This window comes from Chlorocebus sabaeus, chromosome 7 (genome assembly GCF_047675955.1).
Source record: "Chlorocebus sabaeus isolate Y175 chromosome 7, mChlSab1.0.hap1, whole genome shotgun sequence".
NCBI classification, from domain to species: domain Eukaryota; kingdom Metazoa; phylum Chordata; class Mammalia; order Primates; family Cercopithecidae; genus Chlorocebus; species Chlorocebus sabaeus.
Genome location: NC_132910.1, coordinates 96276768 through 96394165, shown reverse-complemented (window position 1 = coordinate 96394165; position 117398 = coordinate 96276768). Strand labels below are relative to the sequence as shown.

Genomic DNA, 117398 nt, shown 5'->3' with positions numbered 1-117398 from the left:
AGGATGAATGAACAATTAGAGCTCAATACATATTTGAGAAAAGCGAACACAAAGATGTAAAATGTTCAAATTAAAAATAAACAACAGGTTGGGCACAGCGGCTCACACCTGTACTCCCAGCACTTTGGGAGGCTGCAACAGACAGATTGCTTGAGCCCAGGAGTTTGAGACCAGCCTAGGTCACAGAGCAAGACCCTGTCTCAAAAACAACAACAACAAAAACTCAAAAAAATTTATGATGCAGGAAGAAAAAATTTTAAATAAAACATACTACTGAAAAACTTCTCAGAGTGATGATTCAAGAAGCTAGTCTATCCATAAAATAGTAATAGGATGCTATACAAAAAGAATCAAGGAAAATTGTTCTTAGAAATTGAAAACACCATACCTGTAATAATGAAAGACTGATGATAAAGATGACTAAATCAGCCTGGCTCAGTGGCACAAGCCTCTGATCCCAGCACTTTGGGAGACCAAGGCGGGAAGACTGCTTGAGGCCAGGAGTTCCAGACTAGCTGGGCAACATAACAAGACCCTGTCTCCTCAAAGAGTCAAAAAATTAGCTGGGTGTGGCACACACCTGTAGCCTCAGCTACTTGAGAAGTTGACTCTAGAAACATTTTTTCCACTGAGGGGCTGAGTTGTTGTGATGTTGGAACCTTAGAGAATGAAGGGTAATCAGACCTCACCACCTGGTTCCAGATAGATACAGTTAGGATAATGTAAACGGTTATTGATTTGGAACATTTAGAATCAACCTGTGAACAAATCACAGGAGACTTGGCTATGTATAAGGAATGCAGTGTAAATGTCATATACAAATAGAGGTTCAGGTGATGAGGTTGGCAGGTAAAGTTGAAGCCAAGGTATGAACACTTACGTCTTCATCTCAGTGAGTGGGCAGCCATGGGAAACTGTCTACAATAGATGGAACACAAAATGGAGATTTAAGGTGTGAAGACATGAAGAAGGCCAGTGAAGGAGATGAGAATCATGAAGTTGCTACACTGGGAGGAGGCGGGAAAAGGACGTGGGAGTCATATACGTTAGCTAAATTCTCTATCACTCAAGGAAATCAATAAATAAGGCCTAAAATCAGTAAATCAAGATATAAAAGTAGAAGCTAATTTTTTAGCGCTGTGGAGATATCAACCAAAAGAAAAACAGTAACATATTAAGAATCATTGCCTCGGCTGGGCATGGTGGCTCACGCCTCTAATCCCAGCACTTTGGGAGGCCAAGGTGGGTGGATCACCTGAGGTCAGGAGGTCGAGATCAGCCTGGCCAACATGGTGAAACCCCATCTTTACTAAAAATACAAAAATTAGCTGGGCGTGGTGGTGGATGCCTGTAATCCCAGCTACTCGGGAGACTGAGGCAGGAGAATCGCTTGAACCTGGGAGGCAAGAGATTTCAGTGAGCCGAGATTGCATCATTGCACTCCAGCCTGGGTGACAAGAGCGAAACTCCGTCTTAAAAAAAAAAAAAAACAAAAACTGACCAGGCGCGGTGGCTCAAGTCTATAATCCCAGCACTTTGGGAGTCCGAGACGGGCGGATCACGAGGTCAGGAGATCGAGACCATCCTGGCTAACATGGTGAAACCCCGTCTCTACTAAAAAATACAAAAAATTAGGCAGGCAAGGTGGTGGGCGCCTGTAGTCCCAGCTACTCGGGAGGTTGAGGCAGGAGAGTGGCGTAAACCTGGGAGGCGGAGTTGCAGTGAGCTGAGATCCGGCCACTGCACTCCAGCCTGGGCGACAGAGCGAGACTCCGTCTCATAAAAACAAAACAAAACAAAAAAACACAAAAACAAAAAACATTGCCTCAAGACAGCAAAATTAAGATAGGAAAGGGTAGAGTCCAAGATTGCTGCTTTGCAGTTCTAAGTTTTTCTGTACTAATTTAACCATAGGCATATAACATTTATAAAAATTTGAACAATTGTATTTGTAAAAAAAAATCTCAGAAACAAAGAGCTCTGTGGGACATGTAAAGGGTGAAAGTGAGACAAAAGAGGACTATAGTAATCATATTAATTACGAGGGAATCTGGGATTACCACCCACTGTGTGACTGCCTAATTATGGCTGCAGCAAAGCCCCCCAAGATTCGTGATTGAGGGCCAACGTGGCAGTTCAGCATGGAAACACACAGAGCACACAGACTCTCTGGGAAGAACTAGGGCAGCCACCACGGAGCTCAGAACCCTAGAGCAAAACCCTGCCATTTTGGCCTTAGGGATCCCCTAACAATGGCTGTGCAGGGAAACCTGCTGTTCAGAAAGGCCCTTTGCCTATATTCAGAGCTTCTAATTCACCTTTCCTTTCCTCATTCTTCAGCCTGGCCTGGAGTCTGGGGCAGAATACTAGAGAACAAGTCAAGTGTAATGAGATAGTAACATAACAACCAATCCCTAACTAATGTCAGAGGGCATATCTCCCACTGCCTGACATCTCAGGCCCCTGCCTCTTGCCCACTTCACCCACAGTCAGTGCACATAGAGCATCAACTTGACAGCTGTGTAAGGGAACCAGGGGAAAATGACCATTTTGCCAGTGACCCCAATTCTGTTTGAGTGTGACCACACACTGCTGGGGATTGAGGCTGTTGTTGGAACTGCCCCAGGTTTTACTTCCTCACTGCAATTTCCTGGCAGCCCTGCTCCAAGGCTAGCTGAAATCTTTACTCTTGCCAGAGCCATTCTCAATAAAAATTTGCTGAAGAAATGCTCGCTATCTTAATGAATGATCAGAAGCTGGAAAAATCAGCTTTAAAGAGGAGCTTAGGAACAAGCAGGTCAGCAATTAGAGGTTGGGGGAAGACTGGGAACTTGAGGTGGGTACCTTGGGGAAGTGGGGAAGTACAGATAACAACTGCATTCTCCTCTCAGTCTTTTCCTTCCTTCTCCTCCTCCTCCTCTCTTTAATCCTGCTTCTCTACTTCCCCTTCTCCCCATCCCCTTCTCCTTCTTCTCCTTTTTCCTTTTTTTTCTTGTTGTCATTCCTTAACCCTCCACATTTTTCCCTCCTTTCTTGTCTTCCTTTGCCCCTGGCCTGGGCTGTGAAGCCTCCTCCAAGATCACCCCTCCTGCTCCACTAGTTTTCCTCTGTGTTTGCAATTTACATGCATTTGCCCCTCCTGTGTACGTAATGCTAATGCTTTACTATATTTGCATAATGCTCCTAGGCTTTCCTTCTGGTCGTTTCTCCTCCAGACTATCTTTTTTTTTTTTTTTTTTTTTCCTTTTCTTTTAGGAATTCCCACAGAGGGAGAACTGGTTCCATCCTCCCTTCTCCCCACTAGCTCCTCCCCACCACTCCCCGAGGTTAGATGTTTCATAGTGATAGTAGCATGTGTCACTGAGCTCTTCCTCAACTGGAAGCTTTTTCCCCCTCCCTTACCCCATTTGAGCACTCTGAGTGAGATTCGTTCAGCAATAATACCACACTTTAAGCAGAATCACTGTAGACAGTGTGCAACCTGGGAAGAACTTCCTGTTCTCCTTTAGTATTGTAGTTGAACCTCTGAACTATACATAGTTGAACTTCTTCTTAAAAATCTTACAAATAAGAAAACAATGTAGTGTATTTATTTTATAAATTTAAAAATAAGCATAACTATTTACATAGCATTTACATTGTAGTAGATATATAATTAATGTAAAGATGATTTGAAGTACATAGGAGGATGTGCATAGGTTATACACAAATACTATCCATTTCATATGAGGGACTTGAATATCTGGGGATTTTGATGTCTGAGGGTGTCCTGAAACCAATCCTTCTGCTATATGCCTCAGATACGCAGAAACACTGTATTTAAAAGCCAAGAAAATGGTTACAGGAAAGAAAATGGTTACAGGACCATAGGCTGTTTTCACTGATACAGCAATTGCATCAAGGCAGTAACTCTAAAGGAGGGCATATTCCATGAGAAACAGAAACACATAACCTCTTTTTGTTATTCCAAATCAAAAAGCAATGATGTTTTTCTTTCCAAAAGCATAAAAATGGAGTTGAAACAAGAATTTCCCTGGGGAACTTCTGATTGTCATTTTCTACAGAGAAAACCAAATATTGAAATGCATAGTTCCTTTTAAAGAGTTAAATAGCTTAGCTCGTGTATAAATAAAGCAAATCATCACTATTTTAGAAACTAAGAGCCTATGAAACTACAATTTTAAAAGCTCAAACACAACTCAGTAATTTTATTATAAAATTTGCATTCTGACCTGGTACAAATGTAAAAGGAATTTAAAAGCATCTTCAAATTGTAGAGAGCCAGGGAGAAGGGACAGGGAGATGTAAGTATCATAGTATAGTTATATAATCTGGTGTCAAACGGAGATCAAATATGATAAGCCTAGTATTTACCCCTAATTTTAAAGTGCTACCCTTTGATATCATATTTAACTTAGGACAAATGGAAATACTGCCATCAATTTATGAAGCCTTTCCAACAAAACTGCCAGAGCCTTCAGGCTTCTCTAATGGGACAACGACGTGGCCAAGAAGTGGAAAGATCCCTGGACACTGGGATCTAGACACAGATGTGACACTACAGTGAGTGTGCCATGAGGTCTGGGAGAAATCACCTAATTGCTCAGGCCTCAGTTTCCTCCATAGAGGTGTGAGGAGTGGATATTGTGCTAGATCTTAACGTTTTATCAGTCACAGATGGCTTTGGGAATTTAATGAAAGCTATGGGCCTATCCACCTCCACCCTTTTAGAGAAAATACACCTTGGTACATACACAGAATATTTTACATGCAATTTCAGGATCTCATTTTCTGGCCATTAATGCCTCACAGGGACCATCAAGGGCTTGTAGAGCTACATCATCTGCCTGGTCCCTCATTCCTGCTCCTATGCTTGTATACTGGGCCTCCTCAGTTTTAACTGTGACCCAGGCTGGGCCACATCTTTCACTCTTTTGGGAACTCCATGATAGTGTTAAGGTTGAAAATATCCTTAATACAATCTTATGAAGTTTAGGGACCGGGAGTGGTGGTTCACACTTTTGGGAGGCCAAGACGAGAGGATCACTTGAGGCAGAAGTTTGAGACCAGCCTGGGCAACATAGCAAGACCCTGTCTCCAAAAAAAACAAAAATCTTGTTGAATTTAATGCACATAAATATTCATCTGCCTTCATGTATCTCCTGTTTTTGCTGAACTGTATTCTAAAGAGATAGAATCTAAGAATCCCAAGGAAGGAAACTTCAGATCTTACATTCGGACTGAGTGAGGCTTCCTTGCAGACAAATTGAGTCATGTTGAACCCTAAAAAAATAAAAATCATATGTGTGTGTGTATGTGTGTGTGTGTATATATATATTTATATATATATATATATATTTTTGAGGTGGAATCTTGCTCTGTTGCCCAGGTTGGAGTGCAGTGGTGCGATTTTGGCTCGCTGCAACCACCGACCCCTGGGTTCAAGCAATTCTCGTGCCTCAGCCTCCCGAGTCGCTGGGATTACAGGTGTGTGTCAACATGCCTGACTAACTTATGTATTTTTAGTAGAGATGGGATTTCACCATGTTGGCCAGGCTGGTCTCAAACTCCTGACCTCAAGTGATCCACCCGCCTCAGCCTCCCAAAGTACTGGGATTACAGGCATGAACCACTGTGCCCAGCCAAAAATTGTATTTATAATAGCCATTTCTGAAAGGCCTGTCTACTCCTGCACAAAGAGTTTATAGAGCTTCAGGTGAGTCCACTTTTTCATTCAGATCAGCATTTATTGAGTGCTTATCATATTCTGAGCCCTGGTGCAGCACTGGGAATCCTAAGATAAATGAGATACAGTCCTGGATTTAAACAGCAGCTAGTGGAGTGGGAGAATATGATTAGAAAATTACACAAGGAGTGTTTATTGCTTGAAATGGTGCATGTGCAACGGAGAGCACCCACCACTGCCTGAGACAGGCATCAGGGAGGCCTCAAATATTTTTTAAAGGATAAGTTAGAATCTTCCAGGCAGCAGAAGAAGCTCTCAGACAGATGGTTGTGTAAGAGCAAACAGTTGTTAGTACAGACTGGGGGAGGTGTGGCTAGAGCTTAGCCATGTGTGGGGTCATGCCAGGAGGATGGGAGGACTATAAAGCGTCCCTACACATTTTGCAAGTAAATGGCATTTTAAAAATCTCATTACACGTGTCATATAGGGGGACAATAACTTACTGAAGGTTTTTCACCAGAGTAGAGTGATCTAATTGGCATTTTGGAAAGATGGTGTGAAGGATGGAATGGAGATGGGGAGGCTGGAGCAGGTTAACACACTTTACACACATCTCTTTGTAGATTCCCTTGAGGAAAATATCCACTTGCCTGAGCACTATGCTTATACTTCAATTTTTGATGCTGACAAGCCTTTTTGTGCTAACTGGTAATCAGGGTTTGCTGGGAGGCATCTGACCTCATATCCATCCACTATGATTGGTTGGTTTTTATCCCCGGTTTTGATAAGATATCACATAAGCTTTTATACCCAACATTTGTGGCCATAAATATGTTTTGACTAATTGGAATAAAAGAGCTTGCAAATATATTGTGGATGTCAGCTTCGGTTAGCCTTAATTTGCTACCTCTGAAATGGTGGCCTGGGTGCCACAGATGCTACAGGTTGACTCAAATGCTTTAACACTGTAAATACTTTATTTCACTGGGCAAAACTTGACAGTTTTCTATCTTATATAATTGGGAATGCTGTTTATATATTACCAAGAGGATACTCACTACTTTGCCTCACCTTATTTTTTCTTTCATTCCACAAATATGCACTGGGCCCCTACTACATTCCAGGAAATGTTCAAGGCACAGTGGACACACTGTTGTGTAAGACAAAAAAGGTCCTTTATCAGGTGATAAGTGCCAGAGAGAATTCAAGTAGGTGATGGGATGGAGAGTGCCTCAGGGTGATACTCACGAAGGAGCCATCCATGCGAACTGTCAGGAGGAGCACTGTAGGAAGAGGGAATAAATAGCTGGCGCAAAGATTTAGACGGCTCCCTTGTGGCTTGCATTCATTCCTGCTTATTTTGTCTTAAGATTGTTATGACAACCATACTCTATGCATCGGGAAATAATCTGTGGCTTCATATAGAAATACATTCATACCTCAATGGATGAGTATAACTAGTCCAAAATTTTTGCTCATAAGCCTGGGCTGGTATTGTCAATCAATCATTAATTATTGTTAAAGGAGTAATTTCATAAAGAAATTTATAATAAAGTGCTTCATATTGCCACATATCAATGCTTAGACATGTCTCTACTAGAAAGAATGAGAAGCCATTAAATGATTGCCTGTTTAGGTGGAATCACTGTGCACGTGCAGGAATGTTGCAATAGTGGCTCAGATACAGCCAGTAGCTCCTCTAAGGGTGAGGTGATTTTCTGAAATAGTAAACATTTCCAGAACAAATTTTGAAACAAAACACAGTCAATTGACACAGTCAATTGACACAGTCAATTGTGTTTTGTTTCAAATTTTGAAACAAAACACAGTGCAATTGACACAGTCATTGCATTCCTGGAAAATTCCGTGTAAGTACTTTGTATTTAATATATAATATTGCATAATGATCCAGGCTCAGATAAAAATTGACAGGCAAAATGAAGGACCTTCTCACTATAGTGGGATATCTAGCGTTCCTGACTCTGCCTGCTAGATGCCAGTTGCAGTCCCTCTTTCCAACCATATCAACAATAAAAATTTCTCCCATGAAGTTCCAAGCACTCCTCAGGAATGTGAACCACTGAGCCATTGGAAGGAGTTTGGATTTATTCAAAGTACTATGGGAATCCCCTGAAAGATTTTATTCTGGGAAGTAACATAAACTGATTTGCATTTTTCAGAGTGCTCTGGGTACCTTGTGAAGAAGTGGGAGCAGGGGCAAGAGTGCTGGCAGGGAGACTTTGGCAACAGATAACTAGCCTCAGGCAAGGCAGCAGGGAAGGAGCAGAGATGGAAAGAAATGCATAGACTATGGATGTTTTCAAGGTGAAGGCAATAGGTTTTACTGATGGTATTGATGTGGAGAAAAGATTTTTGGCTTTAGCAACTGAGTGAATGATACATACCTTTGTGGAACCTAGGAGAAATCTGTGGCTTTTGTCTTCTTAATGTTTTTAAATTTAACATGGTCTGAACTCATGATCCCCATGCCACTCCCAAGTTTGAGATGACAGCCGTGTGGAGATGTCAAGTTAGAGATGAGTTCCTGTGAGATGCTCTGGTTGGAGACACATCTGGGAGTCAATGGTACACAGAAGGCATCCAAAGCCCTGGGATTGGAGACGTGAGGTCACCTTGGGAGAGTGGGTGGATGGAGGAGAGAAAGGCGGCCAGGATAGAGCCTTGGGGACCTTCAGCACTATTAAATGAGGCACTCTCTTCTATTAATTACTCCATTAAGAGAAAGACTGAGGTTTTTTAACATTAATTGTAATGGGAATACTCAATGATTGATGACACCAGTTTTGGCTTATGAACAGAAATTTTGAAACGAATTATACTCATTTATCAAAGCATGAGGATGGACTTCTTCATGAATTTCAAATTACTTCCCAATGCATAGAGAATGGATATCATAATAATCTTACGATACCAAAGTAGTAATTAGTGTTTGGATTAAGAGCAGGCTACATAAGGGAGGTCTTGGACTTACATTCTCATGAAAAATTACAGATAAAGTCCATTAATCAGTATTTATTGGTCACCCACAGAATAGGCCGTGACATTTTTCAGTTTAAAAATTACTTTCACATTTTCTAAGGGAATTTGATAGATTCAATTTTCTAAATTAAAAAAATGTAAGAGCCTTATTGAGGTATAACTCTTATACCATACAATTTTCATCTTTAATTTGAAGTGGTTACAGTGCATTTTCAAATAGACATATATAAGTTAGAAACTAAATGACCCTGCCAGCTTAACAAAACATAAAACAGCAATTACTGTTTATTGGGCATCAATTTAGGTGACAGGTATGATAAGCAGCATTTAATTGATCCTAATCATCCCAGCATCCCTGAAGAGTATATCTTCCATTTTACAGAGCGAACATCCCACCTCAAAGGATCTGGAGAACTGGCCAGAGATCACCCCAGAAGAGAGTACAAGAGCCAGGATTTGGATGCAGGTCTCTGGAACTCAAATCCTTTCTCTTTCCCTTACTTCATCCTCCCCTTCATCTCCTGAAAAGTGGAAGCTGGAGTCTGGAATACACACAGAAAACCCTCCACCCATTTTAAGGATACATCAAGATCAAAACGCATTGATATTGGAATCTTACTAGTTTGAACTTTAAAGCATTTTACTGCCATATAGGGATTGGCTTCAAAGAAATGTTTTAGTGGTGTTACGTTTAATGCCTTGTGTTTATGTAGAATTACATATCCTATAAATGTTAGGTTGGCTTATCTTGTCTCCTCCCTCTCAAAAGGACCTACGCCGATTTAATTTTCTAAATATATTTAGGCAAGTGTTGGAGGGTGGGTAGGAAAATTAGTAGGGACATGAGTTAATGGATTTTACTAGGTTCAAGTGAGTTAATATATGCTGACTGGTAAGGGTAGAATCTGCTGTGTACTTAGGCAGACATCCAGGGCAAAGTGGCTGCCAGTTCACCCAGTTATGAGTCATACACTTCCAGAAGTGGAAGAGGAGACTTTGATGTCTTGACCAAAGGAGACAAAATTACACTACCAAAATAAATCCTTGCCTGCGAAGGACTAAAGAAGTATATGGGATGTGGAACACTACAGAAAGAGAATGTCCAAAGTCGTGGTGAAGCCACATACTGACTGTGAATTCCTGGTGGGGTGAAAGAATGACTGGGATGTGGTTTCAGCAGCAACAGTGGGATGTGGGTGACAGTAAGAACTGAAGACTAGCTAGAATCTTTTGAGGTCAGCAGTGCTCTGAGGCTGAGGATGGGAGTCACAGGTCTGAGATCAGATGTGGAAATCATTCAAGGTAGTGTAACTGGATGGAAACAAGGATAAAGAAATTATTTTAATATTGGGAATGACAAGGGTAAGGGATGCCCTAAAAAGCAGCTGACTAGTCTATAAATTAAAGGTGTGGTAGGGAATGAAATATATGAAAATTTACATTTGTAAGTACCCTGAGAGTACAATTATCAGCAAATAGGATAAAACTTGCAAAATAGTCACATCATTATCTTCAAGTCAGGAATCTACGGATGAGATTCCTGTTGGAAGCATTAGGGGAAAATTGGCAGGGTCTATTTTATTATCATCAGCTATACACGTACTGAGCACCGCTTTCTTTTTTAATCTAAATTTTTAATATTTTTTTATACTTTAAGTTCTAGGGTACATGTGCACAACGTGCGGGTTTGTTACATAGGTATACATGTGTCATCCTGGTTTGCTGCACCCATCAACTTATCATTAGAAATACATTAGGTATTTCTTCTAATGCTATCCCTCCCACAGCCCTCTATCCCCCAACAGGCCCTGGTGTGTGATGTTCCCCACCCTGTGTCCAGGTGTTCTCATTGTTCAATTCCCACCTGTGAGTCAGAACATGCAGTGTTTGGTTTTCTGTCCTTGTGATAGTTTGCTGAGAATGATGGTTTCCAGCTTCGTCCATGTCCCTGCAAAGGACAAGAACTCATATTTTTTATGGCTGCATACTATTCCATGGTGTACATGTGCTATATTTTGTTAATCCAGTCTATCATTGATGGGCATTTGGGTTGGTTCCAAGTCTTTGCTATTGTGAATAGTGCCACAATAAACATACATGTGCCTGTGTCTTTATAGTAGCATGATTTATAATCCTTTGGGTATATACCCAGTATTGGGATTACTGGGTCAAATAGTATTTCTAGCTCTAGATCCTTGAGGAATCACCACACTATCTTCCATAATGGTTGAACTAATTTATACTCCCACCAAGAGGGTAAAATCATTCCTACTTCTCCATATCCTCTCCAGCATCTGTTGTTTCCCGACTTTTTAATGATGGCCATTCTAACTGGTGTGAGATGGTATCTCATTGTGGTATTGATTTGCATTTCTCTGATGACCAGTGATGATGAGCATTTTTTCATGTGTCTGTTGGCTGTATAAATGTCTTCTTTTGAGAAGTGTCTGTTGATATCCTTTGCCTACTTTTTGATGGGGTTGTTTTTTTTTTTTTCTTGTAAATTTGTTTGAGTTCTTTATAGATTCTGGATATTAGCCCTTTGTCAGATGAGCAGATTGCAAAAATTTTCTCCCATTCTGTAGATTGCTTGTTCAATCTGATGGTAGTTTCTTTCCTGTGCAGAAGCTCTTTAGTTTAGTTAGATCCTGTTTGTCAATTTTGGCTTTTGCTGCCACTGCTTTTGGTGTTTTAGTCATGAAGTCCTTGGCCATGCCTATGTCCTGAGTGGTATTGCCTAGGTTTTCTTCCAGTGTTTTTATGGTTTTAGATCTAACATTTAAATCTTTAATGCATCCTGAACTAATTTTTGTATAAGGTGTTAGGAAGGGATCCAGTTTCAGCTTTCTACATATGGCTAGCCAGTTCTCCCAGAACCATTTATTAAATAGGGAATCTTTTCCCCATTTCTTGTTTTTGTCAGGTTTGTCAAAGATCAGATGGCTGTAAATGTGTGGTGTTATTTCTGGGGCCTCTGTTCTGTTCCATTGTTCTATAATCTCTGTTTTGGTACCAGTACCATGCTGTTTTGGTTACTGTAGCCTTGTAGTATAGTTTGAAGTCAGGTAGCATGATGCCTCCAGCTTTGTTCTTTTTGCTTAGGATGGTCTTGGCAATGCGGGCTCTTTTTTGGTTCCATATGAACTTTAAAGTAGTTTTTTCCAATTCTGTGAAGAAAGTCATTGTTAACTTGGTGGGGATGGTGGTGAATCTATAAATTACCTTGGGCACTATGGCCATTTCACGATATTGATTCTTCCTATCCATGAGCATGGAATGTTCTTCCATTTGTTTGTGTCCTCTTTTATTTCCTTGAGCAATGGTTTGTAGTTCTCCTTGAAGAGGTCCTTTACATCCCTTGTAAGTTGGATTCCTAGGTATTTTATTCTCTTTGTAGCAATTGTGAACAGGAGTTCACTCATGATTTGACTCTCTGTTTGTCTGTTATTGGTATATAGGAATGCTTGTGATCTTTGCACATTGATTTTGTATCCTGAGACTTTGCTGAAGTTACTCATTAGCTTAAGGAGATTTTGGGCTGAGACAATGGGGTTTTCTGAATATATAATCATGTCATCTGCAAACAGGGACAATTTGACTTCCTCTTTTCCTGATTGAATACCCTTTATTTCTTTCTCTTGCCTGTTGCCCTGGCCAGAACTTCAAACACTGTGTTGAATAGGAGCGCTGAGAGAGGGCATCCTTGTCTTGTACGGGTTTTCAAAGAGAATGCTTCCAGTTTTTACCTGTTCAGTATGATATTGGCTGTTGGTTTGTCATAAATAGCTCTTATTATTTCGAGATACGTTCCATCAATACCTAGTTTATTGAGAGTTTTTAGCATGAAGGGCTGTTGAATTTTGTTGAAGGCCTTTTCTGCATCTATTGAGATAATCATGTGGTTTTTGTCATTGTTTCCATTTATTTGATGGATTATGTTTATTGATTTGCATATGTTGAAGCAGCCTTGCATCCCAGGGATGAAGCCGACTTGATCATGGTGGATAAGCTTTTTGATGTGCTGCTGAATTCAGTTTATCAGTATTTTATTGAGGATTTTCACATTAATGTTCATCAGGGATATTGGTCTAAAATTCTCTTTTTTTGTTGTGCCTCTGCCAGGCTTTGGTATCAGGATGATGCTGGCCTCATCAAATGAGTTAGGGAGGATTCCCTCTTTTTCTATTGATTGGAATAGTTTCAGAAGGAATGCCACCAGCTCCTCTTTGTACCTCTGGTAGAATTTGCTGTGAATTCATCTGGTCCTGGATTTTTTTTGGTTGGTAGGCTGTTAATTATTGCCTCAATTTCAGAGCCTCTTACTGATCTATTCAGAGATTCAACTTCTTCCTAGTTTAGTTTTGGGAGGGTGTATGTGTCCAGTAATGTATCCATTTCTTCCATATTTTCTAGTTTATTTGTATAAAGGTGTTTATAGTATTCTCTGGTGGTAGTTTGTATTTCTGTGGGATAGGTGGTGATATCCCCTTTATCATTTTTTATTGCATCTATTTGATTCTTCTCTCTTTTCTTCTTTATTAGTCTTACTAGCAGTCTATTAATTTTGTTGATCATTTCAAAAAACCAGCTCCTGGATTCATTGTTGTTTTGAAGGGTTATTGTGTCTCTGTCTCCTTCAGTTCTGCTCTGATCTTAGTTATTTTTTGCCTTCTGCTAGCTTTTGAATTAGTTTGCTCTTGCTTCTCTAGTTCTTTTAATTGTGATGTTAGGGTGTCGATTTTAGGTGTTTCCTGCTTTCTCTTGTGGGCATTTAGTGCTATAAATTTCCCTCTACACACTGCTTTAAATGTGTCCCAGAGATTCTGGTACATTGTGTCTTTGTTCTCATTAGTTTCAAAGAACATCTTTATTTCTGCCTTCATTTTGTTATTTACCTAGTAGTCATTCAGGAGCAAGTTGTTCAGTTTCCATGTAGTTGTGCGGTTTTGAGTTAGTTTCTTAATCCCGAATTCTAATTTGATTGCACTGTGGTCTGAGAGACAGTTTGTTGTAATTTCTGTTCTTGTACATTTGCTAAGGAGTGCTTTACTTTCAATTATATCGTCAATTTTAGAATAAGTGCAATGTGGTGGTGAGAGGAATGTATATACTGTTGATTTGGGGTGGAGAGTTCTGTAGATGTCTATTAGGTCTGCTTGGTGCAGAGCTGAGTTCAAGTCCTGGATATCCTTGTTAACCTTCTGTCTTATTGATCTGTCTAATATTGACAGTGGAGTGTTAAAGTCTCCCATTATTATTGTTTGGGAGTCTAATTCTCTTTATAGGTCTCTAAGAACTTGCTTTATGAATCTGGGTGCTCCTGTATTGGGTGCATATATATTTAGGCTAGTTAGCTCTTCTTGTTGAATTGATCCCTTTACCATTATGTAATGGCCTTCTTTGTCTCTTTTGATCTGTGTTGGTTTAAAGTCTGTTTTATCAGAGACTAGGATTGCAACCCCTGCTTTTTTTTAGTTTTCCATATGCTTGGTAGATCTTCCTCCAACCCTTTATTTTTAGCCTATGTATCTCTGCACTTGAGATGGGTCTCCTGAATACAGCACACTGATGGGTCTTTACTCTTGATCCAATTTGCCAGTCTGTATCTTTTAATTGGAACATTTAGCCCACTTACATTTGAGGTTAATATTGTTATGTGTGAATTTGATCCCGTCATTATGATGTTAGCTGGTTATTTTGCTCATTAGTTGATGCAGTTTCTTCCTAGCATTAATGGTCTTTACAATTTGGCATGTTTTTGCAGTGGCTGGTACCAGTTGTTCCTTTCCATATTTAGTGCTTCCTTCAGGAGCTCTTGTAAGGCCTGGTGGTGACAAAATCTCTCAACATTTGCTTGTCTGTAAAGGATTTTATTTCTCCTTCACTTAGGAAACTTAGTTTGGCTGGATTTTATTTCTCCTTCACTTAGGAAACTTAGTTTGGCTGGATATGAAATTCTGGGTTGAAAATTCTTGTCTTTAAGAATGTTGAATATTGGCCCCCACTCTCTTCTGGCTTGTAGGGTTTCTGCCAAGAGATCTGCTGTTAGTCTGATGGGCTTCCCTTTGTGGGTACCCTGACCATTTCCTCTGGCTGCCCTTATCATTTTTTCCTTCATTTCAACCTTGGTAAATCTGACAATTAAGTGTCTTGGGGTTGCTCTTCTCGATGAGTATCTTTGTGGTGATCTCTGTATTTCCTGAATTTGAATGTTGGCCTGCCTTGCTAGGTTGGGGAAGTTCTCCTGGATAATATCCTGAAGAGTGTTTTACAACTTGGTTCCAGTCTCCTTATCACTTTCAGGTATACCAATCAAACATAGATTTGGTCTTTTCACATAGTCACATATTTCCTGGAAGCTTTGTTCATCTATTTTTACTCTTTTTTCTCTAAACCTGTCTTCTTGATGTATTTCATTAATTTGATCTTCAATAACTGATACCCTTTCTTCCATCTGATTGACTCAGCTATTGAAGATTGTGCATGCATCTCAAAGTTCTCGTGCCCTAGTTTTCAGCTCCATCAAGTCATTTAAGGTCTTCTCTACAATGTTTATTCTAATTAGCCGTTCATCTAACCTTTTTTCAAGGTTTTTAGCTTCCTTGTGATGAGTTAGAACATGCTCCTTTAGCTCGGAGAAGTTTGTTATTACCGACCTTCTGAAGCCTCTTTCTGTCAACTCATCAAAGCCATTCTCCATCCAGCTTTGTTCTGTTGCTTGCAAGGAGCTGCAATCCTTTGGAGGAGAAGAGGCACTCTGGTTTTTAGAATTTTCAGCTTTTCTGCTCTGGTTTCTCCCCATCTTTGTGGTTTTATCTGCCTTTGGTCTTTAATGTTGGTGACCTACAGATGGGGTTTTGGTGTAGATGTCCTTTTTTGTTGATGTTGATGCTATTCTTTTCTGTTTGTTAGTTTTCCTTCTAACAGTCAGGTCCCTCAACTGCCGGTCCATTGGAGTTTGCTGGAGGTCCACTCCAGATCCTGTTTGCCTGGGTATCACCAGCGTAGGCTGCAGAACTGCAAATATTGCAGAACAGCAAATATTGCTGCCTATTTCTTCCTCTGGAAGTTCTGTCCTGAGGGGCACCCACTTATGTGAGGTGTCTGTCAGCCTCTACTGTGAAGTGTCTCCCAGGTAGGACCCACTTGAAGACACAGTCTGTCTGTTCTCAGAGCTCAAACACCATGCTGGGAGAACCACTGCCCTCTACAGAGCTGTCAGACAGGGCTGTGTAAGTCTGCAGAAGTTGTCTGCTGCCATTTGTTCAGTTATGCCCTGCCAACAGAGGTGGAGTCTATAGAGGCAGTAGGCCTGACTTAGCTGAGGTGGGCTCCACCTGGGCCGCTTTGATTACCTACTCAAGTCTCAGCAATGGCAGATGCCCCTCCACCCAGTCAGGCTGCTGCCTTGCAGTTCGATCTTACATTGCTGCACTAGCAGTGAGAAAGGCTCCATGGGTGTAGGACCCACCGAGCCAGGCACAGAAGAGAATCTCCTTATCTGCCGGTTGCTAAGACCTTGGGAAAAGTGCAGTTATTTGGGCAGAAGTGTCCTGATTTTCCAGGTACAGTCTGTTGTGGTTTCCCTTGGCTAGGAAAGGGAAATCCCCCAACCCCTTGCACTTCCTGGGTGAGGCACCGCCCTGCCCTGCTTTGGCTCACCCTCCATGGGCTGCACCCACTGTCCAACCAGTCCCAAAGAGATGGACAAGGTACCTCAATTGCAAATGCAGAAATCACCCATTTTCTGCGTCAATCATGCTGGGAGTTGAAGACCAGAGCTGTTCCTTTTTGGTCATCTTGGATCAGACCTCTTTTTTTCTTCTTTTCTTTACCATAACGCTTATTATTATTATGGGGATTTAAAAAATTCTTACTGGGTTTCAAGTCAACTCATATCTCAGGAATACTGAAAACCCTACCACCTCCACTTATTTTGTATACGCTAGACCTGTATTAATGAACCCCTCTAGGTCACCATGACCATTGCAGCCAAACCACTATTAAGCATTTACTGTGTGGCTCTGTGCAAGTATTTAATGTGCATCACACCATTACGACCTCACTTATGAGAGAGTGACTGTTATTTTTCCATTTTACAGATAATGAGACTAAAGCTCAGGGATTAATTCACTTGTCTGAGATGACCTAGCTAGAAAATGGTAGAGCTGGGAAGTCTATATAACTCAGTACCCACTCCTAGCCATTACATCTGCAGTATAATTCAAAATCCATGGGATGAAAATTAGGTGTAGGTGACTCTCCTCTAGTCTCTGTCAGACACAAGACCAAAGCAAAGATGAAAATGTTCTCTCTTCAGCTAGGCGTGGTAGCTCACGCCTATAATCACAGCACTCTGGGAGGCCGAGGCCAGTGGGTCATTTGAGGTCAGGAGTTTGAGACCAGCCTGGCCAACATGGCGAAACCCGGTCTCTACTAAGTAATAATAATAATAATAATAATAATAATAATAATAAAATTAGCCGAGCATGGTGGTGCATGCCTGTAATCCTAAGTACTCAGGAGGCTGAGGCAGGAAAATCACCTGAACCCAGAAGGTGGAGGCTGTAGTGAGCTGAGATCGTGCCACTGCACTGCAGCCTGGGTGACAGTGAGACTCCATCTCAAAAATAAATAAATAAATAAATAAATAAGAGGTGTTTTTTGTTTGTTTTTAAAAAGAAAATGTTCTCTCTCATGTTCTCACAGGGTCTGTAATCCTAGAGTAACAAGGAGCACTGTTGAAATTTCTTTTCTTTCTTTCCACTCCATTTAAAAAATTGTCTATGTTTATAGATAAAGAGAGCCATGTTATTTCGATATACTTGTTTTTTGGATCAAGGGGAAATTTACAAATTCTCAGGTTTTCACAAAGTTTTTCTTAAAGACAATGCTCCTAAGCTTTAATTTTATTTTTTTATTTGTATTATTTTCTCTTACTGGTTTTTTTTTTTTTTTTTGAGACGGAATCTTGCTCTGTCACCCAGGCTGGCGCTGGCTCACTGCAAGCTCCACCTCCTGGGTTCACACTATTCTCCTGCCTCAGCCTCCCGAGTAGCTGGGACTACAGGCACACACCACAACGCCCACCTAATTTTGTCTTTGTATTTTTAGTAAAGACGGAGTTTCACCATGTTAGCCAGGATAGGATGGTCTCAATCTCCTGACCTCGTGATCCGCCTGCCTCGGCCTCCCAGAGTGCTGGTATTACAGGCATGAGCCACCGTGCCCAACCTCTCTTACTGTTTTTTAAAAACTTTTGTTTTAGGTTCAGGGTACATGTCCAGGTTTGTTATATGGGTAAACTCATGTCACAGGGGTTTGTTGTACAGATTATTTCATCACCCAGGTACTAAGTCTAATACCCAATAATTATTTTTTCTAATCCTCTTCCTCATCCCCCCTCCACTCAGGTAGGCCCCAGTGTCTGTTGTTCCCCTCTTTGTGTCCATGTGTTCTCATCATTTAGCTTCCACTTATAAGTGAAGACATGTGGTCTTTGGTTTTCTGTTCCTGAGTTATTTTGCTAAGGATAGTGGCCTCCAGCTTCATCCATGTTCCTGAAGAGGATGTGATCTTGTTCTTTTTTATGGCTGCATAGTATTCCATGGGTTATGTAACACATTTTCTTTATCCAGTGATATGGTTTGGCTGTGTCCCCACCCAAATCTTATCTTGACTTCTAGCTCCCATAATTCCCACGTATTGTGGGAGGGATCTGGTGGGAGATAACTGAATCACAAGGGCGGTTTCCCCCATACTGTTCTCATGGTAGTTAATAAGTTTCACAAGATCTGATGGTTTTATAAGGGGAGACCCATTTTGCTTGGCTTTCATTCTCTCCTGCCTGCCACCATGTAAGATGTGCCTTTTGCCTTCTGCCATGATTGTGAGGCTTCCCCAGTCACATGGAACTATGAGTCCGTTAATCTCTTTTTCTTTATAAATTACCCATTATTGAGTATGCCTTTATCAGCAGCATGAAAACAGACTAATACCTCCAGTCTATCATTGATGTACATTTAGGCTGATTCTGTGTCTTTGCTATTGTGAATAGTGATGTGGTGAACATATGCATGCATGTCTCTTTATGATAGAATAGTTTATATACTTTTGGATATATACCCCGCAGTAGGATTGCTGGGTTAAATGAGAGTTCTGTTTTTAGCTTTTTGAGGAATTGCCACACTACTTTCCACAATGTTTGAAACTAATTTATACCCCCACCAATAGTGTATAAGCATTTCATCTTCTCTGTAACCTCACCAGTATCTGTTATTTTTTTTATTTTCTAATAATAGCCATTGTGACTGGTGTGAGATGGTATCTCATTATGGTTTTGATTTGCATTTCTCTAATAATCAGTGGTATTGAACTTTTTAAAATATGCTTGTTGGTGGCATGCATGCCTTCTTTTTGAGAAATGTCTGTTCATGTCCTTTGCCCCACTTTTTAATGGGGTTGTTTGGTATTTTCCCTTGTAAATTTGCTTGTAAAGTTCCACATAGATGCTGGATGTTAGACCTTTGTCAGGTGCATAGTTTGCAAATATTTTCTCCCATTCTATAGGTGTCTATTTACTCTGTTGATAGTTTCTTTTGCTATGCAGAAGCATTTTAGTTTAATTAGATCTCATTTGTCAATTTTTGCTGTTGTTGCAATTGCTTTTGGCATCTTCGTCATGAAATCTTTTCCAGTTCCTATGTTCAGGTTGGTATTGCCTAGATTGTCTTCCAGCATTTTTATAGCTTTGAGTTTTGCATTTAAGTTTTTAATCCATCTTGAGTTGATTTTTTTATGGTATAAGAAAGAGCTCCAGTTTCAGTCTTCTGCATATAGCTAGCCAGTTATCCCAGCATCATTTATTGAATCAGAAATCCTTTCCCCATTGCTTGTTTTCATCAGCTTTGTCAAAGATCAGATGGTTGTAGGTGTGTGGCTTTATTTCTGGGCTGTTCATTCTGTTCCATTGGTCTATGTGTGTGCTTTAGGACCTGCACCATGCTGTTTTGGTTACTGTGGTCCTGTAGTATAGTTTGAAGTTGGGTAATGTCATGCCTCCAGCTTTGTCCTTTTGCTTAGGATTGCCTTGGCTATTTAGGCTCTTTTTTGGTTCCATGTGAATTTTAAAATAGGTGTTTCTAGCTCTGTGAAGAATGTCATTGGTAGTTTGATAGGAATAATATTGAATCTGTAAATTGCTTTGGGCAGTATGGCCATTTTAACAATATTGATTCTTCTTACCCATGTGCATAGAATGTTTTTCCATTTGTTTGTGTCTTCTCTGATGTCCTTGAGCAGTGTTTCGTAATCCTCACTGTAGAGATCTTTCTCCTCCCTGGCAGGCTATATTCCTAGGTATTTTATTCTTTTTGTTGTAATTGTAAATGGGATCAGTTCCTGATTTGGATCTCAGCTTGGCTATTGTTGGTATATAGGAATGCTAATGTTTTTTTGTATATTGATTTTGTCTGTGGAAACTTTGCTGAAGTTGTTTATCAGCTTAAGGAACTTTTGGGCTGAGACTATGTGGTGTTCTAGGTAGAATCATGTTGCCTGCAAACCGGGATAGTTTGACTTTCCCTCTTCCTATTTAGATGCACTTTCTTTCTTTTCTTGCTTGACTGCTCTGACCAGGACTTCCAATACTATGCTGAATAGGAGTGGTGAGAGTGGCTATGGGCATCATTGTCATATGCCAATTTTCAGGATGAATTTTTCCCAGTTTTTGCCCAATTCAGTATGATGTTGGTTGTGGGTTTGTCATAGATGGCTTTTATTATATTGAGGTATGTTCCTTCAATACCTAGTTTATTGAGATAATCATGTGGTTTTGTCTTTAGTTCTGTTTATGTATTTATTGATTTGCATATGTTGAACCAACCTTGCATCTTAGGGATAAAGCCTACTTTATTGTGGTGGTTAAACTTTTTTGATGTGCCATTAGATTTGGTTTGCTAGTATTTCGTGGAGGAATTTTGCATCTATTTTCAAGAATATTGGCCTGAAATTTTCTTTTGTTGTGTCTCTGTCAGGTTTTGGCATCAAGATGGTACCAACTCATAGAATGAGTTAGGGAAGAGTCCCTCCTCCTCAATTTTTTGGAGTAGTTTCAGTAGGAATAGTACCAGCTCTTCTTTATACAGCTGGTAGAATTTTGCTGTGAATCCATCTGGTCCTGGGCTTTTTGGTTGGTAGGCTATTCATTACTGATTCAATTTTGGAGCCCATTATGTTCTTTTCAAGGATTCCATTTCTTCCTATTTCAGTCTTGGGAGGGTGTATGTGTCCAGAAATTTATCAATTTCTTCTAGATTTTCTAGTTTGTGTGCATGGTTATTTGTATTTTTGTGGGGTCAATGGTAATATCCCCTTTGCCATTTCTTATTCTGTTTATTTGGATTGTCTCTTTTTTTCTTTTTTATTAGTCCAGCTAGCAGTCTATCTACATTATTATTATTATTATTATTATTATTATTATTATTATTATTTTCAAAAAACCAGCTCCTGGATTCATTGATCTTTTGAATGATTTTTCTTGTCTCAATCTCCTTCAGTCCAGCTCTGATTTTGGTTGTTTCTTGTCTTCTGCTAGCTTTGGGGGTGGTGTGCTCTTGCTTCTCTAATTATTTTAATTGTAATGTCAGTTTGTTAATTTGAGATATTTCTAACTTTTTTATGTGGGCATTTAGTGCTACAGATTTTCTGTAGCTATGTCCCAAAGTCTGATATATTGTGTGTTTGTTCTCATTAGTTTGGAAGAACTTCTTGATTTCTGCCTTAATTTCATTATTTACCCAAAAGTCATTCAGGAACAGGTTGTTTAATTTCTAGGTAATAGTATAGTTTTGAATGATTTTCTTAGTCTTGACTTCTTTTTTTATTGCACTGTGGTCCGAAAGAGTAGTCGGTATATTATCAGTGCTTTGCATTTGCTGAGGAGTGTTTTGTGTCCGATTGTGTAATTGATTTTAGAGTAGGTACCATGCAGCAATGAGAAGAATCTATATTCTGTTGTTTTGGGGTAAAGAGTTCTGTAGGTGTCTATCAGGTCCATTTGTTCCAGTGTTGAATTTACGTCCTGAATATCTTTGTTAAATTTCTGTCTTGATTATCTGTCTACTACTGTTAGTGAGGTGTTGAAGTCTCCCACAGTTTTTCTGTGGGAGTCTAAGTCTCTTTGAAGGTCTCTAAGAATGTGCTTTATGAATCTGGGTGCTCCTGTGTTGGACGCATATACATTTAGCATAGTTAGGTCTTGTTGAATTGAACTCTTTACCATTATGCAATGCCATTCTTTGTCTTTGTAAATCATTGTTGGTTTTAAATGTTTTGTTTGAAATTAGGATCACAATCCCCACTTTTTTCTGTTTACTTGGTAGATTTTTCTCCATCCCTTTATTTTGAACCTACGGATGTCATTGCATGTCTTCTCCTGAAGATGGCATATCATTGGGTCTTGTTTCTTTATCCAGCTTGCCACTCTGTGTCTTTTAATTGGGATATTTAATCCATTTATGTTCAAGGTTAGCATTAATACATCTGGATTTGATCTTGTCATTGTGTTGTCAGCTGGTTATTTTGCAGATTGTTCGTCTGGTTGCTTTATAGTGTTCCTGGTATGTGTACTTCCAGTACATCTTTGTAGTGGTTGGTAATAGTCTTTCATTTCCATATTTAGTGCTTCTTTCAGGAGCTCTTGTAAGACAGGTCTGGTGGTAAGGAATTCCATCAGCATTTGCTTGTCTAAAAAGGCTCTTATTTCTCCTTCGCTTATGAAGCTTATTTTTGCCAGATATGAAGTTCTTGGTTGGAATTGCTTGTCTTTAATAATGTTGTGTAGTGGTCCCCAATCTCTTCTGGCTTATAGGGTTTCTGCTGAGAGGTCCACTGTTAGTCTGATGGGCTTCCCTTTGTAGGTGACCTGACCTTTCTCTCTAACTGCCTTTAACATTTTTCTTTCATTTTGACCTTGGGGAATCTGATGATTATGTGTCTTGGGGATGATCTTCTTGTGAAGTATCATGAGGGGATTCTCTGCATTTCTTGTATTTGAATATTGGCCTCTCTAACCAGGTTGAGGAAGTTCTCATGGATGATATCCTGAAATAGGTTTTCTAAGTTGCTTCCATTCTCCACATCTCTTTCAGTGATGCCAGTGAATCATAGACTTTGTCTCTTTACATAATTCCATGTTTCTTGGAGGTTTTGTTTATTTTCTTTCTTTTTTCTTCATTCTTGTCTGACTGTCTTATTTCAGAAAGCCAGTCTTCAAGCTCTGAGATTCTTTCCTCATCTTTCATCTTGATCTATTCTGCTCTGAATACTTGTGATCACATTATGAAATTTCTGTAGTGTGTTTCTCCAGCTCTCCTGAGTTGGTTACATTCTTTTCTATATAGGCCATTTTGTCTGCCAGCTCCTGTATCGTTTTGTTGTGATTCTTGGCTTCCTTCAATTAGGTTTCAATGTTTTCCTGAATCTCAATCATCTTTGTTCCTATCCGTATTCTGAATTCCATTTCTGTCATTTCAGCCATCTCAGCCAAGTTAAGAACCCTTGCTAGAGAACTAGTGCAGTCATCTGAGGAAAGAAGGCACTCTGGCTTTTCGAATTGTCAGAGTTCTTGTGCTGTTTCTTTCTCATCTTTGTGGGCTGATGTTCCTCAGTATTTAAAGTTGCTGTCCTTTGGATGGTCTTTATTTTATTTTATTTATTTATTATTTTATTATTTATTTATTTTATGGTATTTTTATTTTATTTTATTTTATTTTTCCTATTTAATGACCTTGGGATTTGACTGTGGTATAAGGTGGATTCATTTGACTGGCTTCATTCCTGGAAGATTTTAGGGAGCCAGGCCTCAGTTCAGGACTCCTAGACTGCATGCTGTAACTCTGGGGGATTGGTATTGGCTCCTGGCTTTGTTCTTTGGCTCCTTGAGGTTAGAAACGTGCTGCACTGGAGGGGCTGACATGTTCTCTGGCTGCTAGTCACAAGCTAGTCACAACACTCCAATGGGTAGTGCCAGCCAAAGCACTTTGTAGGGCAGTAACAGTGGTATCTATCCTTGTTTGCACAAGCCAGCAGCAGCAGCAGCATGGTGGGGTACACACTCATTGGTTGCAGAAGGTTGCTAGTGGATACCAAAGTGCCTGTCTCTGGGCATTTGCAACATCAGTGGTGGCAGCATGGCTGAGAGGTGCTGGTGTTGGGGACATGAGGGATTCTGCTGGTGACTGTGCATACATTCCTGCCAGTGGTGGTGTTAGCATGGGGGCAGGACACTGTTGGGCACAGTACTATGTGTCCTCTGTGCACGTTCACACCAGCAGTGGTGGCTACCCAGGGTGGGGGCACGTCCACTGTTTTCTGTGTCTAGTTTTGCACCAGTGGCAGTGACAGTGCAGGGATGAGGCACGGTTGGGGCATGGCTGGCAGGCTGCATGTCTGCCAACACTCTGACAGCATGGCCGTGTGGTGGGGGAAAGGGGCAGGGTGCATTTGTGCCAGCAGCAGTGGCATGACAGGGTGCACATGCACATGCCTGCTGGTGGGGAAAAGGAAGCAAGGTCTGCTGATGCACACGTGCACTGGCATAGTGATGCTGAGGGTGGCTGTGTGTGAATGCATGCAGGCAAAGCAGTGCAGGGGAGGCCGCAGTGAGGAAAGGGTGTGAATGGGCTGGTGCGTGTCTGTGGGAGCTGCTCTGATGGAGCTCTCTTCCAGTCAGGTGTGGTCTTCCAGCAAAGGAACCATGATGTGGGCCCCAGGCTCCCTGGGCACCTGAGGCTGCACTGCAAGTGGACATGGGCAGGCTGGGGTACCAGGAGAGGCCACCAGACCAAGGGGTGCTCAGGTCAGACTGGCCCCATTTTATGGGCAGGATCACCCTACAGAGTTCAGGCCTGACAGTTCTGTTGGGGTTAATGTCCCATGTGGGAGTGAGTGGAGCCTAGGGTCACGGGCATCCCTGGCTATGCTCAACTACATGTGCTCCTGCACAAAACCCTGTGGGCTGTGCACCAGCTGGAGTTCTGCCACTACCACTTCTCTGAGCAGCTCTCCTTGTCAATTCAAGTGTCCATGGTGGTCATGGAGTCTCCTGCTGTCAGGATTCTGGAGGCCTATGGTAAGAGTGGGTTCCTCCTTGCCTGTTCAACTCACCTTTTCCCCAGGAGTCATTGGGGGATAGGACCAAGTCCCAATGTATGGTGGTCCCGTGCAGGGTTCCCAGCTTCTTCCCCCTTTAGCCCAGCATCTGTGTCTTCTCACCATTCACTCTCAATGCCTTCCTTCTGAAGATCTGTTAGAAATATGCCAGTCTTCCCAATGTCCTGGTTTCTCAGTGGCAGATATACCTCCTGACTGTGTCTAGTCAACCATCTCGCCATCTTTCCTCAAGCTTTAAATATGGAAATTCCCTGCCTTTTAATTATCAGCCAACATTTAGTCTGAATAGATCATGTCCTTTCAGTTGCAAACACTGAGCTTCCAAATCTGTTGAGGTGGTTTTACAGTCCCAGTGCTTGCAAACTGCAGGCCTGAGGTTTCCCTACAGCACTCTTTGGGGTACCATTGCTTTAGAAACCACTTAAGAATTATGAAACTACACATGGTACACAGTTACCAGACCCAATAAAAAGTAGACTTTTCAGTAAATTGCCTACAATTTGTGCAGTCCCAATTATCCCAGAAAAAGTTAAAACAAACACATGTACATGTAACAAAGAAACCAATTATTGTGGCCTATAGCTCATCTTTTATGTTGGGTGAAACCTGAATCTGGCTCTTTTCTTTTTTTTTTTTTTTGGACAGAGTCTTGCTCTGTCGCCCAGGCTGGAGTGCAGTGGCGCAATCTTGGCTCACTGCAACGTCTGCCTCCTGGGTTCAAGCAATTTTCCTGCTTCAGCCTCCCAAGTAGCTGGGATCACAGGCATGCGCCACCATGCTCAGCTAATGTTTTTCTAGTACAGACAGGGTCTCACCACGTTGGCCAAGCTGGTCTTGAACTCCTGGCCTCAAGTGATCCACCTGCCTTGGGTTACAAGTACTGGGATTACAGGCATGAGCCACTATGCCTGGCCAAATCTGGCACACTTTTAAGACACCCAGCAAATTATTTCTTTTTAATAAGTCCTGGTAGTATACAAAAATGCAGGCATAAAATGAAACATTCTTTTAAGAAATACCTACTGTTCTAAATGATTATATTATATCAGCCCAGGAAATACCAAATGTCCTATGCCCATGGTCCCTAGAGTTGGCAATAGACAATGAGCTTTTCAGAGATTCACTATTGTTTCACTTGTGGCTAGAAATACAGTGTGCTTTGGGAAGAAGAGAGGTTTGGCTGAGATGAAAAGATCTTGTATCCCCATCACCATATTCCTTTCCTGCTATTCTCTCTATGACCTTCTCACTAAATTCCATTCATTCCACTTGCTGGGTGTGCTCTTATTCTGCATATTATTACTGACATAGTAACACATGGGGAAGCAACTAGTTCATACCTGAAATATGAGAAAGAAGGAGACTCTCAAGAGCCTGGGAATTCTCAGCCAGTGTGCTTCACCAACCTAATTTTCTTCACCCCACACTTGTTTCCTCTTTCTTGAGTTCCTGCTTTATTTACCAGTACCACAACCTCTGTGATGTCAGCTAGAAATTCTTCAGAAATCCTTCTAAAACCTCAGGTATAGGGAATCTTTAAAAGATACACAAGACAGAAGATGAATGTCTGCTGAGCTCTGGTATAATACCTGCCTCTGCCAAGCATGGGGAAGACCATTCTGATCCCAGGATGACAGATGTTGCTGATTTGCCCTGGTTTTCTTTCTCATTTATCTTCCTTTTCAGACCCTTGTTCTGGATTGTTGATGGTTTAACTTTTGTTTCTTTACTACAGTGGCTCTGCCCCTCCCTTTCCCTAATTCACTGTAACCTTCACAGTGCCTCCTGTATCACCATAGATAACTCAAATGTCTATGAGGCTAGACAATATCATTCACTCATTCTTTACTGAAAGCCTACTGTGAGTTAGGCACTACCTGGTGATGCAAGGAGGAGCAAAAACACTTCACTCTTCTCAGTCTACTTCTTGGTTCCTTGATTTTCCTCTCCTCCAATGACTTTCACAACTCTGATCTATATTAGCAACCCTTGTGAAATGGCCTTGGTTCAGGATTCATTATCTCTGAGAATTTCAAGATGCTTGTCTTCTCAAATTTCTCTGGGAGGAAGTAATGACTGAAGACTGTGGACACTCACACTGAATGCACTCTTTGCTGTCATCTCAGCTTCCCAGCAACTCCCTTTGGCTTCTTGTTCCTAGTTTGATTCTTAGCCTGCTCCACATAGGCCATCATTCCAATGATGGTCATTAGTCTGACAGAATTTCCCCAGGACTGCTTTGCCGATCCTCAACTCTAAGCACTTTACCATTCTTTTTCTCTGATTTGGTCCCCAAATTCCAGAGACTTTGTATGATTATGTGGACTGAATCCATCTCAAGGTCCTATCACCCAACCTTTGCCATGCACACTGATACTTCTTGACAGTGCTTTGGTTTATTACTAGTGGACTCCTCTCTTCACAGTGGCTGCTCTGACCTTTCTGTTCTTCAACCAGTCTTAGTTCCCTTTGAGTGGATGACCTCACCAAGGAGGCAGACATCATCGAACAGGCATGTCCATAGATCCTTGTTCTAACAGAGTCTCTCTCCACAACTACTCATCTCTCCAGTCACCTCATTCTATTCTCTTTGCATCCTTATTACCAATATACTTTTCTAGAATCAAAATGCTTTTGAGCTGGGCACAGTGGCTCATGCCTATAATCTCACCACTTTGGGAGGCTGAGGTGGGAGGATCACTTGAGCCTAGGAATTTGAGACCAGCCTGGGCAACATAGTGAGACCTCATCTTCGCAAAAGAAAAAAACTCTTTCCTTCAATTTTTTTTTCCTTTCTTTTTTTTAATTATACTTTAAGTTCTAGGGTACATGTGCACAACATGCAGGTTTGTTACATATGTATACATGTGCCATGTTGGTGTGCTGCACCCACTAACTCATCATTTACATTAGGTATATCTCCTAATGCTATCCCTTCCCCCCACCCCCTCCCCACAATAGGACCCGGTGTGTGATGCTCCCCTTCCTTTTAGTCCCTTGTAATTTGGCTTTATGCCCCACTCCTACAAAACTTTAAGGTTATCAAAGACTTCCTAGTTACTAAGTGTAAACAACTTCTAAGTTCCATCCTTCTCTATATTGTAAATCAAGCCCTGCTTGTTGAAATGCCTCCTTTGGCTTCTATGATTATTTCCCACTCTTTGTTAGCTCCTTTCTCCTCCTTACGTGTATGGTTGGCTGTTGGTTTTCTCCTGGCCCCTGTTCTATTTGATCCTTGGGTTGAGATCCCGAGGAGCTAAAATCTTTGGGGAACATCCCATTTCTTAGCAGAACATACACAAGATTGTTAATGGCTTGGCCCCTTCCTACCTCTCCATTCCCTTACTTACCATTGCATAGAATTGTCCTACATTCCAGCTACCCAGAATTACCAGTGGTTCCCAACAGTCTTGCCTTATTTTCTGCCTGGTACACATTTCCCTCTTCCCATCCCTTGCTGTGTAATACCTATTAGCACAGCAAGACTCAGCTCTGAGGTACTGTCTCCTCTGAGAATTTCCCCCTTACTCCTGTCTGGGTTATGTACCGTTCTGTGCTCCTCGCTATCATGGCACTGTGCTATCAGTCTATTTATTTGTCTGTCTTTCCCATTAGAGTTCAGGCCCCTTGAGGGCAGGGCTGAGATTTGTTCACTTTTATCACCCACCACAGTGGCTGACACAGGATTGGTACTCAATAACTGCTTAAAAAATGGAGTCAATCATCATCTCTTTACTAAGCAGGTGATCCAACTAACCTCTAGACTTGCATTTCCTATAGCATACTACCTCTATGCCAGGTTATCATGACCTAGTTCAAGGATAAACTAATTTAATTATCATGGGTTAATACAGGTGATTTTAGGTTTCTTCTTTTTGTTCATCCCTTACTTTATGGGTCCAGCACGCTTCCGCTGTGTGACTCCGCTTTTTTATCCCATACTTTAAAAATCTTTCATGGACAAGTATTATTTTGGTTAAAAGAAAATGATCTATTTAAAAAAGGATCTATCTTTTTTTTTTAAAGTCAAATAGTTACATACAGTATTACTTAATCCTCATTTGCTTCTGAGGAACAAAAACCCAAATGAAACCACATTAAGCAAAAGGGAGGTGCGGTAGGATAGCAAAGAACAGAAATGTGGCAGGTCTCGGTAAATCCTAGACCCAGGACGCTGGATGCCCTGAGAATTCTCTCTTCTTTCTCGTCTCCAGCCCATATAGCAGGTGAGAGGGCAGGGGACAATTCACAAGGTTTACTGTTTCTTCAGCCACACAGAGACCTTATTTCCAGCTCCAGAATTCCCAAAGAGCAGGTTCCACCCAACACTGGCCAGAGGTGATATGTCATGCAGTATGATAAATCCCAGTCACCCTGAGGCTGGAAGGCACATCTTTAAAAACTGGGGGGTAGATGCTGGGGCATGGCAAACAACAGGTATCTATCTTGGAGTCTTCTCCTGCCCACAAGTTCCTCCAATTATCAAAATGCTTCCCATGATTAAAGCTCAATCTTAAATGACACTTCCGCTGTAAAAACTCCACTGATCTCCAGCCAACCAAGTCTTAACTACTTCTTCTTCCCTCTGTGCTCTTCATTCTACTTTATTTTATAGTAAGTACATATGACTGTAAACTCACAAGAGAAAGAATATAGTATTTAATAGAATTAACTCTAGATTTTAAAGTCAGATCTGAATTGAAACTCTGATTTCCACACCAACTAGCTAGGTGACTTTGGGCAACTTACTTAGCTTCTGAGTTAAATTTCCTCATTTGTAAGAAAAATGGTGGCCGGGTGCAGTGGCTTACACCTGTAATCTCAGCACTTTGGGAGGCTGAGGCGGCCTGATCACCTGAGGTCAGGAATTCAAGACCAGCCTGACCAACATGGGAAAATCCCATCTCTACTAAAAATACAAAATTAACTGGGCATAGTGGCACATGCCTGTAATCCCAGCTACTTGGGAGGCTGAGGCAGGAGAATCACTTGAATCCAGGAGGTGGAGGTTGCGGTGAGCTGAGATCGCGCCATTGCAACCCAGCCAGAGCAGCAAGAGTGAAACTCCATCTCGAAAGAAAGAAAGAAAGAAAAATGCCATAAGGAGTTGTGGACAGAGTAGTATCTCATATGTCCTTGGGAGGATGACAGACAATGTTTGGGAACCCCTTGCAGAGTCCTGGAAAACAACAGGCTAGGCACTCAAGCATTGCTAGTTTTCTCCAGGTTTCTCTCTCTAGACTCTGAGTTCCTCAAAGATAAATCTTCCACTGTGTTTATTAAATACTTCAAAGGTAAGTAGGTCTTCATCAAACTCTCTTGAATAAAATTCCTTTCAGGTGTCTTCCCAGCCAGATTTAGCTGGCTGTATTAACACTTATTGAGAGGTTCTAACTGCTTTGCATGTATCAGCTTAATCTTCATGATAATCCCAGGAGGTAGGTTTGTCTCCATTTTACAGATAAGGAAACAGGTGAAGAAAAACTAAAAAACTTGATGGAAGTCAAATACTATTAAATGAAGAATGACGCAAGAGCTCTAGGGCCCTCCACTTCTAATAGTTGATTTTTTTCATTCCTTTAATTAAACCTTTCCAAGAGACTTATAGCCTCCTATGGCTGATGACAATGGTCTTCCTAAGATTTCACCAAAAATACAGAGTTGCACTTAACCATGAAGGACCTACTTATGCACCACGTTGCAAACGCCACAGGTCCCAACCAGGAGATTTCAATCTACTGGATGATCCTGATGTTTTATCCGATAGAACTTCAAGCTGGCTACCAGCATTGCTACATCCAACTAACAACTTGCATAACTGTCCCACCAGGCAACCATGGGAACTCAAAAATGGCTTTTCACTAGGAAAAGGATGAGGAATCGTAGCCTGAGCTCTTTATCTCTTTACTTCATTGTTAAGGCTAATAGTTTAAATATCAACTTTGATTTTATCTCACCAATCACTATTATCTAGATCGCTTGTGCTTGAAATGACTTAGGTAAGTGGAAAATAGAGCGTATGGGAGAGTTCAACTGATTCCCACACTTGCATGGCAGATGCGTTTTTAAGGCATCTGCACCTCAATTTTGTGACAAGTCACAACTATATTATTTCCACTTGACAAATGAAGAAACAGAGATTCACAGAAGTTAAGTGGCCCAGCAAAGATGTGCGTGAATTTGTGTTACAATGTAGGACTTCTGTCCGGCGATTTCTCTACTTATATCATTGTTTTTTGGACACAAAAAGCAGCTGTAGAAATTTTTGCTTGGTCATAGTTTAGGGAATAAATGTTGTATTTTGGGGGTGAAAAAGGCATTCTTTTCTTTGAAACCAGGTTTAAAAAGGGAGGGTCCTTAAATTTCAGGTCTCATAAACACACTCCAGGAAAGATACACAAAAATGTAAAGGAGAAAGAATGGCATCTATTGGGGCAGGAAATAATCTAAGTGTCCTTCAATCTGGGTCCCTCATTGGGAAACTTTTTTGTGGGGGAATGGGTAGTGTTGGGATCATCACTAGCCTTAAGTAGACTGACTGCAAAGGTAGTCGTCATCTGCTGCACTGTGAGTTCTCATCCCTCCCCCTTTATTACCTCCTCCCACAGTCACGCTTGTATCTTCATCTGAAGTTTAGAAATTGTTGCTTTGGTTGACTGCCTGGTACTAACCAACAAGTGCTGCTGCTGTAATTTCTAAAATTAAAAAGTTCATACACGTAAGATTTTTGTAGTTTTTCTTAATTTTTAAAGGTGTACATCTCCTGTGTTTTGTGACTGAAATTGGCTCCAGTCTCTTCATGCTGCTGTGTCCAGTCTCTGAAATAGTAATTTCACTCATGTTTGGTGGAGGATATTTAAGAAAAAAACTCTCAGAAGGGTAGCAAACTTTACTGATCCTAAAATCTAGTAGGTGAACAAAGGAAATGACAAATTTTTAATCAAAGTAAGCAATAATGACAGGTTTATTGAAAATTTCCAGTAGAGAAAACCCACTAGTTTTGGAATAAAAGTACTCAATGTACGAGAGCATAAGTGAATACAAAAGATTAACAGAAGAAAAATAAAACCAAACATAGTACAAAAAAATTTAAAAAGTTTGAAATGAATTCAAACTCGGATGTTCTTTAAATCCTCCAAATATTTAACAGAGTTACTAAGTTTGGCAAAAAATTCACTTGAAAATTAAAGCCTATTTCTGTACTGTAAACTCCGTAAAAACTGCTTATTAAATTCAAGCACTCCATATAACTGGTATTGAAACATGTAAGCAATTTCAGAATAGCAGGAATTATTCATTTGTTCTCACAGTTACATGAATTAACCAGCTGCAGAACTGCCTTTTGAAGAGCATGAGATAAAAGAATGCCAAGAGAGAGAAAAAAATGATAAAAATCTCTAAAAAATGGAAACACAGCAAAATTCAGATATCAGTTTGTTTCTTTAAAGCAACAAACTGAATTTTTACAGTATAGTCTACATTTGCAGTTGTCATTTCCCTCTTCCCCCCACCCACCTCAAATACTCCTAAATTCACTAGTCTAATCAATTCTTAACTTCCAAATACTCTGTACATACATATTTAGCAAAGAGCATATGCCTAGCATTATTCTGACAGCAAGTATGGTCAGTATACAATTTTAGAAAGATTATTATGTATATCATCAAGACTAACTTTTACTTAAAACAAACAAAACCATCGCTAAACAAATAGTTTTAAAATATTATGAAAACCCATGAAAAGAAGACTCAACATGGGCTCTAAACCTGATAAAACACGTTTCAGAACAACTATTAATGCTAAACTTCTGCCCAACGATGACCTTAAAGTGCCAAACACCAAAGAATCTCTTAGGACCATTTTCTAATAGACAATTTGTCCCTGGCTTGGCCATTTCTCCTTTAACTATACACAAAGTCCTGCTAAAAGTCTGCAATTTAGTTTGATTTTACAATAGAATGTTACGATGTAAACTAAACAGGTTCTTGATATCAACAGTATGTTACCAAGGTGGGTTTTTTTGTTTTGTTTTGTTGTTTAAATTTCTGAATCCAACAGTTGGTCACAGAGGTCAAGTATTATCAAGACTCCTTCGTCAGTTCTCAATCGTGTCTGACTCATCCATCCTTCAAGTACATGCAAGGCTCAATAGTTTTCAAGAGGCAGATGCCTGGGGCCATTTAAGACACAGATGAAATAGGATTATGAGGTGAACCCATTTGAGTAAGAACTTTATCCAGCCACTGGAGGGGGCCGTGCAGATGTATCTCAATCCAGCAGGGGGTGCTAGTAACATCCTGGCGGTGGTATTCTGCTCCCCAGCCCTAGGAAAAACATACTGGAGGTCATTTAACTTGTTTTAACTCAGTGGTTAAACTTATTAAGTAAGAAGGGTTCACATAACCAAGACTCTGATTAAAGCTATGCATCTTTCCTCCCTGCCCCCCGCCGCCGGGGAGAAAAAAACACACATATACAAACACACATATAATTTGGCAGGCAATTTCAAAGGATGGATGTTAGCTCCCCAGGGTCCATCCATGGATTCCAATAAGAATTACCAGTCTTGAGGAATGAAGGTTTTAAAATACATTATAAAGTTGTCTTAATAAAGGCACTGTAAAACTTTTATTTTAATTGCCCATTTCTGATAGTAATGTAATAGCTATTATTAAATTCTCATTTTATCAAGAAAATAAAACAAAAAAGCTATGCTAGACAGACTGACATTCAATTTCTTCCTTATTCGGCCACTGAATCAGCCTCCTATCAACACACAGCTCTTGATCTTTCAATCTCTAAGCAAAATGGGCAGGAGTACATTTAAGTATCCAAAAGGCTATTATTGACATCTAGCCATTGCCATGAATCAATACATTCTACCATTCATTTGTACAAGAAGGTAGCTTGTCAGAACTACTGCATTAAGACAGTAGAGTTCCACAGAATAAAGTCACTATGAAAAAGAGAAAAGTTAACTGCTACTGCAAAGATCAAAAACTCACTGGTGGGGATGGACAATGATTAATCCTTTAGTCACTGTTTCATGAGTAGTATCAGAGAAGGTTGGGTTCTATTTATTTCTGCTACCTATCTACTCCAGTAGTTTTAAGAAATAGATCTGGGGCCAGGTGCGGTGGCTCACACCTGTAATCCCAGCACTTTGGGAGTCCGAGACGGGCAGATCACCTGAGGTCGGGAGCTCCAGACCAGCCTGGCCAACATGGTGAAACCCCATCTCTACTAAAAATATAAAAAGTAGCCAGGTGTGGTGGCATATCCCTGTAATCCCCGCTACTTGGGAAGCTTAGGCATGAGAATCACTTGAATCCAGGAGGCGGAGGTTACCATGAGTCAAGATCACACCACTGCACTCCGGCCTGGGTGACAGGGCAAGACTCTGTCTCAGGCAGGTGGATCACTTGAGGTCAGGAGTTTGAGACCAGCCTGGCCAACATGGCGAAACTCTGACTCTACTAAAAATACAGAAATTAGCCGGGTGCTGTGGCACACGCCTGTAATCCCAGTTACTCGGGAGCCTGAAGCAGGAGAATTGCTTGAACCTGGGAGGCAGAGGTTGTAGTGAGCCGAGATCACACCATTGCACTCCAGCCTGGGCGACAGAGCAAGACTCTGTCTTTAAAAAAAAAAAAAGAAAGAAAGAAAAGGAAATGTATCCGAACATCAAAACTTGTTTAAACTACATCTATATAGATATATGTATCTATATAGATGTATGTACACTCATGCGTTTGTAAATATAAACAAACTCCTAAATTTAATTTACAGGCTTATGTGCAGGTTTCCTCCATCAGATATCAACATCTTTGAAGGCAGGAATTTATCTTTACCTCCGATACATAGTATAACGACAGAAGGCAGAAGCTCTATAAATATGTGTTCAGCTGAGCTGACTTGGACTTTTCAGACATAGAGTTTAAAGTGCAAATAATTTATAAAATATGTTTTATGTTAACATCCAAAAATGATCATTTTGAAAACAGCTCAAGATTGGCTACTGTTAGTAAAATGTTCTGTTATAATTTCTTTAAAATGTTGAGTGGGAGAGGATAAAGTATGCAGTCCATATAATAAAGAACAGTTCTGTAAAAACAGTGTGCACATTTTTTGTTGCTAATATATGATAAACAGTTTCTCTTTAACATTCAGCAGGATTTTAAAATATTATTTACCTTCAGCTCTCTAAATCCAACTTCCAGGCTAAGTTCATTATATCTTGTATAATTCTCCATTCTAGTGCTTATCAGATTATAATTAAAGATATACTAGAGCATAAAATAGAGACTTTAGGTGCTTTTTCATCTTTGTATTACTTCTCTGAAATAGTGCTAAAATATCTGCTGAACGAATAAAATCTAATAAATTTTGAATGCATAACTTTGCATTATACTTTTATTAGTGTAAAGGTTGTTAATTGTGTAAAAGTAAATTATTAAAACTATACAAAAGTAAAATAATGAACATTGATTGGATAAACAATAAGAAATGAGTTTGAGCACGAAGCTAATTGGAACATTAAAGTCATAAATTCTCCTAGAGTGGTCCTTCAATAATAGACTCACTGAGGGACCTTAATAATAATTACCACAGTTCTCAATTCCATCCACCCCCATTTCAAAGATAATAAACATGAGAACCAGCGAAGAAATCTGCCTTAATCACGCAGTTAAAATGGCAGAAAAAAACTCGAAACTGCACCTCGACTCTCAAGAGTTGTTCTTTCCTCCATACCAATAAAAACAATAAACGAAAACACTTCTGGCAGGTCACTGTTCTAATTTTAAAAACCATTTGAGCCAAATGCTAAGTCAAAAATTAAACAGCACATGTTAATAATGAATAAGATAGGTCTTTGTAGCCCCATATGTACATAGCATATAGGTCAACCTCTTCAAAGGGTAAAAAAATTTTCTTAATACTAACAAGGTACCAGACTCAGCTACAAATAACTGTTGAAGTACACTGCAAAAAGGAAGCAAGCAAGCAAACAAAAACAAACACTAAGGGAACACACTGAAAATCTAAGATGCTTTAAATAAGTAGGAAAAGTAATTATATTCAGGAAAAGGTATCTTTGATCTAAGGGATGATTAACAAGTAAGGCTCCAAAATTATCCTCAGTAATAAATACATTACAAAACAGGCTTAACAACAAGTTTGGTGAGCTTCTGAACAGAAGACATAAAAGGTAATTGCCTCACTCAAATATATAATTAGTTCTGTTTCTCAAAGTACAAGACGATGAAACTTATTTTTGAGAATTCAGAGACAGGTCAGTTACTAGAATAAGTCACTGACTCATGAAATCTAATCAGACGTTTAAGGTTTTTTAGATTTCAATGGCATCCTAAAAATTTTTATTTCTCAGAGGCAGAAGATGAGACAGCAAAAAGATCAATTATTATGAGCAATGTGTTTAACCTTCTCCCTCATCAAACCTTACAATGCAATCTTTGAGCTAAGGCATCTATTTATCTTGGGCAAGGGCCTTATTAACTTTTGAATTGTTAAGAAAATCATGAGGCTTACTGAAACCACTAAAAAAACCTGACCAAACACAATTTCCAATGTGATGAACTTTAATTTTTACAAAAAGATCACTTCCTTACTTTTGAAACAAAAACAAGCATTACCATCATAAAAGTACTAAAAACAAAGAACGAAAAGTAAGGAAGATATGTTTACTCAACTGATCTTTTAAAACAACCATGTATTTAAATTATATTTTAAATATGTAACATAACATATTCTACTGGTAATACAATAGCTAAAGCGGTGCCATCTGAATAAGGAAAAGGCTATTAAAACCCACAGCTATTGATATTTAATACAAGTACTCCTATGTTCCTATGATATTTTCCTAATAATTGACACTCTTGTTACAGTTTAAAAATGCCTAGATAATAAGTCAGCTAATATGAACATATTATCAAGAAGACATAGATTCACATATTGCCAAAAAAAAAAAGCACAGCAAAAGTATGTGAGACCCTTAATGGAGGAGTCAGAGTTCACTTACCTTCACAAAGCTCATACGTATAGTACACATTTTTGTAAGCTCATAGACTGTCTCAAATCCATGATTCACAGACTGTGCCAATAACTGAGCAAATTCTTGGTTGTTAAAAATTTTCAGACTACACCCACTAGGGATCTTGCAAACAGTAGTAGGATGAAATCCATGATGGTAGTTGCAGTTCCGACTTTGCACAAAGATGCTACTGTCACTAAGGCATTCGGCATATACCTCCCCTCCAACATAATAAAGATGAACCCCTATTGGAAGACAAAGCATGTAATTTAGTTATTATTAATTTTTATAGCTCAAAGGCACCTGTGCAGCTTCAACACAGAAACTTAAATTTACATGGATTTAAACTTTGGCTACTTAGATAGCTATTCTCTAAATCCTGTACAACAGGGGTCCCCAACCCCCGAGGCCATGGACCCGTATCAGTCCGTGGCCTGTTACACAGCAGGAGGTGAGTGAGCAAGCATTACAGCCTGAGCTCCACCTCCTGTCAGATCAGTGGCAGCATTAGATGCTCATAGAAGCATGAACCCTATTGTGAACTGTGCATGTGAGGGATCTAGGTTGCGTGCTCCTTATGAGAATCTAATGCCTGATGATCTGAGTGGAACAGTTTCATCCTGAAACTATCCCTTCCCCATCCCCTGTGGAAAAATTGTCTTCTATGAAATCAGTCCCTGGTGCCAAAAGATTGGGGATGGCTGATGTATGATTGATAAAATCTTAGTTAACTGTATTAGTTAATAACAGTATCTAGGAGGTTTCTAGAAAAATAACAAAATGTTTAAAAAAATACTAATAGGCCAGGCACAGTGGTTCAGACCTGCAATCTCAGCACTTTGGGAAGCCAAGGTGGACAGATTGCTTGAGTTCAGGAGTTCAAGAGTAGCCCGGGCAGCATGGCGAAACCCCGTCTCCACAAAAAAAAAAAAAAAAAAGAAAAGAAAAAAAAGAAAAAACATTAGCTAGGCACAGTGGTGCACGCCTGTAGTCCCAGTTACACAGAGGCTGAGGTGGCAGGATTGCTTGAGGCAAGGAGGTCAAGGCTGCAGTGAGCTGTGATCAAGCCACTGCACTCCAGATTGGGTGACAGAGTGAGACCCTGTCTCAAATAACAACAACAACAACAACAAAATGAAGCGATTTCATTTTGGTAAGTAATTAATGTCCTACTTGGCCAGACATGGAAAGTATATTTTCACTCTAAAAATACAACATAATAAAACCTGGATGCTATGTATTTACTATAAAGCACTCTTGCATTTATTGTACAGCTAAGATGTTTGGAAAATTTTAGAAAGGGAAGAGAGGAGAAAGAGAAGAGAGGAACTGTAAAGTCACAGGTGGAAGAAGTATTGCCAAGAGCTGTAAGATATAAGATCCAGTAAAAAAACCATGAAAATGAAACTAGAAAAGTCATACGGTATATGTAAAATTAGATCTCACTAAACTATCACCTGCTCCGAACTTCTTCCTTTGAGACCCAGACTGCTTAAAGTGTAGCAAATTGGTCTTACCCTGCCTTTAAAAAAAGGGAAGTAGGGGTAAAAAACTCATTCTCACAACGCCCCACACCACTGTGGGAGATGACTTTATAGAGGTCACCCAGCAGCGTTAGATCCTATGTGGGTTTAAATGATCCACCTTGTAGGTAACTCTGGTATGGGTTAGTCAAGGCTATACTGTGTCTCATAGAAAATGTTACATGTTGTGTTTATATGTATACACAACAGTTAGGATTTCTGTAACAATTAAATAGCTGCTGGAGCAGAAGCCCATTTGTTTGGCCTGATGTAGATAAAACAATTTAAGAGTGTGTGTGCTACTAATTTTTCCTGATAAAAATGACAAATTTTCATCCTGAAAAATCAGAAAGTAAATCAAAATATAAAGAGGTAGAAAATATTATCACTCTTTTAGTGACTCAGAGGCAATAATTATTAATAGTTTGATACACTGTATTTGGTTTTGGCTATCATTAAAATGTCTTTGCAAACATTTAAAATATCTGTATGATTGTATGAGTGTTTTTAAAATGATTTTCCCATTAGTGGACCACTGGGCTGATAGCAATTTTCTGCTTTTATAGTAATGCCATGATAAATGTCTCTGGACAATTTTTGATAATATCCTTAGGAGAGATTCCTGGAAGTTAAATTATTGGATCGAAGGCTGCTGATTAACTCTGCCAAATGACTTTCCAGAATGCATCAATTTACACTGTCACCAGCAGTGTAGGAATGCTTTTCTCATTTCACCCGTGCCAGTACTGAATCTGCGTGTAGAGCAAAAATAAAATTTCCCTAATTTATAGTTGACAAATAATTGTTTAATTTGCCTGTGAGGCTGGATATGTTCTCAAAGTTTATCAGCCATCTGTGTTTCTCTTGTGAATTCACTGTTCATATTTCTTACCTATTTATCTCACTGGGGTCCTATTTTTACTTTTTTTTTTATGAACTGTTCATGTAAGAAGGATATAAATACTTTCTTATTTGTTTCCCTGTTAGTCCTTTGTCTTTTATTTGTGACATATTTTTAACCTACAGAAGTGTGCAATCTCTTAGTCAAACCTTTTACAATCCTTTGTTGCTTTTTATGCTTAGAAAATTTCTACTTCTCTGATCAAGCATATTTTCTTCTAGTTTTTTAATTGTTTGCCTTTTGAAAAACATTCAACTCATTAATCTGTTTGCATATATAGTATGAGGTCAGGGTTTCTCTTTCCCAGCCTCACCCAAAAGTTAACTTGGTTTTGTAGAACCATTAGAAGACTCTACTGATTTGCTATGCTTCACTTAACATACATTATATTTTTATGTACAGAATAGTCTGAGTTTAACTCATTCTACTGTTTTGTCTACACACTGGTTTACTTGTAGTTTTACAATGTTTTATTAACCCTAACGCCAATAATTTTTTTCTTTATTTTTCCATTTACAAAGTTAGCTAGCCTTACTTGCTTATTCTTCCAGGTAATATTCAGAATATATTTTCCAATTTTCAAATAAATCACACTGTGATTCTGAAAAGAGTTGCTTTAACCTATAAGTTAAATTAGATGGAATTAATACGCTTAAAATGTTCTCACAATATTAAGCCTTCCCTTTAAGGAACATGGACTGCCTATTTATTCAAATTTTCCTTCTCTCAGTTAAATTTGGTTTCTTCATGTAATTCTCACATATTGCAGGTTCAGATTATTTCGAAGAAACTGATGTTTTCTGTGGCTATTGGGAAGGGGATTTCCCCTTTCATTATATTTTCTAACTGGTTATTACCAGATTAAAGGAAACTGACTTACATAATTTTTAATAGATAGATTCTTTGGAGGTTTCTAGATAAATAATCGTATCATTTGAATAGGCACAATGCCCAACCATAACACTGGCATGGATGAAGGGAGAAAGGCACTCATATATTTCTGGTAGGAATGCAAATTCATTTTATGTATGTATGTATGTATGTATGTATTTATTTTATTTTAATTAATTTATTTATTTTGAGACAGTCTCCCTCTGTCACCCAGGCTAGAGAGCAGTGACTTGATCTCAGCTCACGGCAACCTCCGCCTCCCAAATTGAAGTGATAACTTTTCCTCTGCCTCCCGAGTAGCTGGGATTAGAGGCATGTGCCACCACATCTGGCTAATTTCTATATTTTTAGTAGAGACCCGGTTTCACCATGTTGCCCAGGCTGGTCTCGAACTCCTGACCTCAACTTATTCACCTGCCTTAGCCTCCCAAAGTGCTGGAATTTCTTTTTGGAAAGTAATTGGGTGAAATATATCAATAGATTTTGATCTACAAGAATCTATCCAGAGAATATTGTCAATCACACATATCATCTACACATAATAATCTGGCCTTATTTCCATTATCTATAATTGTATATTTGAGTACACTATCCAGGGCATCTGGAACAATTTTAAATAACAGCATTCCAAGAATCCTTATTTTCTTAATAATGTTTTAGGAGGAAATGTCCCATACTACAATTTTTTTTTTTTGCTACTTTGGGATAAGAGTCATCTTTAGAATTTAATGAAAAGTATGTCCTTTCCTCCCAAATGTATGCGAAATGTTGTTTATATACAATTTCAGAGGTTTACAGACCATAGAGAGATATCTATGTATGTTATGAACCTAGGTTCTAGCATTTCATTATTAAATTTATAGTCAGAGTTTTTTCCTTTAGTTATATAAGAAAGTATCTACCAATTCCTGATTTAAGAGTTGGAGTTTTCTTCCCGTCAGGATTAAATGTTACACTTTATCTTGAGTGCTTTTAAAGCATCTAATAAATAACCTTTTAATCTGGTACACTGTTCTAAATTTCACAGGTCACTGTTTCATACTTTTACCCCGGAAATAATTTCAGATTTGTAGAAAAGTTTGAAAGGGAACACAGAAAAACAGAGCAAAGAATACCCGTATAACCATTATCCAGATGCATCTATTGTGACAATTTACTCCATTTGCTTGATCGCTTGGGCCCTCTCTCCCCACTGCTGCTGCACATGCACCATGCATGCATGTGTGTGTCTGTCTGTCTGTATGTATGTATTGTAACACAGGTTTTAGGTAGATAGATGGTGAGTAGACAAGTATCTTTATATACTAATTTATTCCTGAACCACTTCCTTACTTAAGTATTTCCTAAGAATAGGGATAGTCTCTTACATAGCCATAGTATAGTTGGCAATGCTAATACATTTAACATTAGTCTAATTCACCATTCATATTTCGGTTTTGCCTGTTGACCTCAATAATGTCCTTTACAATATTAATATTTTTCTCCTGTTCAGTACAGGATCATATCCAGGGCTAGATACTGCATGCAGGTGTCATATCTCTTTAACTACTTTTAATCTGGAACATTTCCATACCTTTGTCTTTTGACACTGATATCTTGGAAAAATTAGTCCCCCTTCTTCAACCTTTTTAATAGAATGTTTTGAGTCTGTCTGATATTTCCTCAGGATTAGATTAGGATTTGCATTCTCAGCTGGAATCCTGCGTAGGTGATGTTATGGCCTTCTCAGGGTATGACATCTGGAGGTATATGATACCCATCTATCTCTCATTGGTGATGATAATTTTGATCTCCCAGTCAAAACTGGGCATCCATCAATTATACAATTACAATTAAAATACAAATGATACAGTTTCTCCACTGTATAGTTAATGCTTTTTATTCTCCCTCATACTAAAAGGCAGTTTGAGGGTAAACACTCTTAAGACCATGCAAATATACCGATTCTCATAAACATTTTCTTTATATTTAGCATCCATTGATGATTCTTGCCTGATCATTACTATGATGGTTGCAAAATGATGATATTCAAACTTTAGCACTCACTCTGTATTTATCAACCAGCCTTCCCCATTCACTTATTTATCTATTTATTATGAGTATGGACTTATGAATTCATATTGTTTTTCAATGGTGTAAAATTCAATGCCATACTGAGGCCAGGCACAGTGGCTCACAACCTGTAATTCCAGAACTTTGGGAGGCCAAGGCAGGCTGATCATTTGAGGTTAGGAGTTCGAGACCAGCCTAGCCAATAAGGTGAAACTCAACGACTCTACTAAATATACAAAAATTAGCCGAGCATGGTGGTGCACACCTGTAATCTCCCAGTTACCGAGGAGGCTGAGATACAAGAATCACTTGAACCTGGGAGGTGGAAGTTGCAGTGAGCCAAGATCACACCACTGGACTCCAGCCTGGGTGACAGGGGGAGACTCCATTTAAAAAAAATATAAATAAATAAAATGAAGTAAAATTCATCACTGTAATTATTTTGGGGCTCAAATTGTCTGAGAGTTGGCTCCTGAGGCATGCCCCATGATTTCCATCAGCATTTCTTTACTTTCTGCCATAACAAGATGCTCTAGGGTCCTCCTGTGCCTACCTATCCTAGCCTAGGAGTCAGCCATTTCTTCAAGGAGCCCTAGCTCCTTTTAGTGGGACATAGTATTAGTGATGATGATCTGAACACTAGACATGCTTATTGCTACTGGGTATGTAAGCTTCTGGGCCCTTTCAGCAGGCAGATCAGAAACCATACGCACGTAAAAACGCATATACATACGCATACACACGCACATACGTAATACATGAGAACATAAACATACATACACACATACACATAAGTATTATTAAAATCAGAATTTTGCATTGATACCTCTATTCTCCTTCATAGGGTTTAGTTTTTGCTCCCCTCTGCATTTATATGTCTGTCTTCCACAGTGGAAACCCAGGCTCCCAACAATATCCACACATTTAGTCATTTGCTTCATCTTTACATATGAAAGTTTCAGAATGGTTTCACTCATACTGCTATGAAATAATCAAGTTTACTCAAAAGAATTTGAGATTTATTTGAAATCCTACCCCTACTCTATCTATTCCACTCAGCCTAGGCTGAGGATATGGACAGTTGTTCTTATATGGACAGTTTCTTTTATGGACAGTTGTTCAATTTGGTGTCCCTGTGAAGGTACATTCACTGCAGGGTTCTAGCGTGCCACCTTGCATGATGTTTGTGGTAGAATCTAGTTCTTTCTTTTCTGTTTACTGAGTTATGGTATTCATCTGAAATACAATTAAGCAATTAATTTTAATTTGCTTTTAATTTTAGGTTGTAATTCATTTTTTAACAGCCAATTTATTCTGTAGCAAAATATCATACAGAATAGTGTCTTAAAATGGCAAATCATAATTTCAAGTAATTAATTTCAATATTATGAGAGTTGATCGACCACAAAAATCACTGACTGCAAGAGCTTCCAGATAGCAGAAACTGGAAAAATATTCACAAACTGCAGCAAGTGAACATTACCTGGTCTTTGCTACACTAGTTTGTTACAGGAATGATGTTAAGTCAGCTCTGGAGGAACAAGGACACAACAGATAAACATCCGAAAGAGGTTAAAGCAAAAACTCACCTTTTCCAATATGCCGCCTGGTGTTTTCAATAGTGGAATTCCGGTTAACATTGGAGAGCAGCCCAAGGCAGAAACGGTTCTTATTGTTGGAAGGATCAGTGAAACCATCCACCAACACACTTGTGGAGGAGGCATGGAAAGCTTCACCCACACGATTGTTGAGCTCATAGTAGACAATAGAGCACCAGTGTTTTGGTTCCTCATAAGCAACCGCCTGAACATCTATAGGAAAGAAAACATTATATCAACCAAGGTTAGTGCCTCAGGCTCTCAAAAACTGAAACCGTGTGGTTGAATTGGCTCAGGATCATGGAATGAAGACATTGGAAAAGCAATTGCTATTATAATGTACACAGTTTTTCTATGATGTTTAAAGCAGGTACTTCTTAACTAAATATGACATTCTCCTTACTCTAATTGGAGAAAATTGGAAAACCATTTTCTCCAGTTACTATCAGATAACCAAAACACCAGCTAAGGAAGCACAGCAAAAACTTTTATTGAATATTAACAATATGCTAATTGCTTTGTAATATGCAGAAATGGAAATCAACCCTATCACAGACTTTGGCTCACCATCTAAAGAAACACAACAAGTGACAAGCGAAAAAATAAGTGGGAAGAGAACAATAGAAGATAGGAAATATGCCAAAGGTATTGGCATAAAAATGAATTACTTTTGGCAAGGCTAAGTATGCCTATGCTTATTCAAAGCAATGAAAATCAGTTTCTAATTATTGATAAAAAGTTACTTTACCTCATATTAAGTTGCCAATAACTATCACAGCTACAGTGTTGCTCCAGTTCTCAAACTCAGGAAGAAATCTTGCCAGCTGGCCATTCTTACAGAATGAATCATATCTTTCTCATCCAGATTTCATGCTAACTTCCTTATATTTGCTTTAAGTCATGCAGAGCAGGTGTGTTTTGTCTCTCCATTCCCAGAATGGGCCAACAATGGAAATTACCCAACTTTACTGACAGGATGCAGCTTGTTAAGTCAAATCTCTTAAGACTAACAAATCTCCAAACAGAACATGGTTCTAAACATTTGCAACTAAAAGGTTTTAAAGATGAATTCCTTCTGTAGTAAAACCTCTAGTACCACTGCTTTAGAGATTCCAGGAATACAAACCATATATTTCCAGCATACCAATAATATAATGATCTGAGGTTTTGAAGTCTTGGGTGTACAATAATAAGAGAAAGAAAAGAAAGAAAGTCCACATCAGAAGCCCAGACTATAACTGCTAAGGGAGAAACACCTCTGTGTTCTTAACATCAAATTCCACAAATACTAAAATGCACTTTTAGAAATTGGTAAAAAACAAAACAAAACAAAAACAACAACACACACCACACACATACAAGAAAAAAAAAAAAAACCAAGGAAAATACTCATTAAAAAACCCACATGTAAGTTAGCTGCTTTATATATGTAAGTAGTTAGCTAAAAACATACACTATCTTCCCTGCTTGCTAAGCAACTCTACCACGTCAATTTGCCATAATCCAAAGAGCAAAACTTTAGTGATTTACAAGTGCCAAATCTTAAAGCAGACTGCAACATTATTAACAGAAGGCTTTTATCAGCTATCAGGATACTTCAAAATACTATTCATCTAGGTCAGAGGTTGATAAATTCTTTCTGTGAAAGGCCAGAAAGATTTTGTGGACTGTATAATCTTTATCACAACTATCCAGTTCTCCCCTTGTAACACAGAAGCAGTCATAGACAATATGTAATGAATGAATACAGCTGTGGCCCAATAACGCTTTATTCACAAAAACAGATAGCAGGCCGAACTGGCCTGTGGGCTGTAGTTTGTTGACCCCTGCTCTAGGAAAATCACCAAAGGTTAAAAAGAAGTGTAAAAAAAAAAAAAAAAAAAAAAAAGGCAGGGAAGAAAAAAAATGGCCAACATTCCTTCCTCCTGAAAATACTGACTATAAACTATAAAGAAAAAAAATATTTAAAGCTATTTAAATGAAAAAAATCTTAAAGCAATTTAAAGATCTGTTTCCTGAAATCAGACATTTTGGGTTTAGCAATAATAGTTACTGGGTCCACATGCTCCTAATAGTGTGGTACTGTGCCTATTCTCCGCTGGTATCCTGGTCTCCAAATATAAATTCCACAGATGTGTGAGATAAGGGTTATTTCCCCCAACCAGAGTGTTCATTGACAAAGAATTATGTTTGATAAGATGTTTAAGAGATAATGAGGAACCATAAAACACAGAGGTAATAAAAAAGATTTAAAAATCATATTGATTAAAACAGTGTACATTCCAATTGATGACACTGTATATCCAAGAAAGGTCCTTTGAGTTCATCACCAATTTTTTTTTTTTTGGGGGGGGGAACTGAGTTTTGCTCTTGTTGCCCAGGCTGGAGTGTAACGGTGTGATCTCGGCTCACTGCAACCTCTGCCTCCTGGGTTCAAGTGATTCTCCTGCCTCAGCCTCCCAAGTAGCTAGGACAACAGGCACCCGCCACCACACCCAGCTAATTTTTGTATCTGTAGTAGAGATAGGGTTTCACCATGTTGGCCAGGCTGGTCTCAAACTCCTGACCTCAGGTGATCCACCTGCCTCAGCCTCCTAAAGTGCTAGGGATTACAGGCGTGAGCCACCACACCCAGCCTTCATCACCAATTTTTAAATCGATGTTTAGAGCAGTTTTACATTCACAGCAAAGTTGAGTATATGATAGAGTGATTTTCCATATGTCCCCCACCCCCACACCTTCCTAGCCTCCCCCATTATTAATATCCCCCACCAGAGTGGCACATTTGTTGTAACTGATGAACCAACATTCATCCTACAGACCTACACCCAAAGTCTACAGTTTACATCAGGGTTCACTCACAGTGGTGTACATCCTGTGGGTTTGGATAAATGTATAATGACAGGCAGTTACGACTGTATAATGTATCATAGAGACAAAATCAATTTTAAGTACTTAAAAATATTAGCAACTCCTATTTAAATAAGTATCTCCTATTTTAATAAAAAAGCACTATGAATGAAGTAAGACATACCTAGTAACCAAACTGCACTTTAACTTCAATTTGCATAAACATTACATAAATTGCATGGCCCATGCCATGTGTTGAGTGCAGCAGCGAAGCACTTTCCTTCATGAGACGTTACTTAGGAACAGTTTTATTTGCTAGTGTGGCTGTGGATTCTAACAGATTCTCAGAGAGTCTACCAAACTTATTTACCTGACTTCTCTGCTCACTTAAGTCTATGCCACTTGCCTATGCAGGGCTGGAAGAGTGACGGCGTCCTCCACCCGGTCACTGCTAAGGACAATACAGTGGTGGAATCAAAGACCTGCCCGTTACTAGAGGGGGAAGAAATTTTCATTTCTGCCTGCAAGTTCTTCAGGCTGAGAAGGGGAAAAACTTGTGCCTCAATTTCTTTCAGTAACAAAGTTAGAAACAAACAGCAAGAAAGAAATTCTATTAGTTTGTTCCAGTTGTAGTGACAGACATAAAAGGGCTGAAAAATAGATGGGGTTTATGAGTATCTATCCTAATTACAGAAGAAGGCCTTTGGACAGTCCAGTTATACCAACTTCCAACTTTGGAAATCACCAGTGAAAACTCTACTTTAGTTCTGTTATACTTATGGTTTCTATATACCATTTTGTTCATTTAAAAATACTCTTTTTGGCTGGGTGTGGTGGCTCACGCCTATAATCACATCACTTCGGGAGGCCAAGGTGGGCGGATCACCTGAGGTCAGGAGTTCATGACCAGCCTGGCCAACATGGTGAAACCCCATCTCTACTAAAAATACAAAAATTAGCTGGGTGTGGTGGTGTGCACCTGTAATCCCAGCAACTCAGGAGGCTGAGGCAGGAGAATCACTTGAACCCACGGGTGGAGGTTGCAGTGAGCCAAGATTGCGCCATTGCACTCCAGCCTGAGCGACCTGAACAAAACTCCATCTCAAAAAAAAAAAAAAAAAAAAATTCATCATCAGTTAAAAATGATTAAGTATTAAAGATCTAAACAGACAACTGCAAAATTATTCTCAGGTCTTCATTAGTCAAGTCAGTGTATCTGTTCTTTAAATGAAAGACTTACCTGTTATCCAGGAATTCTACTGAGCTTCTCTTACCACTGGGCTCTATTTTTCTCAAATAGCTCTCTTTTTAAAGACTAACAACAATTTGTGAGAGAAAGTAACATCTGGACAAACTTTAGACTCTAAGAAAGGGAACAGGTAACAATTAGTTTTACCTCCTCTGTTGATTTCTGAGGGCAGGGGAGGCGCCATCATGTTTGTGTCCATCGGCTGGGAGCCATCCTGGGTCATGGGGTCTTCAGGAGGCAGGTAAGCAGGTGGGGGCGTATCAGCTACGAAGTTTTTAAAGAAGTTATTTCTTAACCCTTAGTAAACATACACGCTCAAAACACATATCCCCTTCTGTACTGAAATTCTTAAGAGATCAAGTTGCCATTTCAATCTCCCCATTAAAAGACTAAAGGCTACAGGCACTGGCCTTGATGTACAATTTCTGAAAAGTATTAACCATGCCACAATCATACACATTTTTGTCAAAATTCAGTGGGAGGAAAAGTATTATACTATATGCCAGTTCTAGAAGCTGTTTGCCTATCCAGGATCATGCTGTTTAAAAGCAATCAGAAGAGTATTTTAAGCACACTTTAATATAATCTGCTTTGAGAGAACCTCTGCATTTCAGTTTCACTGGTAGATGGAAAACCTCTGAAAGCTTCAATGGACTTCTTAAGAAAAGGAGCTTCAGGGTCTTTTGCATTAAATCTCTAGACTTTTAGAAAATTTACCAACTGAGTTTCATTACAGCCTACTGATTTAAACTGTTAATTTTCCAGGACTTTAGGGAATCTGTTAGGACCACATTCTCCCTACCCATTTAAATGATCACTAGATTTAAAACCTCTAGCAACAGAGTAATAGAAAATGAATCAGTTTGTCACAGCTATCTTCTATTTCAGAATTTACATATATGTTTCTTCTGGTAAATAAGAGGCAAACATGATTTTTTAAACAAAGAACACTAACACAAGTCTTGCATTTTCTTAATATAAAACAAAGGGTATAGGCTTCTCACAAATAATCCTCTTCCATCCAAAAGCAAGTTCCTCACTAGCTATCATGAGCCCATCTAGCATACGTGACACAGTCTTGGAGACAAAATTTTACCTGAGGGAATCGCGAATGCTTGGATAAGTAATTGAGACCACTCAGAGCAACTGTCAAATACACATAACTCATGCTGTTCCTTCAGAAAGCCCCAGTGATTTCCAAGACTCACTCTCCAGCTGAATCATAACCCAGTAACTTCACATCCAGCTGCTAACAAGCAACGACTCATAGTACTGAGACAGGACCACTGGGATCTTCTCTGGATGCCTCTTTTGCCCTTTCTCCAGCTTCTTTTATTTCAGCCTCTTCCCTGCAGCTGTAAGCCTGACTCGGCTTTATCTCAAGCCAGGAACAAAGACAAAGAGCCTCCTCTGAGCCCAAGTCAATGAATTTCTGCCAAGAAGCTGGTGAAAATTTCATTGGCAACCTGTGGCATCAGCACAACCAAGAGGGACCCGATAATTCTTGATACTATTCTACTATTCCTACAAGCACCTCCTCCCGTCCCTTGCAACTGTTTTCCATATTTCCGTTACTTGGCCTGTGCCTTAATCTCTGACATCTAGGGACAAAGTGTAAATTCAAGCAATAACCTTTAATTCAATCTTGTGGCCACTCTGGGCTGCCGTCACTGCTCAAAAGTCTTCTGAAATGTATCTCTTCGCCACTAACCTGCCCATCATACAGGTTAGTGGTGAGGAGGAAGGGAGTGAGGTAGACAGGAAGTCACCAGTTACTTTAATTTTTAAACTAGTCTATCTCCCAACTCTCATCCCAAACAGCTTTGGAGTGAAAACCAGACAAAGCAACGTGAAATAAACAAGATTTAAATAAAAGAAAGTAATAAATACATAAATAAAAGGAAGCAATATAAATGTGGACCACTTTTCAATTTTTGAAGGCCTAGCACTGATGCTGAATTCAAATTTACTTAAAAACATTGCAAGCAGCCCAATAAACACACTTGCCCAGTCCTTTTCCCTTCCAAAAACATTAATAGATATTAAGTATATTTTTGTTTAGGGTATCCTTCTTAAGGTCTACTGGCAAGAAATCTGCCACTCTTTTTTTTTTTTGGAGATGCTTGCTCATTAACCTGCAACTTCAAAATATATAATGTCCTTATTAATCAGGTACTTTGATAACTATTACACCATCAGTTATGTCTAAAAAAAGAGGATAACTGTTTTTTGTCTTTACTAAGTTGAACAAGCAGATGGTTTCCAGTACTTCTGTTGTAATTCCTTTGTTGTTAAAGTATACATTTCTTGGGATTACACCATCATTTAAATGAATTTAATTAAGTAGGGGGTGGGATCATCCCTCAGGAAATACCTTTTCTGAGGCTGCACTTACAACAGGAATTTTTTCCATGTATGAAAACGATGCTAATTGAACTTGTGCTCTCATAACAGCAAATGTGTGTAACACACTATTTTTCTTTTTATCAAGAGTAAAGACTGTAACAATTATGCCACTCCCAGAAGGATGCAGCTGTTTCAAAACCTTTTAAAAAACAAGGGAAAAATATAGCGTATTCAAGCATCTGTGCCTGACAAATAAAATAAGACATTTGCTTACTTGGCTATGAGGTCTCCTTTCTCCAAAAGTTGTATCCTAAAAGTGCGAGAGCACTATGTCATATACCAGGACTGAAAACCTCCCTCCACTGCAGGTTGACCCAGTTTTTCCATGACACTGTGATAACACTGATGTGACCACAGAACATCACTGAACATTCCAACCTACCTGGCATCTGGAAAGGACTTCCTGGGTCTGAGCTGGTGGGAGAGTGAGGGTAGGTGCTGCTGCTGCTCCCAGGAGAGTTTGGGTAACTGCTATTGGGAGAGTGAGGAAACGGGTGGCTGTTGGGTTGCTGGAAAGAATCTGGAAAAGTGGCGTTGAGTGGCATGTGAGGCTCATTTTGTCCTAAGTTACGGAACTGAGCTAAGAGGCTGTGCTGAGGATTATATTCGCTGTGTCTTGGAACCAGCACAGGAGGAAGTACTAGAAAAAGGAAGGGAAAAAAGAGAAGGGCAAAAATGAGAATGATGATCTATAATTACATCACAATAAAGTAAAATATAATCTGTAAGCAACAACAAATTATCTGTTCCATGCCCTGCTGCCAACTCAAAAGCATCATTCAAATGAAAAGCTATTTTACCCTCAAGAACAAATGCAGGAACAAATACAATCCCTTTAGAATCACTGATGACCTATGCCTGAGATTTGTGGTATTCACAAATTGCCCAAGGAAAGTTGGCAAAATACAATCTTTTAGGTTACAAATGTTAAGGTTCTCTCATTCTTAATTTTTTCATTCACTAAAAACCAAAGCATAATTGTTTATCACCATTGACATTTATACTTCACAGCCCCAGCTGGTAAGACTTCACATTTGAGTTAATGCTTATTGAATGATATGAATTATTCACCACAAGTGTTTTAAGCTGACACACTAGTTCACTTTAACACAAAAAAGCAGCATAGTAAATAGAGCTGAAGAGGTAAAATCAGTGAACTGTAGAAAACTCAAATGCCATGAAGATAATTATACAAAATACGAGGCGTTTTGTGGGACAGAATTTATCTTGAATCCTGTCCTAGGAGTCACACTTTATGAACATCCTTTTTCTAAGGATCTTACCCACTTTTCAAGAATCCTTACCACCACCTGGGAGGTCAAGAAAGAAATAGGTCATACAATTCACATTTTGCTAACTGAAAACTCAAGGTACAAAGGTGGCCCAACAGGCAGGGACCTGTTGAGAAGCAAAGAAAACAACTCCTGTCACTCCTAAATGCTCTATATTAGGAACCTAAGGAGTTAATAATTGGCATGGTCATCAACCTCCAGAAACCTCCTGAAGCAAAGCCACTATAAATATAATTATACTAGAAAGGTGGGGCTGGCTAACAGTCAGTTACAGAGCCCAGCCAGATCCTAGGGTTAGATCTTAAGTTTCCCTACCAGGGTCACCAGATGGATGCTCTAACAGAGGCCTTTGCAATCCCTCCAGCTCCCGTGGCCTCAGCTGCAAAGAGAAAAGCAACCCATTTTATAAACTGCGTGAGAGGAGAGATTTAAAACTTACGATTATTGTTGGTTGTTAGGAATCAGAATACATTTCCCCAAAGAAACAATATTTGGTGGCAATAGGAATTTAGCAGACTTTTGAGGGCTTTCCAGGGAATCTATGCATAATTTATATCATTTCTACCGTAAAAAGTGCTCTTAACACTTGGATTATCACTTTTTTATGAACTGAACATTGCTTTTTAGATAAAAATAGGTATTTTAAAAAGTATTAAAATTTCTCATGTGCTACATTTCATACTCCTACATAATCCCATAGCATCAGATTTGTTATTTCCCTATTTGATCCTTTAGGAACAAATCTTTTGAGTATATAATAAATGTATTTTCTTTTTAGTACAGTGATGGAATCTTCCCAAACCAAACCATTAAAAGCATAATTTCTTCTTCTACCTTTCAATAGTCATCTGAACTATAAAATGCTTTTGTTTTGTTGAAGAAACATTCCTGATAAGGGATCCCCAATGCCAATAAAAATTTATATTCCCAAACAGTCCAATTCCTTTCAATTACCTTTGCAACGATAAACGTTCCCTTTTCTTTTAGCTGCTGTGACTTGAGTTGCCATTTCCCAGCTTGCCTTTTACAGGCATCTAGCTATGGTCTCAATTACGATTTCTACCCGTAAAAGGGGGAAAACATTGGCCCCTAAACCCCTCCCCACAAATGCAGCACCATACAGCAACTAGAATCAATCTGTAATGTCCTCTATCCTTCAGAGGACCCCTCCCTCCCAAAACACACTCACAGAGTCCATTAAGGTTGGTGCAAAAATAATTGTGCTTTTTGCATTTAATGGCAAAGACTGCAGTAACTTTGCACCACCTTAACACTTAGTGGAGCATCTGTTTTAGCAGTTCCTGTTTCCTAACAGTTTTAGAACTGGAGACTTACTTGTTCCTACTACTTGCAGATGGGGGTAGTCAGGGAGGAAGAACTAGCCTTTGCAATGGCCACAGCAAAGGGCAATGTATTTCTGCTCCCCAAGTTGATAATCTGCATACGTGTTCCTCACAATGTGAGATTCATCCAATGTTGTGTGTGTAGCATCTTGTTATGTGTATAAACAACAATTTATTTGATGATACAATTTTGTCTTCTGCTGATAAATACTTGGGTTGGGGAAAAGAAAAACAACCCAATGCTTGGGTTGTTTCCAGCTTGAGGAAGTTATAAAAACTTCATGAACTTTAAAAAATGTAACTTATTTTGAAATAATTTCAAACTTACAGAAAACTGCAAGAGTACAAAGAACACTCAAATATCCTTTACCCAGATTCACCAATTTTTAACATCTTGCCACATTAACTCACTCATTCTCTCTCCTCCCTCCCCCAGCCCCAGAACACAAATACACTTCTGAATTATCTAAGAGCAGGTAACACACATATCCCTTTTTCCTAAAGCATTTCAGAGTAACGCCCAAAAGGAACATTAACTTACATATACACATTTGTTATCAAACTTGGGACATTTAACACTGCTGATTTTATCTAATATAAAATCATATTCCAACTCTGTCAACTGTCTCAACCATGTCCTATGTAGCAACTTCCTGATACAGGACCTAAGGTAGAATCACATATTGTACTTTGTTGTCATTATTTCTTTAGTCTCCTGTAATCTGGAATAGTTCTTCAGCATCTTTTTTCCTTCCTGCTTTCATGCTACTGACATTTTTGAATACAGGCAGTTATTTTACAGACTGTTTCTCAATTTGGGTCCCTCCAATGCTTCACCGTGATTAAACTCTCAGATTTTTGGTTAGACTACTAGGTAAGTGGTATTATTCCCTTCTCAGTTCATACACACAAAAGCACACGATGTGTCTGCCTGTTTGAGGTTTAATCCTGCTCACTTGGTTAAGGTATTGTGCATTTCTTCCACTGCAGCCAGTTACTGTCTTTCCTTTTGTAATTAATAAGTAGTGAGACACTAGACTGTGTAAATATCCTGTTCCTCATCAAGCTTTATTCCCTATATTTAGCATCCATTTTGCTTGAATAAATTTTTGCTATAATGGTTGTGAACTGGTGAATTTTAACTCCATTATTCCTTAATTATTAGTCAGAATTCTAATATGAGGACATGCTTTTCTATCTTGTGTCTATATACCTACATATAATAGTCATCAGTATGGCTTCATGGATTCTTAATCAATGAGCTATAATCCATAACTGTCTTTATTTTGATGGTGATATTGTCTTAGATTTGGCCATTGGGTGCCTGTTCAAGCTAGTCCTTGTGCCTCTGTAACATGTTCCAATTATTTGAATATTTCTTAATTTCTGGAACAAGACATTCCAGGCTTATCTCTTACCTTCCCTTTCCACCAGTCTAGCAATCTCTGGTTCCCTTTAGTGAGGAATAGTATTTAGAAACCAAAATCTGGGATGTGGCTGTGTTCTGTATGTCTACTGGAGCCACACTGATTCTAAGCCCTGTGTGTGTGTGTGTGTGTGTTAGAAATTGGGTTATGCTGTTACATTCAAGTGTAAGCCAACTCCACAGGGTTTTCATTTGCCTTTCTCTATTTCCTATCTGTATCTCCTTACTTCAACAGTGAGAACCTTGGCTACCAACATCAAAGTATTTATTAATGTGCTTAATTCTACAATACACTGAAAAAGTTTCAGAAATTATAAAATAAACCTAGTTTTGGGTTTATTTTAATTTTTTTTTTTTTTTTTTTTGGTATACAAAGTACTTGGATTCATTCAAATTCATTTAAAATCTACTTGGATTCATCCCCCTCTTCAGTGTTATTTTATTACTTTGAAATTTTATTCAATTTCTCCCTTTCACAGTTAGTTTATCTGAATACATCTGTTGCTGTTTGCACTTAGTTTTAGGAATTTCCCTCTCTGATTCTTGTTGACTTAATTTTACTTTGTAAATACAGACAATATTAACATGATTTTAAAGTCAAAACAATATACTCCCTACCCTGTCCCTTCTAACTTAGTCCTCCAATTTTAACATCCTCATAGGGTCACCTATTTCCTTTTCTGGTTTATCCTGTGTTTCTTCTTGAAAAAAGCAAGCAGATAAATGGATGCTTTCTTATTTCGTCTTTACTGCTAAAAAGAAAGGTAGCCTGCTATACATGCTCTTTTGCACTTTGCTTTTTTCACCTATATAAGAGAAATAACTTTATATTAGTGCACAGAGGTCTTCCTCATGTGGTTTGACAGATAATAACACTAAAGTTCATTGAACAATCTCCCGTATCTGGCCATTTAGGTATTTCACAGTATTTTGCCATAAAATGTAATACTGAATGTAATACTGCAATGACTGTGCATATATATGGTAGCATTGTCAAAGGTGTATCTTCAGGGCAAATTCCTAGATGTGGAAATGCTGGGTGAATGGGTAAATGCATATATAACTTTGTGATTGTCAAGTACTCCTTCCCAATGGTTACACCATTTTGCACTGTTACACAGGAGTGCCTTTTCCCCACATCTTCCAGAATAGAGTCTGTCAAGCTTTTGAATCCTGACAACCTGATAGGTGAGAAATGGCATTTTGGTGTAATTTTAATTTACATTTCTCTTATAAAGTAAGTTGATAATCTTTTCATGTATTTCAGAGAGTGCTCTTCCATCTTTTTCTGTGAACTGCTGACTTATGCCTTTTGCCCATTTTTGGTATTTTCACCCTTCATTAAAAACCACATACTAGAGATACTAGCCTGTGATATATGTTGTGGATATTTTACGATTATCATTTGTCTTTTCACTTTGCTTATGTATATTTTTTGGTAGTCACATTTATCAACATTTTATTTTATTGTATATGGATTTCTGAGTCCTAGAAAGTCTTCTCCTATACCCAGGTTATAAGGAGGAATTCATCCATGCATACTTCTAGTGCACATAAAGTTTCATAATTTATTCAGATCTGTGATCCCTTTGGAGTTTAGTTTTATTTGTGGTATGAGGAATGGATCTAATTTTATCTTTCCCCAAATGGTTAGCCAGTTAACCCCAACACCATTCATTAAAAGCCCATTTTTCACCCAGTGATTGGAGTTGCCACTTAAAAAAAAAAAAGTTCCATAAATGTTTGAGTCTACTTTCAGACATTTAATTCCACTACATTTCATCCTGTTCTAGTCTGTGTCCCAGTACCACTCTGTTTTAATTATAAAGGCTTTATAGAGATTTTAATAGCTGATAGGGCCAGCCCCTCTCACAGTTCTTCCTTTGCAGTGTTTTGTTTGCATGCTTAAGCTTTCCATATGACTTCAGTTATGACCTTGTTTACTTCCAGAAAAAAAAAGTTATTAACACTTTTATTGAGGTCACATTATATTCATAAATTAAGATTAATATCTTGATGATACTGAAATGCCCTTCTGAAGATGTAGGAAGGTCTGTTCAAGCCTACTTTTGTGTTCTACAAGTACTGTCTGTATTAGTTGCTAGCACTGCTGTAACACAATACCACAGACTGGCGGCTTAAACAACAGAAATTTATTTTCTCACTGTTGCTGTGAAGGCTGGAAGTCCAAAATCAAAGTGTTGGCAGGTTGGTTTCCCTGAGGCTTCTCTTCTTGGCTTGCAGACAGCTGCCTTCTCAGGGTGTACTCACACGGTCTTTTCTCCTGATGTCTCTGCATGTTTCATCCCTCTTATAAAGACCCCGGTCAGACTGCATTAGGGCCCATGCCCACAGTCTCATTTTAATTTAATTACCTCTTTTAAAGGCCCTATCTCCAAAAACAGTCATATTCTATGGTGTTTGGGGTTAGGGCTTCAATATATCAATTTTGGGGCACGCAACTCAGTTCCCAACACTACATACAGGATTTGTACATTTCTTGTTAAATTTATCAAGTTGTTGCTATTTTCAATGAGATTAAATGAGGCTTCTTCTCCAATGTATCTTCTAGCTGGTAATTACTACCACATGGTCCACAGCAGTACTTACAAAAACTTCTTTCTCTTATTTGTTTTTTTTAAAACAACTTTATTATTATTTTTAGAGCTGGGGTCTTGCTATGTTGCCCAGGCTGGAGTGCTGTGGCTATTCACAGGCATGATCATAGAGCAATTCAGCCTGTAACTCTTGGGTTCAAGCGATTCTCCTGACTCAGCCTCCTGAGCAGCTAGGACTACAGGTGCCCGCCACCATGCACAGTTAATTTTTATTTTTTGTAGAGACAAAGTCTTGCTGTGTTGCCCAGGCTGGTCTCAAACTCCTAGTCTCAAGCTATCCTCCTGCCTCAGCCCCTCAAAGCACTGGGATTACAGGCATGAGCCACTACAGCCACACCAGAGACTGTATAAGTAGGGTGTCTGTAAGTTCTGGCTTGCCTGGGACAGTCCCAATTTGTACCTGTTGTCCAATTAGTAATTAGTAATAGGTGACTCTTGTCAATTTCAAGCCTCCTGGCTTGGACAATAAATGTTCACACTAACTATAAGCAATGACTAATTAAATTCAGGAAAGTAGAGAGACAGGTCTGGAACAGCTGCCAGCCCTAGAAAGAAGTATTAATGTAGCAGAGAGGAGACACATGGAAGTTAGTCAGGCTGGGTTAAGCCTACACACACGTGCTGCTCTAAAATAACAAGGCCCAGGCCTCTCTCCCTGTGTGGAATCCTGAAGGACAATGCTGTGGTTCTCTCCCAGATGTCTCACTCTACCCCCACTTCATGCTCCTTTCATTTCAGCAAGATTTCAGTAAAGAATAATTAAAATACGTTTTCTATTAGGAGAAAAGGAAAGAAGAAACACTCAATTATTCATGCTTAAGCACACTTTCTTTGTGCAATTCTCATTTCTTGGGTGAGAGATTTACCAGCCTAAAGAATAAGGATTTGCAAACTGCAGGCCCAACTCAGGTCACCAATAGGAAGGGAGAGGGTGAGCAATGTTTCCCTCTGACTTGCTCTATGTCTCGGACTGTTCCTATTTTATGGAAAACAAATATGGGAACATAGACTTTTCTGGGGAACCATTTTCTTAGTGCACTAAGGTGACCCTGCTTGGTAACTTCAAAATATGGCTAAAGTGTGGGACTTCCCTCTTTAAGGGCTGCTCCTATTGGTTAATTTGAATAAGAATCTGCTTTCAAAGAGGTGCCCAATGTTAAAACATCGTTCTTTGTACACATGAATTTCTTGAGTTATTTAAAAATCAGACCATGTATGGCCTTCTTGTATCCTAGGAGCTCTAACCCTAGTAAAAACCCAGATCTTGTCTCCCAACCCAACCCCTCAAATGTATTCTGAAAAAAGGCCCCTAGGTGATTTCACTAATCCTCTCCACCCATTTGAAAATCTCTAATTGTGTTATATCTTTAAAAGGCTGAAGCTATCTTCTTTTCCTGATCTATTTTCCTTTTATCTAAGGAGAAAAAAATCTTCAGATTTCTGCCTTTTCTCAGTGACATTAATTCTGCTTTTCAAACTGTGCATCTCTGTTAAAAATAAAATCCCTTTTCCAGTCAACAGGGAAACCCAACTAAGAATGTTTCAGGAAGCAAAAGTTTCAGAGATATTTGTGATTCTGCTATTACACTCAGCTTTTCTGCGTTGCTAAGGTACAAGGAAAAGAATGAAAAAGAACAGTTAAAATTGTAGAGAGGAGCTGAGCTCTGGAAAGGATTCCTGTAAACTCTAGATGTGAAAGCTTTTTTAAGATTTTGAAGTACTGCTTGAAATTCTATCACCAAGTTGTCAGTGGTAAAGCAGTCTAGTAATGAGACTAAGTCTGAAAAATCCCCACCCACCAAATGTTTGTGAGAAAGCAGCTTTTTTCTTTTTTAAACACACAAGAGAGTTCTGATATATGTTTGCCCAAACAGAAGTAATGGACACAAGCTACCTGTTACCTGGCAGTACGGAAATGCTTTCTAGTTTTGACAAGGTGGAGAAGGCATTTAGGTTAGAGTCAAGACACCTGAGTTCTAGTCCTGACTCTCATAACTACCTTTGTGACTTTGAGCCAATCATTTAATGTCTCAGGGACTCAGTTTCCTCACACAAAACAGCAAGAAACTTGCTCTCCACAGGGTCTTCCTGCTCTAAATTCTGCAAGTCTTCTGATTGATAAGAATGCTGCTCATGTACACCTGGAGCTTCGTCATGTTCAAAGCTCAGCACCAGATGGCATGTAAGTTGAATCTCAGGACATTTCAGTGAGGCCACCTACAAGCAGAAAGAAGGCCCAGGGTTAGGGCAAGAATGGCCCCAGAGCCAGTCAGCTGCAGCAATTCTCGTGAGAAAGGGAGGGCAAGCTGCCAGAGCAGCTGTGCCCAATATGATGCCTACACGAGACAGATGTCCCCAGTAGAGTGTGTTCAGTGACCTTCTAAACAGAGACACTTCAAGTAGGAAGTGCCGGAAAGGGTAAGAGTAAGAACACTTAAAATTAATAGTAGACACATTTATGAAATAGAATTCCTTACCTCAGGATATGTCAGGGAGACTCTACGCTGAAGAAATGATTCTGGGAACCTCAATAGAGGTTAAATTTTAATGAAAATATATAACAGCCTAAATCCCTCAGTGGTGGCACTTTTTTGGTCTGCTTATTGGTGATGAGGTGTTATACAGAGGGTCTATAACATAAGGTTAGCTGGGTACCATATATGCCTCCATCATGCAGGGCACTGCAGGTATGAGTCAACAGGACAGACACTGTCCTTGCCCATTGGGAAAAGTGTCTATCACTAAATCCTCACAGTAGCTATCTCCGTTTTACAGGTGAAGGATCAGACTCAGCCTAGCTAAGTAACCCATCCAAGGTCACACAGCTGCTAATTGAGGGTCAGGTTGTGAATCAAGGTCTGCTCACAACCACTAGACAATCACTCAGTACTATAAAACTGGAAAGAGATTGTGGAAGTTGTTTTTTAAATTCTCTTTCCATCTTTCTGTTTTTTGGGGGCCAAGATCTTTTTAAAAGGTATGACAGTTTTGCCTAAAGGTAGCAACACTGTAGTATTTACTTTCTGGGAGTATAATTACTCAAGTACAAATATATTAAAGGACAAACATACGAACATAATTTGACATAGAGACATGAATTTCATTCAGTAATATCATCAAGCATTAAAAGCCACTAAATTTACCTAAAAATCACCTAAATCTAACTCAACTTCTGAGAATCCAACTTCCTAGCTAATGCCAGGCCAATGATTCTTTTTGTATACCACAGATAATTTTCTTGAAAAATACCTTTTCTGGGCACCCACAGAACATCTGCTATGACTCCATGACCTAGTTCAGATTCCTGCTCCAACCTATCTTTGGGGCTTTTTGCAGTTTTCCTCTGCTAGTTTCATACTTCTGCACCTTTGCTCACTTGGCCATATTTTCAAGTCTCAGTTCTAACAGCACTCCCATGGTGCCTTTCCTGGTCTTTCTACTTACCCCTGGTAGAAAAGAATTCCTCCCTGTGCCTCAGGGTGCCCCACACAGACTGTCATTGTAGCATCTGCAACATTTTATTGCTAATTTGACTTTACTTCACCTGGACTGTAATGCCTTTGTGGGTAGAACTGACTTTCTTTTGAAAGAAAATAGGTGCCAGTGTCTGGCACCTAGTAAGTCCTGAGTGAATGTTTTTTCAGTTATTGTATGTTTGTAAATTGTATTGCTATTCCTGACCTGTCTAGTATAAGTGTTCATATAAACCAGTCTTTCTCAAAGTTCGGCCCTCAGACTCCTTGCACCTGAATTAGATACTTATTTAAAAAGGCAGATTCTTTTTTTTTTTTTGAGACGGAGTCTCGCTCTGTCGCCCAGGCTGGAGTGCAGTGACCAGATCTCAGCTCACTGCAAGCTCCGCCTCCCGGATTTACGTAAAAAGGCAGATTCTTATACCTCATCCCAGATATAACAAGTCAAAACCTTCAGCAATTTTGGGTGAACAGAGCCTAGGTACAGGAAGACAAATGGTTACTACATGCATTGCAAGAGAGCTAGGTGTCTGGCCCTATCTATGTCTCTAAGTAGCTGTGGGACTTGAACTTCAGTTTTTCTCATCTTAAGTCAAATTTCTAGAGATCATCCCTTTCACTTATAAAAAACTCTACACAGTGTTGGTCCTGGTTCTTTGATAGTATACAGATATAAATCCAAATGACATGGAAAAGGCTGGCATGGCCTTATAGTAAGCTTACAGAAAATTTATAGGGTCCAGTTTGTTTGGTCAAGAGGCATAGTGTCATGGAAAAAGCACTGGGTTGGGATCAAGATAGCCCAGGGTCTTAGCTGTATGAATTTAGGTGACATAAATTCTTACCTCAGTTTCCCCAAAGGGATAGCAAGCCCTTAACAGCACTCTGAGAATTAAGAATGGTGGCACTCAGCAGTTTGTTAAACCTAGTTCCCTCTCTTTTCTCTTCCTACTTTCACCCCAGTAGCTTCCTTTCCTTTGCCAAGTACTTATTTGCTTTACTTCCACAGAAGGAAGGTGCTATGTTATTAGAGACTTCGAAAGTTGTTAGAGGTAGGAAAAAACTTCAGGGTATAACCTAAAAACATCAGGAGAAAAAAAATACTTTCAAAAGCTACACACGAAGTATAATAACAGTCAAAAGCAGGTTTTAGTTTTTCAGTTCCAAAATTGGAAATTCTGCTTATTTACTAGTCGATTAATTAGGGCAATTTACTATTTAAACCTCACTTTTAATCGTAAAATAGGAATAATAGTACTCTCAGATTTTCTTTTAATATGGTGCTTATACATGTGTGTACCAAGTGCCATATACCAAGTTGTACCAGATATTAACCCATTTAATCCTCGTAACAACTCTGATCCTAGGCACTACATTACCCCTACTTTATAAAAGTGGAAAATGAGATACAGAGAATGAGATAGAGAATATATCACCAATAACCAGGGGAGACAGGATTCAAACCTAGGCAGCCTGGCACTGCAATCCAAGTTCTTAGCCACTATGCTATGGTGTCTCTCAATGTTGCACACGTTAGTTTTAACAAAGTTCCATAAGCACTCAGTGACAGTCATCACTACATATAAAGCAGTTAGCTTATGGTGTGTAATCATCTATTGCACTATCAATATGTAAATGACTAACCCAGGTGTCACCCAGGCATCTTTGTTTAATTTGTAACTGCAGCTGAATTAATTATATTCAGCTCATTCTGAGTTTATATTTGATGCAATTAAATACATTCCATGAAAATGAGATACTTGGTATCTAATAAAGAACATTATGGTCAGGTGCAGTAGCTCATGCCCGTAATCCTAGCACTCTGGGAGGCCAAGGTGGGTGGATCACTTGAGGTCAGGAGTTCAAGACCAGCCTGGGCAACATAGCGAAACCCCCATCTCTACTAAAAAATACAAAAGTTAGGCTGGGCGCAGTGGCTTACGCCTGTAATCCCAGCACTTTGGGAGGCTGAGGCGGGCAAATCACGAGATTAGGAGTTCAAGACCACCCTGGCCAACACGGTAAATCCCATCTCTACTAAAAATACAAAAAATTAGCTATGCATAGTGGCGGGTGCCTGTAATCCCAGCTACTCAGGAGGCTGAGGCAGGAGAATCGCTTAAACCCAGGAGGTAGAGGTTGCAGTGGGCCAAGATTCTGCCACTGCACTCCAGCCCTGGTGACAGAGTGAGACTCCATTTAAAAAATATATATATGTGTGTGTGTGTGTGTCTGTGTACACACAGACACACACACACACACACACACACAAATTAGCCAGGCGTGGTGGTGCATGTCTGTAGTCCCAGATACTTGGGAGGCTGAGGCAGGAGAATCACTTGAACCCGGGGCAGGGGCAGGGGTGGGGGGGGGGGTGGAAGTTGCAGTGAGCCGAGATTGCACCACTGCACTCCAGTCAGGGTGACAGGGTGGGATTCTGTATCAAAAACAAAAAAATTACTGATCAACGGGAAATAAACACAAGCCTCCATAAACACTTCAAGGGCAGATGTGGACTTGTAGCCCAAAACTCATGCAGCTGGTGCACATATGATCATTCTCTACTACCAAAAACTCTGGATGCCCCTCCTTTTTGTTGAGAGAAAACTGATTAAAGAAAAGACTTCTTTTGGGAAGCAGTACAGTACAGTGGTTAGCAGCATGCATTTTGCAGTTAGGCTTTAATTTGAATCCTGCCTCTCCAGATAAAAGTTATGTGAAAAATTTACTCAAATTCTACATCTCAGTAGTCACGCTGGTACCATCTTCCTGCAGTGGTGGTTAGGATTAAATGAGAATAGATGGTAAGTGATAAGCAGTGTCCAGTACACAGGAAGCATAAAAAGTCATTAACTTTGTTAATATTTTTATTCTAATAATATCATTCGTTTTCTGAATATTTGTTTAATGAAAAGTTGCTTACATTACTAATTTTGTTTCTATTCTAAGAAAGATACACAGAAGTGATGTTCCTTATATCACTATTTCAGTCATATCGTTTCAAGAATGTATTAGTACATAAAGCCTTTTCACATGCTTTAATTTTATCCTCAACCTGAAAAGTGGATGTAACCACTCCCCCATTTTATGAGTTAGCAAACACAAGCTCAAAGAGGGCAAATGACTAACACAAGGTCAAAGTTATCAAGTGCCAAAATTCAGTCCAGGCCTTCTAACCCTAGATTCTTCCCCACCATATTTTAACTACTAAAGAGAAATAAGTATCTCCTTTAAATGGCCTTATTGTCCAGAATATCCTAAAGAACTCCACATTTACTGGTCGGCAACAGCATTCTACTGTGAGCAAGAGCCTTTTCCTTCTCCCCCATTCATCATCGGCATGGATTCCTGTTTTTCTCCCAGTAGTTTATAATTCACTTCTGTCCTTAATTACTCTGTTGATCAAATTGTCTCAGATTTGTCACAAGCTGGCCTCTAGGTCTTTGTGATATGCTCCCATCAGTTTTCTCTTGAATAACATTTTAAGATTAGCTATTATTTTTCCTATTTAAAAGCTGTAAATTATATGTGAATAGACATTTATCCACGACTTTTCTCCCAACTTGATCATCTTACTTAAATACCTGTCAGGCACACCACCATATCCTGGGTAAACTTCTCATGTGCTCAAAGGAAGATATTGTCACACATGAAAAATACTGCAAAATCTGCCACAAAGCTAGCGAGCTAGAACTGATAGGGGAACTACAGGGAAACAAAGGCAAAAACATACAAGGCAATTTCACTCTGTTATCATTTATATGTTTTAGTTTATAATAAGCTGTCCAAATACTCCTTATACAATCACTCTTCTTTTACTTTATTCTCAGTGAACATCCCAGTCAGGCAACTGGGCAATTAGTCAAGTGAAGGTGATGTGCGACCACAGAAGCCAGACCACGCCAGGCCACCATTTAGATAAGAAATGGCTTTTTTCATGCGAAAGAGTAAAGAACTAAGAACAGCAGCATCTCTTGGACAGCTGTTTTAGAACCAGGGTAGTGATATAGCAGAATATAAACCCGGTTTTCCATTTTTAAAACCTGCTAAGATTCCAGAGCATGAACATTACAATTTAGAGAACTGGAGGAAAATTGCCAAACACTCCTTTGCTGACCTAAATCTTGATTTAAGCCACAGAACGTGTTTCCAAGACCCCAGATCTTTTATCAAGGAAATTACATTTACCTCTAGTTACATAGTTTTATGTGGAGCAGACCTGCAATTGAGTATTATGGTCAAGCTTCAGTGCTAGAGAAATCCTGCTGAGGACTGAGGGCAATGATAATTAGGAAAGTGGAGTGGGTAAGCAGAAAGTGATTATCTCTCTATCTTCCGGGGAGATATCTACATGGGGAGGCCCGGCCCGGCCCAGCCCAGCCCAGCCCAGCCCAGCCCAGCCCAAACCCAGGGGAAACAAGTCTGCATGCAGACATTCAAACTAGATTCAGCACCAGTATCAAACAACTACACCAATCCCCAGCCAAACTGGCAAATTAACAAAATGTGGGGGTTTTAGCTCTACTACTCTGCAAGCCCTCAGATTTTTACCACAGTGCTCATGGTATCCACTCTACAGCTGCTCCAAATCCTCCAGCTCTGCTTCTTCAAAACAAATAAACCCTTGTTGCTTTCCCATCTCCTCCCCAAACAAATCTCATTTTTTCAAATATCAGGGCAGAGGTTTGATGATCTGGCTAATTTATGCTTATTAGTCATGATGCTTAGTCTTTCCAGAGAATATTTTCATTTTAAGGGGAAAATGGCAAGGGGATGGAACATATATTTGAGAGAAAGCAATCTCTGGTCTGTTCTCTGGCCTTTTGATATCTGGCACCAAAGAAGTTGAAAGTAAAACCAAATTAATCAGCCTGAGATCATTACATAAGCTGACCATCCCGTTCTATTTCTCTCCCTTTTCCAAGTGTCCAGCAAGGCCATAGGGCACTCCCACATGGGGCAAATCACCTGTGACTCCTCCCAACCCCAGCCACATATAAAACTTCCTCAAACCTACAAGAAGTCATTGTTTCAGGATGATCCACATGTGGGAATAACAAGCCAAAAAGCACAATTCAGAAGGTCTCAATTATTATTTCACCCAAAGCTAGTCCTGGAAATATTATTCTGTTTTTTTTCTTTTAATTTAAAATATTATGACAAATGTTTTTGTATGGTTTTCAAAATTGCTGGTTTTTTTCAGTCACTTTTTTTTTCCGTTTTCTTTTTAACAGTTGCTGGCTGGCCAGTGTTCTTTCTGCTCTATGAACTAGCAATGGAGGGTGGAAGACAGCTGCACTTTAAATGAATCTGAAACATTGGAAAATATCTTCTTCTGCCCACCTAATATTGAAGAAATAAAATAAGAAGAAAAATAATAAAGCAGAAGATAAACATCAGGAAACAAAAAGTATGAGAAAGGTACTTTGTATGATCTCTAGACTACCGTCTTAAAATTTCAAATTAAAGTAGATTTGGCGATAGAAAAATTCTGCCCAGAAACAAATAACATTGTAGTTGTCTAGATGTCTGCTTCCATCCATGTATAATAATTTATGTACTTTTACAATTTATGTAAAAGTAACATAAAGTAATGGCTGAAACAGTATCTATTCATCTATTAATAACCGAAAACAAATGCCACAAATAATGCATTTAAGAACAGTTGCTCAGAAAAGAAAAAAAATTAAAATAACAAGCTTCACATTTTGCCTAGGATTTAACACGAATCCACTAAAAGATCTGGGTATAAAATCCTACTCATGACTATATTATTTCATCTGTTTCTAGTAATATTATAGATGAAAACGAAAAAATTAACCATAAGCCAATGCCAATGATAAAATCCTGGAGAGGGTTCACTGTCTTATCTCCATGTCTACTTGGCTGTGGGGATAGAAACCTAAGTAGTGACCTTGTCCTTTTTCAAAAAAGAACTTCCAGGCTGAGCATGGTAGTTCATGCCTGTAATCCCAGAACTTTGAGAAGCTGAAGTGGGAGAATCCCTTGAAGTCAGGAGTTCAAGGCTGCAGTGAGCTATGACTGCACGACTGCACTCCAGCCTGGGCAACAGGGCCAGATCTTGTCTCAAAAAACCAAACCAAAACAAAAAGCCAAAAAATAACTTCCATGTAAACTGAAGACTGGAGCCCTGAGAGGACTGTGGAAGAGAAACTGCAAAAATCAGGGGGCACCCACTCCACCCTAAGGCACCCCTCCTGCTGGAAGCCTCTGCAACCGCCTCAGTGGCTCTGCCCAGAACCCAACCTTCAAGTTTAAAGCTGATTTGTATCTCCTAACTCTTAAAACTTTCTTCCTTCATCTCCAAGCTATTAATACCTACACCTCTCTCCCACACCAAAACTATTACAAAAAACATGCAGACTAGGATTACAAACATATAACTATACATAGTATATATGTATTATAGTATAACTCCTATGGAACACCTTTGTGCTAGCTTTTCTTAGTCTTGATCTTTCATTGTGTTTTCCTTGGTCTATTTTATCAGTAATTCTTTCCCATTTTATTGTATGTCTACCTGTAAACTGATTTAAGTCCTTTCTACACTGAAACATACACATATTCCATCACCACACAGGTTGAAACACTATGTGTTGTATGTGTCAGAGTTGAGTGAGCAAGCTTTTCTGTGGTTACTCCTGGGTGTGTAAGAGTTAGCTGTAGCCTCTATCCAGTGTGTAAGAGTTAGTGGCAGTCTCTGTCCACACCTCTATTCAATTTAGTATACAGTGCTGTAATTACATGCTGACCTTCTGGGGCAGGCACAGTTCCTGAGGAGTTTATCATGTGCTTTAAATGTCTGAATGAAAACAAATTTAGACACACAGGAACACAAGGCATAATGCCTTATTTTTATAGTAAATATTATTGCTAATTAATCCCAAATATTTAAAAACTTAAAAAAAAACTTCAATTAGACTGAAAGTTTTTGTTAACACAGACATGTCATAAAAACACATTCACAGCCGGGCATGGTGGCTCATGCCTGTAATCCCAGTATTTTGGGAGGCTGAGGCAGGTGGATCATGAGGTCAGGAGTTCGAGACCAGCCTGGCCAACAAGGTGAAACCCCTGTCTCTACTAAAAACACAAAAATTAGCTGGGCATGGTGGCAGGCATCTGTAATCACAGCTACTCAGAAGGCTGAGGCAGGAGAACCGTTTGAACCTGGAAGGCAGAGGTTGCAGTGAGCTGAGATTGTGCCATTGCACTCCAGCCTGGGCGACAGGGCGAGACTCCATCTCAAAAAACAAAAACAAAAATACATTCACAATGTGGTGAAGCAAGACATTTTTTAAAGCTTTCCACTTTTTTTTTTGGAGACGGAGTTTCACTCTTGTTGCCCAGGCTGGAGTACAATGACGTGATCTTAGCTCACCACAACCTCTGCCTCCCAGGTTCAAGTGATTCTCCTGCCTCAGCCTCCTGAGTAGCTGGAATTACAGGCATGCACCACCACGTCCACCTAATTTTGTATTTTTTAGTAGAGATGGGGTTTCTCCATGTTTGTCAGGCTGGTCTCGAACTCTCAACCTAAGGTGATCCACCCGCCTCGGCCTCTCAAAGTGCTGGGATTACAGGCGTGAGCCACCATGCCTGGCCCATTTCTGTTTTTTAAAAATATTAACTTTATTACATCTCCACTCTTGTCTTTTTAATATTCTGTGTGACAAAATGAAAAGTGCACAAAAAGCACTAGTGTGAGCTGTGAGCTGAACTAGCTGCTTTTTTTTTAAGCAAAACTATTTGTTAAATCAACATAATTGTAGATTCACATGCGGTTTTAAGGATAACAGAGAAATCCTACTTAACAGAATCAGAATATTACAGACTATCACAGAATATTACAAAATTATCACAATCAGAACACTGACATTGATACAGTCAAGATACAGGAATTTCCATTACCTCAAGGATCCCTCATTTTGCTCTTTTATGGCTATACCCACTCCCCTTCCCCTCTTTCCTCTTCTTGGCTCCTGGTGGGAACTAATATGTCATTCATTTCTATAATTTTAAGACTTTCTCTTAAAGGTAAAATTTACCAAGACATGAATTACACAGTGACTGAGGCAGCCAAAGCGTGAAAACATGCATTCAGTCAACAGGTGACGAGGATTTTGCGTGAATTTTAAACAGCTGGCAGCCATCATGCTGAAAATGAAAGCACCTGGAAGCGAATGCTAGGGTGTTACCTTAAAGATCAAAACTGAAATCTCAGAATTTCAAGCTCAGATTTAATATGCCCTTTTAAGCTGATGAAGTTCAAAGTGCAAAAGATAATTTTCAAGAACCATGTGAAAAACACTAAAAAAAAAAAAGGCCAATGGCAGGTAATCTCCATTAAGGCATTTTTAATAGCAGAAGATAGCAACTGAATGGTCTTCTCAATACCAGAGTTAGATGACTTGCTTAACCACTGTCAGCATTTATTCTGGTAAGAAAAAATAAACCCTACATTTAATTCAACCACTAATAAGTAGCCTTGATTCTGAAGACTAGTAAAAGTCCAAGTAAATAGTCCACCTGTTAAATCATCAGCAGGGTCATAGTCTTCAGAAGCTCCAGGAACTTTCTCTTTCCTGTAAGTATTCACACATTTGCAGAAAAAGAAATTCCTAACATTTTCTACTTTCCCAAAGATCTACTTTTCAGCAATGGTCAAAGGAGCAAATTTCAACAAAAGGAAGGTTTTTCTCCTTGCACACTTGTCATTGTTAACTACAATAAACACAAGTTGTAGCAAATGTTTCCATAAGTTTGTTTTTCCTCACTACCATTTTTTAACTGTTTTATGCTGTTTTATTTATAAGAAAATAAATGACATAGGTTAAGGAAAAACAACAATTACTCCAGTCCATAATATTATTTTTGTCAAAGAAATAGAGATAGTATACTCTAAAGAACAATTCCAAAACTTGCACTGAGCCGAATAACAAAAAGCATGGACTTCTCTCCAACTTCCCCACCCACTTAAAGACAACTTATCCCATTCTGTCAGAGGGCTAATCTTAATGAATATCGGAAGGAAAATTTTGGAAAGAGCAGTTTTCTATCTGTATCCAAACATGTAAAATTAAAAATGCTGGAAGATTTAAAAGACTAGCTCATTAGCATCTCTTCTGAATTCAAGACAACTTCATCTAGACAATTGGACTTAATGACTTGCCTGGATACCTTAAACCAGTGGTTCTCAAACTTTCGCAGTATCAGTTTCACTTGGAGAACTTGTTACAACAAAGATGGCTGGTCCCATCTCCAGAGTCTGATTCAGTACTGTAGGTCTGTGGAAGGGTTTAAGAATTTGTATTTCTGTAGACTCCACCTCTGGGGACAGGGCACAGATAAATAAAAGCAGCAGAAACCTCTGCAGAGGCAAACGACTCTGACAGCTTTGAAGAGAGCAGTGGATCTCCCAACACGGAGGTTGAGATCTGAGAAGGGACAGACTCCCTGCTCAAGTGGGTCCCTGACCCCTGAGTAGCCTAACTGGGAGACATCCCCCACTAGGGGCAGTCTGACACACCACACCTCACAGGGTGGAGTACACCCCTGAGAGGAAGCTTCCAAAGCAAGAATCAGACAGGTACACTCGCTGTTCAGAAATATTCTATCTTCTGCAGCCTCTGCTGCTGATACCCAGGCAAACAGGGTCTGGAGTGTACCTCAAGCCATCTCCTACAGCTACAACCTACAGCTGAGGATCCTGACTGTTAGAAGGAAAGCTATCAAACAGGAAGGACACCTGCACCAAAACCCCATCAGTACATCACCATCATCAAAGACCAGAGGCAGATAAAACCACAAAGATGGGGAAAAAGCAGGGCAGAAAAGCTGGAAATTCAAAAAATAAGAGCGCATCTCCCCCGGCAAAGGAGCGCAGCTCATCGCCAGCAACGGATCAAAGCTGGACGGAGAATGACTTCGACGAGATGAGAGAAGAAGGCTTCAGTCCATCAAATTTCTCAGAGCTAAAGGAGGAATTACGTACCCAGCGCAAAGAAACTAAAAATCTTGAAAAAAAAGTGGAAGAATTGATGGCTAGAGTAATTAATGCAGAGAAGCTCACAAACGAAATGAAAGAGACGAAAACCATGGCACGAGAAATACGTGACAAATGCACAAGCTTCAGTAACCGTCTCGATCAACTGGAAGAAAGAATGTCAGCGATGGAGGATCAAATGAATGAAATGAAGCGAGAAGAGAAACCAAAAGAAAAAAGAAGAAAAAGAAATGAACAAAGCCTGCAAGAAGTATGGGATTATGTAAAAAGACCAAATCTACGTCTGATTGGGGTGCCTGAAAGTGAGGGGGAAAATGGAACCAAGTTGGAAAACACTCTTCAGGATATCATCCAGGAGAACTTCCCCAACCTAGTAGGGCAGGCCAACATTCAAATCCAGGAAATACAGAGAACGCCACAAAGATATTCCTCGAGAAGAGCAACTCCAAGACACATAATTGCCAGATTCACCAAAGTTGAAATGAAGGAAAAAATCTTAAGGGCAGCCAGAGAGAAAGGTCGGGTTACCCACAAAGGGAAGCCCATCAGACTAACAGCAGATCTCTCGGCAGAAACTCTTCAAGCCAGAAGAGAGTGGGGGCCAATATTCAACATTCTTAAAGAAAAGAATTTTAAACCCAGAATTTTATATCCAGCCAAACTAAGTTTCATAAGTGAAGGAGAAATAAAATCCTTTACAGATAAGCAAATGCTTAGAGATTTTGTCACCACTAGGCCTGCCTTACAAGAGACCCTGAAGGAAGCACTAAACATGGAAAGGAACAACCGGTACCAGCCATTGCAAAAACATGCCAAAATGTAAAGACCATCAAGGCTAGGAAGAAACTGCATCAACTAACAAGCAAAATAACCAGTTAATATCATAATGGCAGGATCAAGTTCACACATAACAATCTTAACCTTAAATGTAAATGGACTAAATGCTCCAATTAAAAGACACAGACTGGCAAACTGGATAAAGAGTCAAGATCCATCAGTCTGCTGTATTCAGGAGACCCATCTCACACGCAGAGACATACATAGGCTCAAAATAAAGGGATGGAGGAAGATTTACCAAGCAAATGGAGAACAAAAAAAAGCGGGGGTTGCAATACTAGTCTCTGATAAAACAGACTTTAAACCATCAAAGATCAAAAGAGACAAAGAAGGCCATTACATAATGGTAAAGGGATCAATTCAACAGGAAGAGCTAACTATCCTAAATATATATGCACCCAATACAGGAGCACCCAGATTCATAAAGCAAGTCCTTAGAGACTTACAAAGAGACTTAGACTCCCATACAATAATAATGGGAGACTTCAACACTCCACTGTCAACATTAGACAGATCAACGAGACAGAAAGTAAACAAGGATATCCAGGAATTGAACTCATCTCTGCAGCAAGCAGACCTAATAGACATCTATAGAACTCTCCACCCCAAATCAACAGAATATACATTCTTCTCAGCACCACATCGTACTTACTCCAAAATTGACCACGTAATTGGAAGTAAAGCACTCCTCAGCAAATGTACAAGAACAGAAATTATAACAAACTGTCTCTCAGACCACAGTGCAATCAAATTAGAACTCAGGACTAAGAAACCCAATCAAAACCGCTCAACTACATGGAAACTGAACAACCTGCTCCTGAATGACTACTGGGTACATAACGAAATGAAGGCAGAAATAAAGATGTTCTTTGAAACCAATGAGAACAAAGATACAACATACCAGAATCTCTGGGACACATTTAAAGCAGTGTGTAGAGGGAAATTTATAGCACTAAATGCCCACAAGAGAAAGCAGGAAAGATCTAAAATTGACACTCTAACATCGCAATTAAAAGAACTAGAGAAGCAAGAGCAAACACATTCGAAAGCTAGCAGAAGGCAAGAAATAACTAAGATCAGAGCAGAACTGAAGGAGATAGAGACACAAAAAACCCTCCAAAAAATCAATGAATCCAGGAGTTGGTTTTTTGAAAAGATCAACAAAATTGACAGACCACTAGCAAGACTAATAAAGAAGAAAAGAGAGAAGAATCAAATCGACGCAATTAAAAATGATAAAGGGGATATCACCACCGACCCCACAGAAATACAAACTACCATCAGAGAATACTATAAACACCTCTACGCAAATAAACTGGAAAATCTAGAAGAAATGGATAATTTCCTGGACACTTACACTCTTCCAAGACTAAACCAGGAAGAAGTTGAATCCCTGAATAGACCAATAGTAGGCTCTGAAATTGAGGCAATAATTAATAGCCTACCAACCAAAAAAAGTCCAGGACCAGATGGATTCACAGCTGAATTCTACCAGAGGTACAAGGAGGAGCTGGTACCATTCCTTCTGAAACTATTCCAATCAATAGAAAAAGAGGGAATCCTCCCTAACTCATTTTATGAGGCCAACATCATCCTGATACCAAAGCCTGGCAGAGACACAACAAAAAAAGAGAATTTTAGACCAATATCCCTGATGAACATCGATGCAAAAATCCTCAATAAAATACTGGCAAACCGGATTCAGCAGCACATCAAAAAGATTATCCACCATGATCAAGTGGGCTTCATCCCTGGGATGCAAGGCTGGTTCAACATTCGCAAATCAATAAACATAATCCAGCATATAAACAGAACCAAAGACAAGAACCACATCATTATCTCAATAGATGCAGAAAAGGCTTTTGACAAAATTCAACAGCCCTTCATGCTAAAAACGCTCAATAAATTCGGTATTGATGGAACGTACCTCAAAATAATAAGAGCTATTTATGACAAACCCACAGCCAATATCATACTGAATGGGCAAAAACTGGAAAAATTCCCTTTGAAAACTGGCACAAGACAGGGATGCCCTCTCTCACCACTCCTATTCAACATAGTGTTGGAAGTTCTGGCTAGGGCAATCAGGCAAGAGAAAGAAATCAAGGGGATTCAGTTAGGAAAAGAAGAAGTCAAATTGTCCCTGTTTGCAGACGACATGATTTTATATTTAGAAAACCCCATTGTCTCAGCCCAAAATCTCCTTAAGCTGATCAGCAACTTCAGCAAAGTCTCAGGATACAAAATTAATGTGCAAAAATCACAAGCATTCTTATACACCAGTGACAGTCAAACAGAGAGCCAAATCAGGAATGAACTTCCATTCACAATTGCTTCAAAGAGAATAAAATACCTAGGAATCCAACTTACAAGGGATGTAAAGGACCTCTTCAAGGAGAACTACAAACCACTGCTCAGTGAAATCAAAGAGGACACAAACAAATGGAAGAACATACCATGCTCATGGATAGGAAGAATCAATATCGTGAAAATGGCCATACTGCCCAAGGTAATTTATAGATTCAATGCCATCCCCATCAAGCTACCAATGAGCTTCTTCACAGAATTGGAAAAAACTGCTTTAAAGTTCATATGGAACCAAAAAAGAGCCCGCATCTCCATGACAATCCTAAGTCAAAAGAACAAAGCTGGAGGCATCACGCTACCTGACTTCAAACTATACTACAAGGCTACAGTAACCAAAACAGCATGGTACTGGTACCAAAACAGAGATATAGACCAATGGAACAGAACAGAGTCCTCAGAAATAATACCACACATCTACAGCCATCTGATCTTTGACAAACCTGAGAGAAACAAGAAATGGGGAAAGGATTCCCTATTTAATAAATGGTGCTGGGAAAATTGGCTAGCCATAAGTAGAAAGCTGAAACTGGATCCTTTCCTTACTCCTTATACGAAAATTAATTCAAGATGGATTAGAGACTTAAATGTTAGACCTAATACCATAAAAATCCTAGAGGAAAACCTAGGTAGTACCATTCAGGACATAGGCATGGGCAAAGACTTCATGTCTAAAACACCAAAAGCAACGGCAACAAAAGCCAAAATTGACAAATGGGATCTCATCAAACTAAAGAGCTTCTGCACAGCAAAAGAAACTACCATCAGAGTGAGCAGGCAACCTACAGAATGGGAGAAAATTTTTGCAATCTACTCATCTGACAAAGGGCTAATATCCAGAACCTACAAAGAACTCAAACAAATTTACAAGAAAAAAACAAACAACCCCATCCAAAAGTGGGCAAAGGATATGAACAGACATTTCTCAAAAGAAGACATTCATACAGCCAACAGACACATGAAAAAATGCTCATCATCACTGGCCATCAGAGAAATGCAAATCAAAACCACAATGAGATACCATCTCACACCAGTTAGAATGGCGATCATTCAAAAGTCAGGAAACAACAGGTGCTGGAGAGGATGTGGAGAAATAGGAACACTTTTACACTGTTGGTGGGAGTGTAAACTAGTTCAACCATTATGGAAAACAGTATGGCGATTCCTCAAGGATCTAGAACTAGATGTACCATATGACCCAGCCATCCCATTACTGGGTATATACCCAAAGGATTATAAATTATGCTGCTATAAGGACACATGCACACGTATGTTTATTGCAGCACTATTCACAATAGCAAAGACTTGGAATCAACCCAAATGTCCATCAGTGACAGATTGGATTAAGAAAATGTGGCACATATACACCATGGAATACTATGCAGCCATAAAAAAGGATGAGTTTGTGTCCTTTGTAGGGACATGGATGCAGCTGGAAACCATCATTCTTAGCAAACTATCACAAGAACAGAAAACCAAACACCGCATGTTCTCACTCGTAGGTGGGAACTGAACAATAAGATCACTTGGACTCGGGAAGGGGAACATCACACACCGGGGCCTATCATGGGGAGGGGGGAGGGGGGAGGGATTGCTTTGGGAGTTATACCTGATGTAAATGACGAGTTGATGGGTGCAGCACACCAACATGGCACAAGTATACATATGTAGCAAACCTGCACATTGTGCACATGTACCCTACAACTTGAAGTTTAATAATAATAAATAAATTTAAAAGAAAAAATAAAAAAAAAAATAAAAAAAAAAAAAAATAATAAAAATAAAAAAAAAAAAAAAAAAAAAAAAAGAATTTGTATTTCTACACATTCATCCATTGAAGAGCACTTAGGTTAATTTCATACCTTGGCTATTGTAAATAATGCTACAGTGAACATAGTAGTGTAGACATCTCTTTGACACACTGATTTGACCTCCTTTGGACATATACCCAGTTGTGAGACTGCTGGATAATATGGTAGTCCTATTTTTCATTTTTTGAGGAACCTCCATACTGTCTTCCACGATGGCTGTCCCCTTTCTCTACATCTTTGCCAACACTTGATATCTTTCATCTTTTTGATAACAGCTATTCTAACAGGTAAAAGGTATATCTTACTGCAGTTTTCGCATTTCCTGATGATTACTGATGTTGAAACTTTTTTTTTCAAATTAAATACTATTCAGCCTTAAAAAAGGAAATTGTCACTTGTGACACCTGGCGGACATTACTGTTAAGTGAAATAAGCCAGGCACAGAAAGATGAATACTGCACAATCTCACTTACATGTGGAATCTAAAATAGTCAGACTCATAAAAGTAGAGTATAGAATTAGAATGGTGGTTACCAGAGGCTGCAGGGAGGGGTGAACATGGAAAGAGGAAACGTTGGTCAAAGCGTACAAACCTTAAGCTAGGAGTAGTAAGTTTTGGTGATCTATTGCACAGCATGGTGACTATAGCTAATAAAACATTGTGTATTTCAAAATTGCTAAGAGTGGGTTCTTTTTTTTTTTTTTTTGAGACAGGGTCTCTCTCTTACCCAGGCTGGAGTACAGTGACATGGTGATAGCTCACTACAGGCTTGACCTCCTAGACTCAAGTGATCCTCCTGACATAGCTTCTGAATAGGTAGGACTATAGGTACATGCCACCGTGCCTAGCTAATTAAAAAAAAAATTAAGACAGGGTCTTGCTATGTTGCCTACGCTAGGGGTGGATTTTAAATGTACTCACCAAAAAGAAATTAGTATGGTGGGGGAAAAAAAAAAAGGTTCAGCTGGGCTCGATGGCTCACGCCTGTAATCCCAGCACTTTGGGAAGCCGAGGCAGGTGGATCACCTGACGTCAGGAGTTTGAGACCAGCGTGGCTGACATTCCGTCTTTACTAAAAATACATAAATTAGCTGGGCGTGGTGAAGCACATCTGTAATCCCAGCTACTCGGGAGGCTGAGGCAGGAGAGTCTCTTGATCCCAGGAAGCGGAGGTTGCAGTGAGCCGAGATTGTGCCACTGCACTCCAGCCTGGGCAACAGAGCAAGACTCCACCTCAATAAAAAAAAGGTTCAGAGAATAGGCAGTAAAAAAGAAATTAAAAACAACAACAAACAAAAACAAGAAATAAGCAAATACACATGGGAAGTGACAGGTGTGTTAATTAGCCTCATTTGATCATTCCACAATGTATACTCATACCAAAACATAACACTGTACTTCACAAATATATAAAATTATTTGTCAATTTTAAAATAATAATTAGCTTTTCTAACAAGTTCAAGGTGGTGCTGATGCTACTAGTCTGTGGATGACACTTTGAAAACCACTACTCTAAACCTAAATATTCTCAATTTTTGAGTTATTTTCAAGAGTCATTGGGACCTCAGCAGAAAACACCAAGTTTGGGAGACTTAAATATGTTAAACGGCTAAACTGTTCTTTGAGATACTTCATCAGAGGTAAAATAGTGACAAAGTTCAAAATCATTCAGTGTTGAGCTGTGTATACATGCAGCTTAGAATTCCAGACCCCCTTTTTCTGATTTCACAGAAATAATACCCAGGTGTACTCTATAGGGGTTTACAGGGGGAAATGACTTTTCAATTCTGGCAGTGTGAGGGGCTAGAGCCCCCTGCACTTTTTTTTTTTTTTTTTTTTGAGATGGAGTTTTACTCTTGTCCCCCAGGCTGGAGTGCAATGGCATGATCTCGGCTCACCACAACCTGTGCCTCTTGGGTTCAAGTGATTTTTCTTCCTCGGCCTCCTGAGTAGCTGGGATTACAGGCGTCCCCACCTCGCCAGGCTTATTTTTATATTTTTTGTAGAGATGGGCTTTCACTATGTTGCATTTTTTTTTTAACCTTATTTTTCTAAGACAGGGTCTCACTACACTGCCCAGGCTAGAACGTAATGGCTATTTACAGGCACAATCATACTGTGCTGCAGCCTTCAACTCTGGGGCTCAAGTGATCTTCCCACCTCAGCCTCCTGAGGAGCTGAGACTACAAGCATGTACCACTACATCTGGCTGCTTCTTGCACTTTGATTTAGTAGAGTTTCTCTTCAGAAGGTACAGGGACTGCTTCATAGTGGTCTCTGGAAAAAGTCCTTTGTTCCAATTCCCACATCAGTCACTTCACAATGTGAAAAATATACATAAAATCTTGATATGTTCAAATTAAATAGATCTTAGCCTCAGCCTCCATGTTTTCCAGAACTGTTCTATCTATGACTCACAAGATTCCTGGGTAAATGGGAGGCTGAAATGGCATTTGTGGAGTCTCAAAATGCTTATGTAAGCCAGTTTTCCACCTCTTCCCCATTATTTTATTAGCACCTATGTTATTAAGAGTAACAAATTCATCTCAGTATTGGTTTTAACTTTTCACCTTGTATCAGAGGTATAATAGCCATAAAATGACCAAAGAAGGGAAGAAGGTGGTCAAAAGGTATAGACAAACTGAAAATTCAGCTCTAAAAAAATGGCCAAATGACAATATTAAATTAAAAGTCAGCCTTATCATTTAACAGCAAACATTTATCAAATTATGCTTGTTGCTAAAAATAGAGATGTTAATAAATACGCACAGTGCCTGCCCTCATCGAGCTTTATTTTCTATCTTGCAGAGAAAACCAAGAGAACAATCATTACGAGTGTGAAGAACATTCTAAAGAAATTCAGGTTGCTATGGGAAATGAGACCTAACCTCCCCAAGTGGAACAGGGAGATATGTGTGGAGAAGGAGGTATCAAGAAAGGTTTCCCAATGAAACTGACCTCCATCACACAATTACTTAGTTTATTAAGTAATGACCATGTGCTAGACATGAATGATAAATAAGAGTAGACTAGACAAAGACGGAGGAGAAACAGGTACAGATAGAGGAAACGTGCACGGAATGTTTCCACAGAACTCAAGCACACAAAGCACGCAAGAGTACAAAGGAAGTTGGAAAGGGAGGCAAGGACTAGAATGTGCAGACCTCTCTAGAGGACTTCCCAAGAGCAGTGAAAAGCAGGACAACAAGAGGATCATGTCTGCATCTTAAAAGATCCCTCTCTGCCACATATGCAGTAGAATTAAAATCTTCCCTATGTATTAGTACTTTTTAAGGTTACTACGAGGATTGGAAAAATCATGTGCCTAAATAATAATGCTGGTACATATTACTTATCCACTACATTTTACTCTCCAAAACTCTCAGCTCCATTTCCATTTCCAGCTAGAAGAGGGACATGTACCTCTGTGTTGAGTTTAGAAAAAAGAACACTGCATCACAGCTGATATAACAAGCAGTAAAGAATGTCTATATTGGAACTGGTAAGGAGAATTCAGCACAGTTGTTAGAAAAAAGGCAATGCTCTCTTAGCCAAGAGCAACTGTAACAAAATGTAACTTTTAGAAGGATACAGTAAAAACGAGTTATCTAGAAATAAATCTAATATGTGCAAGGGCTGTATGGAGAAACTTAAAAAGTGCACTAAATAATATTATGCTTAAGAGCATACTATGCCAGTCTTCCCCAAATGAAATCAATGAAATTCCAATAAATTCCCAAAGTGTTTTTCACAGGACTTAACAAGGTAATCCTAAAGTATATAATCTAGAAATCACAAAAACGTAATGTTGGATGAACATAAACAAGTTGTACAAAGAAACTCCAATATTATATAACATTTTAAAATATATAAAATATTACATATTGTCATGGACTCATACGTATGTAATAACAGTATAAAAACATGCATGAGAATGATAAGCGTCAGATTCAGAACAGTGGTTACCAAAGGGAGCAGGATCAGAAGAGCAAAAACAGGGATTCCAGTTTACACGTAATCTTTTATTGCTTAAAATGAGTAGTGGATACAAAGATGTTTGTTATACTATTCGTCTTTAAAATCTTTTTAAAAAATATGTCTTAAATATTCCACAAAAATACAGAATGCCTTTTATTTGAAAACCATGTTATTACACGATCTAGTTTAGTAATTCCCAAACACCAATCCAATAGCTACATCAGTAACACCTGAAGTACTTGTTAAAAACACAGATTACCAGGCTATCCCAGGATCAGGATTTCTGGGAGGAGAGCCATGTGATTCTAATGTACAGCCTTAGTACCCCAGTAACTATTAACAGCCAATCCATTAACGAAATTGGCCCCAATCTGACGATGAGACATGTAAGTGCTTGAATATCTAATCACTTTCCAATGATCCAACTGTCTAGAACGTAGATTCTAACTTGAGGGCAAAACCCTACAAATTTTAAAATATATCCTTTACTGTACCTTTCCAAAAGACTATACATGTTAAAAACTAGGTATATTTATAAAGTAGTAGTATCAAATAATTCCATAGAAGAACATAATTCTTTCATATTCACCACAGGAAACATGCCACAGCAAAAGTCACAGAGACGATAAAAAGTGCTGTTCTTAAGTTCAAATGGTTTAAGTCACTGGCAACTATCCTCATGATGTACTTCCTTCAAGCATATAGACAGCAATACTGTATTTCTTTCCTAATTTTCTTCCCTTAGAATACAATTCATAGCTAATTTTATCTAGAGAAATGCAGAGAACCATGTGAGACATAAAAAATAAATTTAGAAAGAAAATTTATTAAAAATTAGAGGTATTAGTACTGCAATGACAATTGTCATAGCCTGCTCCCAAGACATAATGTTAACTAGAGATGATTAAGCTGTTAAAATGTATGAAATACTCAAGGGCCTTCTCTCTTACATACACACAGACACACACATACAGTTTCCCTGAATATTTTTAAATTACAACCAAAAACAAGGAAAGGGATTATTTTGATGTTCTAAACAACACAAATCCGGTACCAGGCACACAAACCGTATCAACATAAAATAACTCACTTACCAGGGCTTTCTACTCGCTTATAGTGGTAGGGATTGATGCAGACTTCCTTCTGCTTAGAACCAAAAGGAAACTCACAGCATTCCAGTGGTTTTAGTTCATGGTGGCTCTGAAGATCAGGCCAGCGCCATACACGGCAGTAAATGACATGAGGCAGTCCCTTCCGGTGGGAGACCTGCAGCCTGCCATCCAAAGAGCGGGGAATGGTGACACAGTTACTTGGTTGCCCTGGGCAGCTCAAGGCCTTCTCCAGTTCCTCCATGGCACCTTTCTTTTTCTTCAGTTTTTTCACCAAAGCATCAACAGCTTTCTCTGCCCATTTTTCTTCTTCATCGCCCTGTTTCCACCCAAGAAGTCTTTTCACAGCTGGACTTGTAAAGGAAAATAAACTTGTCACATTCATAATGACAGCACTAGTTATATAGCCCTTGGATACGGTGAAATAAAGGTGTCTTCAAACGCAAAAGGACAGCAGAAGAGATCTGTTTATTTACAGAGAAGTCTCTTTAATTTCTTAGTTTGAAGTCCAGAAAAGTAGAAATTACCATTCCTAGTGTTTAAAAAAGTAACCCAGTCAGCACCTACAAAAGAAAAAAAAAAAAAAGGTTAGAATCATCTCTACCATACAACCAAATTTATTAAGTAATCACCATGTGTTAGGTACTATTTTTAGTACTTTTATGTAATACAGTATGCTGTGCACCGAATTGTGACCCCTTAAATTCATATGCAGAAGCCCTAACTCTCAGTATGACTATATTTAGAGATGGAGCCTCTAAGAAAGTAATTAAAGTTAAATAAGGTCATCAGGGTGGGGCCTTAATCTGATAGGACTGGTGGTCTTAAGATTGCTATCTCCCTCCTCCAGCCTCTATGCCCACACACTGAGGGCACTGCAAGAAGGCAATCATCTGCAAGCCAGGAAGAGAGCCCTCACCAGAGCCTGGATTGTCCAGAACCTTGATCTTGGACTTTCCAGACTCCAGAATGAAGATAAAATCTATTTCTGTTATTTAAGCCACCCAGTCTATGATATTTTATTATGGCAACCAAAGCAGACTGATATATAGCATTTAATGCTTTTCACAATCCTTTGAGCTAGGTAATACAATTGCTGCCACTTTTCAGATGAGTAAACTGAGAAGCAGTTTAAAAAGTAAGCCACTGTTAACAAAAGCTCTGGGATAAAAGCAACAAAGTTAAAAAGTCCAAGTTCTCCAAAGACATTGTAATATTTTAGATTTAGATTCACTTATAACCTCTAAAAATATATTTCAAAACACCTCAATCAACAAAAACTGAAAGCAACAGGGAGTAAAAAAAAAAAAAACTTAGTCTAATATCTCTGTTTTTTGGTTTGTTCTACAAATATTTCTTATGCTAAAATTCCTATTATATAAATGTAGTAATATTTTAGGGTATTTCTTCAGTGAACAAACCTGTGTCTATGGGTTACAGGGCAAATAGGACAGGAAATACATCTCCTGCTTTAAAAATTTTGCTAGTTATTGACATAAAAGGAATAAAGCACATGGACACATACTGTACCAAATTCTTCAGCCAAGTTGCTTCATTTAAACTTTCTATTTACCCTTCAGCACATGAAAACATAAAATGTGAAAAAGGTTAAGGAGGCTAACTTTGTACAAACCCTGGCTAAACTGGAGTAGCACATATCAGACCAACCTCCTTCCAAACAAACAAGCCAGAAAACAAACAAAAGCCCAGCTTTTTAAAGGCATCAAAGAGGAACCAAGGCATGCAGGACTTGAGGGGGCCAAAATCCTGGAGAGAGGGGAAATGCAATGAAGTGAGCTGAATATTTGTCGCCACTCTTCCTTTCCAGGGATTTGCCAATAGCTATGCTATTAGCAGCAAAAGGTCTAGGAGCCAAGCAGAAAGAGGTAACTAAGAGGCTTACAAACTAAGCAGAGCTTCTAGTAGCCTAATAGTGCTGAAGAACCTCAAAATAACAACACAACAACAAATGGAGTTGAGGGCCTGCTGAGGAGAAACCCTGGTAAATAGTCTAGGCTTTCAATGGAGTCTCCTGGAGGAATATGCCCCAGTCTAAGGGCAAAAATGAAATGGAGCAGTCTTTACAACCAACCTAGAGTCATCTTAATCCTAGCCTTGGTCTAGGTGATGTGTACTGCTCTCTAACAGCTTGCCAGAAGAAAAACAATTTCGCTATAGAGGGAGACAACATCAACCTTAGTCACTACAATTTTAAATTCACAGTGTATGGCAATGAACCAAAAGTTATCAAGCATACCAAAAACAGGACCAAATGACCAAAACAAAACAGAATAGAAACAGACCTAAGGGGTGACCCAGGTAATGGAGTTACCAGAAACAGACTTTAAAGTATTAATGATTACTACTTTGTATGTCAAGGAAAGAGAAGACAAGGTTGAAGATTTTAACAAAGAACTAGAATCATAAAGCAGAATGAAATAAAAATTCTAGAACTGAAAAATATAGTAACTAATGAGACTTTAAATAGGATGAATTTAACAACAGGCTAGATACAGTAGAATAAAAGATTAGTGAGCAGGAAGATGGGTAAAAAATGTTCATAATAATGCAAAGAGAGGGAAAAAATGAAAAATAAAGAACTGAGGAGACATAATGGATCTAGTGAAAGGTCTAGCACCACGTAAGTAGAGTCTTAAAGGAAAAGAAGATAGACTGTAACAGAGCAATATTTTTAGATACTAGCCAGGGATTTTTCCAAAACTGTCAATAGACATCTAACCATACATTCACGAAGCCCTACAGCTTCCAAGGATACACACAGAGAAATCCACAAATTTCAATGTGTCATATTACAGTAAAATTCCTGAAAACCTAAGACAAAACTCTTTAAAAAGGTACATTACCTTCAAGTAAGTACAATCAGGTTGACAGCTGACATTTCAGCATAAACAATGGAAACCAGAAGACAATGAAATGACATCGTTAGTGCCAAATGTAAATAGCTGGTAACTTAAAACTCTACATTTAGAGGAAAAACACATTCAAAAAATGATTGTGAAATAAAGATGCTTTCCAACAATCAAAATCTGAGAGAACTGGTTTACAGTAGATTGTCACTAAAAGAAATACTAACAGGAATTCTTCAGGCAGAAGGAAAAAGATTCTAGAAATAAGCAAAGAACTGCAGGAAATGAGGAAGAGCTCCTGAAGAGGAAATAAGGGTAAGTTTAAATGAATACTGACTTCACAAAACAACAATAGGAATGTCTCATGATGTTTAAAATATATGTAGAATTAAAATGCATGGAAACAGCAAAAAGAGATAAATGAAGTTAGCATTCTAAGGTCCTTGTGTTATCCAGTCCGTGGTAAAGTATAATTTATTATTAGTACAATAAGTTATGAATTCACGTCATAATAAAGCAACAACTGAGAGAATACATTAAAAATTATAACAAGCTAATAGATGGGTTAAAAATATGGAACTAAAAAAATACATATGATTGGCCCAGTGTGGTGGATCATGCCTGTAATCCCAGCACTCTGGGAAGCCAAAGTAGGGGGATAGCTTCAGGAGTTCCAGAGTAGCCTGGGCAGCACAGGAAAACCCTATCTCTACAAAAAGTAAAAAAGTAGTTTGGCAAGGTGGCATGTGCCTGTAGTCTCAGCCACCCAGGGGGCAGAGGCAGGAGGACTGCTTGAGCCTAGGAGTTATGATAGGCATTATGATCATGCCACTGCACTCCAACCTGAGTGACAGAGTGAGAGCTGTCTCTAAAAATCAAATACAAATTTTAAAAATGATTAATGCAAAACATATGAAAAGGAGACAACAGATGAGACAAATAGAAAATAGTAAGGTTTAGATATAATCCCAAAGTATAGGCAATTACTTAAATATAAATAGACTAAAATATGACAACTAAGAGATAGAGTTGGGGGGAACACTATATAACTATATTGTACTTAAAAGAGACACATATTAAATATAAGAACACAAGATTGAAAGCAAAAGAGTGGAAAAATACATACTATGCATATCCTACCCAAAAAGCTGGCATAGCTATCCATTCAGATAAAATAGAGTTTAAAGTAAGAGGTATCATCAGAGATTTTTAAAGAGAAAAAAGAAAAAAAGGACATTTTATACTGATGAGTTGAGCCACCATGTAGATTTTTAAATTCTAAATTTTATGTAAATAATAACAGCCTCAAAATTCATAGAGCAAAAGACTAACAATTACAATGACAGGCAAACCCACAATCCTAGTGGGAGATTAACATAGTAAATGATAAAACAAGCAAACAAAAATCAATTGATACAGGAAAAAAAGTGTTTAAAAACTTGATCCAATTTATATACATATTATCACAGCACTCAACAACTGTACAATTCATAACACTTTCAAATACACATGGAATACTTACTGAAATTGACTATATAATGAACAAACCAAATCTCAATCTGTATCAAAAGACTAAAATCATACAGAATATATTCTTTGATCTTAGTATAAATAAGAAATCAATAAAAACATTGTTATTGAAGAGAACCAAACTTTAAAATAACCCAAGGGTCAAAGAAGAAATTACAGCGGAAATAGAAAATATTTTTAACTAAATGATTGTAAAAATAACACAGCCAAAATGTAGGATGTGGCTCAAGGCACAGAGAGAAATTTATAGTCTTAAATGCATATATTAGAAAATGAAAAGAGCTGAAAACTAACACTCTAATACCCACCAAAGATTTTTTAAAAGGAAAAATAAACCCAAAGAAAGTAGAAGAAAATGAAAGCAGAAATTTAAAGCATACTAAAGAAAACCTATAAAATCAAAGTTGATTCTTTGAAAATACTAATAAAACTGGATAAATCCCTAGCAAAACTGATACATAAAAAAGAGAAGGCACAAATTACCAATAAATGGATTAGAATGGGGGAAACCATTAGTGAGCCTCAGAAATTAAAAAAAATATAATTATTATAAATAGCTGTCACAGCAAACTGTGCATGTCTGTAGCTACACTGTGATAATCTACACATCTGTCATCTTCACTACAGGAAATGAAAATGATGTGGGACTCCAACTTATTATTTTCTTACCTTTGGAACTTGGCATAGTACCCGGCACATAGCTGATTCTCACTAAATGCCTATGAATAATTTAGCTCCCTGAAGAATCTAGAAAGCCAAATATGGAATGTCAACTTTATCTGGGAGGCTATAGGGAGTCTGCCATTTTCCTTCTTAAAGAGTTCACCCAAATTTACTAGTTTTTTTGAAGTTGGCATGATTTTCATTTAACATTAAAGGAAAGAAAACAAAACTATGCTATTATCAAGAGTCACACCTGGTCAGAGTGTACCTATTGATATGATAATTTCCTTTTTACTAAAAGGTTAGTTTTGCAAAAGAACAAGAACTTTTTTCTAGGCTTCTAGGAACAATTTATACAGGGAGTGTATTTCTTCATATTCTATATGTCAATTTCTTCTACTTCAAGAACAGCTTTTTACCATTTTAACCAATACTTTTTAAACAGAATGGCTGTTTGTATCAAAATAACTTGGGGCTATTTTAAAATAGATAACAAATACATTTAAATACCCCCAAAATCACTTGTTATATAAAGCAAGAGTGTTGGGCAATGTAGTATGTAAGAACCACCATTTCAGATTTTCGTTTTAACTATTCAAACCAGCATTCATTCAACAAAGCTGTATTAAGTGTCTCCTAAGTGCCTAGCACAGTGCTAGACACAGGAGACACAGAGGCAAACATGTCTAACATCCTGGAGGAGCTCACAATCCACTGGGAAAGCCAGTGTGTAAACAACTAACTCCCATAAAGCAAATTGCTAACCTGCATGCTAATTCTAAAGGACTTTACTGAGATGTTTTATTAGGTGACCTTCCAGGGACTCAGTCAGAAGAAATGCTATGATTATACCATTGCCCACGGGCACAATAGTAATAGAAGAGGAGGCCCACGTGCTGTGCATTTACCTACTATTAACTAACTCTAATACCATGTGGTAAAGGCTATAAAACAAGTATCAACACCACTCTGGTCTGAATATTTGTATCCCCTCCCTAAATTCACATGCTGAAATCCTAACCCCAAAGGTGATAGAATTAGGAGGTGAGCCCTCTGGGAGGTGATTAGGTCATGAGGATGGTGCCCTTGTGAATGGAATTAGTGCCCTTATAAAAGAGACCCCAAAGAGATCTCTCCTCCCTTCCACCATGTGAGGTTACAGTGAGAAGAGGCCATCCAGGTACCCTGATCTTGGATTTCCCAATTACTATAACTTTGAGAAATAAATTTCTGTTGTTTATAAGCCACTCAGTCTATATGGTATTTTGTTATAGCAGCCTACAAACAATAATATATAAAAACAGAAAAGGAAAGAACAATTCCAGAGATTTCAGAACTTCTTTTTCTAAGAGAAAACATCAGACTTAAAAGATAAGCAGAATTTTGCAAAACAATAGAGCAGACATTTTGTGTGTTCATTACTTGACAAACACTATTCACTGCTGTTTATATATTAACCAGTTTAATCTCAGCAACAATGCTTTAGTATTTACTGTGAAGTAAATACTATCATTTTCTTTATTTTACATGTAAGGAAAATAAAATATAGAAAAGTTAAGCATCTTGTCCAAAGCTATGTAGACAGCTATAAGTGGCAGAACCTGGATCTGAACCTATTTTGCCTGGCTCTAAAGCCAGAATTTTTAAACCACTTTTCCAAATGGCTTGTTTTAACAGACACATGATAGAAATGCTAGGGTTTAATCCAGCTGGAGATGACACAGGCTGATACGAAGGCAGGGGCAAGACTGAAGAATCTCATCATGTGGACAAGTGGAAGGTTTTACAACTGAGAATTAGCATGATTAGATCTACATTTTAGAAAGACAACTAGGGTAATATCTTCAATACAGAAAAATTTCTTCATACTGGGAGCAAAAAAAAAAAAAATCTAAACCAAGGGTATCCAAACACTATAGAAGCCAGTTGGGTGGTAAATGTCACGAGGCCACTCACAAAAATTAAAGTGAAAGGATCACAGTACTTTGCATATAAACATGCACAGACAAAACAAAATGCAAGCTGATGACTAATTTTTACCTGAGTTAAGCATTTTTTTAATATACAAGTCAAACAGGTGACCTACCTCCTATAAGGAACTCAAATGAGTCCATGATATTATGGCCTTGGCAAGACAACTACTTTTTTTCTGCCCCTTTTTGTACTTCCTGCCTTAGTTTATGTCAAAAGCTAAGTGGCCTTATCAGTTTAAAGTGCAAAATAAAAACATGAGTCAGCAAACAGAGATTTCCTTCCCTCTTGTCCAAATATAAACATTTCACACTGACAAAAAAGTATTCATCTAGTGGAAAAAAAAAAAAAAAACCCAGCAGCCTTAAAAATATTGAGATCTTTATTCCAGCAACTTTACCTTCAGAAATTTACTCTAAGGAAATATTCTGAACCGGAAAGGGAAAATAGTTTTCACACAAAGATTTTCATCAGAGCATTATCTATAACAGGGAAAAAAGGAGAAACATCTAATAATTGAAAAATAGCTAAGTAAACTGCATGCATCCACTCAATGGAATATTATATAGCCCTTAAAAATTATGTTCATAAAGACTACATAATAATTTGGGGAAAACTGTAAGCAGAACATAAAATGGTTGGTTATATGTACCATAAACAACTATGTAAATATATGAAAATATTAACCATGACTGGGTTTGGAAGATTAGTAATGTGTCTCTCTCCTCCTTTTCTAAACTTTTCAAACACTCTTTAATGAAAAAATGTAACTTTTGATTTTTTTAAAAAAGCCTTTCTATGCAAATACTTGCTAATTACAAAAAAAAAAAAAAAAAACCCACAAAAATCAATTCATTAGCTCAAGCCACATCTATACTCTACTTAGAAATCAGGTTGGATTTATAGTGTGATCTGGTTGGAGAAGTAAAAAAAATATAATGTAGTTTAAAGCAGTGTTCCAAATTCAGAACGTTTTCCTAAGGAGCCTCACCCATGGGAAGGATTTCTATCAGAATTGCCGGAAGTGAAATTAGAAAGATACTCTTATACTACTCGACATGGTTATTTAATTTTCCAACTTATGTGTTATTCCTTAATATTAAAAGAAAAAAATGTTAAAGTACTCTTAACTGCCGTGTAACTTGCTTTATATTTAAAGTAAACCTAATCAGCCAATTGCAGAACAAATGAGCATTTTCTTCATCTTGGCCTCATCTAGTAAAGCAACAAGTAAATGATTCAACTCTTGTGAATATCAACAAAATACACTCTCGTCCATTTAATATGTTACAGATCACAAACTCCCATAGAAAGTTTTTTTAAATTACTCTAATTTGTACATGAAGATATAATTTGTTTATTAAAGGAAGGAGTAACCACCAAATGTTACAACCCAAGTACCTTTAATAAAAAGATGAAGAAACAAAAAACTCTGTATCAGCTTCAGACTGGAGGCTGTTTTATAATTCTTGCACCAGCATGGAATTCAACAGACTAAACAAATGCTCCCATTAAATATTGAGGGAATAATTATATTATTCAATAAAATAAACAAAAAAATACAGGCTACAAAAAGTGACTGGGGGAAAAATATCCAAAAACTGTCAGTACTTTAAGAAAGGCAAATGACAGAAGATAAATGGTCTATTGTCAAATGAAGCAGGCAACTATTTTCTCCTCCTACTTCTTGTTCTTTGGTTCATTACTCTTTCTTAACTAATAGTAAAAAATCATGGCACAAAGATCAAAAGAATTAAGGAACTAAAAGTACAGGGTATTGATTAACTTCACTTTGAAAATGTTTAACAGCTGGATACTTTTTTTTTTTTTAAAGACAACTTTATAAAAATTCTGTTTGATTGGCCGGGCGTGGTGGCTCACGCCTGTAATCCCAGCACTTTGGGAGGCCGAGGCGGGCGGATCATGGGTCAGGAGTTCAAGATCAGCCTGGCCAACATGGCGAAACACTGTATCTACTAAAAATACAAAAATAAGCTGGGCATGGTGGTGTACGCCTGTATACCCAGCTACTTGGGAGGCGGAGGCAAGAGAAGCGCTTGAACAGGGAGGTGGAGGTTGCAGTGAACCAAGATTGTGCCACTGCACTACAGCCTGGGTGACAGATTGAGACTCGCCTCAAAAAAAAAAAAAAAAAAAAATTCTGTTTGATCCATTTTTTTTTTTTCTTTTGGAAACAAATATTTCCAAGTAACAAAACTACGTATGTGTGTTTCCAGACTTACATCACCAGATATCTTCTTAATCAGATAGACTGGTTGGTTTTGTGAATACACAGAAAAAGTAAGACTTGAGCTCCCAAAGTAGACCTATGGTGGGCTTCAGAGTGATCATAAGCAAACTGCACGAATTTTGTAGTTCAGTATTTTTAATATATGAAACCATTTCACAATATACCTCATTAGATGCCATGGAGATGTAAGATCTCTCAGAGACATGTTGTAGAAAGTGATCAAAATTAACTGGCAATATTAATTAGCGTTACAGAAATGTATGTGTCATCTATCCTAACATCCAATTTTGGATAGGATTCAAGGTCTGGTGAGATTAACTCCTGCCTTGTTTGAGATGCTTAAATTAAAACATCAAAAAAGGTCAAAGGGGAACATGCCAGGGGACCTGTAATTTAATTCTCATTACTCTAAAATAAACTACTTTTTTCTAACCTGCTCCATTTCACTTAGGTACTCAAGTCAACTGTATAGTCCGAACAAAGATGGAATTGTCCAAATAGATCATGATTCCAAAGGATAATACATTGAAAAATTTATTTTCAATTTATTGAAAAATTCCTGACACTTATAGAAACCACAGACTCACAGAAGATTATACACTAAAGATGTAGGGTTAAAAATGCATAAAAACACAAAGGTTGCAAAAACTATATTATTTCAGCAATTTAATGCCAATAAATATTTTAAAACGTAAAGAGCAATCCATCATTGCTTGCATCTTTCAAGCCATCTTGTAAGCAAAGAATTGCAATGACATTTATTGGTAAAAGATGGAAAAATTCACAAAACGGGAGGGGTATCATAATCATACTCAATTGCCCTAAATAAAATCAGGCTGAATTAATCAGAAGTCCAGAAGAATTGGGAACCTACAAACGTTGATAAAGCTGAAATAACTATTAGTTAAATGTGGAACAGCAGACAACCCACGAGACAATGGCCCATCTGCTCACACTTCCAAACAGAGAAATAGTACCCCTAAAAAACAGTACCCCTAAAAATGAAGACAAGTGGAGACAGAACTCTGGAATAAGTAGAACACAATGATGAGTAGTGGATAGTAGGAATTATAAATGGTTCCTAACAAAAAGAATGAAAGATTACTGTACAACTCCTTAAGAAAAATGATAAATCTCTATCTACCCTTAAGGCAGACAGGTAAAAGATAAGTTAAAATTTGCTATACAATTCCAATGACATTACAGTGAATATAAAAACAGAAATGGATCTAGTCATTTCAGTTCCAGAAAATACCCTAAAGTAGCAATGTTCTTTGATCTGGTTCAACAAATAATATCTTCAAATGCTTCTTTAACCCAGTTACTCCAATTAGGAGCTAACCAGGTTTTCAGACACAGTTAAGTCCTTACTGGTTCTTGGAAACTGTGGCTTTAAGTGAAACAATGTAAAACAAAATTGATTTTAGCATCGGCTAATTTACATAAACAAGAGTTAAGTTCCTACAGGACATTTCTGGTCACAAAAACATCACCAAACTTCTAAGACCCAAAACACTTCTAAAATTAACACTGAAATAAATGTGAGCCATATATACATTTAAGAAAGATTAACAGAAACAAGATAATTATTTACCCAATTATTCCAATTCAGGGTTGCAGTGACCCGAGCCGATCCAGCAGCTGAGGGTACAAGGTGGGAATCGTCCATGAACAGGACACTATTTAATGGCAGGGCGCACTCACACAAACACCTACATTCACTGCAATGGGGACAATGTAGACATACTAATTCACCTAACGTGCACACCTTTGGGATATGGGAGGAAACTAGAGTAGCCAGAGAAAACCCAAGCAGACATGGGGAGAATATGCAAACTCCACACTGGCAGTGGCCTAAGCTGGGAATGTTTTTTCTCATCAACGTTATAAGGAAATGGCATTGAACGAAATGAGGTTGTTTGAGGACCTGCTGTATTTGTCTGTATTTGTATTGGAGGAGGAAACAGGTGAAGTGCTTGCATTCCTTTTTCCTGTTTTAAAACAGCAGTTAGCCCTCAACTTTCAACATTTGTCTCAATCTCAAATGAGTCAAATTTAGCTAAATAAAACTCACCACTAAGCAAAATAAAGGAGAGAAAAAAAAAACAAAACCCTAGAACAGAAAAATGAAAATGGATAAAACCTTACTCTTTACTGATTCTAATGTACTTCATAAAGTACAGCGCTTAACTTCATCGCTAAAAAGGCTAAAATGAACTCTATTTCGATTTAGTCTGTCGGGGAAAAAACGTATTTAAACAAAATTCCTACACAAGAAAGCCATATGGAGACCCACAGAGAACACAGAACTCTGCTGATCTCAGTTCACAGCAGCAGGAGAGTCCTACTGTCACAAACACCCACAAGTAAAGTTCCATCTTACTGAGCCCTTACTATTCAGCCTTGATCTGGTTACTTCCAAACACCTCCCAACCTTCCATACATGGGACTGACGATGCAGAAGAGCTAGTTTGACATTTTTCCCATTGAAAATTTATTTTTGTCAGAGATTGATTTCCTAAATCTGGAGAAATTAGGGGTTGGAAATAGGAGAGGGGTTTGGCTCATGAAAACCTATTTATAGTCATGCAATAATGCAGGTACTGTTGCCTTTAAAGCACAGACACTGACAGCAAGTCTTCCAGTCTCTCCAGTAAGACTTAAGTGACATGCTAGCAAGAGATGCAGTGTGGTCCCTCAACAGAGTTAACTAGAAATCTTAGGAATCAAAAAGAAAAGGAATAACATGTAGACTGAATTCCAGCTTACTACTTACCACTTGTAAGTTCACTGAAGTTGTGAAATTTCAGCCAAACAATTTCAAAAGTAGCATCTCCTTGATGAAAAGGAATCAAGGAACTTATGGATGTCACAATGACAAGAGTCTCTAAGGATATAACTGTAGTTTATGTATTTTAGGTGTGCCAAGTATGCTATTAACATATCTTCATTGTATCAGAAAATTATTTAAGAGTTCTTTCTGGTTCTGCTCTACATACACAAATCCTTCCATCCTGACAAATCTAGGCTGCTAATAGAGTACCTGGTTAATTTTTCTTATCATAGAATTCCCTATAAAATAGTAGCTGTCACATCTGTTTTCTCATTAGATGATTACTTGAAGAGTTAAGGCAATTAAAAGTTTTCTCATTGTCCCCAACTTCAACAAATAAAGTTGGCTTTTGAATATCTTCTTGCCATTTCCTCTAAAAGTTGTACAACATTCCTTAATCCTATTGAATCCCCATTCCCAAATTCATGCTTGTAATGGCATACTGTCCTTCAGGACATGGTAGCCTTTCAAGATACCCAGCTCCCCATAAGCTTACCCTGATAAAGTCCATTCACATTCATGTCAACTCAAACATTGTAAAGACTCCTGGCCTAAAATGCTCACTCCTGAAACACAGGAAAGATTGAAGACCACAGACATTTTAAGATTTAATTTTATTGACTACCCCAGAAAAAAGTCTACGGTAGTTGTCTCTTAGAAAAAAACTATTCTCTTTGAGTCAGTTATCCTAAAATAGCAATTTTAGACTACAAAGAATGCTAAATGTGGTAGATTTCCGGAAGTGGCTAGTTATGAATGATTCATCAGTAGAGCTAATAAACGAAATTATTTGAGTTACCACCTTATACAAGCATTATACTGGTTGTTTTTACAAACATTACATTGACTCCTCACACCAATCCTTCAAGGTAGAAATCATTATCTCAATTTTACTAATAAACTTGAGGCTCAGAGGCTAAAGTAACTTTCTCCAGACCATATTCTGGTAAGTAGTAGGTCTACATTTTAAACCAGTACTGACTAATACCAAAGTCCCTCAGTCAAGTTTTTTTTAAAAAAGTAATCCAAATATCAAATTCACACATGAAAATAGAATCAACTACAGGAGGAAAAAACTATCCCTAAAAAAAAAAAAAAAAAGAGAGAAACAAAAAACCTGTTGTATTTCATGTTTTGGAACATATTTCTCTCTCTCCACTGATCTCACAGGTGCTGTTTATGACAACAAACATGCACATCTGTAGGAGTGAACTGACAGACACAAAGCAGGACGGCCTGAACTCTCTTCCTATATTTAGATCCTTCAGCTCAGCTCTTAATTGCATAATTTAATCAGGACCCTCTAGAAGGGAAACACATCTATATTCATCACAGGCATCAAAGGAAACATCTTTACAAGTTATATCCTTTTACAAACCAACATATGGTCTCACGCCACTTTCCCAATTGTTGAACTCCTCCTCTGGGAAGAGCATGGAATTTTATTTCTTTTTATCACTTGAAAAAATCACTTCCCTCCTAATTCAGTAAAACTGGGTGGAGGCCACTTCCTCCACAGGTGAGAGAAATAAAACTTGTTGATCTGTCATTGTCAGGAATTTTAAAGTTAACTATTTATTTTACATATTTTCAAAATGGAAACAAAAGGCAGACAAAACCCAGAATGAGAAATTGGGGCACATTCTCCATGCTTTCAAATAAAACCTCTACCTATTTTTTTGTCATTTTAAGATGGTTTCTAAATTAGAAAACAAGTGTCTTTAACTTGAATAGGTTTGAACTGCAGCTTTCCACTTAGTAGCTGTACTTTGAAGAAAACAACTCTGAGCCTCAATTTGCTTTTCCACAAAATTGTGATACCATCACCCAATCCAACAGTTTATGCAGATTAAACATAAATATGAAAGGCTTACTTCAAAATTATAACATGCTGAAAAACAAAGTGATTTATTAACAAAGCAAGTTCACGAATAAAGCTAATTTTAATATTTTGCATATCCAAAAAAATGAAGTTTACAGTCTAGTTTTTGTCTGTTTAATGAAGCTCTAACTTCACACAAAAAGAGAAAAACTGATAACCACTACAGTCACACAATTCACTCAATAAACAGCTATCACAAGCCAGGCACTAATCTAAGCACTAGAAACACAGCACTGAAAGAGACACAAAGTTTTTCAAAGTCTGTGCCTGTGCCTTGGTGGGGCCTACATTCTGGTGGTCAAGGAAAGCCTCATTGCGAATGTGATATCTGAACAGCCCCCTGAAAAGGAATTATCTGGGGAAGTGCATTCCAAGCAGAGAGAAGGGCAATTGCAAAAGCCATTTAAGCCATTTGGCAAGGATGATCCTGAGATGTTCAAGGAATGGCAAGGAGTCCTCACCAAGGCTGGAATGGAGTAAGTGAGGGGACAGAAATGAGAGATGAGGCCAGAGAGGTCACAGGGGAAGGTATGTGCGGGACCCGCAGAGACTTAAGAGCTTTTGATCCAAATTGAGATGGAAACACTGGGAGATCTGAGCAGAGGAGAGCCATCATCCAACTTACAGTTTAATAGAATTACTACGGCTTGCTGGGTTGAGAACATATTGAAAGATGCAGGGATGGAAGTAGGGAGTGGTGGGTAGGGAGACCATTTAGGAAGTTATGCCAATTGTTAAGGTACAAGATGATACAGATTTCAACCAGCGTGGCACAAGTCATCAGCTTCTGGATATATTCTCAAAGCACAGATGTGAACAAATAATACTTTACTGCTTATATAAATAAAGAAAATAATTAACTGTAAGGTTGGAGAATTGTTTAATTTTTAGAAGTACAAAATCCCATATTATGGGGACTATGAGACTGAGTGAGATTTTTTTTTCTTTTTTTATGGAATCTTTCTACCCAGAGATTGAGTATCTGAGATAGGACCAAAGACAAGGCCACTGGAGGAAAAATAGTCCAAGAATTATGGACTAAATGTCCATAATTCCTGTACAGGAATACAGGTTGAGTATCTCCCTTATCTAAAATGCTTGGGACCAGATGGTGTTTCAGATTCCAGATATTTTTGAAGGTTGGAATATTCTGAATATACATAATGGACATCTTGGGGATGGGACCCAAGTCTAAACATAAAATTCATGTATGTTTCATCTCTACCTTATACACATAGGCTGAAGAGTAATTTTTCTTTTTTTCTTGAGACATGGTCTTGCTCTGTCGCCCAGGCTGGAGTGCAGTGGCATGGCTCACTGCAGCCTACACCTCCCAGGTTCAAGAGATCCTCCCACCTCAGCCTACTGATTAGCTGAGACTACGGGCAAGTGCCATCTCGCCTGGCTAATTTTTGGATTTTTATTAGTGACAGGGTTTTGCCACATTGCCCAAGCTGGTCTCAAACTTCTGGGCTAAATGATCCACTGCTTCAGCCTCCCAAAGGGTTGCGATTACTGGCATGAGACACCATGTGTGGCCAATTTTATATAATAATTTTAATAATTTTGTGCACAAAAAAAGTTTTGACTATGACCTGTCACATGAAGTCAGGCGCAGAATTTTCCACTTGTAATGCCATATCAGTCCTCAAAAAGTTTTGGATCTTGGAGCATTCTGAATTTTCGGATTAGGGTTGGTCAACCTATAGTATAAAGGGAATAACAACTAGGAGTTAAATCTTGTAGGAATTAGGGTGAACGATATGGGCAGTGGGGCAGAAAATGACTAACAAGGAAGGGTAATGAGTGGTATAATTTTACGTGATAGTCGAAGTTGGGTGTTTTTTATAGAGGATGGTAGAAGAATGGTCTGAAGGCGGCAATAAGAGGTAAGAGGTTTATGGGAGAAACTAGCCACGGCTTGAGAGAGCCACAGGGGAAATAGCTCCCTCAGATGAGCACACACAAAGATCTATGTTCAAGTATATTTATGTTCTAAATAACCCAGGTGCCTAACAATAATGGAATGATTAAATAAATTACGGTACATTCGACTATGATGTAACTGTTAACAAAATAAGAAAAAACAGATAGACTTTCATGTACAATACTACCATGAAAAGAAAACCATACCACAGCTGTTCAGTAAGAAGTGGTAAAAAAGACCTATAGTATGGTCTCTTTCTAAAAACACAAGTAGAAACAAAAACTGTCTATGTATATACATGAGCATTTTTAAAGGCCTGGAAAAAAATAAACGAAACTGAACAAGTAGTTACCTTTAGGAGAGAGCTGGGTACAAGGGAGTGCAGGAGAGCCAACTACTTTTACTTTTAACTAATTGCTGCTTTCAAATTTAAAACCCCAATAATAAAAATAAATAAAAACTGACAGTAGGTAAGAGAGTTATTTCTACATGGCTCTAGAAGACAGCATTATGACCAACAGGTGGCAAGATATATCCTCTCATAAAGGAAAAAATTAATTGAAAGTGTATCTGCATAGGATTTTCAGAGAAATGTACTCTGGTAAAATACATCACCCTATTCTGGGTTAATATGATATGGATAGGAATGGAATGTTCTCTTTTATTAAGGATTCAGGCACATAATCAAAAAATTCCATTTCACAAAATGGCATATTATAGCAAAAAAGTAAGTTTCCCTCCCATTTTAGACCCTTACTCCCCTTTCTATTAATTATTCACATCAAATTTTTCAATGCATGAATTTCTTACTAAATAAAAATGTTCAATGTTATTCAAATATCTTCACGAGCAATTTGGTCCTGTACTTTTTCCACTACAGAAATCTGTTATTTGAAAGAATAACTTCTAAAAATAAAAGTTTATCTAACCACTGAAACAAACATTGACATCGGCCAGATTTCACTCTCCTTTATATGACAATCAATGACAGACTTTTTCAATCTGCCAAACTGGACTGAATTGCAAACATTCACTTGGCCACCTCAGAGGAGAAACTGAACAAACAGCAGCAACCCCCTCTTCCAGAATGTGAGAGCTCCCTCCACCTAAGAGCTAAAAGAAGCATATGCAAAGTTTTTCACTGGTTTTAGAGAAATAATGCTTTAGATATATGCAAGCATCACCTATAGAATTAGGTGAGACCTGTACCCATGAATCTAGTCCTTTCTACCTCTGATTACTTGTTCAGTAGTCTTATCTGCCAACTTCCCCAAAGTAACTTATTTACCAATTACAATGGAAACACCTAAGACAGTATTCTCAGAAGACTTCAGAACCCAAGTTCTCCTCCTTTACATGCTCAGCTACTAAGAAGGCTTTCATTTCCATCAATCCAGCATTTAACTGAACAAATTTTTAAGCCCTTATCACCAACATAAACGTGCAGTAGAAAGAAAACGAGTTATAACACAGTTCCCATCACCATCAAGCTTATGGTAATGAAGTGTGTATGGGAGAGATGGGAGAACTGTATCATATGGCAGACAGTGATAACAGTCACAGGACTGCGTGTTCAGGCTCTTCATCCGAGGAGAAACATACATGCAGACAGAGCGGCCTACAGTCTGTGCTACAATGACATCTTCCACGCATGCTGAGCTCTGTGTTACTTATCCTACAATGGAAATCCAAATGGTCCAAATATCAACCAGCTGTTTCAGTGGGTGTGAAAAATGGAACGGATAATCCAAAGCAGCCTTACTAGTAATTAACTATTGCTTTGACAATGTATTATGATTCAACAAAGAAAGTTTTTAAGCATTTATATTTTGCTTACACTATTAATAAAGCTACAATATGCCCTGAGAACACAGTAAATTCTAGAGAAATGCCTCTGTAAGATTCAAAAATTGCTATGGAAAATCTGTAAATGGATGACAGTTACCTCTAGTGTTTCAGTATATTACAAAAACATAAAGACAAACATTTTATGTCATATAAATCACTCTTTCTCTTGGAATTCAGAGTACAGGCAAAAAAACAGACTTTTACAGAACACCTGAAACATATTAGTTTGAAAACTCAAGAAACTTTTATCACTATCACCACCAACTTCAAAGGGAGAAAGTGGTAGGTGGTTTTATGGGAAACACTGTAAAAAAGTGCATCCATGGTCTCCATCAAATTTCAACAGAAGTATAGTCATCCCTCAGTATACCTGGGGCACTGGTTCCCAGACCCCACCACCCAATGCCAAAATCCTTGCATACAGGTCTCAGTGGGCCCTGTGGAACTCGTGCATAAACAAAAAGCTGGCCCTCTGCATATTCAGGTTTCACATTCTGCAAATACTGTATTTCCTATCCACTTTTGGTTGAGAAAAAAATGAGTATAAGTGGACTCATGTGGTTCAAGCCCCTGTTGGTCAAGGGTCAACTATATTCAAAAACAACCCAAAATCATCCTTATATCATCCTCATCACCACAACCACCACCATAATGAATCAACACGTACTGTTTTGAGCACTTTAAATTTTAATTAAATAGCTCTCTTAATCCTTACACGAGTCCTACAAAATAAGTACTATTTTATAGATGACAAAACTGAGGCACAAAAAAAGTTAAGGAACCTGCCAAGGTAACCTCTCTACTGCTTCTCCTCAGTAGCCCCCTCCTTGGTCTGATGCATAAGGCAGAATAACAGGCAAGGATTTGCTTATAGTTAAAAAAAATTCCCTCCATCTCCTATCCCTTTCTAATTTATTCTTGTTTTTGCTATTGCTTTCCTTCTTGATATCTTCCCACTTACCCAGAACATGAAAAAAAACAAGAGTTTTATCAGGGCAGCAGTGACAAAATTAAACTCACTTTAATCTAAAGAGCTTAGAATAAGACATTATAAGTTATCATTCAACAAGACATCAGAAAATTGGCACCATTAGCTCTTGTATATGTTCAAATCTTAATCCTTTTCTCATGATGAATTTGTGGAACATTAAAATTAAACTCCTTTTAAGAAATTCATTTTCTTGACCCAGGTGCAGTGGCTCACACCTGTAATCCCAGCACTTTGGCAGGCCAAGGTGGAAAGATTGCTTGAGGCTGGGAGTTTGAGATCAGCCTGGGCAACATAGCCTTTATTTAAAAAAAAAAAAAAAAAAAAAAAAAAAAGTCAGGCACTGTGGTGCATGCCTGTAGTCCAAGCTGCTTGGGAGGCTGAGGCAGGAAGATCACTTGGGCCCAAGAGTTCAAAGTTACAGTAAGCTGTGATCACACCACTAGACTCCAGCCTCCAGCCTGGGTAACAAAGCAAGACCCTGTCTAGTTAAAAAAAAAAAAAAAGGGAAATTAATTTTCTTTACACTCCCACTGATTATTTTAAGATCCTCTATTGAAAACAAAAAACAAAAACAAAAATTGCTAGCTCTCTTTATCTTGAGGTTAATAGTTTTCCAATCAAGTAGATGTAAAGAAAATTTAAAGGAATCTTTCAGGTATATTTTAACATAGATAAGATACTAAGATATTAATTTCAACACCTAATACACAGTTGTAAGTCACAATGCTACTTATAGATAATGGCAAAAATAGTGCTCTGCACTCTGCAGGAAGTGGGGGTAAGGAAAGTGGGAAGACAAACCACACAAACTGTGTGCTGGTGTGGCAGAAATGGTCATGACACTACCACTTCAGTTATCCCATCTGTCTCCCGATCCCCTTTTTTATCCTCTATTTCAGGGTTTCTCAACTTTAGCATTACAGGATGTTTGGTTGCATCCCTGGCCTCTACCCACTAGAAGCTATTTGCAACCCTCCAGCCTCTCCCTCCAATTTGTGACAACCAAAAATTTTTCTGACATAGCCAGATGAGCCACAGCTCTATTGCCACTTTTCCCCTCCTTTTCTCTTTGCAGTCTAAGCACCTCAGGCCTTAATAGCTTCCTATAACTCAATTCTAGACTTCAGGATTCACAGAACTGCTGATTCTTCCACAAAGGGAAAAGGGAGAGATGTCAAACACACATACCCTTTCTATCTCTGTTCTCCTCAATGAAAAAAAGGGGAAGCAAAGCAATCAATCCTCAGAACTTAACTGGTACGTCTGAGCACCCACAACCAGCATCACACAGTACTGAGTGCTACAAAGTATAAAAGATGTGGTTCATAACCACAATGAACTCACAACATACCATATTTCCTGACATATTTCTAAAAACAACAAAATGAAAAAATTCATTCATCAAGTACCTAGTGTGTGTCAGCCCAACCATTCTTAATATTGCTGGATATTAACAATATTAATATTTTTAAGAGCTTCCTTACCATAACCCTTCGATAGGATGGGCCCAGGCATTTTTGCTGCAGTAGTTGTTCATATGATTTTGATGAGTAGACAAGGGAGAACCACTGCGCTAGGCACTGTGCTAACACAAAGATCATAAAGACACTGGCCATACCCTCAAGGAACTCCAGTCTAAAGAGTTAATAAGGTAACTGTAATAAAAGGTATGACAACAGATGCTAGACTAGACGAGCAGGTTTGTATTGTTCCTCAAAGTTAGAAGATCCTCAGTGCAGGTCCTATACTTACAGTCCCTTATCCCAACTTTATCAAGCTGTCTAAGAGATACACTATGAATGTAAGCATAAATAGACATACGGACACTCAAAACCTTGCTGAAAGAATTAACTGGGGCTGGGCACGGTGGCTCACGCCTGCAATCCCAGCACTTTGGGAGGGTGAGGCAGGTGGATCACAAGGTCAGGAGTTTGAGACCAGCCTGGCCAACATGGTGAAACCCCATCTCTACTAAAAACACAAAAACCAGCTGGATTTGGTGGTGGGCACCTGTAATCCCAGCTACTCAGGAAGCCAAGGCAGGAGAATCGCTATAGTTTGGGAGGCGGAGGTTGCAGTGAGCTGAGATCGCACCACTGCACTCTAGCCTGGGTGACGGCGAGACTCCGTCTCAAAAAAAGAAAAAAGAATAAACTAAGGTAGAAGTGAGCCAGAGGCAAAAGCTCTACCAAACGCATCAGACTTTTCCCCCCAATCCCTTGATTTTGAAGTGAAACAGCTTCAAATGTATAATCTCCTCTTACCAATTAGATTGCTTCTTCAGGGCAGAAAATGACTTACACTTTTATCTATCCCACCCAAAACATAGTCCAGTGCTGGATGCATAGCAGGAATGCATAAAATACTTGCTGAATTAATTAATATCAGCTTAACAAAAAAGCAGAACTCCACAGTGAGGATACACTCCTTTTAAAGGAGCCTTTTCTAGAATACAGAACATCTCAGCCCACACAAATTGACAAAACTCTTCAGCAAATATGCTACAAATAAATGTAAATAAACGCTATAAATACAGTTTTTGTGCCAACATTTAAATGATAATCTAGTTAATTTTGTTCACAGTTAACAGAAAAACATTTAAAACTAATCATTCCCTCAAGCTTGAATAAACTAAATAGAAGTCCTGAGCACACAAACATAAACACATGAAAAATAAAGACGTTGTTATTAACTATGTTGGACTGCAAAGCCAGCAATGGGCAAAAAGCAAAACAGGAAGCTGTTATAGATGAGATGGCAAGCTATACACAACCAGCTGTATAATTTCTACAGCAATATTCACTGCATCATTATTCTCTTTCATTAAAAACTACTGTCTCTGATAAAATTAAGACAGATTTTCCTAGCATTTCTCCTCCCTCTACCACTTAGCTCAAAGAGTTTAAGTGACAAGTCTCACCAATGCGTATCACTTCAGGGCCCGTATTCCCAGTCACGCCTCACTCAGAAACGACTTACGGATGGGCAGGGGATGCTGGTGGGCCAAGCTGTGAGCCTTAAGGTGAGATTTAAAAGCCTTTTTTATCCAACTTTAAAATGTTTGCAGGTCATTTAAAAGAAAGGAGATGATAAGAGAAGACACAGACAAATTCTTATTCTGTCTAGGGCAAGGTAAGAACCCACTTAAGATGGAATGTAATTCAGTTAGGTAAGGATCCTACCAATAACCAGCAGACTCATTCCTTTATGGGCAGCATATGAATAGCCTTTTAAACCTGTGGTACTGTAAAATACATATTTGGGCTTCAACCTTGTTTCTGGCATACAACGCCTAAAATCCTTGGAGACTCCAAAGTGATGTCTTTTTGTATGCTAATGATTGACTGCTGGCTGGCAGCCCCTAACTAGCTTTAGGATGGTGGCAGGATTAGAGGATTGGGACTTTCAGCCCCACCCTCCAACCTCAAGGGAGTGGGCAAGGGGCTGAAGGTTAAGTTGATCACCAGTGGCCAATGGTATAATCAATCACGCCTATAAAATGAAGCCCCATAAAATACCAGGAGGACAAGGTTCAGAGAGTTTCTGGACAGTTGAACACGTAGAGGTTCCTGAAGCGTGGCACGCCCAGGTTAGGCATGGAAGCTCCATGCCCCTTCCTCCATACCTTGCCCTATGCATCTCTTCATCTGTATCCTTTTTAATATCCTTTATAATAAATTAGTAAATGTAAGTTTCCCCGAACTCTGTGAGCCATTCTAGCAAATTAATTGAATCCAAATAGCGGGGTCATAGGAGCCCCAACTTGAAGCTGGTCAGCCAGAAGTTCCAGAGTCCTGGACTTATGTCGGAAGTGGGTGGGACTGAACCCTCAATCTGTGGGATCTGAGGCTATCTCCAGGTAGTGTCAAAATTGAATTGGAAGACACCCAGCCAGTGTTTGGTGTGTAGGGAAAAACCCACGCACATTTAGTCACAAAAGTATTTTGTGTTGACTGTTGTAATGTGAGAGCAGAGGGAAAAACAGTTTGAGTTTTCTACTGACAGAAAACCCATGACCACTATTATCCTTTAAAAAAAATTTGGAAAATTAAACACTGACGCCTAACTTTTAAGTTTTTTAAAAAACATTATAAGGTTTTACTACAAGGGGAACTTTTCTCACTTTATTTAATACCTCATCAACTCGTCCATCTCAATAATCAAAACCACACTCCAAGATAATCACTGCGTCTCACATCAATGAGTAAATGCCACTATAAAATCTAATACTGCAATTCAGGTAGGAGAGAAAGAGGCCTATTTCAATATGCTCTAGGAAGCACTGGTGTCTTCAAGGTTCATCATCTACGCCAGGTGACTGAGAAACTGTGTATAACTGATAGCCCCTCACAGTGTAATAAGGAAACTCCTGGACGAAAACCATGTCATGGAGGGAAGCAGGGTGCTTGCCTCTTACAACTCCACTTTATATATATCTTGTACCTCCCTGAAACTCCAGATTCTCTTAGAAGGCTGGGAAATTCGGACTTCTTTTCCTTAAATGAGAAAAGCCCAGTTTTCTCAGACTGATACTTCCTAGTATACAAAGAATGACAAAATACAGGAAAAAGGAAGACATCATCCCCATTTCAATCAAGAGTCTGATCGAGGACATAACCAAAACATTTTATGTTCATTAGTAGTTTGTATTTCTTTTTTCCTTTTTCTTGAGATAGTCTCGCTCTGCTGCCCAGACTGGAGTGCAGTGACACAATCATAACTCACTGTAGCCTTGAACTGCTGGGTTTAAGTGATCCTTTTGCCTCAGCCTCCAGAGTAGCTGTGATTACAGGCGCAGAACCTTCCTGTCAGCAGTTGGCATCTCATTTGTTTGTGAAATGCTTGTTCAGGTCCATTACCAATTTTTCTATTGGGGTGGTGCTTCCTATTGACACAAGTCTTTCTTACAAAGAACAGTATTTGTTGCAAATCTCTTTATCTGTCTTTCAGGTTTTGTTTTTGAGTATGTTTGGTCACATAATAAATGCTATCAAATCTATAAAAAGTTTCCTTTATTGTTTCTGCCTTTGGAGTCACATTTAGAAGGGCTCCGTGGCTGGCTATTAATAACCCTCTCCCCAATGGCATAAATCAATCTCCCCTTTCCTTCTAAAGCTATGACAAGAATCCACTGCAGAATCTTTCTGCATTGAGCATGTACTGGTTTAATGAAAAAGAAATGTTTTTAACCATAATGAATGCTGTAAGAAAAGCCATAGAAAAATTCAGAATACTTATTTTTTAAAGTTCTAATCAACTTAAATAACCTTTAAAATCATTAAAGGGACTCTTCTGTTAGTTCAATTTCTATACTTTTCTTAGAAACCTTTGTCTAGAATTGTTAGGGAAATGCTCTATCTACAAATTCCCAAACTTGATATTTCACTACCTCATTACCAGGATTCTCATTGCTTACCTCTTCTCAATTCATTTAGTTCATCAGGCTCCTTATAAAACAAGTTAAGTGTTGGGGCTTAGTCTTACACCCAGGAAATCTGACTCCAGAGCCTTATCTCTGAACCCATTTGCTATCCCTAAGCCTACCAGGCCACAAAGTGATACCAAAAAGTAACAACCTAGTCTCCTATATAACAGCCTCACCACACATCACCCCAGGCTTCCCCCCAGTTGTTTAGAATTTGACTTCTCTACAGATTGCCCGGCACACTACCTCCGGTGGTTCTTCTTCCCTTACCATGTGCTGATCTTCCTCCTCACCATCCCAGTGAAAGGACTTACCTCCAACAATACAGGAAAATCAGCAAAAGTGGGCAGGAGCTCTGCCACATGCTTCCTTCTCACTCGGACCCCATTCTGTTTCTTTCTCAGACAACTCTCCCTCCTTACCATGGTCAATATTTTGTTATTTGTGCTCCGGACGGCTAACTCCATCACCTTCAATTGCTCTCTGTCCACTGACTTCTTCCCCTCAACCTTCAAATATGAAGAGGTCTCATCTATCTTAAAATGCAAGTCACTTAAGGCAGTATAAGACTCTATTTCTCGCTTCTTAATGTATTCAGTCTTCTCTGAAACTGCATTCACGTGATTATCTGACTTCTCCTTTACCCTGAACTGTACATTTTCCCCTCCAAACCTACTTCTAGAATCTCTCTTCCAGTGGCTTCCTGGTTTCCCCACTCCTCCAACCCCATGCCTTTCTTTCAGTTTCTTCTTTGGTCTAGGTCAAACAGCCTCTCAGACAGTCTACTTCAAATTAGTCTCTTCCTTCTATTAATTCCTAACCGTGGGCTCCAACAAAGATTCAGTCCACCAGTTCTTTCTCTCTCTGTGGTTCTCTCAGAATACCCAGTAGATGACTGCAGAGAGTCTAACGTAAAGCTTTCAAGTCCTCCCAAACCTTATCTCTGACTTGCCTGTAGCATACTCTGACTTAGATACCACACCTTAAATTTAACACATCAAGTCCAATTTATCATTTGCACAATTTTTATTCCTTCTACAACCAGCTCTTCCCTATTCTTAAGTAACACCTTTATTAGTTTTCCAGCCACCAAGGTTAGAAACTTAAGGATATATCTCCGACATCTCTTTCTCATTACTTTATAGCCATGTAGTCACCAAGCCTTCATTTTCCTTTTTTTTTAATCCTTCTCTTTCCATGTTTACCTTTATCAGAGATTTATCATCTCATACATAACTCAATAGCTTTCTTATTGATCTCCTGGCACTGGGCTCTATTCCTCCAGTGTAAACTGCATGTTCAAACACTTTCAGTGACTTCCCAATGTTTCCTTATTCTTGCAGTTTAAGGCCCTAAAATTCTCACTGGAACTCAACTTTTCTGAAAATCCCCTCCACACCACCATACTAGACTCCATGAAGAACACCCACTGAGGTCAGGCAGGGCTGCTCACTACCTCTGGATCCATGCTATTTGATATGATAACCACATGTGGCTACTGAAACATAAATTAATTTATTAAAAAATGCTGTTCCATGTGTGGCTACAGCTACTGTATTAGCACGGATGTGGAACATTTCCATCACTGCAGAAATTCTATTGGACAGTGCTGCTCTACAGATACTCAACACTCATGCTTACCTCCCAGGTTTTCCGTGCCATTACTCTGCCTATAATGTCCCTCTTCCTTCTACCTATGCAAACTCAGGCCACAGTGGTCCTGATGTGAGCTGTCTGTACAATTTACTCCTATACTACCTTGTAACAGTTCTTATAATGTTGCTGCATTTAATTTTTCATTTTTATGTATCCTCTAGTTATTGAGCCTCAGAACTAATAAATATTCAAGGAATAAATGAAGCACATACTTATTATAATACTGCAGCAAAATTATCAAATAAGGGCCCATTTACTATCCCTCCTTCATTAAAAAGATACGCTTCTTTTCAATCTAAACAAGCAAAAAATCGTGCATTTAGTTAACTGAATAATGATTCAATTTAATGCCTAATTATAACAGCTGACAGACAGTCTCCCCCCACTTTTCTTGCAGTGTTTGAACCTAAAAGAAGAAAAGCTATAAAGGTCTGGAATACATCTACTTTGCATAAGCACACCACAAAGAAACCACAAAAAAAAAGACAGGGGAGGATAATAAATGAATAGTTTGAGTAACTATACCCTAACAATCTCAGATTGTAGAGCAAAATATCCACAGTACAGCAGCCCTACAATTAAGGGGAAACTACAAATAAAGTATTAAAACTTACATATAAAAATATATTCTGAATAAACAGGAGACCCCTCTCTCCTCCTCTTCCCAAACAGGACCTAGTGAATATTCATTTACATCCTGAACTCAAAAGCATATACATGCATAATTAACAATTGTATGTTCTTCCTTCAGATCCAGGCTTATTGCCTCAAAAAAAAAATTGTTAAGAAAACAATCTATACTGCAAACCTAAGGGGTGTATATATATGCTCCTTTTTCAAACACTAAAAACAGAGAAGAGATCTGGGAGAATCACCAGGTAAGGACTTCCTCACATCTTAGAGGATTTAATGCTTTATTTTCAAGAAAGAGTCTTCTCTAAAGTTCAGATTTTAGCTTATAACAAAAATTATAAAGATGCTAAACTGTTCAAATACTGTAGTTCCCAGTATTTACTAAAACTCTGATGTCACTGGAGTGAAAATGCTTATGAAACTTTTGGCTTTTCTTTTCTGAAAGACAGTTTCCTTTATGCAAATAAATGTTCTAGAGAAGTCGCTCATTTCTGCAAGTCAGCCCGCAATAGCTATAGACATTACTGTTTTGCATATAGGACTAGCCCTGCACCTCTAAAACTGACACTGTCTTAATAACGCACACCAAGATGAGTATTTTAATTTAGATTTTAAGCAATTACATTAATACTATTTGGCTCTGCCTTTTTCTTTTTAAAGGTGGCTACACCGGAGTGATGAAAATGCGTCACGTATTTTTGCTACAAATCAGATGACAGATCAACAGCTTAGACTGAATATCTGTATTACCAGATAATAGCAGGAAAGGAAAATAAAGGGTCAAGAGGTTTCAGGTTGGGGCAAAGAGGAGATGCCCCTATTTGTAATAAAAGTACATTCTAAAATCTTGGTACCAGAGAGTAAAACCACATATAGAAGTAGCAGAACATTTCATCAACCTCAAAGACATGCTATGACTTAAAACCGATTTTCTCCATTTTTTTATATTTAAATTATCCTTTTTCTCCTCAGACCTGTCCAACTCTCTCCCTAGGACTCCCTTGCTCCCTAGTATCCCCTAAATACCCCAAACTTTAGCTTTTGCTTAGGAATGTGATATGTTTTTGAGAGTCAAGAGGAGACTCGTATATTTTGCTAGATATCAGAGTTACTTGCTTTCATTCGAACTTTGTACAATCTTGGATTTCCCGTTTTCTAATAAGGTCCCGTTGATTAAATTAGATATAGGGCTTTTCTTTTCCATCTCCAGAATGAAAAAGAATCAATGTTAATATGTAGAAAATAAGCATTTCTCACTGTTTGTCAGATTTGATTCCTACTAAGCTCAAACAATGTTAGGTATAAAAAGTTGCTACAATGCCAAAAAATTCTCTCCTCCTTTCCCTAAATTACGTTGGATATGCTCACACCAAAGCCTCAGAAATATAGTGACCGTGGTGGGGGGGGGGGGTGGGGTGGGGGGAAGGACACTTAATGCTAAGAGGAATCCAGGTCCTGGCTTTCCCTTTTTCCAGTCACTAGACAGGTAACTTTGGATGTCAGTTACCTTCTCTGGACTTCAGATTGTTCACCTTGATATGAACCAACCAGATTAGAAAATCTTTAAAGCAACTTTTAATACTAAATATCTCTATTCTCTGTAAAAGAAATTACAAACCTTAATGTTTATGAAAGCACTTGGCAGGGCAGTCCCATGGACCTACCTCACCCCAAAGACCATGAGATTTGGAGAGTTAAGTGTATACATTAACTCACCATGGCATATAAGCATTTTGGGATAGGAAGGTGGTAATAAGAAGATACAAGATCCATAGTTTCATCAGATTCTTAAACAGCCCTGACCTTGTAAAACATTTATAAAAATAGATGCTAAATGTTTTTTTAAAAATCCCCAAAGAATTAGCAATTACTATTCACACAGTGTTTAACAGCTCAGGAAAGACAGACTAATTTTGATAAGACAGACAAACTGAATTACTACAACTTTCCTCCTAACTTAATATCAGTTTGTGATTATGTAAGAAAATGCAAGAAGAAAGTGACAAGAATTATGCAGAAAAGCAGAGAGAAAACTAATTTGGCTTTGAAATCCATTACTTTCAAGTCAGATTTACTCTTCAAATTATATGTTGCTTAGATAAGCCATTATTTTTCCTTTCTTAAACACTTACAAAAGGACGACAGAAGATAGCCCAGAAAGGCACAACAGAAGGTAAATTTATTTAAAGACCTAAAAAAACACAAGCCAAGTCATGTCTATACTGGCATACCAAAGCACAGCAGAACGACGACGATTTGGGTCTTCTGAATGAAAAACTAAAAACATAGTTAAGATGGAGTTTCTAGAGTTTGACTGCCTCGATCATATTCCAGGTAAGATTAGAAATCATAATCGTTCACTACACAGCCTGAAGCAAGATTCTTTACTCTTCTCACTTGTTACCTCTACTAATGAGTTTGTGGGGTCAAAGATGGAAAGACATATATAAACTAATCTTATCACTAACTAGCTGGTTTTTTAAAAATAAAACACCGTTTGGGAGGGACAGTTGAAGCTACTGGATAAAAGGAGTTTGACTTTTCTGTAGATATTATTATTATTAGTGTCATCAATTCTAATTTGGTTTAGAGCCTTAGAGAGGAGAAATAATTGTAGCTAACCTTTTTTTTCTGAATGTTTACGTATGTATGCCAGGCATCGTTTATAATACCCATATCTCATTTAAGCCTCAAAACTTCCATAAGTACTGTTGTTGTCACATATTACAGGTAAAGAAACTGAGGCCAGAATGATTCAGAATCTTGCAGCACTGGCTAACAGAACCTTCTGTGATGATGGAACTATTCTATACACACACTGTCCAGTATGGCAGCCACTAGCCACAAGCAGCTACTAAGTGCTTGAAATGTAGCTGGTGCTGAGAAAGTGAATTTTTATTTAAACGTAAACAGCTATACGTAGCAGAGTGCAGTGGCTCACGCCTGTAACTCCAACACTTTGGGAGGCCGAGGCGGGAGAACAGCTTGAGCCCAGGAGTTCGAGACCAGCCTGGGCAACATGACGAAACCCTGTCTCTACAAGAAATACAAAAACAAATTAGTCAGGCAGACATGGTGGCAGTGTCTGCAGTCTCAGCAACTTGGGAGGCTGAAGTGGGAGGATTGCCTGGGCCTGGGAGGTTGAGGCTGCAGTGAGCCATGATCGTGCCACTGCACTCCAGCCTGGGTGACAGAGCGAGACCCTGTCTCAAAAAAACAGAATAAAATTAAATTTCAAAAAAGCTACATGTGACTATGGCTACCTTAGTGGATAGCAGAGCCCTAGAAAATCAATCCATAAGCTAAATAAGGATTGTCAGAAATTTAAGCAAAACAAGGATCTTCTTTTCCTGAATTTTTGTATGTTCAATTCAAATATTTTTGTTTCTGGTATAGGCCTGGTAAGTTAGACTAGTTAAAGAAACATGTCAGTTGATACATCAATACAGTGCAAATTCAGTAGTAATAAAAGGATCATAGTTACGTATGCGGTCCTCTGATATTTTAGAAGGTCCGTAAGGCCAAGTTAAATTCAAACTCACATGAAGCATTCAGTACACATATCAGAGCTGCAAAGGTCCTTATCAGCATCCCTAAAGCATCTGTTCTGCCTCTACCAAATGAAAAGCTACTTATACAATTCAGACTGAATATCTCTGCATTTATCTTAAATTTCTCTCTAGAAATTCATAGTTCTGTAAGCCTTTTCCTTCTTTCAGGCACACTGGTGTTCCTGGCCATCTCAGCCCTTCCACTATAAACAGAACCCATGTACCACCCATATCTGAAGTATAACGCCAGACTCCTGCTTAGCTACCCCTGTAATATGGTTTAATTATGATGACTGAACTAATAGGCTGACATCATAGACTTTTACAGGCTGACCCCATGTCATCCTGATGTATCATTTTGCACCAGTTCAGTGCTGTAAATCAATTTAAGATCTCAAGCAGGTTGAAAAGGCTGGTAATGATGCTTTCTCTGCCGTCTCTGGAGACTCTACATTATACCCAACTTACATTATTTATAAAGCCTCAGTGATGCCTCCATTAGCCTTGTAAGATTACACAAATGAGATCTTTTATACACACACACACTTGGCCTTGATTATGTAAGCTACTGCAGCTTAAACATGCTTGTCTAATTATACCCAAGTTACTTCTTTTTCCAATCCACTAAGTTATTAGATTTTATCTTTAACCCAGAATTGCTAGAAATCAAAATTACAAAGTGAAATTTAGTTTTAACTAATAAATGTAATAAACGTAGTTGAGAAAATGTGACTTACTTCCTCTTAATGCCTTAATGAACTTAGTAGAAATAAAATTAAATTCCAAGAAGTGTAAGAGGTCAATGTCTCTAATTGCCTAAAAACTGTCATTTCTCTAAAACACAAAGGTCATCAGCTCTTCAAGGATATGAAATCAAAGGATACTGCAAGGGGTAAAATGTATTTGGTTACATACCTATGGTTGTAGGGGTCAAAACTAAATCAAGGACAAATCCTTACCCTCAGAGGAAACCTGATCCTGCCTGGATCCTCTAGAGGCTCTGGCATCACCCATCTCCAGAAAAATCATCTCTCACGACCCTAGTTACACTTTCCTAAGAACTGCAGTATTACACCAATGATACACCACCTGCACAGAAATATCAAATAACTGCAAATAGGAAAGAGAGTGGGAGAGGGCAGAACAAACACTTTAATCAGTACAGCATATTTAGATCTGGCACCTACATCAGAATAACACTGATGCAACAATATTTACACCAATTGAAAATGCTGGGGCAGTGAACACTTCTGCCCCGATTCTTCTTTAATACAGCTCACCCACCTTCAGTACAATTTAAAGTAATTACAAACAAGATGAAAAATCAACATGGGCAGGGAACAGTTGTCTCATTGTGTTACCGAGGTGTGGGCAAGTTATCCACAACAGATAATTAGACCCAGAGATGTTCTGAAATAAAGGCATTCTGAGATTTAGCCGCTGAGAGTTGCAGCAACAGGAAGACATAACAGAAATCATGCAACTTCTTTATCATTCCACGTACTTTGAAACTTCAGATACAATGGAAAGAAAAGAGGGGGGAGGGCAGAGAAAAAGGGCAGTTGTCTCAGCACTCACGAAAACGATGCTTTCTCAGGAGATAGTTGAGAGTGGCCTCAATTTTCAGAAGTAACGCGCCTTTACTGGTTATCTTGCACCGTGTATTTAAAAATTGCATGCGCTTCAAAATAAACAAAAGCTCAGCTACTGTACTTGTGAGATCTGGCAGGCATTTGTTCCTCCTCCCCTCCTAAAGCACATCAAGGAAACGTTCTCCCTTTAAAGCCTTCATACAGCTTCAGCAACTAGAAAAACAAGCCCACGTCTCTCTCTCACGCCCACCACCCCCACCTTCCTACAGAAACAACCCCGAGAAACACTAACAAAGACAGGGAGCAGAGTAAAGGAACAGTTGTTCAACCGCGAACTCACAAATACACATGCAGTGAGGCAATCGACTCCGGTAAAGGGAAAGGAATGAGACACCAGGAGACGCAGCGGGTGTAGGCGGAAGAGGGGGAAAAAATTACGCGCCGCCGCCAAACCTTTGAATAAATTAGGGGGGATTTCGGTGCGAACTTTCCTTGACCTCGACCCCAAAGAGGCTCGCTAGGGCCGAGAAGGAAACCCGTGCGGGATGTGGAGGGGCCCGGGCCGCCGGCGTCCCCCGCCCGCGAGACCCGCTCCACCGGGCGCCTTGGAGGGCAGCGCCGGCGGTCGTCCTCCAGCTCCCGCAGGAGTCGTCCCGCCGGCGCGGGGGACACAATGGGTCCGCGGGCTGCGCGAACTGGCCTCGGCCCGGCTGCCGCACGGGAGAGATGTGAGAAGCGCGCGGAGGGGGAGCGCGGACGGGGAGGTCCCAGCGCGGTCGGGACCGAGGGCCGAGGCTTGGGGGCCCGGAAACTGGGCTTCCCACGGCCTACGACCCAACAAAGACACCAGGGGAGCCCGGCGGGCTGGGCACGAGGAGAAGACGCGGTAGCAGGTTCGCTCCTCAGAGCGGCAGGGAGGCGCCATCATGGGGGGTGGGGGGTTCGCGGCCCGCCCCGCGCAGAAAAAGCCCCCTCCCCGCCGCCGCCCGCGCCCCCAGCCCAGCACGACCGCGGTGGCCCCACGCGTGCAGAGGCGACGGCGGCGGCGCTGGAAAGCCTGGGGCGCCGAGGGGAGGGCGGCGACGCGGCATGAAGGGAAAGTTGGGTTTGGGTCTGTTTCGTTTTACCGGGTTAGCGGCGCGCCAGTCCGCGCTGGCGCACGAGTGGCCGGGCGAGCGGGGTCCCGCGGCCCGGGTCTGGCCGGCCGGGCGCTGCGCCGCGCTCCGCTCCCAGGGTCCCTCCCCGAGCCTCGGCCCGGGTTGAGCCGCTCGGCCTCTCCTTTCTCCGCCCGCCCGCCTGCTCTCTCCTGGAGCCTGGATTGATCTGGTCGCGCTGGCGTCAGGGAGTCGGAGCCGCCCAGCCTCCACTCCTCGGCTGCCAATACCCGGCGCACTCGCCTGCCCGCCCGCCCGCTCGCTCACACGCTCACCCGCTCACCCGCGCGCCGCCGCCGCTGCCGCGCGACCAGGGATCCTCTCCAAATTCCCGGCCCGACCGGCTTGAGCGCAGCACGGCCGGGGCCCGAGGACGGCGCGGGGGAGCGGCCGGAGCCACCCCCTTCTACCCGCAGCCCCACGTCCCGTTTATTCCTGGAGAAAAAACAGTGTCGCGGCGTTCAGGCTTTCCTAACCCTGCCTTTTTAGTCCCGGTGGAGCGGACTTGGTCCATTATCTGCAAGTGAATTTCGATACTCCATGTTTTTATTTTCTGAAATGTTCATTAATGCTTCCACCGCGCCCACCGAATCGTTCTATAAACGTGGAGTGCATGTTGACAGTTATCTTTGGAGACGCGCCCTTTTATTTCTAGTTTTCGTTGTCCCTCACGCACTCTGCAATAATTTGCACGCCCCAGAAGTTGTACGTACCCAGAATTGGATAGCCTAGTAACTACTACTGCACGTGCTTATACAAACCCTGAGTCGACAGATGCGTTTTATGTCAACTCAGGATCCAGTGATTCGAGTAGATAACCTTGTTGCTCTAAATGATATGCCACAAGGAGATACTGCTTTAAAACTCCACATTTTTGGTCCAATTTCTACAGTCTTTTAGATGCCAACTCCTTCGCACTTAACTCTTACCTACCTGATCTGCATAGACACTGAAAATATCTTCTAAGAGTCAACTTTTCTCTTGGCTAACTCTTGAAACTGCATAAAATCTTGGATAATTACTATAATGTTGAGTTACAGTTAGACAAGAATGATTTTTTTTTTTTTGAGGAATAAATTGCACATGAAGCAAAAAAAAAAAAAAAAAAAAAAAAAAAAAATTCACTCCCAGCAGTCAGAAGATGCCATCTAATTAAATTCCTTTTTCCCTTAACCTATTTGAGCACTTACTGGTCAATTCGTGGGCCTCATATTATTTTCCCTAAAAGCAGCGTTTGACGCAGTTGATCATCCTTTGCTCCTTAGAACAACAGGAAAGTGAACCTTGTTAAATGCCACTCAGATCAGGCCACTCCCCTATTGAAAACCCTCCCTTGATAAATAGTATAAAGTATCCCATACAAGAGAACATTATTCAGCCATAAAAAGAAATGAAGTACTGATACTGATGCATGCTACATGGATAACCTTTCAAAACATGTAAAGTGGAAGAAGACAGACCACCCATTGTTTTCTTCCACATATGTGAAATGCTCAGAGTAGGCAAGGCTATGGAGACAGAAAGTAGTTTGGTGGTTTGCATAGGGTTGGGGAAATGAGGAACCTGAGGAGTGACTGCTAAAGGTTATGGGGTGACAAAATTGTTCTAAAACTAGTTTCTGGTGATGGTTGCGCAACTCTGTGGATATATCAAAAACCTTTAAATTGTACACTTTAAATGGGTAATCATTTGGAATTTCACCTCAAGCTATTAAAAAAAAGCATGACAATGAAATGCAGTATATGACCTTGATTGGATCCTGAATGGGGAGGGGAGCTATAAACTGTCATTTTAAAGCCGTTAATTTTTTTAAAAATCTATAGATGGCATTTATTTATTTAATTTTGAGACGGAGTCTCGCTCAGTCACCCAGGCTGGAGTGCTGTGGCGCAATCTCGGCTCACTGCAACCTCTGCCTCCGGGGTTCAAGCAATTCTCCTGCCTCAGTATCTCGAGTAACTAGGACTACAGATACCAACCACCATGCCCATCTAAGTTTTGTATTTTTAGTAGAGACAGGGTTTCACCATTTTGGCCAGGCTGGTCTCGAACTCCTGGCCTCAAGTGATCTGCCCATCTCAGCCTCCCAAAGTTCTGGGATTTCAGGCGTGACCCACTGCGCCCAGCCTAGATGGCCTTTCTTAGTGCAGTCCTAGTAGTCTTAAATAACTATTAATATTATTATGTATGCAATAAAATTTGATTTTGCCCATTATGCAAGTTACTTCTTTAAATGATAATAAAAATTTGGATATTCTTTTTAAAAGGACATTGATGAGACCATTGTAAAAGCCTAAATATGGCCAGTATATTAATAGCATTGTATTAAATTTTTAAAAAATCCTCCCTTGGGTCCTCGTTTCGCTCAGAATAAAAGTTCCTCTAATAAGCACAAGACTCTATATAATCTTTCCTTCCCCCTCCTTTACCACTCTGACCTGCACTTCTACTCTTCCCTTTGCTCACTTCCCCAAGTCACATTGACATTCTCAGTCTTCTGGAACAATCTGGGCACATTCTCACCTCAGTATTTATGTGCTAGCTATTCCCTCCCTTTCTAAGCTCATTTTGTATTGCTATAATAGAATACCACTGATAGAGTTTGGCTATGTGTCCCCACCCAAATCTCATCTTGAATTGTAGCTTCCATAACCTCCATGTGTCATAGAAGGGACCTGGTGGGAGGTAATGGAATCATGGGGGTGGGTTCTTCTTATGCTGTTCTCATGATAGTGAATAAGTCTTGCAAGAATCTGATGGTATTACAAAGGGCAGTTTCCCTGCACACGCCCTCTTGCCTGCCACCATGTAAGATGTGCCTTTGCTGCTCTTTCACCTTCTGCCATGATGGTGAGGCTTCCCCAGCCAAGTGAAACTGTGAGTCCATTAAACTTTTTTTTTTTTTTGGAAACAGAATCTCACTCTGTCACCTAGGCTGGAGTGCAGTGATGCAACCTTGGCTCACTGCAACCTCTACCTCCAAGGTTCAAGCAATTCTCCTGCCTTGGCCTCCTGAGTAGCTAGGAGTACAGGCATGCACCACCACACCTGGCTAATCTTTTTTTGTATTTTTTAGTAGAGACAGGGTTTTGCCATTTTAGCCAGGCTGGTCTCAAACTCCTGAGCTCAGGTGATCCACCTGCCTTGGCCTCCCAAAGTGCTGGGATTACAGGTGTGAGCCACCATGCCCAGCCCTAAACCACGTTTTCTTTATAAATTACCCAGTCTCGTGTATTTCTTCATAGCAATATGAAAATGGACTAATACAACCACCACTAATACAAACTATTGTGTAGTTTATACACAATAGAAGTTAATTTAGCTCATGGCTCTGGGGGCTGGGAAATCCAAAATCAAGAGGCTGCATCTGGTGAGGGCCTTCTTCTTTCATCACAACATAGCAAAAGGCATCACATAGCAAGAGAGAGAACATGAGAAGGAGGGTAGGAAAGGGCCAAACTCATGCTTGTATCAGTAATCCACTCCTAAAATACCAAACCGCACTCCCGTAGTGCCATTAATCTATTCATGAGGACAGATCCCTGTTAAAAGAAAAACTTTTACGCAAATTGAATTTAACAGAGTTTAATTGAGCAAAGAGCAATTTGAGAACTGAGCAGCCCCCAGAACCAGAATCATTTCAGAGCAACTTTGGGGCTGCCACAGGGTCAGATGATATTTATGGGCAGAGAAGGAAAAGAGACAGAAAATGGAGTGAGGTACAGAAAAAAACTGGATTGGTTAGAGCTAAATTTTTGCCTTATTTTAACACAGTTTGAACAGTTGGCTGCCTGTGATTGACCAAAACTCTGTGGTTGGTACAAGAGGTGGTTATAATCTGTTTGCATATCCAATTAGGTTACAGTTTGCTGTGTCCAGAGAAACCTTTAGGCTTAACTTAAAATATGTATGGGCCGGGCGTGGTAGCTCACGCCTGTAATGCCAGCACTTTGGGAGGCCAAGG

General features: G+C 39.1%; 1 protein-coding gene across 6 annotated transcripts; it reads right to left on the bottom strand.

Annotated features, from left to right (window-relative positions):
* Positions 1–31805: 31805 nt before the first annotated feature.
* On the bottom strand, positions 31806–113813 carry SMAD1 (SMAD family member 1). Of its 6 annotated transcripts, none has more exons than XM_073017656.1 (7): positions 113710–113813; positions 80646–81223; positions 50764–51021; positions 48123–48239; positions 43868–44089; positions 36900–37156; positions 31806–33183 (listed from the first exon to the last, which is right to left on the bottom strand). In XM_073017656.1, the coding sequence occupies exons 2-7, from the start codon at positions 81043–81045 to the stop codon at positions 33040–33042; spliced, it is 1398 nt and encodes a 465-aa protein (XP_072873757.1). In that variant the 5' UTR covers positions 81046–81223; positions 113710–113813; the 3' UTR covers positions 31806–33039. The 6 variants fall into 6 exon arrangements, with proteins under 6 accessions (XP_072873757.1, XP_007998093.2, XP_037848541.1 ...); XM_007999902.3 differs by lacking the exon at positions 113710–113813 and adding an exon at positions 113408–113513; XM_037992613.2 differs by lacking the exon at positions 113710–113813 and adding an exon at positions 112621–113122.
* Between the last annotated feature and the right edge of the window lie 3585 nt (positions 113814–117398).

Coding starts and splice junctions, on each gene's coding strand:
- SMAD1 (XM_073017656.1), bottom strand. CDS start 81,045: ATGAATGTGACAAGTTTATTTTCCTTTACAAGTCCAGCTGTGAAAAGA. Junction 51,022..80,645: donor TAAGCGAGTAGAAAGCCCTG/GTAAGTGAGTTA, acceptor TCCTTTTTCTAG/TACTTCCTCCTGTGCTGGTT. Junction 37,157..43,867: donor CAGGCGGCATATTGGAAAAG/GTGAGTTTTTGC, acceptor GTCTTCCAATAG/GGGTTCATCTTTATTATGTT.